The 141,160-nt window shown below is 42.0% G+C and overlaps 11 protein-coding genes across 19 annotated transcripts in view; 4 read left to right on the top strand and 7 right to left on the bottom strand.

Moving 5' to 3' along the window:
• The window catches only part of esrrb (estrogen-related receptor beta), a 44,614-nt gene extending 12,635 nt beyond the window's left edge, over positions 1-31,979 (top strand). For 6 of the 7 annotated variants that reach the window (XM_065966607.1, XM_065966605.1, XM_065966610.1 and 3 more), the window contains 6 exons: positions 4,070-4,479; positions 9,916-10,041; positions 16,130-16,240; positions 16,755-16,916; positions 25,464-25,733; positions 28,833-31,979. In XM_065966607.1, the coding sequence (XP_065822679.1) occupies positions 4,070-4,479; positions 9,916-10,041; positions 16,130-16,240; positions 16,755-16,916; positions 25,464-25,733; positions 28,833-29,077 (1,324 nt within the window). In that variant the 3' untranslated portion in view covers positions 29,078-31,979. The remainder of the gene's footprint in view (positions 1-4,069; positions 4,480-9,915; positions 10,042-16,129; positions 16,241-16,754; positions 16,917-25,463; positions 25,734-28,832) is intronic. The other variant, XM_065966604.1, reaches the window with a different exon arrangement.
• Positions 31,980-70,100: 38,121 nt separating this feature from the next.
• prox2 (prospero homeobox 2) lies at positions 70,101-81,442 on the bottom strand. Its single transcript, XM_065966246.1, has 5 exons — positions 80,029-81,442; positions 76,964-78,520; positions 74,904-75,011; positions 73,357-73,551; positions 70,101-70,944 (listed from the first exon to the last, which is right to left on the bottom strand). Exons 2-5 carry the CDS (start codon positions 78,473-78,475, stop codon positions 70,777-70,779), a joined length of 1,983 nt encoding a protein of 660 aa, XP_065822318.1. The 5' UTR covers positions 78,476-78,520; positions 80,029-81,442; the 3' UTR covers positions 70,101-70,776.
• Positions 81,443-81,503: 61 nt separating this feature from the next.
• dlst (dihydrolipoamide S-succinyltransferase) lies at positions 81,504-89,372 on the top strand. Its single transcript, XM_020629991.3, has 15 exons — positions 81,504-81,644; positions 82,597-82,630; positions 82,740-82,779; positions 83,086-83,147; positions 83,256-83,330; positions 83,442-83,497; positions 84,664-84,772; positions 84,876-85,055; positions 85,229-85,314; positions 85,480-85,577; positions 86,950-87,080; positions 87,544-87,617; positions 87,722-87,805; positions 87,921-88,088; positions 88,696-89,372. The coding sequence occupies exons 1-15, from the start codon at positions 81,582-81,584 to the stop codon at positions 88,828-88,830; spliced, it is 1,395 nt and encodes a 464-aa protein (XP_020485647.1). The 5' UTR covers positions 81,504-81,581; the 3' UTR covers positions 88,831-89,372.
• A 528-nt stretch (positions 89,373-89,900) lies between these two features.
• Positions 89,901-96,513, bottom strand: rps6kl1 (ribosomal protein S6 kinase-like 1). 3 transcript variants are annotated; one of them, XM_020629988.2, is made up of 12 exons: positions 96,375-96,513; positions 95,521-95,637; positions 95,173-95,346; positions 94,795-94,919; positions 94,413-94,505; positions 94,246-94,293; positions 93,273-93,405; positions 91,648-93,087; positions 90,998-91,087; positions 90,727-90,809; positions 90,507-90,602; positions 89,901-90,375 (listed from the first exon to the last, which is right to left on the bottom strand). In XM_020629988.2, the coding sequence occupies exons 3-12, from the start codon at positions 95,306-95,308 to the stop codon at positions 90,265-90,267; spliced, it is 2,355 nt and encodes a 784-aa protein (XP_020485644.2). In that variant the 5' UTR covers positions 95,309-95,346; positions 95,521-95,637; positions 96,375-96,513; the 3' UTR covers positions 89,901-90,264. The 3 variants fall into 3 exon arrangements, with proteins under 3 accessions (XP_020485644.2, XP_065822317.1, XP_020485645.2); XM_065966245.1 differs by lacking the exon at positions 90,998-91,087; XM_020629989.2 differs by lacking the exons at positions 95,521-95,637; positions 96,375-96,513 and having other exon boundaries at positions 94,795-94,937; positions 95,173-95,313.
• Positions 96,514-98,769: 2,256 nt separating this feature from the next.
• olfm4.2 (olfactomedin 4, tandem duplicate 2) lies at positions 98,770-100,694 on the bottom strand. Its single transcript, XM_020630111.3, has 5 exons — positions 100,558-100,694; positions 100,308-100,475; positions 99,992-100,204; positions 99,773-99,914; positions 98,770-99,687 (listed from the first exon to the last, which is right to left on the bottom strand). The coding sequence occupies exons 1-5, from the start codon at positions 100,615-100,617 to the stop codon at positions 98,900-98,902; spliced, it is 1,371 nt and encodes a 456-aa protein (XP_020485767.1). The 5' UTR covers positions 100,618-100,694; the 3' UTR covers positions 98,770-98,899.
• A 2,121-nt stretch (positions 100,695-102,815) lies between these two features.
• Positions 102,816-104,803, bottom strand: olfm4.1 (olfactomedin 4, tandem duplicate 1). The gene is made up of 5 exons (XM_020630115.3): positions 104,662-104,803; positions 104,366-104,533; positions 104,070-104,282; positions 103,838-103,985; positions 102,816-103,761 (listed from the first exon to the last, which is right to left on the bottom strand). Exons 1-5 carry the CDS (start codon positions 104,713-104,715, stop codon positions 102,932-102,934), a joined length of 1,413 nt encoding a protein of 470 aa, XP_020485771.1. The 5' UTR covers positions 104,716-104,803; the 3' UTR covers positions 102,816-102,931.
• Positions 104,804-104,998: 195 nt separating this feature from the next.
• Positions 104,999-109,886, bottom strand: LOC109981317 (leucine-rich repeat-containing protein 74A). The gene is made up of 13 exons (XM_029276639.2): positions 109,697-109,886; positions 109,346-109,521; positions 109,161-109,268; positions 108,951-109,044; positions 108,746-108,795; positions 108,548-108,629; positions 108,322-108,407; positions 108,062-108,256; positions 107,883-107,978; positions 107,592-107,735; positions 107,364-107,468; positions 107,032-107,117; positions 104,999-106,743 (listed from the first exon to the last, which is right to left on the bottom strand). The coding sequence occupies exons 1-13, from the start codon at positions 109,839-109,841 to the stop codon at positions 106,134-106,136; spliced, it is 1,977 nt and encodes a 658-aa protein (XP_029132472.2). The 5' UTR covers positions 109,842-109,886; the 3' UTR covers positions 104,999-106,133.
• Positions 109,887-110,267: 381 nt separating this feature from the next.
• On the top strand, positions 110,268-114,638 carry angel1 (angel homolog 1 (Drosophila)). Its single transcript, XM_020630134.3, has 10 exons — positions 110,268-110,371; positions 110,911-111,798; positions 111,911-112,146; positions 112,243-112,312; positions 112,400-112,842; positions 112,997-113,138; positions 113,281-113,391; positions 113,501-113,537; positions 113,799-113,962; positions 114,043-114,638. Exons 1-10 carry the CDS (start codon positions 110,305-110,307, stop codon positions 114,201-114,203), a joined length of 2,319 nt encoding a protein of 772 aa, XP_020485790.2. The 5' UTR covers positions 110,268-110,304; the 3' UTR covers positions 114,204-114,638.
• Positions 114,639-115,718: 1,080 nt separating this feature from the next.
• vash1 (vasohibin 1) lies at positions 115,719-120,953 on the bottom strand. The gene is made up of 7 exons (XM_020629961.3): positions 119,982-120,953; positions 119,511-119,599; positions 119,062-119,118; positions 118,633-118,707; positions 117,856-118,237; positions 117,262-117,371; positions 115,719-117,051 (listed from the first exon to the last, which is right to left on the bottom strand). Exons 1-7 carry the CDS (start codon positions 120,201-120,203, stop codon positions 116,979-116,981), a joined length of 1,008 nt encoding a protein of 335 aa, XP_020485617.2. The 5' UTR covers positions 120,204-120,953; the 3' UTR covers positions 115,719-116,978.
• A 445-nt stretch (positions 120,954-121,398) lies between these two features.
• On the bottom strand, positions 121,399-124,060 carry fcf1 (FCF1 rRNA-processing protein). Its single transcript, XM_020630109.3, has 8 exons — positions 123,932-124,060; positions 123,348-123,412; positions 123,122-123,193; positions 122,888-123,036; positions 122,693-122,765; positions 122,498-122,585; positions 121,788-121,882; positions 121,399-121,645 (listed from the first exon to the last, which is right to left on the bottom strand). Exons 1-8 carry the CDS (start codon positions 123,932-123,934, stop codon positions 121,597-121,599), a joined length of 594 nt encoding a protein of 197 aa, XP_020485765.1. The 5' UTR covers positions 123,935-124,060; the 3' UTR covers positions 121,399-121,596.
• On the top strand, positions 124,030-137,920 carry arel1 (apoptosis resistant E3 ubiquitin protein ligase 1). The gene is made up of 22 exons (XM_020630023.3): positions 124,030-124,122; positions 124,832-125,075; positions 125,553-125,721; positions 127,015-127,235; positions 127,836-127,907; positions 128,117-128,343; positions 128,569-128,806; positions 128,905-129,074; positions 129,267-129,447; positions 129,544-129,788; positions 130,151-130,228; positions 130,319-130,460; positions 130,562-130,683; positions 130,816-130,891; positions 132,400-132,509; positions 132,593-132,772; positions 133,109-133,234; positions 133,795-133,924; positions 134,015-134,073; positions 134,165-134,254; positions 134,340-134,515; positions 135,634-137,920. Exons 2-22 carry the CDS (start codon positions 124,928-124,930, stop codon positions 135,734-135,736), a joined length of 3,063 nt encoding a protein of 1,020 aa, XP_020485679.1. The 5' UTR covers positions 124,030-124,122; positions 124,832-124,927; the 3' UTR covers positions 135,737-137,920.
• Positions 137,921-141,160: the final 3,240 nt, after the last annotated feature.

The following is a 141,160-nucleotide window of genomic DNA, read 5'->3' as shown; positions in this document are numbered from 1 at the left end:
CCCCAAAGTGTATTCCCCCAGTATTCCCCTGATGGTCTTTACCCTGCAACCAGTTAGACACAGGGCTATCCTCCACATTTCCACTATGAGTTTTTGAGCGACTAACTAAGCGTTAGACGTTGAAATATATTTTTTCCCTTCCTTTCTCCCCCAAGCCCTACCTGAGCCTCAGTCCATTCTTGTTTACATTTTCCCTCTGAGAACGCACACAGATCACCTTCAGTAGCGACACATATTCTTATGGCTGTGCGCAGAATTTCAGATGTGTGTCCGCTCTCCCCAAAATGAAGGTGGTGGTGTGTTGGAGCGGTAAGAGGTGGCAGTGGCCCCTGGAGGAGAGGTCAGCGTGGCAGCTGCCAGTGGGCTCTGGCTGTGGTGGGGAGGCTGAGCCTGGTGAAGTGGAGGTCTGTCAGGAGCTAATTGAGTTCTTCCGACCAGCATTGACTCTGGGGCCAGTGGCTTATCAGGCCACATCGCCTGGGGCCCTCCAGACAGATCTGCCCCTACTGGGGCATCTGATATCACCATCACCCTGCCTGCAGATGTCAACCCCCACCTACTCCATCCCCTCGCCTTCTCCTCCACTTACCCTGTCTGATCAGGTAGCAGGGATGTGACATTCTGGGATGAGGTTAGAAAACGCTATAAAATCTTGTTTTTGGCATGCTGTGGCCTTGAGAGGGAAAAAGGACATCAGGAATTTACTCTGAGCTGAGCTTGTAACACAGTTTTGTGCTTTGTGCTTTTGATTTACACATTGAAAAAAGTAGGGGGCTTTAGTCCCCTGCAGAACAGTGAAGGATGTATGTGTCCTCCTGAAGAGAGTAGGAGGCTCTCAGCAGGAATACCTACAAATTGGCTCAATTAGATCCTTAATGTACTGCCTCCTTGTGACAGTGTCATTCAGTGTTCAGAGTTTTTGCTTGCAGGTGAGGAAAGCGCAGAGACCTAAGAGAACAAGCCCTTCTAGGTTCTCCTCTCGGAAGTGAAGAAACAGCGAGTGCGAGACGAGCTGCCAGATCATTAGGCCAGCTAATCCTGGTCACAGCAGCACGGGTGGAATGATATTAGGGATCTGAAATGCTGTTAGGGGGGCCAGGTGGAATCAGATTAAAACCAAACTGCGCAGTGTGCGTTTGCGGGCCCATAACCCACTACTCAGCATGAATTTTGATCGGTACAAAGGGAACAAAAGGAGGAGGAACAGAGAGAGAAAAGGAGAGGGGGAGAGATACTGTATCTTAGACGAGTGCTGCTCCTTTGGGCAGCCAGGCAGCAGAATTTGAAATGCTCTTACCTTGAGGAAGGAAGTACAGGTTTTACAGCATCAAGCAGACCCTTTCCTGTCTGCTCTGTCTGAGAATCATACAAGCTAATTAGCACCTGCCCCACATGTTGAATTATTTATTACAACTATTGCTGCTGTCAGACTATTTAATGTTCATAATTCATGTTCACATACAATAGTATTTATAGATTTAAATTGGACTTGTCCCATTAGCGATTACTAATATTTATAGAAATATTTTCAACTCTTTGATTAATATGCCAGGTTCAAGTGGTTCGTATTCCCTCAGTATCATTAATCAATATATGCAGGCTTGTTAAAAACATAAGCATAGCAGGGGTATAATGTGTCATAGCAGAATGAGTTAAGGGGGATTCTAGCCAGCACATTTATTATAAATGACCACATAGAGCTGGAGGGGGAACAGTTAAGACACTTATGCAATTATGCTAAGTGTCACCCTTAAGATGGCCTTTGAACCAGGGTTAAGCTTACTCTGAATTTGTGAAATAAAAGCTAAATGGAGCCATCTTTGGCGCCTGCCATTTAATATATAGGCTTTAATAAGCCAAGTGCAGGTGCCCTATTGCACAGGTGCACATATCCATCTGAAACAGAGAACATAAAGCAGATGAACACAGAGCTGTGCATTAATTTATGGAGATGCAATCTGCATTCATTATCAAGAGCGCCATGTTCTATTTTAGAAAGGCGTGAAATTGATTCACTTTTTCAATTTCTGTCTGCAAGGACATTTAAGAGTACAAGTGGACAATTTTTAAAACAGCCATCTGAGAAAAAGCCCTTGAAGTCGTCTGGATGATAATACATTTATTGCATTGTTTTAAGCACGAGTGTATACATTCAAATCTGTAAAACATGTTATCCATAACAATAGTTGTGTATCAGTTTTTACAGTGATGGCTTTATATTGCCAGAAGAATTCGAGAAGTGCTCAGGCACAGGGCTTATTCCACAAGGTCAACGGTTTTAACAGGGGGCATTTTTTTATTATTTATTTTAGTAGTTAACCTTTTTGCGAATTTCCAGAAGTGGTAGGCACCTGGAGCTCCGATGAATATACATGACAGCACGGAGGGAAACCTGGGAATGAGATTTAATTTGACATGCTGACCCCCATCTCTACGGGCCCAGGAAGCCTGGGTGAGAAAATAAGGTTGACCCACTGACCTCTGGGCCTGAACCCATCCGTCACCCACCCTCACAATTAAATCAGCCTCAGAGAGCAAGAGGCAGTCCGGCCAACCGATAGGGGACATAGCGGAGGCCTCTCATTTCCTGTTTCCTCTGAAGCACTCTGAGACGGAGACTATCGTCCAATCAGGTAGAACCTCGCCCCGTGCTGATGGAAAACTGACATGTCAAATATGTAAATATTACCATTAGTTGGCAATATTCTAATGGAGCTAATGTGCTAAGGCACAACTTGGGCTGTCTAGCTGCCACTCAGTAGGAGTCCCTGTGTCTGAATTTGCATAAGCCATGCAAGGCTCAATTTTGTTAATGCAGGCAAGTGCAGGGGACCTTTCACCCCCTCCATGGTACCTAATGCAAAGGGGTGTGTGTATGTGTGTGTAACCTCGCCTTGGCCCTAAGAGGTCATAGAGCCACACTGCCTCCCCAACATCCATCCTCCTCCTACTAGTCCACCCTTCAGTTTACTCTATTTGCAGACAAAAAAATGGTCCAGGCTAAGTTTTGTCCCTGTTGTACTCCCAGTGCAATTTCAAGTTAAAGGTTATAGAGCCGAGACGGAAAAAGATTATTTGGGCAAGGAAAGCTTCAGAGTGCATTTAGTGGCCACAGCTCGAAGACTGCACTTTAGTCTGTACACGTTGCAGCATCATATTGCATGTACACCAAAATACAGTTATTAGGCAGACAGTGGAAAAGTCAATATCTTGCCATCGTGTTTCCTTTTGGTTGACTGCTGACTCAAGGAGACAAGCCAAGGTCCACCCTGCTCTCTAAACTATGGAGATGCTCCTGAATGGATGTGCTTTGTTTGTCTGTGTGCACTTGCCTGTTAAGTTATTTGAGTGCTCTCTCTCTCTCTCTCTTTCTCTCTCTCTCTCTCTCTCTCTCTCTCTCTCCTCCTCTCCCTCTTCATATCCTTTCTTTATTCTCTATTTTACTTTCTTTTTTTCTTTCTGCGTGTTTGTATCGTGTGGGCATGTGTGAACATACAGTGTGTGCACTGTACATTTACACTGGAGCGTATTAGTAAATGCCATAATGTGTGGCTAATGAAGTACTAAGGATCTTACCTCTGGCTAACTGGTTGTAAGCAGAGGTTAGGACACAATTGGAAGGCTTTAGGAAATGGACAGTTTGGCAATTATCTCTATAATTAAAAAAATAAATGCAGTAAGTTGCTGTTTAGGTATTTTTTTCTACTCTTCAAAGACCTCTACTGAACATTTGACTTTTCTCAACACATCTTTCACCAGTTAATGGTTAGGTTTTTGTGTATTTATAAAGTTTGTGTGTGTGTGTGTGTCTTTATCTGTGTAGGCACATGTGTGTTGTGCCTTTTATGCACATTTTGATTTTGTATTTATTCTTGCTCTGAATTTTTTAGATCTTGATTTCCTTGATCTGCACTTTTATAATAGTGATTTTGTGATTGTTTGTTCACTGAATGTGAAGCACATTGTGTTGCCTTGTGTATGAAATGTACTATATAAATAAAGTTTGACTTGATTTAACTTCTCCCTCTCTACTCCCCCCCCCCCCCCCCCCTTACGTCTCTCACCCTAGGCTGCTGAATAGAATGGCCGCTGATGATCGGCACCTACCCTCCAGTTGTGGGTCCTACATCAAGACAGAGCCGTCCAGCCCCTCTTCGGTCATCGACACAGTCAGCCACCACAGCCCCAGCGGCAACTCAGACGCCAGTGGCGGCTATGTCAGCACCATGAACAGTCACTCCAACGGTCTGGACTCTCCACCAATGTTCACCCCTAACGGGCTCGGGGCCGGCTCCTGCCGCAAGCGCTACGACGACTGCTCCAGCACCATCATGGAGGACTCTTCCATAAAGTGCGAATACATGTTGAACTCCCTCCCCAAAAGGCTGTGCCTGGTCTGTGGAGATATAGCCTCGGGGTATCACTATGGGGTGGCCTCTTGTGAGGCTTGCAAAGCCTTTTTTAAAAGGACAATACAAGGTATTTTCCCCCTCTCAATACAAGATATTTCATCCCATGTTGCCGCATCACCAGACATAAAAACAGCCTCCATACAAGGCACCTTTGACCTCACAACAACACTCAAACATACTCAGTCCAAGCGATTTACTATGTAAAAGAAATCACTGGAGTGTGGAAGATTTTTTCTCTGCCTCCTGAGACATGCAACCTCCACTAGAAAATCACTGTTTTTGATTTCATTACATTGTACAATTCCTTACAACTGTAGTGTTAAATAAGAAAACATACTCAGTGGTTTTTGAAAAAATAATGTGTTTTAAAAAAATGATTTCACACACAAAAAAACCCAGAAGAATATTTTGACACAGACTAGATCAATAGTGTAGCTATCATTAGATCATCTGTCATAGTTGGATGTGTGCGATGGCCATGACATCATCACCCAGGGGCCAGATTTGGTAGAAGGTGGGGGCTGTTTGTCCAGATGCACAGCTTCTCATTAAAGAGGCAATGAAAGGAACCCCACTGTGAACCTGTGCGCTTTGCTTTAGGATTAATCAGTTAGGCCGAGATATTGTTGTGCCTAGAAAAAAAATCTGCACAACAGGCACAGCTGCCCAGGTCTAAGCTCTGCCGGCTTAAGATTGGAATACATGCAGTGAACAAATAGAGAAAATAAGTCAACTGAGTCTGGTGAGATGAGTATAAAAACAGGAATTTAATAGTTACTCTTGATAAGTCTGACATATTTTATCCTTTTCTTTTGCTGCATTTTATTCCACAAATGATTTTTGGCATTATATGGAGAGCAGGCCGTCAGTCTGGATGATAGGTGTTGATTTTGGACCTTACAGCCCTATCAGCTTTAGACAGTCTATGTACCTTTTGCAGGCAAACAAAAGCATTAGGCCAAATCCTCCTGTTTACTCATGCTGCCATCAGCAATCCTGTCTATTGACAAAAGATGAACATTTTCTCTCAAGTAACATAACTGGGCTTTTGTCTCTTTACGAAAAGTACACTGACATCAACACAATGGAGCACAAAAGTGGCATCTGGGGAAGAAAGAGACGTCTTAAGTGGAGCAATGGCCCAAACAATTAAGAGAAAGGTACATGGAAAAAAAGAGAGCTCCTTTTTTTCCCCCTCCTCACTCTGCATTGTCGATTTGAAATCCCTCTCTTTCTCTTCTTGGAGGGCTGCCTGTAATGGAGCTAATCTGCCGTCGTTTGTCCGAGCCACAGGAGTTTTGTCAATAACAATCAGCGTTTGGAAAGTGTAATTAAGGCCGAGGCTTTTCATTAGGAAGAAGGGAGGGGGCTGTCTCCAGGGATGGGCATGCCAATTAGAAACTCAGGCACGCGTCGCCGGGTAATTTCAGGGAAAGGAGGGGAAAAAAACCCAGGACTTCTTTAGATTGGAGAGGGACCCTGCTGCTCTTTCAGAGGAGAGGAGGAGAGGCTTAATGGCATAATAATCAGACAGGGGTCCCAGGCAGAGAAGGCAGGAGGACGCAGGGAGTTTTTTGGAGGGGGTGGGGGGGGGTGAAAGCTTCCTAAATGATAAAAGAAACACATGCAGGATTGCTGGAGGAAAATGGTGGCGGTAAAAAAGCGGGATGTAGAGCCCTTGAAGAACAAGAGGGTACCGTTGATGAGAACTGATTAATTAAAGGAATAACGAGGCAGTCAAGGGTGGAGTGTGAGACGGCCCTCTCTAATGAGAGGAAAACAAAGGAGCTGTCTTTTCCAGCCCTTTATTACATTGTTCTATAGCACTCAGGGCAAACAACATGCTAAGTTAATGTTAACCACGTACATGACAGTTTCTTTATCACCTTGCGCTCACCTTGTGTAACTCTGTGTATTTTTTTGTCATACAGTCGCTGAGTCTTCAGAGGAAATTTGTAGTTGTTTGAAAAATATTAAGATATTACTCTTAATTTAGTTGAATTAAAAATATTCAGACTTCAGCTTACATTTTAGACATTTGTTCACTGAGAAGTTCACTATCTTAGTTTCACAACCCGCTGTGGCCTGTACTTCTCCAGTTGATGCCCTTTCCTTTTGAACAAAAGCAGAAGGAAAATCTATCTTCTGTCACCTATTCATCCAGTGAAAAGCCCCTTGAACTCTTACGTGGAGATAGTTACATTAGTCAAGGCCAGGCCCAAATTAATGTCAACCTGGATCTCCATCCATCCCAGAAATACCCGGGTTCTCAGTGCTCTCTAATCATCCCCCTGTTCCCGCACCTCACATGCCCCACCAATCAAAAACATAAATCTCTTATTGAACCTTGTTTTCTTCCCATTTTGAACCCACGTGTAGAATTGCTTGAAAACCAACTGAACTCAGTGGCCCTCTTTTATATGAAGTAATAGACCTTGACAGTAAGCCTGTAAAAGTCAGTTTAGATTTTGATGAGAAATACCTGCCATTTTACTGTAATTTACTTACAAGACCTGACTTTCCCCTCTGTGCCCTGGCATGGGTCCTGAAAAGCCATAAAATAGATTGAGACAGATACTTATCAAGAGAAGAAGGAGGGAAATCTTTGTCTTCTCCGTCCACTCTGTAATGTTATTGGTAACCATACCATAACCTCTCTTATAGACAGATAAACCCCAGCATGGCCCTCGGGTTAAAAGGGCCTCTGCCAGTGTGCTTAATTTCTGAAAGTGAAACTGGCCGAGCTATCAGTCTACGAGCCTTCATTCTTTAATGACAAGCTTATTTTATATGATTACAAACTCCGTTAAATCACATGCTTTTCATTATTTTGTACATCGGTCTGTTAAGTTATATTTAAATCAATATTGGTTATCTATCTTGACGGGATAATTTTGTAGGAACTGAGACACAAACTACTGATTGTGTCCAACAATATCCTTCATATACACAATGACGAGAATATAAACAGATATAAAAAATAATAAATAAAGAGTTGCAATAACTAATTTATTTAAAGTGGAAAAAGTTCAGTTCATGAAAGTAAATCTCTTAAATCAGAAAATGATAAGGAAGTATTTGAAACAATCAAACTTCACTTGTTTGATCAAAATTGAAAGTACCTGTTACCTCCATAACATCGCGAATGCAAACAGATATTTAACAGCATCATACACTTTTTACATGACTTAAATTCAATAATTGTTAAAAGTGTATTTTAAAAGAAGTGAAGTCAAATCAAATAGGAAATCCCAGCTAATTTTGTTTGCACATGGATCATGGATTGTGCCTTTGATATAACATGTCTCAGATGTCTTTCTTCTTTTGTCACTATTTCCAATTTAGCTCCGAGTTGATTCTCATTAAGAACAGCTAAGAGGTGTTAGTTATGTTTTGAAGTGGGACTTACTGTAGGTGTTCTAAAGCTGAAATACTTCTCTCCTAAATATAAACCAAACGTACGGCTGAGAAATGAGTTAATCACCCCTCTCTCTGCACTGAGCTAAGAGAAGCCCCCTCTGACAGCACATCACACACACACAGAGCTCGACAGGACAGGTGGACTGCAGTGTGAGCATGTGTTTGTGTTTGTGTTTCAGGAGTGTGTGATATCAAAGAGCTAACTCTCTCAGTTAGCCTCAAGGTGTGCTTTGTGCACGTGCGCCCCTGAGAGGGGGAAAGGGGGGGCAGAGAGTAAAATACCTCTTTAAACCACACAACCTCAGGGACACACAGGGTCAACTGTGCAGGCAAAGTTGCAACATAGCACACGGGCAATTTGGAGTTGGTGTTTGAATTTATTAAATGAAGGGAATAATATGAGGAGTAAATTGTTTTTACATTTGCAATCATACCCCGCATCCTTTTAAACGTATTTAGTATTTACGTCCCTGCAAATTGCTGATTGGTTAGTGTATAATGGGAACGCAAACAAAAAAAGACCTCCGTAAATTGGCTCCAGCGCTGGGTGGCACTGATTGCCTCCTCCCAGCGTATGGGAAATGGATAGGATTATTATGGGCTGGTTCTGCTAAGACAACAGAGAAAACAGAGAGAGGAAAGACAATCAGAGCTCATCAGCCTCTTCCCTCACACCTTTATTTACCCCAATCCCAAAGAGATAAGGAGAATTAGCATAATGATTTCTTACCCAGATATAAGGAGGAATTTCTAATTATTTATAACATCTAGGGACCCTCCACTTGATCTGTCCAATAATGTTAACATAATTGCATAAGTTGTCAAAGGATGTTGGAGGGCTAGTGGAGGAACGCCAGTGGAATATTACACAGCTTTCTGTTTCTCTGTACAGAAATGTGGAGCGAGGGTCAGGGCTGAGGAGCAGCTACAGCATGCTGGGATGCACTGCTAATGTGCTTCTGTCTGTCAGTCACCACAATGCAAGACATGCTTTATCTATTTAAGGGTTTCCTTCAGGTACGAATTCAGTCATTTCAACATAAGGAGTATTTGCTGACATGTTGTTATGAGCTTTTAAATCAGTGGATAAGGAAGAAATATAAAGGCCATTACAATGATTAAATTACATTTTTACAAACCCTTAGTCAAAAGCAAAGTTACACAATACCAATGTCAAAAGCTTTAAAGCTGAAAGTCCATTCTAATGGAGGTTAATTCAAATTCCTCGGCTGAAGGAACCATTACATTAAAACCCTTTATTGAAACCCTGATTACAGTAAAATGTAGGGAATCAGACAGAAGCGGAGGAACTGCCCCACATATCTGCCCTTTCTGTTGCTAATGCTAGAGCAGAGCACAACCAGCTCTTTTATTGTACAGCAGTGAATCTCTTTCTCATTGCTCCGTCCTGGAATCAGATGCTGCAGTTGAATAATGCATAAAGCCTCTCGCCTGTACACTATGTAAATAGTCAACAATGGCAACACTGGTAACAACAGGTTTGGGTCTGCAGGAGTATTATGTAAAGTGGTCGGGGGGCAGCTTGTCTGCCTCTCCAGCCTGCTTTTGAGGCAGTTTCAGGCCCTCTGAGTGCGAGGGGACATGGCCTGCGCCTGGAACCCGGAGGGGACATGCGCAGAATTAATGAGACCAATTTAGTGTTTTACCAGGGTGGCGTCTACTGATGGGTCCTGAAGGACTATTGTAGCTGTACCTCCACTCCCCCCACCACAACCCTTTAACTCTTACTCCAGCTTCTCCTCCTGCCGTGGCCCCTGGTGCTCTTAGGTCCTGTATCTGCCAGAGAACACCAGAGCCTCCTGCACACTACAGAAATGGATTCTATTGGAATCTGAATGATTACCAAGTGCCCTGGTGTGGTTGGCAAAGATGATTTATTATAGACCCCCTCATAGAGCACAGAGAGTACACACTGGTGGCTGCTACACCAGTACTACAGATTCACTATTAGGTTCTTTGTGCAAGCCGATAAAAACCAGTACTTGAATATTTGCACAAACAGTTTGCATTGAAATATAAATAATTGTGCCTGAATCAGTTGTGTTCTTCTTCTTCTCCTCAGGTAACATAGAGTACAGCTGTCCTGCCACAAATGAGTGTGAGATCACAAAACGGAGACGCAAATCATGTCAGGCTTGTCGCTTCATGAAATGCCTCAAAGTGGGGATGCTCAAAGAAGGTAAGAAGAGTAAGAACATTTTTATTATTCTTGCACCCACACAAACACATACTGTAATCTACACTTCCACATCCAATCATATATAGAAACAATTCATTTTAGAAAACAGCTGCCACTTTTGAATGCCAATAACACTCATTTGTTCTTCTAAGTGCTGTTTAATTGCCCAGCGGTGAGTCCCTCAGTATTTTCTCTCTCCAGCCCAGAGTAAGACATACATGCAACTGGCCAGCCTCAACACCAGTACCCAGCCTCCCTGTCCTCCCCTTACCAACACAGCAGTAAATAATGTGCAGTTGAGCTGGGGACAGAAATATGCTGAATAGGTTGATCCTGCCGTCTGAGTAATAGAAATGTAACAGTATTCCTGCTGGAAAGGCTCAGGCCGGGTCCCTGAGCACACACTCGGCACAGTCTCAGTTCTCCCCGGCATATTGATCCACTAAATGTTTTCCGAACATCTCGGCTCTCTTCCTGTGGATGGTTTTTTAAAGTCACGCCAGCAGGGAATTCAGTGACAATTAAACATGCTTCCGATGGATTTGTCTAGCTGAGTTTCTCCCCCTCCCCTCCCTGTTGCCAGGGACTGAGCCCCCCTGAGACCCAGAGGATTGGCTCTTCTTCCAGGGGAGACACCTATCTGTTCTCCCTTTCCCCCTTGCAATCTCCCATGCCTCTCTCTGTCTCTCTCTCTCACTTGTTGGTTGCTCCGGAAAGGCCAGACAAATGAATAATGAAAGATATGTGGCTTGGGGGTGAAGTGGCGGTGTAATATTTATTCAAGCCTCCTCTGGGAGTAGCTGAGGGACTCTGTAAGGAAACGTGTTTTCCTCAAGTGCTGATGAGTATGGGTCAGGTGGCACTTATGTTGTGCAAAGTATGATTGTCCCTCATGCGTATACAGTCGTATTAATGCCATCTGAAATTCTGTAATAACTTCCACGCTAAAGTTCTCTGTCAAACTCTGTGTAGTAAATATATCCCACTATTATTCCTCCCATTATTCATTGGAGAGTGGGATTTATAGATGCATATATATCCAGTCGCCACCTGAAGCCCGAGCCTGTATGGATCTCCGCTCAGTAACAGAATCCCCTGGACTTCATGCGGCCAGATAAAGCTGGAGTGCCAGAAAGACGGAGTAATCGCATTACTATCTGATGAAAAATTTATGCCAATATATCATCTTGGAGAATAAGAGACTACAAAAATATGTGGCCACGGTAATAAATGAATGACCAGTGTCAGGTCAGAGTAAAAAGAGCGTAAAACTAAAATATGCAGACTGGCTAAGTCTGAGGATCTAATGCACACTTCTATGTGTTCAGCAAATTCACAGAATAAGAATGTCCCTCCTCTTTTACTTCACATTCACACTACAGGCACCGACTGAAGTCTTGTGCAAGTGTTTCATTTCATAGATAGGCCCTTTCTGAAACAAGTTATTTCAGTCACAATCAAAATTAAAATTAATCAAAATTCTAAATCTTTTTTTTTTTTTTTTTTTACTGAGCATAGGAGTGCATTTTGTGTAAGCTCTGCCTTGAGGCCTGGGCACGTTAGAGCGTCACCAAGACAAAGTGGAAAGAGAGGCATATGGTCTCCGTGTCCACTGTAAGCTCTATGAAACCGTCAGCTCATCGCCGCGCACAAACCCACAGTAAAAGGATGGCCACCGCTCATGTGACTGAGGTTGCCTCTTACTTTCATTACTGCAGAAAGGTCACATTGTGTCTCAATGGAAAATCACCTAATTATAACTATACAGCTCTAACAAGCTGCAGTGCTGCCCCCCAATGAGACGGAAGATGAAATTCATCACTGTCTCTGAAATAATAACAATATTATTATTATCTTCTTACTATTAAATTTAAGTTACTTAAACTCTGAAAATCCATTGGATATCATATCCACTGAGCACAGAAGCTACATCTTTGGAGGTGTCAGGACAATGGTCTTCAAAGATCTGCAGTGTGATTACAGGATGCCTTCTTAAACCCTGTGTCGAGACGCTGTACTTTCCCTTGACTGTATAAAGGAGGAAGTGATCAATAGAAGAATCAAATGTCAGGGGCAACAGGTTTTTCCTCTGATCAATGGAAACGGATCAGAGCTTAGAGCAGGAGAGAAGACAAGATACTTTTCAGAGATTACATTGACATCATTCAGTGGCAGTAGCTCCCTGCACACACTTCCCCTCTCCCTCACTTATGACATACACATCCTTCAACATACACACACCAGTGCAGAAAAAAAATAATTCTGTGAAGCTATATGTGTTAGTTTTATCTACATGGCATTAACTATGAAATAAGGTGTTGTTCCATTGTCCTGACTGTGTAACATGCTGTGTGTAAAGGTAAAATATGCTCTCCTATTGTAAGAGAACAGCGAGCAACTCATGAACATTGTCAGAACAAAGGAGCAAAGTGTGTCTGTGCTGATATACAATACACCTCTCATTGTTCAGCCTACTGGCATGCAGAGAACAACCACATCCCACAATAGCCCCGTCACAGTCACATACACAACATACAGGAGGAACACACGGACATACTCGCATGCAAAGTCTCTGAAATACTAGACATGTTCATGTTCACGTGTGTTGCAGGTCTTCTATACCAGTAAGACCATTACACTCTGCTTCTTCAGTTTAATAAGGGATTGTTGTGAAGAAAGGAATCATGTGATTTTTGGCAAGGCAAACATTTCTTAGACCAGAATAAGAATGAGAATCAGGTGAAGTAGATTCACATATACGATGAAATTGTCTTTGTAAACACAAAAGTAGAATATTAGTAGAAAGCTAGTGATTAACAGTACTTCTTAAATAGAATGAGATTTAAAAAAAAAAAGTACAAATATAATACTAATAATATAATACAGAATATGTACAACAGGTGTAATGGCAGGGCTGTACATTTGTGCAGGAATATGGTGATGGCGTGTACAAAAATCCTACCACACTGACAATGTTGTTGGAATTTAAAATACTCTGACGTGTAGTTTAGGTAACGATTAGTCTTTTCAATTAGCAGAAAGAGCAGCGATGTCAGCTCACTGGAGATATCGTAGCTAACCTGTAAATGGACTATATGACGAGGGTGTCGCTATGGCAGCCCCTGGGGTCACAAGAAGGGAAGGGGGGCAATGCGTGACAATTTTTCCGCTACCCTCACTCATCACCACTCGTGATTAAAAATGCTGCAACACACTTACAAGTATGCAAAGCTGGCAACAGGGGCCCTTTGAAATAGTGCTGACGGCAGTTTAGCGGGGCGGCTTCCTTGAAAGGCAAGGTCCGCCATGCCTTGCCATGTGGCCTTCTGATTTTCCCAGCTAAAATAGGGTCCGCCTAAGCCCCCCTTGGCATTGCCAACCATCCCAGACATCCTGACACTTTCCCCAGGGAGAGACACCCAGAACAGGTGAGGGACTCAAAATAAGGGCCCCTACCACGGCCGGCCACACAAAGTGAGTGAAGACAGGCCCTTTTGTAGGAGGGTGCTTGGAAAGGGATTATTATTGTTTTTGGAGAGAAAGAGGAGCCTTAGGTCAGCTGGCCCCAGCCCCCACCCTGAGGCCCTGTGCTAATCCGTGCACAAATGCCAGCCGCCTTGGCCAAAAGCCCTCTCCCACTGCACCCTGCTTTGAAGAGATGATACCCGAGGTCACACACTGCTTCCCTTGCTGCACTGTGTAGTGGGCCATAAAACAGTGAGATGTTCAACTCACTTCGCGCATTTCTAATACTCCTACTGTATGCGTTGGAGGGACCCTTTAAAGCTAGGAGTGACACATGAACCTCACAAAGATCAGTATAAAGTCCTGGATAGAATGCCCGACAGAATGAGTGAATGAACCCATCTAGCCGCTTTAAATCACTCTCTGTGCACTTCCTCTCTGCCTGTTTCTGGCCCTGTTGGACAGTAAAATGAGACAGGTTAGTGCCAAGCTTTAATTCCTGTCAGCATCTGTTAATTATGGCCAGGACTGTTCTAATTAAAAGAGGCATCCATCTACCTTCATCGCTGGCTTTACACCACCTCACACAGCCACATGACTCAAGCGGCAGAGAGGATCACAGAAAGCAGAGGCGCAGCCACCTGGCACAGTCCGAGCAGGGCCGGAAGAAACCGTAGAATAGGATGACATCACGTTTGACAATGAGAGGAATTTTCCATCCTGACAGAAGTAGTGGCAACATCTAAGCTGAATTGGAAACTTTCTTAGCACTTACACCCGAGCCGCACATGGAGGATGATTGAAGACATTTCTCCAGATGCCTTCACAGAAAAATAGTCTTTGTGTTACACATCAAATTGAAATTGTCATAGTGTGTGTATGTATGTAAAGCAGAGGTAGTTGCCATCAGATGATTCCCCGGTGCTTTCTGGGAAGGATGAGGCTCTGTTGGGAATTGAGGGTAATTAGGTTAGTGGGTTGTCAGTGTCAGGAAATTGAAAGACAATCCTAATCAGATTTGTGTTTCTTGGGAATCAAATAATTTATATTAGTAGAATTTTTTTTTTAATGCTTTAGATACATTATAATAGTTTGATACATGCGATATGAGTGTGAGCGATAAACGGCTTAACTATGCAAGAAGTAAAAATCAGGATATTTTGCATAAATCCACTTTTGAATTCCTCTTTGTTTAATGAAGGCCACCGCTTCTATCTTACATCATCTGATTTTGCTTCCCACCACTGTTCTCTGAGCGACCTCCAATTCACAGTGCATGGGACACATCCAAACTCATCCCCTCCAAGAGCACTCACTGATGGGCAAATTGTATTAGGCTCATTTGCAGTGGCCACACAATGCCCAGGTTCGACACCGTCCTCCCTGTTATAAAGTGATGAAATCATCAAGGAAGTGCTCTGGCGGCGGGTGTTTTGTTTGTCCAGAGGACGCGGGCGACTGACAAATTAACTCCTCCTTCACCGCAAGCATTTTATTGAGCCTTTTCTCATCCAGCCTTTGGTATTAAATTTGTTGGGTGGGGGTGGGGATAGGGGGTTACATTATGCATACAAGGTAAATTGAAGGGATTCTCCCTCTTGACAGGATTAAGATATCAGGGATATTTAGGCTCGGAGGTAACAGTGGGGATGGGTGATAGAAATGTTTGCATAGAATTGCATTAAATAACTAAATACCTGCCCGGTGGTATCAAATAAATAGAAAGAGAATAGATGAAATATTTTAACTATGTTGAAAATTAATAGAAAAGAAAAGACATCCAAATGGAAACATCCTTATCAAATAATGAGATAATAAATAACTTATGTTATGATGAGGCCGGCTTGACATTTACAGTATCAGTGTGCAACCTGGCCCTCTAGCTGTGGCTGCGGGTGATAAGGCCTCAGTGCTACTCCTGTGAAAGAGGGGTGAAATAAGGGTCTTTTATGGGAAAGCAATACCGAGTTATCTATCTCCAGTGTGACAGCGGAGGGTTTGTACTGCGTGTGTGGGACTGTGTCTTTGCTTGTATGCTGGTTAAGTTTCTTTTTCTGGACAGTTACGACCACACAACTTAGCTCACACAAACACACACACACACACACACACACACACACACACACACACACACACACACACACACACACACACACACACACACACACAGGCAAAGGTATGTAGCTGGCAGCTAATTAGTATGCAGTCTGCCTCACCCCAAAAGCTAAATAATTAGAGGGCCAGTCTGTGAGATCATTGACCCTGCGTTAAATATTCATATGTTTAGACCTGCTCTGGGCTCAGCTGTGTCACACTAGACCAGCCAGGCATGGACCACATATGGGAAGGCAGCCGTGTCTCTGACACATCCGCAGACACACAGACACACAGACACACACTAATGCCGTTTTGCAGTCCTTGTACAATGCTATCACACAAAATAAAAATCAGCAAACACTACTGCTTTATAGAGACATGTTTTGTTTTAGTCATACAGAAGGAGATTTTTTTGTGTTTCATTTACTTATTAGGCCATGTTAGTTTTGTGTATTTAATATCCCTATCCACCAAAAATTGTCTAGAAAATAACCCTCTCTTCAAATGATGTCTCTCTTGTTGTTTCTAAACCCAGGGGTTCGCCTGGACCGCGTGCGAGGGGGCAGACAGAAGTACAAGCGGAGGTTGGACGCAGAAAACAACCCGTACCTGGGCTTGACGCTCCCCCCTCCCACCAAAAAACCTCGTGAGTACTGCTCCATCACTTACTTATTGACTCCCTTTGCTGCTGCTTCTCCTCTGCCAGGACAGCACGCAGGTAAAACTGAGGGAACGTTCTAGGCCAGTCTCATGTTCCCCCTCGTTTCTCTCATGTTTGGACAGTTAGGAATACATAGGTCAGAAATGTAGGCCAAGTATCGTTCTCGTCGGAGCAGAATTATGGGAAATCTATAAGCAGATGACCGATATAAAACAGCAGAGTGCTCGAGGACACTTTCACACATGCGATTTTTCCCAGTCGCTTGCATTCTGTAGGGATGAGAGCTTTCAGTGCCTTTAATTCACTCATACAAATTCAACCCCCATCCATTAGTTTGCATAACCAGAGAGAAAGATGCCGGGAAAAAGAGATCCAAATTTCACAAATAGTTATCAGTGTGTGGCATCTTTGTGCCTCACACTGGGCTTTGCAGTGATATGATCCATGACTTCTGCTTTGGTCTGACTTCCTCCCTCTGTCCTTCCTCCTCTATCCTCAGTCACAAAGATAGTGTCACACCTGTTGGTGGCAGAGCCAGAGAAGATCTACGCCATGCCTGACCCAACCATGCCGGAGAGCGACATCAAGGCTCTGACCACGCTGTGCGACCTGGCTGACCGTGAACTGGTGGTCATCATCGGCTGGGCAAAACACATCCCAGGTATCAAACAAGTTATTTTTTTCGACTATTTTTTTTTTGTAATCGCCCTCTTTTAATTATTTGGAAGCACTTCTTCACATTTTTGTTTTTCTGTGTCCTTTTTCTATTCCACACTCTGTGCGAATAAACATGCAAGCTCACACATGAAGAGATAATTAATGACAGCAGCTCATAGAGCCTGAGGGTGTGTGGAGGATGGAGTGGCGCTGCAAAATGGACAAAAATCAATAGAGAGCATCTAAAACTCCAGCATTGGGTAGAGAGATGTAGAGCGCCAATGTGTGTTGTAATCAGCAGGGAGAATAAGAACAAAGTTGAGGGCCTGCCCAATTAAACAACACATCATATCACTCACACACACACACACACACACACACACACACACACAAACACATACAGTATGCACATATGAACACATAGAAACACACACACACACACACACACACACACACACACACACACACACACACACACATACACATTGAATTATTGATGGGCATAATCATGTTTCTTCCCTGCCCCATAGGCATTCTGATAGACGAGGTGTTAGGTTATAAGAGGCTGTTGAATTAAGGATACAGCACCTCACGTCAGCAGAGATTTTGCTTCCTTCAAGAGTTTTCCTCTGATTTTGACGGAGAACACATTGTTTAGCCGTTCTTTTTTTTTGCCGGCGAGGCAGATTCTCCTTGATCTTGAGCTTGACCCCCATAACTCTATAACATTACAGAGCTGTAGGGACAGAGGGGTAACAAACTAAATGAATGTGTCCCTCAGCGGCACCTCCCTAACCCCTTCTACTCATCAGCATAACTCGGGACAGGCACACAGCTGTCAGTGTGCGACATCACTGTAGCAGAGATGCACAAACACACTGTCTTACAAACACAATTCATAAGAGTGCTTGAATTATTTGGAGTCATATAAGTTATTTCAGATGATAAATCTCGATCCCAATTCCTAGCTTAAGTAGGTTCATTTATTTTCAGAAAGTGAAATGGAGTCTCGCTGACCTCCCTCGGGCAGGTGCATTTTGTACTGAAAAGGTATTAGAGTACTTCTCAGAAGGTGGGGTATTAATCAGGTACAGATCTGATAGTAAGGAGATTAGAGATGGATATGCTCCCAGCCCCTGGCCTCGGCCCGTCCCCCTTACGCGTCAAAACAGTTTGGATCACTCCCCACGAGCCCTGCATGGTCAGCAGAGTGAGAGTTTAGCAAGGAGCTTAGTCAGGACTGAATCACAGCTGACCCGGTACAGACTCTCATCATTGCGACCCAAAAATGACACCAGCGTCACAGCCAGACGACTACATCCCTGTCCAGGCTACTGAGTGTAGACTATGCAGGCATGAAGAGACTCTCTGAAGCTCTGAAGACACACACACAAACATGCTAAGATACATTACACAACGTGTAACACATCTAAGAAAAACAAGATAATAATATAAATTATCAAAGGCCATAAACAACAGCATGTGTAGCTAATTAAGCAGCCACACGTGTGAAATTGTTGTGACTTGGATTTTGATTTCTTTTTCCATGTCACTGTCCTAAAACTCAATTTAACACACATTAAGATTTTGAGTTTTATTATCCTTTAGTGCATCATCACTCTAATATTTTTTACACATTAATTGGATTAATTGCTAATCTGATTATACTCACACCTATTGTACAGTGAATGGATCCTTAATATTAATGGGATTTGCCCCACCGATGATGATAATGATCATTTAACCCAAAACCTGAGGCGCTAAGCCTGAGTGTCTCGTACAACTGTGAGCCAGTACCTGGAACTGAGAGTGCTGCACCTGCAAGATAGTGAAGTTTAAGTAGACTAATGTGATCTGTTTAAATACACACTTTTGCATTTGTTTTATTTTCAAACTTCTATAACGTAAATAATTAATTCACACACTAAAAAGACGTTTTGACAGGGTAAAGATTTACGCTTCAGCTCACTGCTTGGTCTTTGTATCCCTTTGGTGGTGTCTGTATTAGGACAGTCGGTGTCCTCTGGCCATGAAATGGCTGCATAATTGAGTTGTACATGGCTGAACCTGATCAGAGACGGTTCACTGGTTGAGCGAGACTCCATGCTCTAACACTCCATGCAACCATGGTACCCCAGGGCAGCCTTGCATGCTCGCTTTCTACAATATTTCTCCTTCCCTCTGCTCTGGGACAAGAAATAACAGGGAGGAGAAAACTGCTGATTGCATTCTGATAGATTTTTGCAGCCCTAGGCAATGGAATTAAAAGGATTAACAGTTCATTATGAAGTAGACCACATTGATTAGGCCATTGACAGATGGGCCAATAACTAAAGTCCAAATGTAACAATTTAAATGTCACAAAAATTGGCACTTACCTTCACTCAATTGATTTTTAATTTTGCCTATTCTCAGCTAACATTTGAAAACGCGTTTCAAAAGTGGCATAATGTGGAGGAGAGTGGCCCTATTGAGTTTTAATTGGAGGGCGATTGGAGGATATCAAAGTCCTATCAGTAGAATAGATGGTATCTCTCTCTCCCTGGGTCCAATGTCAACTTTGTAATCCCAGCTCTATTAAGCAGAACATGAAAGGTTGGTTTGCATAGATGAAGTGCTTTTTAGGTTTAACAGTTTTCTTTCTACAGTTGTAGATCAAAGAAGAACACGATTGATTCATCAGTTCAGGTGCACTTAGGTTAGCGTAGTCTAATGAGTGAGGTATTGAAGGCTGTTGTCACGTATTGGGAGCCTGTCCACAGGTTCAGACTGCAGCCCTGCCCTCGTTTTCAATCTGTCTTTGATTAATTGATAATCGCTGCAGAGCTTTTGGACACTCGTGTCAGCGCTCCAAATAGCACCATGAAGCTGTGTAACACGGCTGTTGCCTGAGGGGGGTGGGGTCATTAGGAGCAGTGTTAGGGGATGCTGACAGATGGCTTGTTGCTCCTAAGGTGCTAACAACCTTTGACACACATAGGAGTCCACTGTCCACCCCTCTGGCCCCCGTCCATTCCCATAAAGCTGCATTTCACTCTGTCCAAGAGGTTCATGGAGGAACTCAGTATACTGACAGTTTCAGTCCACTAGGCCTTGTTTACCACTCTGACATTGCTGCCTTATGACGAGCGTCAGGATACCAGCATGACCCCCGTGACCTCTTGATACTCCACATCCCTTCCACCTGCAATGGGAATGCCATGTGTTCATGTGCAAAATATTGCCGTGCATGCTGCTGTTACTGGAGGTGCTTGTTGAAGGCTAAAGGGCCAAGCAAACATTGACTCTCTGCTGCTGCCGCTGCTTTGCTCCTACAAAATAAAACATATTTTTGCTTTGGAATGTCACAACTAGAATGTGAGGTAACTAATCTTTAGAACTTCTGTTTCTGCCAAGTCTTTCATTTAATTTATTATTAATTAACATAAAATAATCCTCATCTATATTTGGTTTTTGAGTAACACCAGATGATTGTAATGAAATTACCTTGTTGGTATTGTTCTTTTCAATACCAGTGTTTTGGGAATATTCATCATCTGTGCTTTATTGGATTCTAGTTCATCAGCTCTGCGGTTGACAGACATGCGCCTGGCGTGTTAGTTGTTAGCATGGAGGCAACGATGTTAAAAAGAGATCGCGCCTCTTGTATGTTGTCGTGTTTGTGTCAGCTCAACCCTCCAACATAATCACCCACCCATCAGCCCACCCTCCTCCAGCCCCCCTCTGGGCCCCTGTTTTCTCTTTGCCATTAAATTGTGAAATCTACTTACTGTGTTGCCAGCCTGATCCCACTCAAGCTGCGTAATCTCCTTGTAATAGAGTGTGAATACTGCCCGGCAATAAATCAGCACCTCATCAGTGCACTTTATTAAATATAGACACCAACAGACAGCTCTTAGTATATTCAATTTACCCTCTGACGTAGGCTTCAGCACAGGAGATAAAGATAGATTGAGCAATCAGGTGGATGCTGAAGCCTGAACCCCGGCAGGAGAGCCAGAGGAAGGTGGAAAAGCTGGGGAGAGATTGAGATGGGGGCGTTTTTTGGAGACAGACAGGCAGTCAGGAGTATGCAGGGCCAGAAAAGGGACATCTGCCAGGCAGGGTGGGGGAGGGCTTTGTTTAGTTACAGGTACATCCAGCATCGCAATTATAAGCATGCATTGTTCACATTGTCACCAAGCTGATTCCTGGTAAAATCCTGGTTCTGAATCTAAGCATTCATGTCAAAATGTTTCATACGTTAAAATAAAATGCTCAGTATGAAAATGTAAATGCCAATGCCCCTTTAAAAGATCGTCAGCAGAGCGCCATCCTTCATTAAACAGTGGTGCTTGATGGCAGCAGAGATAAATTATGTGTAATTATGGCAATCATTAAAGCCTGATTCATCCTGGTCTTTGGGGCTAAACAGAGATATGTACCGTCAGTATCGGCTAGTGGGACCCTGGGGATTGCTAAAGACTTCCCTGTCAGGTCAGGAGGTCTTAGGGTACAGATTAAAACAAGGGGATTACTGTATTTAATGTTTTTCAACCTCATAACGTTCACAGGCTACTGGTCAAATCACCCATTCCCCAGCTACTTACCACGGGATAATGGACTGACTATCATGTCGAAAGAAGGCAGATATCCGACTCGCCTGAAAGTGAGCGCTGGAGCTGAAAAGAAAAAACAAGATTAATTTTCAATCATCAACCTCTTTTTCACCGGGTCAATTCAGATGGTATTGACATAAATGTGTTCGATATAAAAACAGTGTTTGTGTCATCAAATCAGCGTCCAGGGAGAGCTCACGGCAAACGGAGCTGTTTGTGTTGTACGTGCGACTCGACTTCAGGTCATATTATTCATGCCGTGCACAGCAATTTATTACCAAGCGGCTATTGATTAGGTCCTCCTGACGCTGTCATGTAAATTTTAGAAGAATCATGGTCGATTGCTAGACACACACACAGGCACACACCGAACACACACACACACATTGACACAAACAAATCAGTGCCCACTCAAACACACACACATGCACCATAATGAAGCAGCTAACAATGCCTTTCAGTCCTATATCAGTTATTCATCTTACACAGTAGTGTGTCACTCGTCACTCTGCTCGATCAGAGGAATCTATACAAATCAGAGGTGCATACATTTTCCTCTTGTCCTCTTTTTTTTTTTTTCTCAATAAAAAGCTTTGATATAAAATAAGCTTATGGCAGAACGATCATTCAGCACAGTCTGAGGTTAAAAAAAAAAAAAAAGACATGTTGAACCCCTGGGGTCCTGTTAGGGGCAGTTTTACTCCAACTGGAGCCCGGAGAGTACTTGACTTGGCTGAGGTGAGATTGCCGCTGGGCAGAAGTCTTCAGGGCCTGCTTGTCCTTCTGATAGCCAGCCGTGATAGATCAGCCTCTGTCCAGCCAGAATTACTCTTTCCTCTTTCTATCTCCCTCTTCCTTTTCCCTTAATGTTTTGAAGCCTTTTTTTTCGGTCTCTTTCTCTCTTCCTTATCTCCCTCCTCTCTGGCCCATATCTTCTCCTCTATTTTATCCTCCATTTCTCTCCCTCGCCAGCCATTTTTTTTTGTCTCCCTCTCCCTCTGCCTCTGTCTGCTCTGTTGTCTGATTGAGGGTGAGTTACGAGGGGGCTGCAGCTGGAGGGGGCCACCGTGCCTCGTAATTACATCTCTTTTTATTACCCGCGCTAATGGCCCTCGGGGAGAGGGAAACAATAATAAATTAATAGAATATGAACTCCAGCTCAACAGAAAGCTCTAACATTTCATTTTGGACCGTCCTGAGCTCTGGCAGATGAAACGGTGCTCTGATTAATCTCTGCGAGGGGTTTGAAGCAGCCGTCTGTGGGTTTGGGCTGCCCCCTCCTGCACACAGCCGAGGGCTTTTGGGGAGATAAAGAAAGAGATGATGGTTTCGGCTTCTGTTGATGGTCTTTAGTGGTCTTCTTTTCACCCTTTGAGCCATGAATGATGATGTGCTGATGCTGTTGGTGGATACATGTACTAAACTGTTGTTGTATGTTCATTCTTGTTTCTTTGTCTCGACTGAACAGAAGCATTTACTACATGTAGTATTTTCAAAGTTGAAATTAAGGCTTGCAATCACTATATGAGCATGATGATTAAGTCAACGTGAACAAAGACAAACTCTGCATTGTTATTATCTCTGTATACAAAGACTTTCTGCCAGAAATCTACCAGAGCACTCAGCAGCGGAGTGGAAAAGGCCCTTCAAACATGTAGACAGGCCTCTCTGATTTGGTCAATATTGTGTCATGTTTGGTCAAACCCCGCCAAGGCAGTGGGCTGGAAATGAAGATGTAAATATTGATATTTCATTAGAGGAAATCACCCACTCCGACGGCACTTAACCGGGCCACCTTCAGAGTGAGGCGGCCGGAGCGCTGTGTGACCTGCGGAGTCGGGAAGTCACTTCATTACTCGATTAAATTGAGTGGAAAAAGGCGAGGCAACGACACGAGATCCCATTTGGAGCGATAATTTAGGCCCTGAAGAGAGGGGATGGAGCCGGGGAAAAACACCACCTCTCCATCTCACAACACTGGATTAAATTCAAGGACTTTTAGCGTCAAAGGTAATTGTAGGCTGCTAGGCTGCATGTGTGCATATGGTTGAGAGGTGTCTGCCGTAAGAGAACAACTCTAAAGCCTCTCCAGCAAGCCCTGAACAAGGCCTTCACACAGGCTGTCACATTGGGAGCAGCACTTTAGTTCCGCTTCAGTCCTCCTTGGCATTAAAAGGCTAGACAAAGCCTCGCCTGTGATTGTGATGCCAACCTGATGCGGCAATCAAGACTGCGTCCATGCTTGCATGACAATTTCCCTCCGGCCAGTCCACATTCTGTCCAACTTAATGGCCACGTATGCAGACAAGGAAATAGCACAACAGGAGATTTTTGCAAGCAGTCTAGATGTGTGTAATGGTACAGGCCTTCACAAAATATGGCTTATTGCCTCGCTGATAATAGCCGAGTGTTTTGAGTGCTTTCGGCAGTTTGCTTTGTTGGGTCTAATTTGGGCTCTTCAGACCTCTGACCGGTCCAGTGAGGCAGCAGCACCTTTCTGTTAGCACTCTATTCTACTGACTATTGATTCCCCTTCAAAATGTGAAGGCCCTCACATTCTGATCCCAATCTGTTAATTAATGTATCCTCCAGCTCTTCCCCTGCAGTGGTCATCACCACGATAAGGGAAATTGAACACTCAGGTGTTCCTCTCTCTGGCTCTTCTTTTCACTCTGCCTGTCTCTCTCTGTCCTGTTTCTTTTCCACTTCCTCTCACGCTCTCTCATCAATGCTCTCGTTCTTCTAAACCTGCACATTTCTTTGTTTGTGTGTGTGGACATCATGCTGGTGGGAGATCATTTATATTTAAGAGAAAATGTGCGGAAAAGATGCAATGGGCGTCCTGGTCAATACAGTGATTTGTCGCTTTTTAATCACACCACAGTTGGACAGCAAACCTGTAAACGCCATCATATTAATCAAGGGCGGAGCTGAAGAGCCTAATATGCAGTCAGAAAAGGCTGCCTGCAGGCGCTGTTCAGAAGGGGGGAGGTCAGCGATGAAGTTAAAAGAGCGAGGGGGGTTCATGCAGTTTATTGACAGCTGAAGGGTTGTACGTAAGGACAGGATAAGATCAGTATCTATCTGGTATCTTTTCCTCACTCTTTTTTCCTCGTTTTTGTTTTGTTTAAAATTCTCATAGCTCATTTTTTTGGGATATTATTCTTCAACATTCTATTCTGAGGATGTGAAGAGGTGTTGAAGGGAAATCGACAGAAGTCTGATGTGCCCAAGCTCATCCCTTCCAGCTCCTCTAGCTGCTGCTGGCCCGGCGGCCCCCGGGTTTAAGCAGGTCTTCAGGCCGGGGTTGTGCCATGTGACCCCGGTGCTCCGTGTGTGTTCTTCTATGCGGATTTATGTGCATACATAGAGGTGTCATGATCCTTCACATGTGTGTCTGTTTTTGTTTTCTTGGTAGACACACGTTTGTGCATGTTGCTATGTGTGTGTTTCTTCATCACATTCCCTTGCTACACAGTGCATGTCATGTCCTCCACCCCTCCAATGAGAATGTGTCTCGGTGCTAATCCCCCCTCACACCAATAGAAGTGTGACAGGATACAAGGGGGTAACCACATGGCTTTGTGTATCCCGGACCTTTGCACCGATTTACTGTCCTCACTTACAGTAAAGCCCACTCAAGTGCTCTGACAAGGCTTCAAAGAGGACCTTCCCCTGTGCATTTAAAATTAAACAGCACTCGTTAACATGTGCCTCAATGTGTCAAACAGGCTACCGGGGCTCGACAAGTCATGTTTTGTTTACTGATGAACCCACAGTGCTGATTTTCTTCTACTTTAAAATACTTTATTTTACTTTTGGATAAAAGAAGTCTAATTCCTGGAAGAAGCACATTAAGTTTTTTTTATGTGAGCAAAATTTCTGATACACACAGACAGACTGCGTTTTATTATTCTGCTGTCCTCACACAGTTTTCCTCTGTGTCCTTGCAGGTTTCTCCTCTCTCTCTCTGGGCGATCAGATGAGTTTGCTGCAGAGTGCATGGATGGAGATCCTCATCCTCAGCATCGTGTTCCGCTCACTGCCGTATGAGGATGAGCTGGTGTACGCCGAGGACTACATCATGGACGAGGAGCACTCGCGGCTGACTGGCCTGCTCGACCTCTACGTCTCCATCCTGCAGCTGGTCCGCAAGTGCAAGAAGCTCAAAGTGGAGAAGGAGGAGTTTGTCACCCTCAAGGCCATTGCGCTCTCCAACTCAGGTGGGTTACTCTTCAGCACATGGACAGAGCACAAAGAACACTTAAGTTGTGAGGATTTGTCATTTGTAATGCAAATTAATTTTGTGTCAATTTTAATGAAAATTCCACTATGTTTTAAATTTGCTTTAAATATTTCCCGTGATATGCTGTAAAATACTTTATTTCATGTAAACTAAGTAGTTAAAACAGCCCAGTATTTAATGATGATATTATCATTGCTTATATCAGAACAGAATATATGCTTCAGTGCTTGTGTTTAAATTCAGATAGAAGTCTTATGAATAACTTTGTATGAAGATATTTTCTTTAACAATATTCATAATCACATTTATAATTAAGTTACTTACAGATGAACAAAGCCTTAGTGTCATACTTAAACACATTTTAGTTTCACTTCACAATCTGATTTTATTTTTAAACATAGCACATTGTCCTGCTTTAGTTTTTCTAATAGTGTTTGACAAATACATTATTAAATTAAGTGACTTATAATAATAAAAACAGCAAAAAAAAATGTGATTATTTTCACAATAAATACAGACAAATAATCAGTTGAACAGTTTTTCTCTGCTAAATTATACAATCCATATATTCTCTATATGTGAGAAATACAGTCAAGTTTTCCTTTTATTCATAAGACTTGACATTGTAAAGTGAGAGGTGTTTCTCTCTCTCTCTCTAAATATTTCACTGTCTCCTGACTGTCCCTCTGAGTAAAGCACCCTGGACAGCATAACATCCAGAAACAGTGAGATAATGTCTGACACACTTTCTGAAATGACATTTTTTTAGTTTTTCAGGAGTTTTTCAGTGTAACCTTTAGTTTGGAGCGTGGGATGGAGAGATGGAGAGAAGATAAGGGCAGTGTGTGAGCGGGGAAAAGAGAGATGTAGGAGTGAGCTTTTTTAATTGAACACCTTCCACGTTGTGGTATTTCTCCTGGCCTCCCTCTCCCGCCTCTCTCTCTTTCTCTATCTCCATAACAGTAGCTGCAGGGCACAGCAGCCACGGGAGATAAATTTAGCATTTCATTAGGAGCACAGGGGCTGTCAATAAAATGTGTTAAGTCGAATGGAATGAGTATCAGGGAGTGATAGGCCTCGTTTGTTCCGATGCCGAGACGGCACGCTGCTATCGACAGGCTCCTTTTGAGGAGGCAGGACCTGTCCCGCTCTGATCAATGCACGCCCCGGTCACTGGGCCGCTTTCCCTTGTTTTGTCCCCGGCTGAAAAATGAAAATGCTGATGTAGGACCTTTGCTTTCAGACAACAGGGCTTTGGGAGGGGAGGAGGGAGAGAGGAGAGTTGGGGGTCGAGGAGGAGGAGGAGGAGGAGGAGGAGCAGGAGGAGGGTGTCCAGAATGTTAGAACAAGGTCTCAGGGAGATCGCTCTCCCGGGAGCCTCTCTGTCTGACAGCTGGGAAAATTCATAGCCATTGATTTTGTAATTAGCAGTTTATCAATCGGATCGACGTGGGCTCACTGATGGATTGCGAGGAAATTGTTTCTTCAAAGTTGTTTTTTTAGTCCCCTCCCTCCCAGGAATACAAGCTGCATGCTCACTGTCTCCTTCCGTCCTTTCCTTGCTCATCTGTTGATCTTTCTCCTTCTGCTTTTTACTTTTTATTATTTTTTTCTCCTCAATTTTAAATCGTTTAGTCCTAATTGTCTCAAATTAATTTGCGTTTGCCAGGATGGAAGTAGATCAAAATGGTTTGATTAGTTCAAATGCTGCTTGTTAGGTTGTGAATCCAGCCTCTGTGAAAAGAACAAGAGATAATTAAGTCACACTACATCCTCTTATGAGATTTTTTTTTTCTTTTTTGCCTTTTGTTCTTCCATCCTCCCCCCCTCTCACCCCCTCCCTCTCACATTCACTTTACAAAACGACCTACTTCATTTTACCACTGTGGATTTGAAAACCGTCAGGGTGAGAAATGTCTCAAGGTCTTGGGAATACAGTTGTTCCAGTCAATGAATTTGGGGCGAAGTCTGAAATCTGTTTTGCCTTTTATTGTCCCGTGTGGTAAAATATGCACCGCCAAGGTGAGACGAGTCAGGCAGCCAATGACATGCCGCCTCCGGAGTGCCAGACGACGGTTAACCAGTGAGAGAAAGTACAACCCCGGGGCTGTCCCTGAGAAAGGCTGGGAGGTAGAAACAGGAGGCAGAGGAAGGCGAGAATGAGAGAGGAGAGCTGTAACATGTTGTACAGTAGGATCAGTGAAAAACGATGGCAGTGTTGCAAAACGTTATAGGAGAAAGAACACCGGAGAGACGCCAGACTGAAACTGTAGACTGCTCCAAAAGCAGCCAGGAAGGGGGAGAGGTTTGGGCTGACTGAAGCTGAGAGAGGCTCAGTTTCTTAGTTCACAGTACAATAAAGAAAGAAAGCCCTTTTGCCATTTGTGAGGATAGAAAAACAATACAAAAGTTTTATTGGGGAATTTGACAGCTTTTAGATGCTAGATTTTGATGACTGGTTTTTATGTTGTGTTTAAGAAGCTCCAATGGTCAGAAAGCCATTTAAGGAAGAAAGACATTTAATTCAAAAGATGTGTTGTATTCCTCTCAGGCCTCTTTATAGCGTCCAATTCTCTAATGGAACCCCCCCCCCCCCCCCCCCCCCCAACCCCCCCCACCCCTTCTTTTTTTTGAAAACAATCTGTCCTTTGGAACAGTGAGGTGTTTAATGTGTGCTCACTCAGGCTAGATTGGGTGCTATTCATTCCATTGTTACTGGAGGAGAGCATTGATTTTCAGTCTTGCTGGTCAAGGGCCATATGAATATCCCGCCTGTCCCCCCCCCCCCCCCCCCCCCACTAAAATAAATATATAAATATAATAAAGCAGCTGTTGTTCTTTTCTTTTATGATCTATTCTCTATCTTGTCAGGGTGTGAGTTATACTGATAATGTTCTCCCTACCTTCCTGCTTCTGACAGAGCCATAAAGATCAGTCATGAGATTTAATTTTGCTTTAGAAAAATCCATTTCACATCGTGTTGTAAACTACAGTTATTTCAAGTTACTTCTCTTTTATTTTTATATTTGAAAATCCATCACTCTTCATGCTCCTGTCTCTGCTCTCGTCCCGTCAGACTCCATGCACATAGAGGACATGGAGGCAGTCCAGAAGCTCCAGGACGCTCTGCACGAGGCCCTGCAGGACTATGAGAGCAGTCAGCACCAGGAGGATCCAAGGCGGGCGGGCAAGCTGCTCATGACGCTGCCTCTGCTGCGGCAGACAGCCACCAAGGCCGTGCAGCACTTTTACAGCATCAAGGTGCAGGGAAAGGTGCCCATGCACAAACTCTTCCTGGAGATGCTTGAGGCCAAGGTCTGATGGGGTCACCATGACTTCAGAAAGTGACTTGAACCAAGCCAGGAGACGGAGACCCCCACCCCACCCCCCCAACTGACTGAGGCTGGACAGAGACCGACCTCTCTTCTCCTCCTGGAACCCAGGACACTGAATAAAAAAAGAAGAAATGCAAAACTTGGTTATTAATATAAATATAAAAATGATGCAGATTAATTTAAAATATATAAGAAATACTATGTACAGTAATCATTTTTTTTGTTTTTTGTTTACTGTCAGTGGTCATGCTGTATATGAAGAAGGACCCGCTGCCCCTCAGCATCTTCAGAACAAGTAGTTGCCAGATCTAGATAAAAGAAAACGTTTTTTCTTTGTAAGTTGTTCTGAAGACAGTCGAGGTGTTGACATCCATAAACAGACTCACACGTCTCAGCTGTGTTTTTGCCTGGACTTGACCAGGACATGTATATATTTATTAATGGAAGACTGAGTGTACAGTTCAAAGTCTGGTGACCTTGGTGGCCATTTTCTCTTGTTCCTCCTGTAAAAAAAAAAAAACAATTACTAAATGTGAACTCTTATCAGTTTAAATGTTCTTGGATATACCTCTCAGAGCAGTAAGCCGTGTGATCTTTATGGATCTGTCTCAGACTGGAAGATTTGCTGGTCCCATGTTTAACCAAACTAGCATAGGCAGGTACAGTTAGTCGTCTTATTCTGTAGTAACTCAGCAATAAAAGGGAGCTGTGGGGAAAACAGGCTGAACCTCCTATATGTCACATGCTGTTCAATGCTACTGTTGTTGTAAGGCCATGCCTGTGAGTCCCAGCAGTTTAACACACCACTGCACTGCTGTCACACACTCCTCCTCTCCCTGTGTTAGTGCTGTTCATGCAACCCATTGAACCCCAAATTTGGTCATTGTTTAAGCCCGTGTAAAATCGCCCCTTGGCATGCAAATAGATGACCTGATTCACGCTAGGTGAAAGATGATCAGCAGGTTTGGCGTTGGCAGTATCAAAGGATTTATGCCGTGTGGCATACGTCCAGGAGATTCCATGTTCAAACAATCAGAGGCCCATATGTCAACCGCTCTATTTTGGGCCCCTTTAAGCCCGTAGCAGAGTCATCCCACACACAGGGAGAAAGGTGCCCAGCATCTGCTCTCACCATTTTAGACAGCTCCCTTCTTTTAATAGCTATGCCCGTGTTTATAGAGCTTCAACCAAACGGAGGTAAACGGCAGGTGCAGAGCGGGAGTGGTGGCACTCCATACTGGGTTTATTTTTAACCCAGCGGGAGGTTGTTGTCTGCGAGGCCTTCCTCCCTCTAGGAGTAGAGGAGACACGTGGATCACTTCTTCTTGACCTCATGTTGACACAGCGGCCGGTGCAGAGCAGAGTAACACCCTCTCCTCCACACCGGCCAGGAGGAGGGCGGGCATCTGTGAGGAGAGCTCGGGATGCCCGAGCATGCACATGTGAATAGCTATGCAAGAAATAAAGTGTCAGCAGCAACACAACAGTGTGTCAGTACAAGGTGTGATCTCTGTTGGGAGGCACAGATCTCCTCTCTGTGTTTAGCTCCATGTCCACTGCGTTGGGTGTGAGTAATACTGTATTTTGCTCCACTCGTCTTCATGTTGGTGGGGGGGATGGGGGGGGGGGTGCCTATACTACTGAAGGATTTTATGTGATGTGATAAATTGTGGTGCTGTCACAACATTATGATACTGTGATCAAAGGAATCCCTGACATTGCAGTAGGGTTTAGTTGCCGACATGCTTGCGATATCAATGGCTAGCACTGATCCTGCAGCCTGATTGGCCACGTGACAGAGGCTGCCTAGACCCACTCCAGCACCCAATTATCCCAACTTAAACTAGCTGCTGTTCAATTTACAAGCTCAACTGTAGAGGATGAAGATATAACTAAAGTTATTTCACTGTTGTGCATTACAACAGGGACCAATTCTGACTGAAACCATGCTAAAAGCATGCTTTTACTTAGATTTGGGAGAATTTGTGGGCTATTAAATGACATATTCTAAATCCCTTTAAACCAGAAACATGTATTCTGTAAATCAGAGGGAATATATTTGATTTGCTACTCTGATAAAATAATAATTTTGTGCTTGTTTCAATTAAAGTGCAGAAATAATGAAAACTTTTGCAGAAAATCTTTACAATTAGATTTTTTTAGTGGCCCACCTTGAGCATAAGTATCATAAATAGCTGGAGTCCTCTAACCTGCCTTTTTTTCTTTTTAACTTGCAATATGGCACTTTGTTAAGTAAAAGAGGACATGTCTTACATTACAAGCTGTGTTTTGAAGTGTGTAAATATATAGGTGTCGATACAGTAGGTTGCCCAAATACCATTGAAAATTAAGTATGCAGCGCCCTGCTGACTACTACCTCATTATCATATTGTCAATATTTCTCTTACTCAACAATCTTTATCATCCTCACATGTGTATGTGACATACCTGAGCCATCCATGTTTTTATCCAACCCACTGTTCCTCCCTCAGTGCTCCTGCCAAAACATTTGTAATTGTTGTTATTGATCTGTTCCCATTCATTATTCATTGATCTGTTTGTTAAGGTAAAGCATGCCTCGTGTCGATCACATGACTTGGCCATCAGTGGGTGTGACCCCCCCTTTTTGGTTACGAAGCGGGTACGTGTTTTTATGAACATCAGTGTGTCAGAATTGGTCCCTTGATGATAAATTGCAGACAGGGGCAGGTAACTGATTTCCTGCGTCTGTGCTCTGACTATTTATGGTGTGAAATATATCATTTGGCAATGGTGTACATTGATATCTCTGATTGTTAATTCACCAATATCTGTGTAACTTTTACGTTTTGATTTTCAAAAGGTAAAGGTAAAGGATCAATGAATTAAATACTCCCTGAACTCTGTGATTCTTTTTGTTAGTCTGTTGTAAAGAAAACTTCAAACTGTTATTGAAATGGCTATGTGAGGCAAACGGTTATGTGAGGATGCCAAAGTCAGCATGCCAACGCAATGACAATGCTGAGCCTTAAACTCATCGGTTACACAGGTACAACGTTCACTATCCTTGGCAAGAGTGTCAGCATGCTAATATTTACTGAGCATAAGGATAAAGGGTGTCATATTTTGGGGCCATTTTTCTTGACTCAAGCCAACACTCGTTGAACTTTTTATTTCGCGGATATTGAGTCAAAAAGGTACAGCTTGGAAGTCACCAGAGTGTTTACACATTCATCTTAAGAAAAAGAATATTATGGAATATATTATAATATGGAAACTTTGCATCCATACAATGATTAGTTAACTCAAATGAGCAGATGAACAGTGAAACTAGACTGAGAACGTCACTATGCATTCGATTAAAATACAAAACGTTGCACTCATTTATCAAATAGTTCCAATCATACAGTATTACAGCTCTCAGAGTCATCAGACTGCTGTGATGCGCAACCATAGACACTAAGTATTAATGGACGAAGCCTGAGTGACATCGCCTATCTGTTACTGCAGGGACTTTTGGAAGTCCATCAGTGACAGTCGCCACACTGGAAATGCTGACACCCTAATTTTCAGTCAACCTAACAACAGGCTAAGAGCTGGAACTGAGGCGGGCTTTAAGCCTCTTGACAAACCGTAACATCATGCTCATCAATCAGCGCAGACACACTCCTAACTATGCATAACTCGTATCCTTCAACAAAGTCAACAAATATTCATCCTCCGTACAGTGTCCGCCCATGAAGACAATAACTTATCAGACCAAAATTGTTTTTTATACCAGGTGGTCATCATGTTCACTTCTTTCATTTCTTTTATCACTTCCGGGTCAAGCGGACACTCGAGGAACTGCATTTTTCTTTTGCACTTCCACATTGGATTCATTTTTTTGAACACTAGAGGTTTCCGCTTTACGCGCAACATACACATTTGTCCGTCTTACATCAGGGTATCTTGAATGAACATTTGGTGTATCTGACCTCTGAACAACATACAAATTACAATCGTGTGAAAAGATTCAAAACAGGACCAACGCGAAAGGAAGATAGGAGTTTCCTCCTCCAAAACGGGGCTGTCTGCCTGAAGCTAACGATTCCGAGTTGCGTTGATTTGCAAAACCTGAGGAAGTCAAAGAAACTTATAGATGAAGCTCTGCTGCAGGTATCACAACCCCTCCCCTTCACTTTCTCTCACTCTTGTAACCTTTTCCTATGATTAGCAATAGGTTGTCAATTCAGCTATTGAAATCAATTTCCATCTTCAAGATTTCATCTGGAAACAGGTCTTTATTTACAACCTGCTAGATATCTATTCTATATCTATAGCATCTGTAACACAGGCATAGACGCTTAAAACAGTCCAATAAGTTACACTTACTTTAAAGACTAAACAACGATGTAGTCACACAACCTGCTCAAGCTGGTGAAGAGAGGAGGAGTTCAGCTAAAGGACAGAACAAAGATCAAATTGGAGATCCCAGCTGACCGCAGATGCTTTTGCATTGAGCGAAGCGAGCCAGACAGAGATTCACACAGGCCACCCAGCCATCAGCCACAGCCTGTGCACGGCCAGGCGCTGTTGAAAATGGATCCGTCACAGGAAACAGGCAGACAGACACACTAACCCTGATGGAGGTTGGGGGGGAAGCGAGGGGGCTGCAGCTCCATTATTTCAGGAAGCTGATATTCCAGGGAGTTAAAGTATTCCCTTCTCTATATAATTATAAGAGCCAATTTCCCTTTTTGAAATAATGTCTTGCTAGCCAATTAATTGTAATAATCTTCTTGGTGGAAACAATGGCAACACAAGACAACTTGAGGATCAAAAGAGAAAGAAGATTTTGAGGCACAGTCGAATAAAATATAGAGCACTGCTGCTGGTTGTTGTTGTATTTTTTAAAAGCAACGTGCCGATCGTTTCGCATGCAAATCATCCGGCTGGACCGGATATTGCCATCAATAAGTTTCCCACAGATACAGTAGCGAGGCAATCATTTCCCTCCATTGACAGGTCAAAACACCTTTCATTAGAGTTACGAGGCGTCTCATCAAGATGCGGCCGCGCTCACAGCTGTACGACTGCTGTGTATTGCTTAAGTGTGTTTCATTATTCCCAAAGCAGCGTTGATGATGGCAAGGGAAAGGATTACACGTCAGGGTGAGTGATTGGGTTTGAACAGAGCTGCTGCATACACTTTGTATCAACCCAGGGCTCAAATTACACTTAGGTTGAAAACGGAGCACGCAAATGCCCAGGAGAGCTTGTGGCACAGAAATGAAGAGTGGGCCACCATCTCTCTCTCTCTCTCTCCCTCTCTCTCTCTCTCTGTTACACACACACACACACACATATTTTTCATCTCTTTCCTTTTGTCAAATTCTCTCTTGACCCCCCCTCCTCCGTGGTTTCTCCTACTTGTTTTTGAGGCTCTACCATCCTTTATAGGCATTCTTATTGTTCCTCTGATTCTGTTATGTGTATTTATTGCTCCATTTGTGAAATTGGAGGCACCGGTCGACAAGCCTATTACTATTCAATAACAGGAGCAGGGCATTTTCACAACCGTTGGCTATCAATGTCCCAGACAGAAACGTTACGTCACATCAATTCCAAACAGCAGTCGGATTGTTAGATTGTTGTTGTGGCTTATATTGGAGGAGGTATTTTAGCCATTTCTTCTGCAGCTAACAGCACATCTGATCTTCAATAAAAAAAATTTTAAAAAAAAGGACATGGAATCGGCCTAGGAGTGGATCTATTTCCTCATGGATCCTGGTTACTGCTGTCCTCTTCCTACTTGTCCCACTAGCAGTATATGAGCCATGCATCCCCACACCTCTGACCCTGCCCCAGACCCTCTTTGGCTGATCAATAGACTGTCAAAGTGCCTCGCAGGCACACGGGCCGGGCCATCTGAGATTTCGCCCTCTCATGGTCCATCTTCACTGTTTTAAGTGCATTTATCAGGTTACACAGCGGCTCTCCTTGCTCTCCTTAATGCAAGGCTGAGAGTAGCTGCCCTAAAAAAACCTGAATGGCCATGAGTGGCCCCTGTCAGATTACTCTGGTTACATCTTTTATCATGTCATCATACAGGGGAGCGGAGAAATCTACTGCAGAAATAGACATTAAATATTTATTTCCTGATTCCAATCAATTTCTTTTATTTTACTAACAAAGCACCATAAAGCAATCAGAAGTGATTACAAGCAGAAGGGAACGAGTACAACTTTCCACCAGCCCTGACCGGATGGGTAGAGTTAGTGGGATAGACTAAGAGGTGGACAAAGAGAGATGCAAAAAGACAAATAAAAAGAGAGAGAGACAGACGTACACACCACAACAAAAATAACATAATTTAATAACTATAACAAGATAATCTGATATCAATCTGCGTCTGGTACAAGACTAAAATCTGCAACACATAAAGTAACGTTCAAGTCTTAAGTCCACAAGTAGCATCAGTATTTTTTGTGGCTAAACTCTATTCCTGGTCCTTGAGAGAGAGCTACATGAACAGGCTTCACTAGTTCAGCTGATAAAACAAAATAAGGTGACCCCCACAAAATCCCCTGAGAACGAGTCTCAAAAGGAAGCAAAAAGAAGCGCACCACCCGGGCACAGCCACACAGGAAGCCTGACCCTCCCTCACTGCAGAGAAAATACAGCTTTTAACTCCAAATCACTGCACTTATGTTCTTTCATACTTCAACACTGTAGGAACACAAACGCTGTGAGAGAGCAAGCAGGTAATAAAAAGAACACACACACACACACACACACACAAACACTGTAGATAACTGCATATGAAGGGTTTGGTTCCTTCGTTTGAGATTTATTTGCCCAACTGTATCTTTATCAGTGCTGCTTACTGATATGAGGACTGTGTGTGTGTGTGTGTGTGTGTGTGTGTGTGTGTGGGGGGGGGGGGTTCAAACTATCTGCTGAATGTATCTCCTTTCAGCAGAGGAAAATACTGTGCTGGGATGTGTGTGTGTGTGTGTGTGTGTGTGTGTGTGTGTGTGTGTGTGTGTGTGTGTGGTGGGGGGTTTCTACTGTTTTATTGCCTCTGCCATGTTTTCACACGTTCTTATGGGCTTTTCCAATTTAACCACTGGTTTGGAAATAATGAAGGGGGATAAGGAAGGTAGATAAGCATGGATACGTCCATCAAATGGAGAAGAACTCACCGTGTGTGCTCACTTCACAGACGTTTAACACAATCAGAATGACATTACTGCAGGTGATGCCTGTGTTTGAGATGATATTAAGACATTTGATTCATCTGAATGTGCAGTGTGATAGTTCATAAATGGGTCTTGTTTTATTTATTTTTTTAAGGTTAAACTTGTATAAGAAGTGCCTACATTTTCATGACGCTACCTATATTTTATTTCACTAAAAATATTATACATGTAAGTTCTTAAGTATGCTGCCTTCAAAATAAGGGCGCAAGGCTTACACAAAATGTTTCCATGTGTCATTTGCAGACTTTCTGCAGTACAGCTCAGGATTTCCCAGGGTCCACAGGAGCAGGGAGGGAAATGGTCAGGCTTAACTCCGGTGGGAGGCCGTGGATGAGCCTGACCTTTTCCTCATGTCAAGCAAAGGTTAGAAATCTCCACTGGCCTTAAAGCAAATGCACTTGTTTGCCATAATGGAGGAGGCCCCTGCCTTCTTTCAGCTAGAGACCAGGTCTGGTCTCGGGGGAGTTCCCTCTGATGGAATTCTCTCTGCACACACACACACACACACACACACACACACACACACACACACACACACACACACACACACACACACACACAGTATATATTGAGTACTGTCTCCATTGCTGCCTGCTTTGCTGTATAATAAAGTTTAAGGAAATGTCAAGCTCTCTTCTATCAAACAGACAAAACTATTTTAAACATGTTTTGCATGTTGTATTTTCTGGTGATAAAACGACCACGTCACATTTTTATTATTATAATAATCCCTTGTCTTTTACATTCTGAGTTTGGAGTCAAACAGTCAACAGCATGATGAGACCGCACACAATGTGAGAAACTTAACTACGAGGAACTCAGCCGTCTCTTATCCCCTTCTACCAGATACACTGTAGAAATCTCATAAATATCCTTGAGACCCTCCTTCTGCTGCCTATAGACGTCCTGTACATCATATAACACATATGACCGCTTGTAATTCCCACATTTATATTCACAAACCTGATTTTGTATTTAAAATATGACTCATAAAGCGTGATATATGGAAATTGACGGATCATATGTGATTCCTGAATTAAATATCATATAGATCACATGTTTTATGTCCCTGTCTCTCCCCTCACCTTGCCGAAAAAAGGAGCCTTGACCACGCAGGCAATTTACAGTGTTATTGGATGAGTGCAAAACATGCTGTAAATAAATAAGAGTCGACCCATTTCATTTGCGTTACCCCCCCCCCCCCCCCCCCCGTGTTCCCCACCTCGCTGCCCCTCTGAAGCAGTGATGTCCCATCACTGGGTGAATCTGTATATCACCCTGAGAAGAGGGGGCGGCAAATGGGGCAGCAAGCGACACTATGCAGTCCATTTGCTAATTTCAATATGGTGTCCGTCTGTGTTGGTATGGCCTTGGGCACTGTAGCAACCCACCCCTCCCTCTTGGTTCCCCTCCGTCTCTCCCTTGTGTCCCTTTGACCTTGCACTCAATCACAAACAACCCACACATACATATATTGACTCCAGAAACGACACTCACCACATCTGTTTTCCAGCTTCTGTTTTTATAGAACTCGCACGGTGACTCTGAGATAAATTCTGTGATACTAATTTATCCATTTCAGCATCCGGGTTTTTCTCTTTTCAACTGTCAGTCGTGCAAAATGCTGCCACTCAAAGTGCCTCTGCCATAGTCAATGCAAAGGTTGCCTCTGTCAATGCCTGACACGCATCGATACCTGCAGCTGCAAGACTCTTCTTGTTGTCTTTGTGTAGTAAAAGCTCACATATTGGCAGGTATTTTAGGGCCCTTTTCAGTGGAATTAACACTGTCAATGAGAGCAGACAGGGGATAGATTATTGTAGAAATGTGTGTCCGTGGTTGTGTTTCTTTTTGTGTGTTCCTAGGCCTCAGCAGCATTGAAAAACACTGCATAGTTCTATTTGATTTGCTGTGATTTTTCCAGTAAGTCTCTACACTGATGTCCATTCCCCAGCTAAACAGTGTGATATCAAATGAGTACATTTTTTTCTAATATTTTCTCCCCACATTTAGCCTTCTCTCTCACACGTCAAATGTTCAAGCAAATTCTGATTTATTTGCAAAAAAGGGAAAAAGTAACTTTGAGATCATACATCAGTCTTTGTTGTATCCTTTGTGCAATTAAAACTTCTCCAGTTTCTTTCCTTCTGTTGTTGCAGTTTGTGCCTATCAGTGTGCGTATGTCTCCCCTCATCCTCCCAGTCATCTCACCGTGTGTGTGTGTGTGTGTGTGCGTGTGTGTTGGTGTCTGTGTGAGGAATAGGTGTTGGAGCACAAGCAGAGGGAATATTACACAATCCTCTGTGCATTCTTGTAATTAGATTTCCCAGGATAGCTCAATTAAGTCATACTGCTCAAGGGAGCCACTGGTTTGTGGTTTGACTCTCACTCACAAGGGGTCCGGTGTGGTAAGTAAGGTAGAGAAAGCCAACTGTTAGAACAGTCACTTTGTCCTTAAAGACATATAGCTCCACATTTCTGCTTCCATATGCATGCGTGTTTGTTTTCCTGCTGCCTCTTTTTTTTTTTTTTCCTGCTTGCAGAGGGCAGGTGGAGGTAGAGCGCACACTGCAGCTCAGCTCTGCTGCAGCTGAAGAATGAAGGACACACAGCGCACAGTAACCCAAGGACAGCCTTATAATGTAATGTAATGTATATTCTAATGAGAAGAGCTCCATCTATGGACCACCTGTTGAACTGCATTCATGATTAAAGAAATCCAGCTGAGAAGAAGCTCAGGAAAAAGCTCATGACGGTAAATGATATTAAAGATGTGTTTTAAGCAGCTGCAGGATAAATGTGATGGACACTTGAGTGTTACTGTAGAGGTCAGCTTTAAAGGCTTCCCTGTGATTATTTATTTGTATGAATAACAACAAAATTGGGAATATGTTTGGAGGAATTGAATGTCATGTGTGGTGACAAAGGGAGATTCAGCACTTTTGATGATATGTGGTTACATTACTGCTCTCAAGGCTGGCACGGAGTTTAAATGCTCCAGTAACATTTCCTTTTATTTATATCTGCAGACCTTGGCTGAAATAAATGAGTTGAGACAAGTGTGAGGGGGGCCCGTTGTTACGAACAATTTCTTCCTGACATCGGGGGAAAACGAGTATGCGCAAGACATTCAACTCTTTCACTGCCAGTGGCTGACAGGCTCGTCCCGGCTCGGCAGCGGGAGGCCCCTTAAAAAGATTCAATGTCGGCATCAACGTGAAAGTCGTTGTGTCATTATCTTAAATCTTAACTATCCAGCAGGATTAAAGTGAGAGAGACAACCATATCTGTCAGGGGCCGGCAGGAGATGTTTTATTCTCTGTGTACAGTCTCACACACACGCTGAGATTCAGAGTCCCGACCGAAAGGAAGTCACTCCACAAGGGTCATTCTGCAGCCTGCCTTCAATTTACTGCCACTTTTAATATTCTGTCACAGTTAACATTTTTATTGCCCTCTTTTATGACCATATCCTTATGTCCCGTGCTTATGAACTTTTCTATGCAAATCACTCACTTGGATCAAAAATGGTGTCTGGTGCTCTTTGTTTTCAGGAAGCTGAGGCATCAAAAAAAAAAAATTCTGCCTTTGTTGTCATCTAACACTCTTTTTCCTCTTCGCTTCTCAGTGTGTGTGTGTGTGTGTGTGTGTGTTTGTGTGTGGTCTGGTGGAGCGAGCCATGCAGCTGTCCAGATAAAACAACTGAAGAAACAGCCGAAGATATCTGGAATCCAAGAAATGACATCAGCTTACCCACCAAATATCAAGAACAGAGGAAGTTTCTCCGTGTATGTGGGAAAGTCGACTGTGAGAACAAACAGCAAATCCTCAGCTGAGCCTAATGACTCTCGGTTGGGTTTTTTTTTTTTTCCTCCTGTGGAAGTGCACACAGTCTCACAGGGGACTCGTTTTTTTTTTCAAGCTCAACATTTGTACTTGCTTCACCTCGCCATATTTCCACATGCTCGTGTTTGCTCTTTCTTGGAGGCTTGACAGGCCAGGGAGAGAGGAGGAAAAGAAGACGAAAGAAAATGACGACGTAACAGAAGCAGAAGAGGAACAAAAGAAGAAGAAGAGAAGAAGAAGAAAGGCATGCGTGAGAGATTTACAACTGAATGTATCTGATGTTTATGAATATAGGGTTTGTCCTCTGATGCTTTAGGTTACACAGCTCTGTGCAATGACACAGTGACACATGGCAGCCACCCGAGTTGGGGGGGAGGTTGGGTTGGGGACAGAGAGGGATGCTGGGACACTGACCAGTGGCCGGCAGGACTGGACTATTGTCATGGTGCCATGGAGACTGGGACCAATCAATATTACATTAGTATGGATGCACTATGGATACAAATATCCTGGTGACTCTTGCTTTCTGTCTGTCTGTCTTTTCTACACACTTTCCCATGCACACACACACACACACACACACACACACACATATGGGCTTTTAATGATAGTTATCTGATTGGGAAAAAGGTGCGCGGAGGAGAGGGCTGGCCTGACCAGGGTGATGTGTGGATGTGCACGGGGCCTCTAAGTGCTCATGAATGGTCCTAATGAGGGTAGAAAATGGAGACATAAAGAGGGAATGGGTACACTTTTCACTTTAGTCTGACATACCGTTGCTGCCCCCAAAAGCCCTTGAGGGGGCATTTGGAGAGGGGTGCGACCATGCTTCAAATCCTCCTCCTCCTCTCCGGACTAATTGTTGAGGAGATTGACCTTGGGAAGGAAAAGAGAGCGAGGGGAGGAGGGAGGGAGAGGGGAGTTTGGGTGAAGGGTTGAGGTGGCTCACAGTTCAGGCCGCTTTGTGACCTACAGAGAATGTATTCCCTCTTCAAAGCGGCCCACACACACACTGTTTACAGCTTATAGCTCTATGTGGCCGTTTTGGAAGGAAGAGGGATCGAAAGAAGAGTGGTGCAAAAAAAGGCGTCAATGAACGCAGCATCATAACTGCTGGAATCAATCAGTCCAATTTCAGGCCTCATTTTCAACCCATGTCATTGATTTGGAGCACACACAGCACTATTGGATCCATGCTGGAGAATGCATGGGGTCTCACACACAAACACACAAACATCGTCCGTGCCCTGTCCCTCGCCCTGACCCTGATCCGTGTTAGACAAGTTCACCATCCTGTTCTTCCTCAAGTCCCAGTCAATGGGTGTCAATACGCTGGATTGGCCGGGCGACAGGGGCCAGAAGGGGAGTCGATGAGAGGCTGATAAGCAGCGAGAGGCTGCTTTGTTTTAGTAATGACGGCTTAAAACGGACGCTCACCGGCTCCTCTGTTAACCCACAGCGTCACCTCAAACAACAAGTTTCATCAATACAGGGACGGACACAAAGTGGACCCCCGACAAGGAGTATTCTGTCTTCTTTTGTGACATTTATTTTAGGCACTTAAAGGATATATTGTGTTGTACTGCTTCAGAGAGACACGAGAGAAACATGCAGTCTGCTAACATTGTTCAAAGGTATATGATAATATAAAATGTGATGGATAATCAAAAATGAAATTGTGCTTACTAGGTACCACCCAGTTTTTGCTGTTCTCCATGGTTTACACATTGCTTGTTTGCAACATGACTCATTCCAAAAAGCTTTTTTTCTCACCACATAATTAGCACCAATCAATCTGATGCTAGCTGATGCTAGCTGAAGCTTCATGTGTCTGCATCCAAATTGTGTTATGAGCATGATCATTATAGTCAGACCTTCATCTAATAGGACAAATATGCTGAGTGAGAAAGCATTGCTCGTTCAATCAAATATTTTTTAATTGCGATTAATTTCAGACTTCTATGTTTTTATTGTGAATCCCTTATATCCCAACAGTGAAGTTGCGGTGAGTTGTGCAGCATGAGCCTTAGTGCATTGCAGGAGAGTGCTCCTGTTTTGCCAGTTTTGCCACTGCTCAGTATTGTGCAGAAATGATGAAATCTAAAAGTTTGGCAGCAGTTAAAAACTTCCTTTTCTTATTTGTCATGCTGATTAACGACCATCTTAATGTCATTTTATAACGTTACATTAATACTTTAACGATTTAATACTCTTAGTTCTGCAAAGCAATATCCAAAGTTCATTAGAAGTAAATCTTGTGTAATTACTGAGGGCTCTGTAATTATTGAAATAATAACTCTGATTTATATCTCAATAAGATATGTGGTACAGTTACAAAATCAGGGATCTACTAAATATTTGATCTGAGGTGAATATCCATGAGTATGAACATATGCATCCTCACTGCTCTGCATGCGTTTCTTTTTTTGTTTTGTACCAGTAGTTGACATTGCTGCTCAGATAAACACATAGTTTAGTCAGAAACACATTTCTTAAATCAACTTGATGCACTGCGGTATTTTCCAGAACTTTGAATTGGAGGAGTTATAGGCAGAACTATGTCTGAATACAAGATCTGCTTTGTCATTTTACACCTTTAATTGACTCATATGCTCCTGTCCACAGTGTTAATTTAACAATATGTAGACATGGTTTACAGTGGTAAAAAAAACACTATAATGAAGTAAATCACAACGGTATAAAAGAGGATTACTCTGACGTATTTATGGCATTAATGTGGGAGGTGTAAGAAAATAAAAGAGTCATGTTTTCAATGGATCATTGCCCCTGTTAACATTTAGCATAAAGGCTGTTCCGCCATTGCTTTGACCACTTGCTGTATGGTATGACTGCAAACAATAGCCCTTTATTAGAACACCCTCCTCCTCCTCTATGACAGGCTTTTATGGCATGACAGTTGCACTATACCTCCGCAATTACTTTTCAATTAGTGCGATGAACATTTCCAACACTGCGCCGCAATTATTTTATAGCCCAGTGTCTTAGCCCATTAATGGTGCTACCAACAGCACAGGAAGTGATAAACCATCTGGCCGGGCTCCCAAAGAGATAGAGCACACTTAATGGAGTGAAAAAGTAAAAGCAATTAATGTCACATTAATATAATGATAATAATGCCTTCCCGCACAGCTCTGGCAGGCAGAGCAGGGGACTGGGACAGGACAGGGCTTTCATGGGCGCCGCTTAGCGAGGAGAGGAACTCTGCTGGGACTCTAGAACGCAACCTGCAGGACGGGTGAAAACGATGTCACTACGGCTTCTGCAGCTGAAATGTGCACAATGTAAACAGTACTCCAGCCGAGGAGGAAAAGTCTGAATGGAGGAGAAATCAGACATGTGAGCAAGTAGTCGACGATGTCGGATAATTAGCATGTCTTCATCTGGATTATGGAAATGGATTGTTGGTTGACACCAAAAGAAAGTATAGGCTATTACTTCTAAGTATGACAGCTATCAATATATCCTGTCACATAGGTAACTTTTTTTTTGTCTATGCATGCATTTATACAATTTCAATTGTGTATTGACTGGGTTTAATCAAGAAATGAAGTGCATATGAGTCTGCATGGTCATATGCTCAAAAACAGTTTTTCATTTAATTTGAGCCTCCCTTTCACTGTCTCTCTCTCTTTCTGTGTGTGTGTGTGTGTGTGTGTGTGTGTGTGTGTGTGTGTGTGTGTGTGTGTGTGTGTGTGTGTGTGTGTGTGTGTGTTGCAGTGCCTGTCTCAGGAGTAGCTCCCCCTGTCCTATCTCCTGACCCCTCTGTGTTCCCGACGCCCTGCTCTGTTTGTGTTAATTCCTCTACATCTCCAGGGTGGCTTACATTAGAATATCTTAACCACTGGGCTGCATTAGCATAGCGTGATGGATGCCGCTGAATCTCCATGCCAGATAATGTCCACATTTTGCATTTTAAACTAAGCTTCGCTATGGACGTGCTATCCATTTTCTCGGGGGGAAATTAGGTCCTGGTGGGAGAGCGCCTGGCACTCTGTCATCCCCAGCGAAGCTCTCTGCCCAGGTTTTATGACACCTCTGGGGCACCATACAGAGACAGGTTGAGGGTCATTGTCTAGCACTGGTCAGCTGTGATGTCACATAAACACTTGGTAAACTTGGGTGTCAGTTAACTCCACTTGTTTTTTTTAAAAGCTGGCCAAAGTTGGGGATGGAGTGCTGAAATATTCATGTGTTACCGCGTGTCCACCTGTCCAACACTCTTTCCGCAACACCCCCTTGTATTTCTTCTCATGGAGTTACTTTCAAGTGAAGCGTGATAAATCATGCATAATTTCCATTTTAATCCGTATAGTCCCGCAGACGACTTGTGTGCATATGTCTCGGTGCAGCCAGACTGCCGTGGCTGCAAGGGGAGTGTTGATTTCCGTTACAAGGCTGTCGCGGCCCCCGGCAGCTGATCAATAGGAATAAATCAGAGGGCTCCTTTATGTGACATGAGATGGTTGTACATTTATAAGCCTCTTTATGAGATAAGATCTCAACACTTGAGCTTACGTCATACACATTGACACTTGATTACAAGCCGAGCCGGAGCCTGGATGCTTACTAGAGCACACAAAAGCAGCGCTGTCTGTAAAGTCGTCCTAAGGGGGGGAATTCCTCGATAGATATACACAAACTACTTGTGTTGTCTTATATGGAGATAATGTAATATGTTGCACAAATGAGTAAAAAGATCAACAAAGCATCAACAAAGAGTCATCCACAGATCCACACAAGCGTGTACACACATCCACACATGTGTGAGGAAGATTTTCAAATGCGCACACATATCAGCAAGAAGTAAAAGATGTGTGAAAGCATACATTGCAAATATGTACACATGAGTGGATCAGTATCAAACGCATTAATAGATCCACAAATGCATGCCAGGTAATGTTAGAAGGTGAGAGTAGGGGATGACATGCAGCAAAGGACCGAGGTCGGATTCAAACCCATGGCCGTGGCAACAAGGACTATAGCTTCTGTACATGGGGCGCGTGCTAGGCTCTCAGCGCTCCTTGTCTGTTTGTTTGAATCCTCTCTGTCTCAGCAGATGAGTCTGGTTTTGCACGAGATCTCTGCCTGCAAAAGGAACTCTTCCCTTGCCAGTTTTGCCAAAAGCTTGCTCCTGAGTGGATTAATGTTGGGTAGTTTACCTAAAGTGTCATAAAATACAATTCTTTATGATTTGAAAAAACCGATTGGCTGAAGACAGACAGCTTAATACTCACTGACAGTGATAAAATAACTCAGATGAAGATAGTTAAGTACCACCTAAGACATAATTCTCTTTTGAAGAAAACATCTGAAAATGTATCTTGTTTTGTGTACGTGTGTTTCAGAGGTTGGTTTGCGATGTATTAAAACTGTCCTTATCCCTGGAATTATAGTCCCATTGATTAGTCGTCTCCTTGGTTTCCCTTCACACAAGCATGAAAGGCATTGCCGTGCAGCCGAGTAATTCTGTAATGTTCTGCTAATTACGTTTGACTAATTATGATTCTTTTATGTGGCAATATAAGCTGGGAGTTTCCCCCCTTATTACGATATAGGTCCTGGCTCTGCTTCATTGATCATGATTTGATACCGAGGCTTCCGTTTTCTGTTTATTTTCTAATTAAATATTAGCTTTAACCACTTTAGTGGAAGATAATTAAACTGTTATAACCCCCCCCCCCCCCACACACATTGACCGCTTCAGAATGTGATCAAGTGAGACTCAAGCTTTAATTAGATGCTTGGACATTAGCAGGAGTATTTTTTTTTTTTCAGGTTAGGAAAACTGGGCAGGATGCTTTCAACACCAAGCACATTGACTGAGCTCAAATTACATCCGCCTTTAAGTAACAGATTGATTGGGAAAGGAGAGGCTGTCTTTACGAGCTAAGTGTTTCTGAATAGAGCGATGGCGAATACCTCCTCCTCTGTCCTTTCACATGGCCCATAAAGAAGAGGGCTCCCCTGGAATGGAGTGTAGAGTATGTGAAAAACAGGAGGGATAATTTAACAACACACGTGTAGATGAAAAGGGGGTGGGGGGCGAGGGGGTTGGTGTGGCAAAGACGGGATGTCTCAACAGAGAGAAAGAGTGTGCAGGGAAAGGTGTGTGTGCAGAGGGGTTGAGGGGGAGGTGGAAGGCAAAGTGCCACTGCGCTCTCTTTCTATTCCTCCGCAGATGATGGATAGCAACAGTGGGGAGAACAAAACCAAGCATTCCTCATGCTGTCACCACAATGAAACAGGGACATAACAGGATTTGGTCACAATGCGAGCGGAGCACTTCAGAGAGATGCCAGGCCATCATGCCACTTCTACTGGAAGTCAAAGACTCCATCCATCACGCATAACGTCCCCTTAGCATTTGATTCGGGCCGGGGCTGCTGTCTTCCCAGGGACTTCCCGGTCTAACTCACGAGTCGGCGTGATGAATTTATTGCGCGAGCTATTGTTTGGCTGTTGCTGTTATTCCATTTGAGGAGGAGGATGTCAGTGGGAGTGTGGAGCATTTAAAATAATCTATGTATACGCAGAAAGAAACCAGATTTGGTTATTTCCTTAAGTGGTTCAAAGACAGATTTCAGAAAACCAGGAAAAGAAGCGTATTGCTTTCTGGCTGAGAGTTAGGTGAGAAGATCAATACTCCTCTCATGACCGTGATAAAATATGTAGATGCAGCCAAGAGCTGAGGCTTACAATACAAACTTGAAATAGTCGGAAACTGTGGGCTTGACTTTGTCCAAAGGTGAATAAATCTAACTACCATTTCCTCTAAAGCTTAAGTAAGCATGCTGGATTTTACTTGTAATATAAAATCTCAAGGTGGCTGCTAAACAACGATGTATCGCCAGAACACGTCAAAGTCTTTGGGATGTTTTCATGTGTGTCGATGAATTTGTCATTTGTAACTGCAATCACAGCATTATGCCAATATGGTGGCAGTGGCGTATCCTAATTAGTCCAATCTGAGGAAGAAAAGCAAAAGTAAAAATAGCCGTAAACATTTTCAGCAGGAAGCTGAAGAGTATTTTCGCTACAGCCAAGGGTGTAGAACTGAGTAGAACATTTTATTTAGGGGTGTCCCTACCAATATCATGCTACATAAAGGTTTTTCGAATATTGAATGACATGTGGTTCTCTGAATGTATGTTCAACCAGCAGAGGAATTGTTCAGATGAGACAGCTTCCACCGAGACTCCAGAGTGCAATGTGATGTTCCCTTCACGCCGCTGATAGACCTGAGACTTATACAGAGCAACAACACACTTCACAATCAAATGAGCCATATTTGTTTTGCACCCACACTTGTGTTCATATGTGCAAATCTCTATCTCACCCCTTCGCTGGGACTGTAGGATATTATAGTAGTATAGTATAGTATATTACCTTTAATAATTATATATTTAATATCAACTGGCCTCGTGCCTCGGTTACAACATGTTAGCATGTCCTTTCTTTACCTATACAGTTGTTAGAATTCCTAACAGATGTTGCTCGTAAGTGTTTGGTTAAGCCAAAGCACACAGTAAGAAGGGTTCCACCTCCATCCCATTTTCAAAAATCCTGATGAAAACATGATTGGCAGAGCTAAGCTCGCTGTTTTCCCTTGTTTTGAGCCTCATGTTAAGCTAAGCTAACAGAAGAAAAAAAAAAAGAGTCAAAATTAAAAGTCTGTTAAATAATCTCATATCAATCTGTTTCACCATTTTACTTTAGCAGATTTCAGACATCAAAAAAGTGAACCTAACAAACTGGATTCTATGAAATACTTTTATTGAATTAAATTGAATTAGTCCATAATTTGATTGTGTGAACTGTAGACTGATTAGTCGTATCAGTCTATTGATATGTGTCCTCTTCTTCAGAGAGGAGTGTGATAGCAGGTTTCCACTGAACCACAGCTAAATGACCAGGTTTATCTACAGTGGTGGGCTGTGCTCCAGTCTGTAACGTGAAGCCCCCCATTCACACTACACAAAAAAAAGAGAACTGAGGGGGAGGACAGCATTTACAATCATGCTGAATAGCTGGCACCGGCTGATAAACATGATTGTGTAATGCTCCTGTATGTGATGATGTGAATATTGTGCCGTGAGGAGCGGCTGGGGGGTGGGGGGGGTCGGTGAGACTAGAAAATGAGGAAATGGAGGAGGGGAGCACTGAAGGGGGAGTTGCATTCTTAAAATTAAAAGTTGTAGCCTATTAGTCTGTGTTTGGTAACTGAGCACGCGCCCATGCCTAACACAGCTGCTAATAGGAAAAGATGTGTGGAAGTGTATGATTTATGGGTGCACGCAGGCAGGGGTGGAATAATTTGGTGCAGAACGGGTACTTACTGAACGGCAACAACTCGGCTACTTATCCGTACTTTCTCGTGATAAATTAGCTCTTGTTTAAAGTAGCAGGAGACCCATTTTTCATTTTGATTACTACACTTGATATCTCTTTCTTTCTTACTCTCTCTTTGTCAGCAGAGATTCTTAGCATTTTTTATGTACGGTTCTGAGTAAGGTATGTGTGTTTGTGTGTATTCAGCCCAGCTGCTGGTTCCTTAACCCCTCAGTGACTGAAACCTGCAGCAACTTTCATGTTAAATCAAGAAAACGTTGTAATTGCGACCAGACCAAATATGGCCTGAGTGACACAGCTTTTCTCACTGAACATGCGCTGTCCTGCTGCCAGCTGGATGCAGGGCTCCTGTCAATCAGTAGCCGACCCCTGCTAGGACCTTCCCCTGTTCAGACAAGGTTCCCATTGATCCCTCTGTCGGCCCTCTGACAGGAAGCAGCCTCAGTGGGGGAAATAAGCAGGTGAAATATTAAGTTATAAGTCAGCTTCCAATCAATAAACAGAGCCAGGAGCAAGGAGGGGCATGGCCAAGTCCCCAAAGCGGGAGCCCTCACTAGCCGGGGGGTAATGCAATTGAGGTCTGTGGATCACCCCGAAGACCTGCAGGCAAACCCTCCCTGACTGAGCCCATCACAGACTCCACTGCCAAGTCCTGCAGCTCGGGCTGGCATCGGCTCTTATTGTCCTCTGTTTGGCACTGCCAGCTGTGCCATTGCCCGGGCAGAGCTGGACACTCTACAGACAGCATAAATAAAACATATGAGAGCTGTAATGAGGAAAGAGCTGCAGGGCCAACAGAGCCAGAGAGCGTTGTTCATTGATACACACAGATAGACAGCTCCAGGAGAGTCCAGTACAGTTGTAGACAGACAGCTGTAGAGCCAACAGCTCCACCTTTAGTTCTGACCGAGCGCTGCAGCGTGACATTGATCACATGTCTGCATGCGTCTCCACTCCATTGTCCTGAGTAGTTTGTTTGAGTCGCTGGCCCTGAGGTTGGATAGCTTGGCAGGTGTCAGCGGTTATCTTGGCTTGTCTTCTATGGACAGGACAACTGAGGAAGGGGGGGGGGTGGGGTGGGGGGGTGCTGAGCCCCTGTCAGCCCCCCTCACTGTTAGGCCTGGAGGGGGCAGGGACAGAGGGACAGCAGGGCAACCTGGAGAAGGCCCTTTTTTCCTGCAAGGGCAGCATCTCCGGGGTCTGCTCCTCCAGCCTCCCCCCTCTCCGTGTTGGTGCTGCTGACTGACAGCTATCTTCCAGCTGCGGGACATGCACCCCAGCAACCCGCCGCTGATAAAATGTTAATGTAATTAACAGATAATGGCTGTTGTTTTTAGCTGTCAATACTCGGACTGGGAAGGGATAAAGGATTGGAGCTGCACAAAGTCACATTCAGATATCTGCCAGCCATTGTAGAATTCAATTATTTCGGCAACACTACCCCCACCTGTCTTCGGCTACTAACCTCCACACCACCATCACCAGCCCCCTCTCCACCTGCCGTCATGGTGTAGAAGAACATCTGATCGTCTTCATGTGATACGGAAAGTTTCCTCTGGCGTGCTTGTTTGAACCAGCTGGAGGGGTAGACAGGCTCGCTCTCTCAACTTTTTCATACTCAGCCATGTCTTCCTGCTTTCTGCTCTGAGATCATAAATCATGTGACTGAGGCAGGCAGCCACAGGGCTCCTCTCACCTCGGACAGCGCGTCGGACACAGGCGCACCTAGCCCGCCACAAGACAAATGTATTTATATTTGTAACAAAAAAACAAAAAAAAAAACAAGACGCCTATCAGGATGTGGCCGGCGTTGCTTTGGACACTGGCCGCCTGACTATTCTGGTATTTTAATAAGTATCAAACCCAAACAAGATTAGGCGCTTCCAGTTTACGAAATGTCAGTGAAGGCAGCGCTATCACTCATAATAAATGGGCTTATGCAAACAGCGGGGTTTTTGCCATGCATAAGAGCTTGTTTGGTGTGCACCACGGTGATGCTGTATGCTGATATGCAATTATTCTAAAGAGTATCAAAGTTCAGGTGTGAGTCTACCATCTTGCTGGAGCAGAGGGGGATGCTGTGAGCAGCTACAGATTACTGCAGGAATATTCCATGAATAAAGAGGAAAAACTTGCGACGATAAGGGGGAGCCTGAGAGTATGATAAAATGTATTCCATAATGGATGGTGCTGTGTGTATTCATATTTTGTTTTCGGTCCAGCTGCTGATACGAGTGATAATTCTGTAGCTTCACCATCAGCTGGATCCAGTCTTAACCATGTCATACTTTGATCAGTCCATCTCCACTGTTTGTGCTCGTGCGCCCTAATTGAACCCAGTTTGTATGTGCTAATGACACCTAATTATCATTTGTGTAACAAGATTGCTCTTGTTGCCATAATGAGAAAAACTCCTTCAAATGTTGCTCCTCTTACAAGCGCCTTTCTGCTGTTATTAGCCGAGTGTTTATGCAATCACATCTAATTGAAGTGTTAATTAAATCAGGAATGCCATTTTGCCAAACAAAGACGCTAAGTAGTGCAAGTTGGGCTAAAAGCTAACACGCCCCCTCTGCACCAGCCATCACTGTAGATACCCTTCAGACCACAACTCCCCCCCCAAACCCCCACCCTGCACACCAGCACCCTCCGACACCCAGCGGCATCCACACCAGAGGAGGAAGAAGAAGAAGAAGAGCCAATCAGAGTTGATTGGCACTTTGACTGGCGGGTGAAAAGGGCCCCTCCCTCCCACTGCTTCAGTGTTAATTGCTATGCACAGGAAGGTGGGAGGGCCACTGGCTCCTGACCTTGTCCACTCGTCAATATCCACGCAGCGCTGGACGAGGGCGATCTCAGGTGACCAGACACACACAGGACAAAGAGAATTTTCAGCAGTCAGCAGACCGAGAGTGAACACACACTACAGGACACGCAGTGGGTGTGTTGCAATCAACGCTGTTACTTTTGAAAATATTCTCAGATATAATGATTACAGTGTTTCTTTGTATTGATAATAGATGACGTGACTAAGGTTCTCTGTGTGATAACTTAAAAGCAAATGAAGATGAATATATTTGGGATTTTAAGACGCGAAAAAGAGAAGTCTGACTGAGCTAAAATGAAACTCTAAGACAATAACCAGTTTTAACACAACTGTGACTGAATGCTTTGTAAGAAAGAAAGCCAAACTAAACACTGTTGTCAGCAGATGTTCCGCAACTTGGCAGTAAAACTAACAAAAGTTACCTGTGTCGATATATTTAACAAACAAGCACATTTAAAGGTTATGAGCATAGTCTAGCAGACTATACTTCAAGACCTTCTGTAATACATAATATTCACTTGTTCAAAATGATAGTGTTGTGCTCAGCAGGAAGATATGGAAATACTCTAACCCTAACCCTTAGCAAAGAGACACTGGCATGTGAAGAAGAGCAAACATCAGACTCTGAGACACTAAAAAGAAGAGCTGCTGTCCATAGCCTACAGCAACATACCTTGATGAGTGTAATATCGTCAATTCAATGCCAACACTTATATATAAGGTGCACGATTTTTCACTCTGAGATGAGCCATCTCCACCTCCTCAGTATTGCTTGTATCGTGTAGTTTTTCTTTTTTGTCTCTTCACATTAAGATATATTCAAAAGATAAAGTATGTGTTCCCAACTTAGGTACGTTTATTACAACTGAAATGTTGAGAATTGACAAAATTAAATGAAAACATTCAAATAAAGCTAAAAAAAATAAATAAAAAAAATGCTTGTTTTAAATGTCTCCTAAGGAATTGTTTTGAGATTATTTTTTACATTCCACATTGAATTAAAGAATATTCACATTTTAATCAAAGAACTACATTTTTCAACATCAGATGTTCACTCTTTTTATTTAACAAATGGAGATAAAACATTTCTTCATTTTCGTTGCTAAAAGAAAAAAACATCTCACATGAATATGCTAATTGTTCCTTCTATCACTCTGTGTGTCAAAACAATATTTCAAAACAGAGCCAACAGAGTAATTCAGTAAGTGTTGGAGCGATATATCTTTCCGCTGGGTTTGCATACTGATCCCTCGCCCAGGATGATCCATTTCTCTTCTCTGTCTTTACCTCCTCCTCTCAATCTCATTTCATACCCCGGTCATTACGTCTCTCCCCCTTCTCCCATCCTGCTCCTGAACGGGACCCATTGGCCTTGATTAATCTGCTGCATTTGACTTAATGAGAGGTCATTCACATATCTGATCACAATGGCTACAGGAATCAATGATAGATGGCCACTTGGCAGAAATACTAAGGCACTGAAAGAGAACTTATTAGATATTCCCCCTCTGCTCTGTGTACAGGAGTGTGTTGTATTATTGTGTTAGAATATCTCTTTCCAGCCTTTAAACGCCTCTCAGGCTGCTGCTTCTTTTCCTACCTGTAAGTCAACTGTGCAAACTCTCAGTCAGCACTATGAAGTCGGATAAGGTGAGTGTTGTGACTGAAATGTGTGTTTGTGTGTGTAAAGACTAGATAAACAACAGGTCGTTCAATAATACAGCATCGTGATACACACATCTAAGCAGAGGGAGATGTAGCAAGTATCGGCAAATGTGCACACACGCACACAGAAAAACCTTCAGTTAGGAGATTATGAATTGATTTCTCCCGTCCTGCACAGCCAGTGTCTTCCTCACTGAATGCCATAATGTGTCCACTTGACCTTTCATGGTGGGCTCCTTTCGGGTGAATTGACTCCTAAGTGTTCGGCCCTGGCCTTTTCAGCACCATCAGTGTCCTCCGTCTGCAGTGTGGCCCGGGCTGGCAGACATCTGCAGCCTGTCAGCACATCACACTCTGCACAAACGCAAAACACACTGTTCTCTCGCTCTTAACAAAACTGCGGAAATATGACAGAGAGGGCCTCAACGCAGAGTGTGTGTCATTCTCAGGCTATATCGATGGATACAGTGTGGGGGATTTCTTTCAAGCTTGCATTGCTGGCAGCAGAGGTGGCAGAAATACACATTTTTACACATTTTTGACTAGAAGAGACAGTAAGAAAGAAACTCTAAATAATAAATTGGAAAATTAGTCTTGATATTTGAAATGCACTGAAGCCCGAGTTACAATGAAAAACGTGAAAATGCAACGAGTAGGAAGTGCAGTTAAGGACAGATATCTGTAAACTTCACTATAAAGTATTTTATACATTCCACCTCTGGTTGGCAGATGGAAAAACAAGCTGTTCAACGAGAGCAGCACATGACACTTTACTTTGATGACCTACAGCATGTATGTTGTCTATTACACTGCGTCGTAGATATAGTTCTACACAGCAGCCTGTCAGTGATCCATTCCACTACATTATGCAGAGTGAGACACGTGTATGGAGTATTAGCTGCCAGTGAATTTTCTGGTCTTTGTCCAAGTGCCATCTCAGGTCCGTGGAGTGTGGTGGCAGTGAGGCTGGTCAGTGACAAGAGGTCCAGGGCATCTGAACCAGCATCTGTTGCGGACGGGAGCAGCACAGCGGCCGCCCTGTCCTCGCTGTTGGCCCGACACCATCCTGCACTACCCACTGTCTGTCACACCCGGCGCCCTGCAAAGTTAATTGTGAACTGGAGTGGCGCACTGGGGCCCTCTTCGCTAAGCAGCCCCTAATGACAGGCAGAGAGACAGCTACACATGTTCTCCGACTCTCCCTCTGGAGGAGGCTACAGATAGCGCTCCGGCACAGACACTGACCTGTCACAGAGCTGTCAGCAGCCAGCCTGTCAGCCATGCAAGCCCAGCACGCGGCCCGACTATCCCAGGTGCTCGGCTGACAATCTCCACACCCCGTTCTGTCGTCTGCTCTGCCAAGCCTGCTGCTGCTAACATTCATTAAGGCTTTATTTAAAGCGGACTCGGCCACTTCATTATGAGCCCACTTAAGAGTGTGCAGGACATGAATTAACAACACTTTTCCTGCTTTGAATGGCTGTCCAGAGTCTTCCAGAGTCCATGTTCAGGCATCTTGTACTCTTCTGTTAAATTTCCAGAAAATGTTCTCCACCTTGTTCCACACCTTGATCTCCAGTGTTAAGAAGACTCCTGAGGTAGGCGTCTTTTGTTTATGAAGGAGTCTCCTGTTGGTGTAATGGAGCTCAGCACAGACGTATGGAACACATGTGCTAATATCTCCTCATAGGAGCCCAAATGAGCCATTACAGGAGCTAATCTGACAGGCATACTGCGTTCAGTTCCCCATCTGCCAGAGCTACGGTGTGTTCCTCCTGAGTGCAGAGCAGGGATGGATGGGCCAGATGGAAAAAAAAAAAAAAAAACTACTTTAGGAGCAAGCCACTGACCATGGACGCAGAAGCAAGGAGGATATGAGTATTGAATCACCTGGTTAGAGCAGGAAGTTTGGGAGAATCAAAATCCCCCACTAGAAAGCTATTGTACTGTGTCTACATGTCCAGTTTGGCTCTCCACCTCTCCTCCTTCCATGCAGTTTTTTCTTACTTTAACCCATGGAGAGCAAGGGTAGAAAGGGTGAAGGGAACAAAGGGGCAATCTAGGCTGCCTTCTACCTCTTGGGAAGAAGACATATAACATTAATGGTATCCGTTAACATCTCCTTAACCCCAATCCCCCCTTGCTTGCCGAGCACCTTCCATCCCCTTCCCCCCCCCCCCCCAACCGCCCTGCAGCCAACCGCAACCGGCTCACAACCCCACTGGCTCCCCATCTACTTCCACCCCCCTCAGGCTCTGCTCCCTCGGGGCCTGTTTGTTTCCCTGCCAGGGGCACAGGCGGCGGAACACTGATGAGGTGCTCAGACCACCGTGAAATGCGCCATAACCTGCCAGCGCAGGGGCCTGGTGAGATTGCCGTATTTACTTTTTAATCTGGCCGCCTTAATACATGCGATAAAAACTTTGTCACATTAGATGGTGACAGATGGGCCCGGAGATGTTATTACTGGTCGGGTGGGGAGAGAGGGTGGCTTGGGAGGAGAGGGCGAGGCTGAGGGGGAGGGGGCACGAGAGGGAGAGAGGTAATGCCCCCAATCACGATAATTTTTCATCACCCCAATTACATTGTTGAGTGCGTCTCGGCAGTGGCATGTGCACACCCAGCGCCGCTGCTGGGTAAAGAGCGAGGCAGAGAGACATAAATAAAGATAAAATGAGGTGCCCTAGGTCCTCTATCCCGCACACTACTCCTCTGCCATCTCTCCAAACTGATGGAGGCCCTGTTTAAATGAAGGCTAAATCTTATTTAGATAAGAGAACCGAACTGCAGCCCAGGATGAGAGCATCATTGTTTCTAACTGCTGGCTGGAGAGCGGGAGGGAGGAGGAGAGGGGGGGGGGGGGGGGGGGGGTCTGGTCTTTGCATGTTGTTATGCTGTAAGAGAGATTGAATGTTGTTTGTGTGTATGCAGGCATTCAGACCACTTGCAGGGGTAGATCTGTCACTATACAGATAGACAGGTATGGGTTCTGTTTTCTAAGTGTGCATTTGTGAACTGAGTCCCCTGGTAATAAAATTTCATCGTAGTAGCTCCATCCTAATGTCGTTTCCTATCTCGGAGCTCTTCGATGTGTGTTGCATGGAATACAATATCAAAAATATAGCTGTCTTTTATAACTTCTCTTTATAGATGGACATCAAAATGTGCGTTGGTGAATGTTTATTTGTTGAACAAACATTTTGTCTGAGCTATTGAGCACACAGCATCCAGCTGCCTCAAGCAGCACAAGTTTAGCAACTGTTTTCCCTTTTTTAATTGTTGTGGAAATTAAATAAGAGTGTTTGTGACAAGGCTCTTGTAGGTAATGAGAGCCTGAGCGCAGCTGGGAGCTGTGGGCCCTGCGTGCGCATCATTAGGAGCTCAGAGGCTCCCAGGCTCCACGCTAGCGTAAGCCGCTAATGAAAAGAATGTAGTCACAGATCTCATTTTTCAGGCAATTCTTGTGTAAACTGGAGATTTTCCAGTGTATGCACAGTGGAACAGGGGCCCCACATAAATCACACAGGCTGGCTGCCTCCAGTGAAGGAAAGAGGGGGTCTGGAGCACATGCTAACCACGCAGACATATGCTGCAGGAAACTGGGAATCTGCAGCGGCACAGCCAGAAAGAGAGAGAGAGAGAGAGAGACACTCGCAGCACCTACACCTGTCCCCGCTTCCCTCCTTTTACCCCCCACTCTTCTAGCTCTCTATCCATCTCCACTGTGCTGTCCAACAGCCCAGCCCCCATCCTCCCCCCGCTCGCACATCCCCTCCTACCCGCAGGCAAACCAACCAGCAACGCCTGCATGCAAGCCATTGAAATGGGTCATTTTTTAATTAAATACAATATTAATTACTGCGAGCATCATTACCGATATGTGAGATTTGACTAATTAGTGTAATAGTTTTGGAGTCACGCTCATTAAATATGAAAATTACAGCAGTAGAAAAGATTGGTTCCGTGATCAATCTTGTATGGACAGAGAGGAAATGATTTAGAGAATAGCTTTTATTGTACAATTAACTCCATTACAACCTGCCAGACAAGAATAAAGAGAGCAGGGAATTTGGTCGCCGTGAAGAGTTTCACACAAGTGCTGCCTTCGGGTGCTGCCTCTCTCCCTCACTTTCAAATGCAATCTTTTGCCTGTAACTAGATGAGACACTTGCCAAAGCACACAATACCCTCCAGAGAAGCCGTAGCTTCATCACCCACTCAATTAGGACAGCTGCTAAATGGACGACTTGTTGATCTCTTCTATTTGACACCCTCAGAGTTCATTGTACTTTAGTTTGGCAGCTTTGCACTTAAATAGAATAGTAGGCCATTGTCACTTGACAGGGCAGTCTTCTGGTGAGATGTGATTCATTTTTTAAATCAATACGAGCTCAGAAGCTGCCGCTGCCAATGGCATTTTGACTGTGATGTTTTACCATGTTCCAATACTACATCTTCTTCCTGATACTGTCACTGAAACTAAGCTAATACTGAGAATCCCTCTGATCCCTGCTGGATTCAAAAGCACATACTATTGGTGGAAAAACCATAGACTGTATGGATGTAACCTCAGTGATGTCACCCAAGCTTACTTTTGAAGCACATCGATGGTGGTCGCCATATTGGAAATGCTGTCATCGGGTCAAGCTAACATTACATTCCCCACCAACACCACACTGTTGTATTTGGTTGACATCGTAATTTACTTGAAACCATTTGATTTTCAGGGGAGCCTAAAAATGATGGATTTGTGAACGAACTGCAGAACTTTTCAATGCCAGATTTAGGGCTCTATCTTTTACCAAATCAAACACTGTAGTAGAAACTTACAGGATGTGGTTATCTAACTGAGTTTGGAAAGGACAAAATAATGATTTTTAAAAGTATTAAAACAAGCATTAATGGGGAATATTATTCCCTCATTTACCTCAACTCTATTAGCCTCACAGAGTTAAGGTAAACAATATTATGCCTGACATCCTTATTTTAAAAACTAAGGCTGAATACTATCAACAATTTAGTTCTCAGTATACAAATGAAATGTTGTGTAATACATGAAATCCACACTACTACGAAAGGCAGTCCATTGTGCCTAAGTGGGATATTTTTAAAGGACCTCAGTCATCCATTAATTCACCACTTTTAGCTTTTGCCTTCAGGACAAAGGTACAGTGTCCCCTTTGCAGAAAAAAAAATATTTGTCCCAGTTACCATAAAACATCTTAATCAGTAAGGGCACTCTAAAGTCAGCTTGCTCCCTCATACTGCACACAGCACTTTATAATATTATCGAACACCACTTCAAAATTCACCATTAACAACGTGCTGCCCTCCTTTAATGTATGTCTATTGGGTCTGTTTTTATTACGTGTATTTTGTGCTTTTTTAACCATGTCAAATGATTGTTTTTAATGTGCCACCCTATGTTAATGTGTTATCCAAATTACATATATTTTCAATTGCAAGTCAGAATCAGAATAAGCTTTATTGGCCAGGTATGCTTACACACACAAGTACATTTACTTCGGTGAACAGTGCTCTCTATGAACAAAACATTTAATATCAACAATAAACTCAAAATAAGCAAAGACTAATATGTACAAGACAAGTCAAAGCCAAGTTCCTGCCTTTTGCATGCAAAAAGTAGACCATCAACATTGAGCTCCATGAGGAGCTCTATATTGGCCCTATATCAGAACAGGTCTATGTTTCACCAAATCAAACCAGGAAGAAAGCTCTCACAGAGAAAACACATTTAGTTATGTCAATGAGTTGGTGAAAGGCAAAAAAAATGACTTTGCGATGCAATTAAAGTATTAATCAGGCATTATTGTATAAACTTACCATAGAGCTCTATATCGGAACGAGTGTTACTTGTATCAGTTTGAGCACTACAATAAAGTACACAAGAAGACATAATTGCACAAAATGAACAGTCCTCATGCTAAAAATCGAGGATGGATGGTCTCCAAGATTTCAAGTGAGCACTGAACTCCTCTGTTGTTTGTGTGTATCAGGGTCTCTCTCCACTGCGTGGGTAAACAAATTGCATAGGACCACAGCCAGTGCATAAGAGCTGAACAGAGCTCCTCTATGTCCTCACCATGTGTATGACTAAACACTGAGCGACAGAAATTGGCCCCTTTGCTGGAGTGGCTTTTGTGTGTTTAGCATATCAAAGCTGTGAAAATAACCGTGTTTGCGTTGCCTCGTCTCTTTCCAGGTGGTCTATCATATCTGGGCCCTCAGAGCGGATGGCACGCGCTGTGTGTGTTGATCACAATGGCATCTGGACGGAGGGGAACACCCCTGGCTGGCACCGCAAGTGTGTTAGTTTCAATACAAGTGATGGCAGCCATGACAGAGCAAACAAGACACAAACCTCATTCAAATTAGGGGTCTTTTGACATGAGTGTGAAAATGCTGATAGACAAATGCCATCAAGTTCAGTGCTGAGCATGCCCTTGTAATAACAAATCCATTAATTACTTTTACACGTATCCACCAGATTTATAAGTATTTATATGACTATTACTTTAAACTGAGTTAAATGAATTATTCCTCATTGACCTTCAAAAAGCACCTGGACTTAATTGATCGCTAGAAGTCATTACATTGATTAAGATATTCTTCTTCAAAAGACGTCAAACATTTGTCGTATTTTTTCTTATTGTTTACATCTCTTGAAATCCCTCCTGCAGTGAAACTCTCCACTTCTTATGACCTTGTACCATGAATGTCTTTGTGAGCCTCTGCTGCTATACGTATGTACCATAAACATTCCCCCTCTTTGAATATATGCAATAATCCTATCTGCAGCCACATGAATACTGGCCCTCCATATTATTGTAATGCTAACCTCCAGACTGCATGCCTGATAGCCAATACTTTATCACAGCTTTGCCTTTTTTATGGGTCTGGTGTCTCCTTAAAATGATTGCCCCTGTTTTGATCTGATTAATTTTGTGTGAGCACAAACAATTACTTTTCATCTTTATCTGCTCGGGGAATCACCCCTTTTTATGGGTATCATTTATTACAGGTGGACAGCTACTTGTTTATTAGAATTTCAAGCAGCCTATCGCGGCCGAGATCTCCCGCGGTTTATATTTACATTTCAACTTCAGCTAAACAGGCATGACAAACACACATAGCACAGGGCCAGCCGAGGCCACACTTCATTTTCATATTGCCTCCTCACAGGGCCAGACGGACTGGACTTAATGCAAAAGTTCCTGACACGGTGGCAGAAGGTGCTGAGCAGCAGGGAGAGGAGAAGGAAGGTAGACGGAGAGAAAACTGAACGAGCGTGGGAGCCGGAGAGAGAGGAGGGGAATGTGGAGGGATGGTGAGAGCAGGTTGACTGAGTATGTGTTTGAGCTTCCAGGTGAGTGTCCATCATTCAGGGAAAGAGGATGGGTTCATGGCCTTTGAAATCCTTCCATGGCAAGGGGGTCTTCACAGTGAATATAAATATGTGTGTGTGCCACGGCCAGGGCCACTCTTGACAAGCCAACAGCTGTTAATTATGAATTGGCCTGCAGAGAGGGAGACAGGCTGGTGAATATGCAGAGCTGAAGGAACGCGCAGAGCCCGTGCAACACAAGTGTCAGACCCCCACTGCAACCGGAGTGGCAGGGGTTGACCTGGGTGTCAATCACAAGCTCCGGCCAGGCAACAGGACAGGGATTGCTTGGAAATGACCCAAAAAACTGTAGTTTGACTCGTATGGAAATTAACTTTTTCATTTCAAAGAAAGTTAAGTTTCATCTCACTTCTCAACAGGACAGATATTGTGACACTGAAAAATAAAGGCTCAAGGTTGTGTTAAGTCAAAGGGGGAACAACTAGGCAGTCTCCAATGTCCCAAATATTATATTTAAATGCATATAGAGTGTTTTATGTCTCATTTCTCATAGGTGGTTGAAGTCATAACTTGCCACTCAAAGTTTCTGCCGTGCTGCAGAAAGGTTAATCAGGAAATGAGTGCCTAAACCCACTTAGGACAACTTTAGTATTTTAGTACACATCATGGGTCAATGCAATTTAGAAATAAAGAGCATTTCTGGAGTTGATGTCACAAACTGCACCAAAATATCAGACAAAAATAATCTATATAAAATACATACATGACTTAAGAGTAAAATTTAGAGCAACAAAAATACAGCTATGCTTGCATAACATACATCTTAAATTACAACACACTGCTGTTTCGCAACTGTAGTGTTTACCATGTTCACTGTCTACATTTCCCCCGGGGGGGGGGGGGGGGGGGGGGTCACAAGACACCAATTTCTGCTTTAGAAATTGGCTTTTTGAATGGGGTGTGTATGTGCTTCTGCAGCCAGCCTCAAGTGGATGCTTTAAGAACTGCAGGATTTTGCACTTCATCATCTGCTTCATTTTTCAACACCAGAGGTTGCCGCTTGGTTAATGCATGCAGCTTAAAACATGCTAATTCAAACATAAAGGCCTACAGGGTCCACAGATCACAAGGCTAATAGAGACAAGTAGCCTACCCATAGCAAAGCAAGCACAATGTATACCTTGGATTACTATTAAACAAAACAACTGCTTGAAATGATGTCACAACCACAACCAACCATGACGATCCAATTCAAAATCAACACAAACATCACCTTTACTAAAAACCTTCAGCTGTAACTGTGAGCAAATACGACTGTAGCAAACCTATCAAAGCTGTAACTTTAATATTTTATGTAACACAGATACATCTTACATTTCTATGAATGAAACAGCGATACACACAACTCATGTTAGCATGCAGCTGCCTGCCTGCTTTAGCCTATGATAAACAGCACCCATGACATGAGCACCTAAGTAGCTAACTATAGGCCCGACTTCACTCACAGTTTTGATGCAGGTCGTTCATACCATCCTCTGTTGTTGTCATCTTTTCCATGTATGTTGCCACATTCCTCCATTTGTGTCATTGATGTCATCAAGCACGTTACCAATTAGCATGCCCCTCAAACACCTTCTGTTTTTCACCTTTCTTATTGATAACAAAAGTGACTTCCACAGTGGGCTGCCTAGCAACGTATTAATCATCAAATAAAATAATCTGTTGAAGTTGATCCAACACTAACTGTTATCATGAGGTAGGCTACATTTTGCTGTAGATTTCTGAAATTAAAAGCCCAGCAGATGAATTACAAAAGTGACATTATTTACAGAAGAATGACATTGTGGATAGCTATAAAGAAATTTGTTGATAGGAAAGAAGTCATTGTGGGTATTTGAAAATGTTCGTTTCGACTAGGAAGAATAACAAGACAGGATGAACATTATTGATCTCCCTTCCGGGGAAATGTGGTTGTTAGAGCAGCTCCAAAAAAAAGCTATAGCTATAAAATATTAGATCTGTTTGCCAAATGAACTCGCGATTTAAATCCTACAACAAGCAGCAAAGGTCAACAATTGCGTCACTGAAACATCAATATGTAAACGAAAAATATGATCATAGTTATTTTTTATATCTAAACCAAAGCAAAGTTGACTGTCTCTATAAATGACTTTTTCTAAAAGAATTATACATCCAGTTGCATACCTATTCAGAGCAAGATGATTCCAATAATGTTACTCTAAATTCATTCCAAGAGTAAATAAAATTGGGAAAAGAAAAAAAAAATGTGTTAAAGAGCTACAGCGCTGATCCCTTATTGACCTAAGTTAAGGGACAGATCCTTCACTGTCATCTCTAAATACTTAATACTTCTCCTTAAGCCATAGTGGGGAGCCCCCATGTGAACACACCAGCCGTTCGGACCAGGGTTAACAGAGCCTGTGCCTTTAATGACAGGAATATCTCCAGGAATTTTAATGAATTTTCCACTCTTAGCAGCTGAATCTGCGTTAATTTCCCCCTCAAGGACTTTTACAAATTTCATCATTAATAAAATCAGACATTCAATTAGTCCCAAAATCCAGATTGCCAACTGTTTCATAACAGTCCTGGTCTGATTTTCCCTTTTTTATTAGGTTGGCTGAAAAAAAGTAAAAACTAATTTCATTAATCTAATTGTCATAACTTGGAACCATCTCTTAATTAGTTCAAATTAATATGATTAATCACAATAATGACAAAAACTCATTCAATTACAGGTTTTCAATGGCAAGTGGATGTGTTCGGGGTGATAGGGGCATAAAGGATGAGGGCGGGAAGCAGAGCTGGCTGTGAGAGACAGGATTGGCCGTGATTATTCCAATGACTGACAGGTTATCAATCATGCTGCACTTTTAATAAAGGCTGCTGGAACTTCAGTAAGAGGCCTGGCTCAGTTGTCTTCTTTCTTGTTTTATTTCTTCAAAACCCTTTGGAACTCTCCTTATTCCTCCATGAAATATGATCCTTCCTTGGATGACTCGAGCTGCACATTTTAATGAAGAGAGCGTAGTGCATAAAAACAAAAATTGACTCATCCATATGTAAATAAAATGACTGGAATGCATGTGCTCGTCTCCACCATCCCATTATTGCAGAAAATTGCATGCATTTATGTGCTGGAATGACATCACTTTATTATCATTTATCTGAGTGTTTTGCTAAAGCTGCAGATGAGTCTGCCGCCTCTCTGCAGACATATGGATCTGAGGGATGCTGCCTGCTGCGCTGCTTTCAATCAGGGCCACTGATCTTACAAAGCAGGGGAGCAGAAGCATGTCACCATTTGTCACATGCCACTGGGGCACAAGCTGAGCAGCAGACGCACCCTCGGGTGCTGTAAGGCCAGGAGGGATAGCTACAGCTGCCAGTCTCAGGCAGGTTCCCTCTTGTCCCTTGCTGTCGCCCTGGGACCAGCCACCCAAAATCGTCCCCAGCCAGTTGTCTGGGACCATTTGACCTGTGATCCACCCATCTGGATGGAGGACTGCACCTGGAGGACTGCGAAGCTTCCATCACCCTGAGGAAGGAGTCTGATGATCTGGAGTCCCATCTGCGGATTGAGATCCCTCTGGAGAATCTGAACCTTGGAATCCTAAAGATGCAGCTTTTTCTTTCCACTTTAGTTTCCTGCCTTCATTTCTTCTGCACATTGATCCTCTCACTCCCAAGCTATCAACCTGAGCAAGGGAATTCACCTGCCAGCCACCTCAGGTAAAGTCAACCAAAGCCTACTCAAGCGTTAAGCAAAGCAACGCATAGATACATATGTTATGTCTCTGTGACAGTGCTTATCATGCAGCTCAAGGGCTCCCATCCTTTACCCAATGGTTATATCTCACACAGCATTGGATCCATGTCTGATGCATATCTTTACTGACAGCATAGTTGAAAGCCTGTAAGCATGACAGACATGTAAAAGTGTACATTGTGCACCCCAAGTGTGCTGTGGGCTTTTAAGTTGCTGTACTCTGCAGCAGCATGTGTTTACTGCTGGCTTTGTTTGTGCAGCCCAGCGATTAGAGGCTATTGGAAGCGATGCAGAACCAGACAGTGAGCAGTGCCATACTTACAGGATGCTGTGACCACATGGGGCAGCATATGGAGCTATTTCCTCTCCTCTCTCCAGGACTTTTTAGACATGTCAGTTGGGCCTTAATCAAGCATTTTTCTGCATGAGGGGACAACTGGAGTATCTGTGCCGAGCTGGCTTCTGTGCCCTGTGGGTCTGCACCAACACAGTCAATCAATAGTACCCATGCACCGCTGTGTACACAACGCAAACGCATAATCACATGCACAAAGAGTTTACCTCTTCCACATTTAGGAGCTTATTCTGCCCTTTTATCCAGCCAACATGCTTTAGACTATCTCCTTATTGCCATCATGTTTTTAATTAGAGAAGAGTGGAAACTGCTTGATGGGAGGACTATACCTCCATAGTTCAGCCTTCCAGAGACTCAGGGACAAAAGGGGCATTTTTCAAGGTCTAAACCCACCCTCCCCTCATGTGCACAGCCATCTCTGAGTCCCCAGCCACCCTTGAGAGGGTAGCACAGCCTTCCATGTGCATAAAGTTGAAATAAACTGCAGTCTGTATTTTCATTGGGGAAAGTGAACCCAATTTACACGCTGCTCCATTGGAGATGAGCACTCTAGCGTACCCTAGCTGGTAATCTCGCCCAGATTCCCCCCTTTGTGTCCCGCATTATTGTTGAAATAAATAACCTTTCACTGCAATCAGTGTGGGGATCTTCACTTAAATTATCGCCCCGCAGATAGCTCACTCATGATCTGCTTCTATATCCATTAACTATCCGGGAAAGTGATTTATTGGTGAAGGGTAAGAAAAAAGGAACGAGGAGGAAGGTAGAGGAGTTAGTTTGGTTAGACAATAGTGCCCTCTACTGTAGAAAAGTGGACTGTTTTCACTGAGAGGGAACGGAGATTGGCACTGACAACATCTTCAAGCCAATGTGATGATGAAGTTTCAGTGAGTGCTTTGTGTCTTCCAACCTCAAACCAGTTCATTTGACCACTATTAATGACCAATAAGGGACCAAATTAAGCAATAAAAACAAATGTAAGCCCAAAGAATGAGAAAAACCACAATATAACCAGTTCTTGACTGCAAAAAAAACCCAGAGCTCAGCTCCCTTTCATACCTGCAAGTATGGGCATCCACATCATGCCCTCTCTCAGTGGCATGCCAAGCCAGGGCTTTGGCACCAAACCCCCCCTCCATCCCTCAATCCCTCCTCCGCAGTCCCTCCTTCTCCACACTCCTGTGATGTGTCGTTACACGCTCGGCTGGCTCCTCTTCCATGACAGACTGTTACTTCCTGGAGCGGAAACGCATTTGATTGTTAACATCTGGGCCATTACAATTGCAAACTAGGGCTCTGTACATCAATCAGGAAGTGATTTCAAAACAAAGAGACCGTCCTCCAATCAATCTATCGGGAAGCGGGGGCATTACATGCTCCTGTAATCCCGGCTAATTAGCGGGATAATGGGAATGAGATTTATGAATGTGCTGAGGAGGTGTGGAGGTGCGAGGGCACACTCAAATTAGCAGGGATGCACAACAGCCAGGGCTGCAATAAGGAGGATGTGCTGTTGGTTTTTATCAACTTCTTGCCGCCTGGACACCTTTGGCTCGGCCTCACTGTGAAAGGAGCATCACAGGCTAATGTACAGGCACTGTGTGAAGCACTGTTACACTACATCAAATCTCTGTTTAAAAAGGCAGATGAACTTCGTGTTAACATCCCCCAGAGGAGCATTTTCAGTTCCTTATAGCTTCTGTTAGACATCTGGTATTTCACAATAAAGGAAGAAACTGCATCATCACAAAGTAGAATTAGACAAAAGGAATGGCAAAGGACACATTCGATGTATTTTTTATCCATGGATTTAGACTCTTTGGAAAAGTGGTTTACAATCTTTTTCAAACCAGAAATCCCTTTCAAATGTGATTTATTCAATGGCCCTTACAATTTTCCACCCAACCAAAAAGACTAGAGATGTACCAATACAAAAAAAAATTCTAATCAGCGACTAAAGCGACTGAATTAATGGCCAATATCAGGTTCCTTTTTATACCAGCGCTTTAGAAAATCATAATTTCACTATAAGGAAAGAGCTGATGTTGACTTTTTGTCAGCTCTGATAATCTCCATTAGCACCTCCAACTGTTATTGTCATACAATGTGTGAATTGACCTGAAAACAGTTGATTGTTGGGGGTCTAGTAAATTATGGTATAGGATTGGTGCATCGACTGATTTTGTTACCAATACCCGATGTACTAAAGGCTGATACCAGAACATTAACAATGATGTGCACAAAAACCATCAACACCTGAAATCTGAATCTGGGTTTATGGCCTAGGAAGTTTATACAAACAAAGAAATGGTCATGGTGTGTTTTTTTCCTGCATCAGAGGAAACAAAAATAGAAATTAAAAAATTGAACACAGCTGTTCAATTAGATTTTTTTTATTATTATATTTTTGTTTCCTCTAATTCCTAGAATAAAATAAATAAAGATGTACAAAATGTTTTTGTGGTGTTTCACAAGAGAAGAAACAATGATATAACACATGTTAGTGATAAGGGATTATATTTGATATTAATGAAGAAGCTCTGATTATTTGAAATGTATGCAAAATTTTGGAAGATTGATTCCCTGTAGTCAACTCATCTGCACCTGTTTCCCTGAACTTCACCATCATTCACACAAGGCAAAAAGGTAACAAAGGACAGGTGCAGGATGAAGTTCCAACCTTACTCATTTGCTTTAACCATGACATTTCTGTTCTATTTTCTACAATCAACTTGAAACTGAGTCACATAAAGAGTGGTAAACAAAAGCATTTGTTAAGGATGAAAACATCCCCTTTAATCCCTTTCCAGGATCATTTGAAGCCTTAGTGAACGTGGCAGAGTGCATGTACAGCACTGTGCAGCAGTGTGTGTGAGGCGATGCATCCCTGGAGGTGGCTGCCTTGGTGCCACCCTGAAGCCTCTTCCTCCCCGGCGGCCCCGCGGCCTGACCTTGCCCGCTGGCGGGGGACATCTCCCATTAAAGAAGCGCATTGTGATAAGGCCATTTCTTTTCCTTCAGCATCCCTTTAATGTCATCCCTGAAATATGAAGTCATTAAGCGATATTAAAACAGTGCTGACAAACTAATTAACAGAAGACATTATACGGGATGGGCTCGATTAATCCGCTTTAATTGCTCTTTTAAATGGGGGCTCCAATTAAAATTAATAAAGATTTACTGGTGATCACACCAAACTACACCAAGAAGTGGTTGTCTGAAGGGCAGCTTAAAGTCAGCGGCCTTACGTTCTCAAGTTACACTCCCTTTTGCTCCCTGCACCCTCCCAGTGTGAGAATGCTAAAACTGCTGTATCTGAGCAGGAGATTAAACCGGGGGTCTGTCCCAGTGCCCCCCAGTCCCCCAGCTCCTTTTGTCTCCAGCTCAGAGGTTTGATCCTGGTTTTGTCTTTCCAGGACCCTGCTAAGGAGACACTCAGCTCATTTTCCGATTAATATTTCACCACACACATACACACCGACTGTGCACAATCAGACATGCTTTTCGAACAATATGTAGGAAATAAGAAGTTGACAATTAAAAAAGATTTCACGGTGTCCATTTCCCTGAAGTCCTTAGACTGTGAGAAAAAGAAAGTCAAACAGTGGTTGATATATTCACTGGAACAAGTGCTCCCCTTTGTGGAGACTTTAGTACACAACAGGCTCTGATGCTGCATATTTAACATCTAAAACACAGATTTAAAGGGCAGTTTATTTCGAAAAGCCTGTTTTTAATTATTGCTTAAAATGTTGAATTCCCAATTTATTTACAACAAAACAATAAAGTGAAATAACTCCCTCATCTTGGTCTAAGCTGCAGAGTCACCTAGTACTAGATGGTTTTTAGTAGTGATTAAAACAGGACTAAGGATCATTTGAAAAATGATGTGCATGTTTCATAGCTGAATTCTGCTTATTAATTGTTGTTGTTGTTGTTGTTGTTGTTGTTGTTGTTGTAGTTGTTTATTTTAGTTCATTAAATGAAAATCTCTTTTCTGCTGCTGTCGGCATGGACTCCTTTGACAAGAGATTTTGTTTCTCAAAGGAAATATTCATGATAAGTAGACAGGTTAAATAAAGTAAACATATATATATATATATATATATACGTATATATGTATATATATAAATTTGTATTGTCAGATATGAATGACTTTGAGGCCAGAGGAGATGTGTGTATTATAGTAAAGATTCACTAGATGATGCTGTTACTCTTTTCTGTTCATCCACCTCCAAGAAGCAAAGAATCGGCCCTGATATTCAACAAATTCATTATAAAATAAAATAAAGTACAGCTTCATCAAAAGCAGATTTTTTTTAAATAAATCTGAGGTTAAATGCATTACACAAAGACAGTGTTTTTTTATTAAATGTTATCACGTCCTGCTGCCTTTTTCCTTTCCATTTCATCTTCATTACAAAGCCTGCTGTTTTATCGGAGACTGTCTATTACCGAACATAATTTCATATCTGTCTGTTTAAGTTGAAGGTCTGTCAGCCAGAGGCGCTTCAGCCACTGGAGGTATATTCTGTTATTTTCTTTCATTATATCAGAGGTCACCAAGTCTTGTTCAGAAATTGTTACACAACAAATTAATTTCGAGCGCCTCTCTTTGCTTCATCCAGAGGCATTTTAATTGAGTTGAGAATGTAAATCAATTTACAGAAGAAGACTGATCTAATTGAAAAGAAATGTCTATTAAAAGATTAGTGAGCATCATTGTCTCCAGTCTGTGTCATCAACCAATCCAACTAATGTTTTAATTTCCTTAATGTTATCATTTCTGATGTAATTGGTGCTTGGGTGCCTAACAGGTTTTTCAATTAAATGTTTGGTTTTTGGGCGCTGATGACTTATTATCACTCGGGGAAAAGAAACAGAATACTTTTATAGAAGTGGTCAATTCTGTTTTGAAAGAAAATTTATTTTTCTTTCATTTTGAAGGCACCTTGTTGTTGATGTTCAAAAGCATAAAAATACAAAAAATACAATACATATATGAAATATATGATTTAATTCACTGTTTTATTTTGCTGTTCATGTTCAACTTCAGGCTTAAAGAAAAGCTTTTTGTGACATCACCAAACGTATGTGTATGTGTGTGTGTGTGTGTGTGTGTTTGCGATCAGCGCGCTTTGAGTCTGTGCCTGGAAGAAAGAGTCAACAGGCTGCTGGAATTTTGCTTTGGTTGCACAACTGTGATATGAGGTCACCTCGGCATTAGTCATTAGGAGGGAATGCATTGTGGCTTTTTTTTTTTAAGACATGGCAGTTGTCTGCATCCGCACGGGCCACACAATGAATGCAGGCCTTAGAAAGTTGACTTGAACTGAGCTACGGTGAACAATGTGAACAGCATAGTTTGGGGGACATTTAACAGCTGGCTGCTGGACACGGATTAGAGGCACCTTCGGGGGCTCGGCGGTGACACACAGTGTTTTCATAGGGAGAATTCAACATTACCGGTCAAGAAAAAAAAAAAAAATACCTGCTGTGTCTTATTTCTTTAGATGTGAAAATGTGTTAAATATGCAATTAAAGGGAAAACAAACACAAGCTCCACATTATAATTTAGTGCATCTTTAATTTCAATAATCATCCAGTACAGTGTTGCTGACTGAAATGTGAAAATGATTGTACTTTACATGACCTTTATACATGATATTAAAACCTTTGCAGTGTTTTCACATGCACATTCTGCCAAACATAATTATAACACATAACTGCAACATGAACATTTACACAACACACACACACACACACACACACACACACACACACACACACACACACACGCACACACACACACACACAGCTAGGAAATCAAGTAGTATTAAAGCAAAGTAATACTGACAGTCATTTGCCAAAAAAAAAAGTCTTCGAGTTCAACTAAATCAGTACAAACTAAACTACACTCGAGTTTAATAATACTGAAGAGAAAGAGAACACTTGTAAACATTTGTACACACCTACAAACTCTCTAAATGTGATGAGGCAGAGTATAAGAGAACACTAAACAATAGAATAAACCACAAGAGCATCAAGAATCATTAGCTTGTTGGTAAAAGTAGAACATTCAGTATTTAAGACTAGTTTCTTCCTTTATTTTTTAAATGTGTTTGTGTTTGTGTGCTTTTACAGATCTACAAAATGATTCATTATCCAACACCTACATTTCACCTCACTAAAATGCACTACAAGAAAGGATGATATAATACTGTTACTATTCTCCGCTTTGGCCTATAAATAGGAGGATGTCTTGAACTCGTCAGGCACGTCGCTGTCCAGCTTACAGATCACTTTGTAAATGGCCTTCTTCCAAGAGGGGTCTGAATCTTTGGCTGCGGAAATGGCGTTGTAGAATTCATGCAGGGTGATTTCAGCCACCTCCAGGAACCTGTCTGGAACCTGCAAAAAAGAGGAGAGAAAAAGAGGCAAAGTTGAGACGAACCACAGCGAAGAAGCTCTTTGGTTAAAGCTGTTTTACAATCAGTCTTCCGTTTCCTCAAAGTCAGATACATATGATATGCAGACCTGTAGCGCAGTTCTTCAAACACTCAAGCGGATGAAAGGGAGCTCACCTCTTTGTTCTCTGCACACAAATGTGGTGCTGCGATCATTAACGTTCATTTGGGGGCCTCTTTGATTAACCAGTGTTGTTTTCTTGAATCTAAAACTCACTACTGGTGAATTTTCTCCCCGGGGGACTCTATCTAGCTCTGTCGAGATCAGTCGACAAAGTATGATTATGAATCCAACCAGGAATATGGCCGGAATCAGAAGATTTGAATGATTTGGTTAAAGGGCCTGAGATGGTCAAACAGCAAAAACCCAAATCGCTTAGCACGTGTATTTCTAGTAAAATTGATCTCATTACACTTATTATAAGCCACATTCACCAGACAAGTCCAGACAAAAATGTTATTTCAAGACATAAAAAGCAACTAAGAAAAATATATCAGCCAATACTGCAGGTGAGATGTCTCTATCTATATGAGTTAGTACATCTAATTTCAAGACACTTAATGAATATAATTTGCTTGCTGCATTGGCAGATATTTTCTACCTATAATGTGCAATTCTGGCCTTATTCTTTGCTTTTATATCTTCAAATAAAAAAAGTTTCTCTGGACTTGTCAAGTGAATGTTGCTAATAATAAGTGAAATAAAGTGGAATACACATGCTTAGATTTGTGATTTGCAGTTCAGGTTTAAATTCAAAGTAAGGTTTAGGTGTGGTTTAAGTTGGGATAAGATTCTGAGCGTGATCAACAACTACAGGAAGATCCACAACATTATCAACACATCAAGTCTAGATGCAAAGGATGCTGGGAGAAAACCCGCCCTGCAGCCCTTGTTTCCCACCCACTGAACAGTTAGCAGAAGAGTTGTTGGCACAAGTTATTTTCTTTCCCCTCATCTCCTGACACAAAGGCATCCCTGGGAAGGGAATGTCTTGGTCCCAAGGTAAAGAAAACGGTCTCATCCCTTTCCCACCAAACAGCCTTCTCCCTCGGCATCCACAGCGTCTTTCTCAGCATTCCGCATCAGTAGCAATCTGAGTCTCGCTCAGGCGTACTGGTCCTCTAATCCTGAGTTGTTTTAGTGGGATTTTGCGGCTTCCTCTTCCCACAGTTTGATAAAGCATCACTCTGGAGTTTAGATAATGGCTGTAAAGGCTGGCCAGCCACAGGTGCAGTGTGACAAACAGGTCAGCACTCGGACATATGTGACCGCAGCAGCTACATGCTGACACAAAGACATACTTCAGCAGGTTAGTGCTGTTAGTAAGTGCTGTGCTTCCTGCCACAACTCGACTTCTCAAAATAATTACTTTGACATTTAGGAAAATTACCCTGACTGCTTTCTGATAGGCTGTTAGATGTAAAGATGAATACCTTTCTCTTAATTGATATGAAGCAACAGCCAGCTGCTGGTTAGCTTAGCTTAGGGGGGGTGGGGGGGGGGGGGGATCCACATACCAGCATCTCTACAGAATCTCTATTCAGCAAGTTCTTTCTCATTTAATAAATTACGTAAGAACGTACAAACCAACAAATCATGTTTATCCAGACGGCTGCTTGCAAATAAAAAACATATAATGTGTAAACTTGTGTGGTGGTATAGGTGGATTTTGTTACCTCTTGAACAATTCAAGCTAGTTGGTTCCTCCTCTTTTACAGTCTTTGTTCTAAGCAAGGCTACATTGTAGCTTAATAATGACCTGGCAAAAATTAACCAATCTTATTTAAAGCTGTCTGCTAAAAACAAAATGTAGGCTATACTTCCCTTAATTTCAAACATGCTTATTGAACAAAGGGAGGCCCATAAGGTGTTGTTGTTTTTAAGAAAACAAATCCTGTTGTGAATGAAAAACTATAGTGCAAGTCATGGTTACAAGACCTGGACAAAACCTGTAGAAGGGGCATAAGGGTGGTGAAAAACGATGTCAGAACAAGTCATGTGACCTCTAGAGGTGCTGATATGCTACTTTTGATAAGGTATGAGGGGGCATTTCCAGTCATTGTGCTAAAATAAGCTAAGCTAACTGATGGATGGAAGTAGCTTGTTAATAAGCTGACAAAAAGAAATGGGAGTTGTATCAATTTTCACACTCGAATTAAACTATGTCCTTGAAAAGAAAATAATGATATAATTAATTGTCTAATATTTGCTTTAAAATAATAATTGCATGACTCATTTATTTTTTTAAGTAGATTTTTTTTTTTTTAATCCAGCAAAGTCAGCGAGATCTATCGTAAAACACTAACAATACAAACTGTAATATAAAAGGATGAATGACTAATCAGGGATACTTACGTGGAAGTCATTGGCTTTATTGTAGTGCATGTTGAGTGCCCGGAACAGCTCTGAGTCTCTGCTGACTGTCATGTCTTTGACATCACTGATGCCGTCCACGATGGCCTGACGGGCAAACTTCTCCATCTGGATGTAGTAGAACTCCCTGAAGTTACTGAACCACTTGATGAGCTGAGAGGTGATGCAGCGGTTGAACTGCAAATTGAGAGGAAAAATTAAGTATTTTTATGCCATATATAGTTAAAGCAAAAGATTAAAGAGAAGAAGAATTGACAATAATCTTTTGAATGAATATCTCGGTACAGAAGGAACTCTGATCCAACTGTAAAGAGGGCAAAAGAAAGCATCCTTATTGGGATATATGGAAATATGTTATTACAGAATTTAATTTTAAAATACACTAACTCCAAGTAGAAATGTAAAAACATTTATCGCCATTGTTTTCAATTATAAAATCAACTGTGTCGCTCTATAATTGCCTGAAAAGCAGCATTTGGTACCTGTAGGGCAAAATGCCACCAAATGGTCTGTCACTCTACGCAAAATTAATTGCTCTGATCCTTTCCCACCAATATCCTGCATGAAAAAACATCTGTCAGGCCTCTGTGTTTCTAAACTCAGTCTTGACATTAGTCTTGTTATTCTATCTCCTCATCCAGAAAGACAGAAAAAAAATGCCTAAGGGCTGGGCAGGCATCAAAGACGCTTCTTCCCTCTGGTGTGGTTGGTGAGAAAGCGGCAGCGTAAGGACAGAAGGAAGCTTCCCTCTCATTGACTCGGGCTGATAGGATGGAATCAGACACTGGGATTAGGTGCTCTTTTGTTCAGTGCCACTTCCCACCACAGGATTGTAAGCAAGGAGGAGACGTTTGCAGGGACTGCAGCAACAGCATCCTCCCCCCTGACCCCGGGGGTCAGAGCAGGGGCCCGCACTGGCTCAGAAATGGGGGGGATGAAGAAGAAGAGAGAGCAGAGAAACTCGACAGGTGTTTGCGTGTAACTGGAAGGGAGGCAAGAGAGGTGTATAAAGGATATAGTGTTCCTATTCGAAAAGACAAAAAAGAAAGAGGCAGAAAGAAATAGATAAAGAGGAGTACAGGGACACAGATAAGGAGACAAGAGAAAAGTGGACACAGAAGAGAAGGCCTGACACGAGACCAAGGCCAAAATAGACAGGATGTTGTGTTTAGGGCCAGCTCATCGCCGCCTGGTTGCAGCCGCACAAGTCTCTAATACCAACTCTGTGTTGACACTCAATAGCAATGCCTTTCCTACAGAGTCCTTTGTCACTCCATTTGCTGACTGGAGTGGCCTTTTTAAAGAGAGAATGCCCCTGTATCTCCCTCTGCCCCCAGGACATACTAGCAGCTCAGCGCCTTTGTTGTATAAACCCTCTGCCTTTTTGTTTCCCTCCTCCGACACACTGCTGATTTTTCTGTCCCAAACACAGCCTGACAAGTAGACACCGGAGAGTTCAGCGCAGGAAAAACAAATCCATGGGTTGTTTAAATAAAATGAGATTTTTTTTTTTTTTTTTTTTTTCTTACCTTAACATCAGGGAAGAAGGTTTTCAGCACGTTGGAGCTGGGGTAGCGGGTGTAGAAGAACATGAGCTTTGCCTTTTTCAGGTGGCTTGGGGTGAGACCCTCCTGGATGTTCAAATTAGCGTCAAGGCAAAAAAGCTGATAATTAAATATATAAAACACACACAGCACACAGTCCCGTGCAAAGTGATAGCAGAGCAGCGGATTGTGTTGCCTCAATCTTCGGCTAAATTGGATTTCCCTAAAGAACAGCTCGACATTAGCCACAGAGTCAATAATGACCTGAACATGTGCTAATTGGCAAAACAGAATTACGAATTCGATTTGGGATTTTTAATTAGAGAGTGGAGCACTTCATGGCTGGCAGTTAAGACGGCTTGTTTGGAAATGTTTTGAAAAAGGAGCTGACTGTCTGACATAATTAAGTTGGTTTAAAGACAACATATGTTGCTGTATCCTTTTTTCAGAAACACACATTGAACAAATACTCCAAAAACATATATAATTATTTCATAGATTTATGTGCTTTACTTTAAATAATTAAAATGTATTATATATATATATATATATATATATATATATATATATATATATACATATATAAATAAGAGAACATATGTCTTTTATTGCAAAAAGGAATACATTCTATACCTTCTCAAGTTTTTCCCCTATGGCAAAGAAGACGCTCAGGAGCGTTTCCTCTGTAGTCCAGCACCACGCCTTAGGTCATAATATTTCCTTATCAGGTCACAGCAGCGTACATTTTATTAGGGATCCCTACCTTTGAAATAAGGAAGTTGGAATGAAAGATTGATGTGGTATTGTTCAAAGAGAAGCAGAGCTCTTTTGCACTGTAAAGAGAGAGTGAATCCTGAAAGGCATCACAGAACAATAACTCTCTAATGCCTTGCAAAAATAAAATCAAGCCAAATAACATTTTTATGACTTCTTAAGGACCTTTAGGAGGAAATCATTTACCTTATAATCAGTGACACTGAAAAATAACGTATGTATTTAAATTTATGAGTGATTACATTTATTTGTTATTATCTTTTTTGTGATCATTTCTGCATGGCGTGACCAAATAGTGTAAAAAAGGTTATTTTAGTTATGTTACATAACTATATTTTAGAATACTTAAATATTTTCGATTGGATGCAGTTCGTGGGAATTTCTTCCTTTAGGAAATAAATACTGTTATCTTGCTCTCTTTCCGTTGTGTACATCCTCCTGACAAATGTATCCAACAACAAATGCTCAAGACAAGAGCTCAAGTGTTGTGGTTGGCAGGCACTTTTGATTTCCACCAGCACTCAGATGTGACCTTTTAGATGCACCCCTATCACTCTGATGATGGAGAAATAGATCCTGCACCTTTTCAAGTCTGAAAAAACGACGCTTCCTGAAACAGAAACCGATGCTTTCTCTGCCTTTGAAAATTGGCTTTTGTTCCCGGCAATTCTTATCAAAGCCTTGTATTCCTTTTTATTTGTCTTTTTCTAAACTTAAAGTCATTACTCGGCTTGGATTAAAGAAGACGCTGTAATTTTCTATGGGGTTAGCGAGATCAAAGAAAAAATTCTCCTTGAAGTTTGTTACTGGAACTGCCCATGCTGCAGCGCGCTTCAACCAGCCATTGTTCAGATGGAAGAGCTGAAATAGAGGGAATTTGTTTGAAATAAAAAACAGTATATATTTGGAATTATCAAACATACCCTGCTGTAATTTGCAATAGCACAGAAAAACAGGATTTTAAATCACGGTTGTCACTGCACATTCTGTCAATTTGACAAGTTGACATTTTAAGTCTTGAGTAAATGTAGTTACAATCAAAAGAATGCATTCTAAAAGATTGTTATAGTTTTATAACTGTACTATTTTCTTTTTTATGTTGCTTTTACTTTTAACAATATGTCAGGAAACATGGTGTTATATGTCTATGTTTTTTTTTATAGAAGTTGTTAAATAAAATCTTAATTCTGCATCAAAAAAATGGCAAAAAAAAAAAAGAAAAAAGAAAACATGCAAGAGAGCAAACTATTATTTTCAAATTGAAAGGATATATTGAGTGACATGTAGGGGTTTCTTTCAGCCATGCTCTGCAGCTCCCCACACTCCATCTTCACATGAGGGAGACACAGATTGTCGACTGCCACTGCCCCGAGGGCGGAGGGACGAGGGTGGTGTCCCAGGTGGCTAGACGTCACCTTGGCCCTCATGGAGATGGCTTCCCAGGGCAGATCTACTGAGTCCGGGGAGGTCCTGTCCATGGATGGAGGCATGCAGGGGAGTCCCCCGAAGCTGGAATGTGGCCCGTACTTCAGGAGATGCTCCAGGATTTGACTGTCATGCAGAGGAGTTGGGTAATTGAACTGAAACGGCGTCTGGTGCACAGGATAGGGCCTTTTCACTGTTTGGTTGACCGAGCTTAGAGGGGTTATAGCTGGCTTGCGCACCACCAGGGACAGTGCCTCGGTCTGGTCCTGTGGGCTTTGGGCCTCAGAGCTTTCATAGTACTCCAGAGAGTGGGGTTTCCCTGCAGCCTCCTCTGCCAGGGGCTGCTCCTGGGTGGATCCCACCTGCTGGCTCTTCCTGTCAGCACCCATGTTGATCTGCAGGTCCGGAGAGGAGCACATGCGCTGCTGGGGGGACAGATCCAACCCTGAGGATGAGACTTTCTTGAAGACTCTGTCCACACAGTCATTCACAGCCTGAGAAAGCTCCTGCTTCAGCGTCTCCTGCAGGTTCTGACTTTCTCTTTGGTGCACCAGATAACCTACTTTCATTCTGTCCTTAGTCTTCCTTTCAAAATCCTCTTCAGTGTGTGTGTAGCTTTCTCCCATGCTGTCATGCTCAGCAGCCAATTCTGGCTCCTGCGTGTCATTGTGTTCAGGGTCCTCCTGATTGTAAACTTGAAGGAACTTTTCCTGCAGCTGACGCAGGAGCCTTTGCATGCTGTGGAGCTGCTCCTTCAGCTTGTGACACTCCTCATCCTTAGTATTGTCACTGTTAGTGCTTCCAGGACGTCTGTTTGCTGGTCCTCCAATGCTGTGCTCCTGATGCTGAGGCAGCCTCTGTTTGCGTTTGTTCTCCCTGTATGTTTCCCTGGTCTCTCTTGTGTCTCGGGCATCAGTGTCCAACCTCTCACTGTCTCCGTGTTGCCTGCTGTTTGGAGAGCCAGCCATCACCCTGATAATGTTCTCCACCCTGGCCCTCTTGGCCTGCAGGTGGTCACTGATGGGATGCTCTCCCTCTGGGCTGCCACCTGTAGAGACATGAGCACCGGGAGAGGCAACTTCCATAGTGCTGTCCTTAGACGAGACGCTGCTCTGGTCCTCCTGGCCGGAGTCAGGAGCAGCAGAAGAGGGAAGAAAGAAATGACTTTCATCTAGTGCCCTCTTGTTGTGGATTGTCTTGCGAAGGAGTTGGGAGATGATGGATCCGTTGGAGTACGAGGCCAGAGGCTCGTCGTACATGTTTCTGCGGAAGCATGGCAACATGATGTCAGGTTTGTCGTCTTCCAGGCAGCCTTCAGAGGAGCTGTGCATGTTCTGGTCGGGGAGACTTAGGTTCATGTTTCATACACGACGCACAATCAGAGTTATGTGAAATGAAAGAATCTGAAAACAGAAGAAAATTATAAGAACAAATGTTGGAAGCACTTAAGATAAGATGTGAAAAAAAATGAATAAACAGCTTTTTTTATTAGATTTCATTTAACTTCTTCTCTTTCACACTGCAGTTTCTTTTACAGAAATAAAGTAATAAAGATATATTTAATATGTTTGTGTCAGCATGTAGTTGTTCGTGGCATTTAAATAAACAGTAATGACGATAGCATGTGATATTTCTATATTGCTTGGATGTACAGTAAGCAATTCAAGCAATTCACAATTGTTTTCTTTAAAAACTTAAATGACTCTTCTAAATTTGACAAAGAAAATATTAACAAACACGTGTATAGTTACTCCTACGTATCATAGAAATCTATGTATCGGAAAAAAGAGCTCTGCATTATTATCCAAACTCTCAGGTCTACAATAAAAATAAATCCTCCATCCTTACACGGTGAGGGAGTGCATTTGTTTCTATTTCATATTGGGTTTGTAACAATAGCTTACATAAAGGGTAACAGAACATGTGTAAAACAACCTTGAAAATAAATGTCTGCTTATTAAAGCCAAAGAACGGCATGAACAGCTCAGTGTATACATTATTTAAATGATGAATATCACACGGCTCTTTCTTTTTCATGGATTTTTTCTTAAGAATGAATCAAGAATGAATTCAAGGTCTGAAAAAAATTAAAAAAGGTAGAGATGTGGAATTCAGGGTCATTGCATTCATTTCCTTTAAGCCATATTTTAAAATATTTCCTGTGCTGTAACAGAAACTTACTCACACAAAAGGCTACTGTGTTAATTACATAAAACACGCTACTGCATACACAAATGAAATGGACCGACTGAAAAATAATAAATGTAACCAGTCATGTTCTGCATAAGACAATGGATTATCAGCAATTTACACTTTTGTTTCTTGCCCTTAAAAAAAAACATTTTTAAATATTCAAAATTACAACAGGAAAACGTAAATGAGAGTATATACAAAGGAGAGTCACATATGCCACAAAGCAAAGTTTGACACATGTAATCATTCCATCATTTTTGGCAGAGAGAATGGTTTTAATGTTTTCTTTGCTCTTAACAGTTTTTAAATGATGACAGTCTGTCAGGCTACCACATCCTGAAGTGGTTTGTCAAATGTTTAACTCATGTAAAAATGTAAAATGTAAAGGTATCCATACAGGACACTAAATCAGGTGAAGTTGCAGCTATAGCTTCACTAACAATGTTACCCTTAGAATAAAGGAGATACATGATCGAATAATCAAACCAATCTGTTTAGTCAACTCACCCAAGAAATTCACTCAACAACCATTAAACCCGTATTACTTCAAATTCAAACTCACCTAAACTATATACTGCTGTCAAAGAGCAAACAAACCTATTTTTTTTTAAACAACTAAACAAAACAAAACGGATGTGGTGGGTTTTAATAAGCCGCAGCCATGCACTTTGTCACAGTCTAATGCTGTTGTAAGTGAGCGGCAGTGATGGGACCTTACCTGTTGCTGGGACGAGCTGTCGAGCTGCTGGCCTGCGCACACTGTCAGATACACAGAAGCAGCAGCACGAGGGAGAGGCGATGCATCAAACTGAGCTGGGCGTGGCCATTAAAGAGAAAACGAAGTGGTCGAGCATCAGCCACTAAATGTCAAGAAGCGGAAAGTTTCTGTTGAGAGGTGTTGTCGTTAAAGTCTAGTCACATAGTGGCTGAATTGTGGTTTTTTTTAATGACTGATACACAATCGCCAACGTGATGCATACATCTAAATAAACAATTCTATTTTGCAGCCAGCAGTAAAATAAATATTTTCATCAATTTAATAACTCTTTCCACAAGTGGAAGTGTACATACTTTGTATTATTCTGCTATTGTATTTTTTCTCCCTTTATTTAATATGTTTGATTTTTAACTTCTTGTTGTTTTTGATAATTATATTCCTGTTTGCTGTTTGCTGTTGTGACAAAAAAAATGTCCTCCATGGGGGATCAATAATGTTTATCTTTATCTTAGAAAAGAAGAAACTATTTAAGACCAATCTATAAGTTAAACTTAACTAAACTGTACTCAAGTTAAATTATGAATTAAAAATATATATCAGAACAATTAAAAACAAAAATGAAAGTCACAATCTACTCAATCATTTTTTTGCTATTCTATTTTATTTCATGTGGTTTATGGTTTTGTATGTTTTACTTGGAATGTCATCGCTTTTCTATTGTTTTCTACTTTCTGCTCAAATGTTAAAAATGTATTTGGAGTTGAGATCATATCTTATCTTGTCTATTTTATCTTATCCGTATTTGCATTTTTGTATTTTATATAATTAGCACAATGTTGGTAGGCTATCACCGTTAAATTATCTAATCTTATTTCTATTTATTTTTTCTCTGTGTGTACGTTGTTACCTGTTGTTATTTTTACAGTCTATGGTTGTTACCTGTTGTTACTTTTACAGTCTATGGTTGTTACCTGTTGTTACTTTTACAGTCTGTGGTTGTTACCTGTTGTTATTTTTACAGTCTATGGTTGTTACCTGTTGTTATTTTTTTTACAGTCTATGGTTGTTACCTGTTGTTATTTTTACAGTCTATGGTTGTTACCTGTTGTTACTTTTACAGTCTATGGTTGTTACCTGTTGTTACTTTTACAGTCTATGGTTGTTACCTGTTGTTATTTTTACAGTCTATGGTTGTTACCTGTTGTTACTTTTACAGTCTATGGTTGTTACCTGTTGTTATTTTTACAGTCTATGGTTGTTACCTGTTGTTATTTTTACAGTCTATGGTTGTTACCTGTGTGCTCTCAATGTGGTTGCTGGTGTATCATATTTGCACCAGAGCTCTGATTTGCACTACATTTGTAGATCACTTTTGAATTGCCAGTTGTTTCAAAGACCAGGGTGAAAGGTGAAACACAATGTGGACCCCCTCTTCCCCCCCCCCCCCCCCCCCCCTTGGACAACTTGGTTCATCCCACACTACTTCCTCGTTTCTTGCGCGTGCTGTGACCAGAGATTCCCTTCCGCTGACAGGCTGCTGTCACACAGCCACCATGCTATCCCATTCCCGGTGTCTCACCCGGAATTTTGGCCGTTCCCTCTCTGCCATCCGCCAGGTAGGCAACAAGCTAAACAAATGCTGCTTTTCTCCCGCTCTCGACAGTCTCCTCGCTTGTCTCCCAGAGCCTCAGAGACTCTTTAAAGCGCTAGCGTTAGCTTTACCCTGCTAGCTGCTGCAGGCCACGGAGAGGCCGTAACATTGTAAGCCAAGGACAGTCTGACACTTTCCTCCAGGAGTCTTTGCTGCAGCCTTTTGAAGTTACAATCAGTGCCAAACTTTTTCCAGCGAGTCTGTCATTTTGACATGCATGTAAAAAAAAAAAAAAAAAAAAAGTATCCAGTCCATGTCACGTAACGTAAACTTATTCAGTAATGTCTTTTAAGTTAGCATAAGCATGTTAGCCACACTGTATTAAACAGACGGTGAGGTTAGCTTTGTGCGTGTAGCTGTCATGCTGAGGTCATATTATGGTGTTTCATGGAAAGGACGTCCAATGGAGGAAATCCTGTTACGTTGATTTTAGTTTTTATTCAGGGTGTTACTTTCTGTTGCTGAATTAGAAGCTAAGCTAGGTTAGCAACTTAATATATTAGTGAAGTCTTTTTGTCTTAATTGATTTCTTTCATTAAGATCAGATAAGATAATGAAGCTTTTGTGTCACATTCCTAATAAAAAGTGACTGCATTGCATTTGTTTGTCATGTTCCTGTGTCTCTCTGTCAACCTGTTTGTCAGATTATTTGATCGATTATTTCAAAGGTCATTGTCTACATTGTGACTTCTGACAGACAGCAGCTTTCTGTACTGTAAAGTATTATACAGCTCAGTCTGATGTTTTATATTAATGTTACACATTGTTAACTTATGATGGTTTGGTTTGTATTATAGAAATTGTATTTGTCATGCATTTGGTTGTGCATTACAATTAAGAGTTTTTATTTTGAATTATTATTATAACATTTTTTGGAGTAACAGAAGTTTTGTTTTGCTCATTTTCTCTTTTTTTAGGGGAACAATGTCTTAGCTCGTGGAGCCACTGCAGGTATGTGTGTTTGCTGTTCAAGCCCGAAGTCCTGCATTTCAACTTGGTTTTGATTGCCCAACTGAAGGAACGTATATATGACATGTTGCTCTATTTTATTTTCCTACAGCTCTGTCAGTAAGCCATTCTGTCACTCTCAACAACCATGTGTAAGTAAACAAACACTTAATGTATCTTCACTGTCAGAAATGAAGTACACTTATGACACTGTGTTTTTTATTTCTGATATTGATAGTCTTGTCATTGGTTCTAAAAGCATCATAGCTATGCAAACTGTTAAATGTAATGAATATATTTTTAATCACTCTGTCTTTATTGAGTCAATATAGCTTTTGTCTTTCCAAATGCAAAATCTAAATCTGAATTTCCATTTTTATTAGCACTTTCGGATGATCACATATGTATATTTTTTGGGGGGGATTTTATAATTAATTATGAATTTCATTTTTCTCCAGAAAAACAGATCCCCGGTCCAGTGTCTTCCAAATTCAGTACTTCAGGACATCTGTAGCCTGCAGTATGTTTGAGCCTGTTTTTCTCCATTTCTACAGTTTTTGAAATTACCAGCCACTGGTGAATAAATTGAAATAAATTGCATTTCCTTGAACTTGTCTTTGTTCTCCAGGAAATGAAGTTGTCACAGTTAAGACCCCTGCATTTGCAGAATCTGTCTCAGAGGGGGACGTAAGGTGGGAAAAAGGTAAATTTGTATTATTGAGCATTTTATAATTAATTCTGTTTAAGATATCACCCAAACAAGAAAAAAAGAGTCCACTTGTTCTCAGATGCTAAAATCATTCTCCTGTTACAGCGGTTGGAGACAGCGTCTCTGAGGATGAGGTGGTGTGCGAGATTGAGACTGATAAGGTAAAACAAAGTTATTGTCATTACGCCGTTCTGTTAATTGTCTGATTTTGCTTAAAGGCAGGGCTGGTAATTTTCTCCAGAAACACTTTTTAAGATTTTGGTTGAAATTGTCTTTAGGTCCTGCCAGAAATTAATAACTCATGTGCTCTGAAAAAGGAAAAAAAGACAATTGGTCATCTGTTGCTGTTGTACTGTAAGCATGTAAAAAGTTCGACCGATGTCTGCCACGAGGTACCAATTTTAAGTTAGTTTTAGAAAATTACCAACCTTTCCTTTAAGGAAGTGAAATCCATCAAGTTTTCAGGGTAAAACTAATGAAATAATTTGGGCATGACTGTTTCCAGTTTCCACTTTATCCATAAAAAGTCAGTTTGCTGATGCTGAGTGATGTGAGAGATAGTAAAAGGACAAAACTTTACTTTTGTTCCCTTTTCAAACATGCTTTAATATTAAATTGAAACAATGCTTCCAAAACATTGGACATTTGATTTTGAATTACATTTACACTAAAATAAATGTCTACCTTTTATTAGTTTGACTCAAGCGGCAACATTCAGTCTTGAAAAATGAAGCCAATGAGGAAGTGCAGAATCCTGCAGTTCCTTGAGTGTCCGATTGAGGCTGGAACACCAGAAGTCACAAACACATTACAGGCAAAGAAGCTGTTTTTAACAGCGTAAATAAACATGTTTACAGCCTGGTACAAAAAAACAAATAGGTCTGATTAGTTATTGTGATCACTGGCACACACTGTATGGGGGGTGATTATTATTATTTTTTAAACGGCTCTGTTTTGATTTTGAAACGATACATTTTATTCATAGTTAGGCACGTAGCTGACATGACTGACAGGTGGGCGCGATGTAACGGTTATTCAAGAGGCTTAAACCCTGCCTCAGCTTTGGTTCTAAGCCCCTCGTTAGGTTGACTAAAAGTTAGGCTGAGACAGCATTTCCAGCATGGCGGCGGCTGACCATGAATGTCCGGAGCCCCCTGCCTTAACAGATGGCTGACATCACTCAGGCTTCATCCATTAATATTTACAGTGTGTGGTTTGACTCCAGAAAACAACAACATACATCCTGTCAAGAAGATCTTTTTAGAATTGTCTTTCGCCACTAAACTTTTGATTAATTTGACATGTATATTCTTGTCCCTACCTTTAGACATCAGTGCAGGTTCCTTCTCCTGCTGCTGGAGTGATCGAGGAACTTTTGGTCCCTGATGGAGGGAAGGTGGAGGGAGGAACACCGCTCTTTAAGCTTCGAAAAGGAGGTCTGCAGTACTGTATTATTCCTGCATAAAAAGACTGGATAGTAACATCATGAAGATGATTCTTCAAAATCAGTTTTATAACAGTTTTTCTCTGTGCATTTAGCTGTTGCTGCAGCCACTAAAGCAGCTCCAAAAGCTGAGGCCCCTGCTGCTGCAGCCCCTCCACCACCTTCTGCTGCTGCTCCTCCACCTCCCCCTCCTCCACCCTCAGCTGTGGGCCCCATTCCCACCACTATGCCCCCTGTGCCACCTGTGCCAGCACATGCTATGGACACCAAACCAGGTTAGTCGAATGGGACAGCAGGCCTGTGTCATGTGAGAAGTGTTTTGCTTGACATCTGTGCTCTTGACCTCTAGCTTACAGGATTAATCATTGTTAACGCTCTGCAGGCAGTGACTGTGACTAACAAAGTGTCGTCCATAGACACTGACTTCCTCTTTATGTCTGTCTCTTAGTTTCAGCCATCAAGCCCACTGCTGCTCCCGCTGCTGCAACAGTTCAAGCAGAGACAGGGGCTAAAGGAGCCAGGACAGAGAGTAGGGTAAAGTGCAAAACTCAAAATGTCACCAAAATATTTTGGCTAGAGTCATTTCATTTTTATTAAATGGTCTGTAAGAGTTGGGCTAGATTTAAGATCTTTCATGTTTAATGACTGATACTTCTTTTGTTTTTTTTCTTCTTCTCTTTCTTTCTTTCTCGAGTTTAGGTTAAGATGAACCGCATGAGACTGAGAATTGCTCAAAGACTGAAGGAAGCCCAAAACACCTGTGCTATGTTGACTACGTTTAATGAGGTCGACATGAGGTAGGAAATACTAAATTAGATGATCTACTTTATTAAGCCCTCATTGCTATTTTACTTGATAGATGTTTTTAGTGACGGCAATATACACAAATAGAATAAACTGAGGGAAAGAGACAGGCTTTATTAGAGCAAAGAAATCAAAGTGGTTAAAATATTTTTGTCTTTTTTTTCCTCTGCAGTACTAAACAGGATGCACACTGAATGTACAGCTGTGTTAAAAGCCAAAACAACACTTGGTTATAGATTGGATCAGCCAAATAGGAAAAGCTTTCTGAAACCCAATATCCTCTTAAACACTGGAATGTAAATATTTGGTGGTAATGCCATCTAAAACGAAGATAAGAATTGGTAAAACGGGTTTTATTAATTTACAAGGAAATGTTATTGTCTCCACTCGCCCCCTGTGCTGAAGAGGACACTTTGAGGATTTCTTTTTCCCCGCAAATCTGTGGTGTCAGCTTTCAGCTATTCAGGGTTTTCTATGTATCCTAATTAGATTGACATTGACGGTCTGGAGGAAGACTTCCCAGGCTAGGGCTCATCTGGAGCCGAAGGAGCGAGTCAGAGCAGGAGGCTGGAGCATCTGCAGGGGCCCACAGAGACCTGCGCACTGAGTGGAAGAGCAGCCTCAACCGATATGGGCTTTTATGACAGCCCAATAAGATTTACAGGCTCTAGAAAGTGAAGATTTTTATCGCTTCTTCTCTCCTTTCTCGGAGAGTCTGTGTCTTGGGAGGGGCTAATTTTGTTAGCGGAGAAACCCAAGAGCTTCAACAGGGTTAGAGACAGGAAAACAAACAATTAAAAAGAGAGATACAAGAGAAAAATGAGCAATGATGAAACGATTACCAGGAAAATTTCAATAGCTTACATTCCCCCCAATATGTAACAGCAATGTTTCATTGCCATAAAAAAATGACATTTTTGGTTCTTTGAAATTATTTAATATTTGTGTCTATTATTTATTTTTACATGATTAGAATATTTGTTAAACTTATTTAAGAGTTTTCTGTATCTTTATTTCTGTTTATAATCTGTTTGATTATACAAGAGAATACATTTTTAATTAACATAATTTTTACATTTCTGCTCTGTTTCCTGAACTAACAGCATCAAAAATTTAAACCTAAAAACAGTATTGAATGTGTGTAAAAAAAGGTTCAGATTCATTGATACAGACTCCTAAAAAATAAATAGATAAAGTTCATGTTTTATTATTTATTTTTCAAGAAGTGTTATTTGTAAAAGCCTTCAGTGTCTAACGATTTTCTTACTGCCATCAAATCACATTTTAGATTGTCTTAAACCCTGTGTGTTGCTCTTTTTAGACAATTGAAGCTCATTTATCTTATTTTGTTCTCTTTCCCTGCAGCAACATCACAGAGATGAGGAAGACGTACAAAGACGCCTTCCTGAAGAAGCACAACATCAAATTGGGCTTCATGTCCGCGTTTGTGAAGGCTGCTGCCTACGCTCTGGCTGACCAACCTGCAGTCAATGCCGGTATAAGTTCAACCTTGAAAGATCAAGAAATCTGTCTTTGTGGTTTCTGTTTTGACTCTGTCTTTGCACGTTTGGTTTTGTCAAGCCTCTGCAGACTTGTGTGTGTGTGTTTGTGTGGTTAAAGAAAATGATCTCAGGCCTTACTATTCCATTCCAAAACCTCGAAACCAACACTAACTTATTTACTGCCTTTCAGAACACCCGACCTATTTAGACAGACCACAGTTAATGGGGGTAGGGGGGCTCTGTTTGCTGGCAAAGAAATTGAAATTTTCTGTGGGTTTCACCCTCCATGGCTTTTCACTTGCACGTTATAAGAAATGTCACGTGAACAGGAAATGTAGAATGCAAATGTAGTGGTGGTTCACAGGTTAATCTGTATTTTAACTTTATCTGCCATTTTTTTGTTTTTGTTTGACTTAATCTGTTTACACATTTTTTTTTTTTTTTTTATTGTTTTCAGTTATTGATGACACCAGCAAAGAGATTGTGTACAGGGACTATGTGGACATAAGTGTAGCTGTGGCCACGCCAAAGGTAAGACAAGTGCATCACATCCTAACGTTAAGTTAAGTGCTTGAGGCTCCACTTGTCTCTTAATGTAAAGGGCAGAAAATTGAGTAACATATTTTTTCTCTCAGGGTCTGGTGGTTCCTGTAATCCGAAGCGTAGAGGGAATGAATTTTACTGACATCGAGAAGGCCATCAACTTGTTGGGAGAAAAGGTAATATTTGATTGAAGTTAGAAGATGTGTGTTTGTTGTAGTTGTGTTTGATTCTCGTGCTCTTAAGACCTCCACATTATGAGATCGGCTGTAATTCTGAATGTATTGTATGCAGGCTCGTAAGAATGAGCTGGCCGTGGAGGACATGGATGGAGGAACCTTTACAATCAGTAACGGCGGCGTGTTCGGGTCCATGTTTGGCACACCGATTATCAATCCACCACAGTCTGCTATCTTAGGCATGCATGGCATCTTTGACCGGCCGGTTGCAATTGGTGGCAAGGTAGGTTTCCTCGGTGTTACACAGGAAACATTTAATAAAGTATTTAGAAAGCTTTGTGTATGTACAGAGAATGGAGGTTAAATGAATAAGTGATTTCTAGGGCAGGTAAAAGAGTGAATTTAAGTTTTTTTTTTTTTTTAACCAGTGAAAAATCCCAAACGTACATTTTTCAATCATCAGTTGTAATCTACAACCAATGAGAGCCAGCAGTCAAATTCAAATGTTGAATGCTAGTTCTTTACTTCGTCAAAATTCAGTAGTTTCTTGTGTTTTTTTTAAAGGACATTTCTCAATATTTCTGAATATATGTGTGTGTGTGTATATATATATATGTATACTTCTGAATAAACTATAATAATAAAGTAGCCTAGGTCTTATGCTTGGCCTAAAATTCCCATTCTGACCAGTGTGAAGCTGTCTTTTTAAATGTTTACACTCTTACAAATATTGAATGATAATCTGTGATACAGAGATTTGAAGAATAGATGAATATCATCTCAACCTTTGGTATTGTTGTTTTTTGAAAACATGTTTTTCTTTAGCTAGAACAAGTATTTATTTTTTCAAAGCATTAGAAGTTTTTTCTCATTATTTTTTTTGTGCTCAGGTGGAGATCCGTCCCATGATGTATGTTGCCCTGACATACGACCATCGTCTCATTGATGGTAGAGAGGCCGTCACTTTCCTGCGCAAGATCAAGTCAGTAGTGGAGGACCCACGGGTGCTGCTTCTTGACATGTGAGCCGCTGTGAGCTCCAGGCCCACCCAGACAAACGACCCCTACACAAACAGTTGCCGTTTCCACCCGATGAACATTACCCGTCACTGCAGTTGATGTATTGTTGTTTTGGTTAAGTAGAAGAAACATTTGGGGACATTTGTAAGGCTGGTGGTGCTGAAAGGTTTAGTTCTGATGTGGGGAGATGTTTGGGGTCAGGGGTTTCTGTGGTGCTGGTCTCTAGATCAAAAAGAAGATATTCTTTAACTCATGCACCATGTGTCATTTTCTACATATGAATGAAAAATATTGTATAAAATGGAAGACAAACAGATGGACTGCATAAGTATCATTTGATTATTTTGGTTGAAAGAAGAACAATGAGCACATATGCAGCCATAAACCAAGACCCACTATGTTCTCAAATGTCCAAAGTCAAGAAACCCTCTATGAATTAATGTCACCTGTTTTTCAAAAGTGAGGATAATTCTCTATATGCTGTGTAAGAAAGACTATTTAAGAAAAAAAAAAGAGAGTTTTAAACAATAAAAGCTGCATTACATGACTGTCAGTTTATGTTTTGTTGTGTGCTCTCATATTAACACTGGACAGTTTTCATTCACCTGTGATGCAGATTTATGGCATAAAGAATCAGTTTAAAACATATTAAATAGTACTAGGGTGATATTAAATGGATTTAATGAAGTACGTCTGAATTGAATCAGCTGTTTCTCCCCTTAAATATTTAGGTTTTTACTGATCTTGTGTGTGTACAATGTGGAATATTAGTGGTTAAGGTGTTTATAAGCTCTTATAAAAGCACTAACAGTGTTAGGATGTCATGAAACTTTCTCTGAAGAGCAGATACCAATGTAGGATGGATGAAGAGGAACAGTCATGTCAGTGAGCTGGAGTTTGGATCTCTGACAACTGATGAAAACACATCAAGACGCTAGAAAGCATATCTACATTAAAACTGAAGTCACCTCTTCTGAAGGGTACTTTGTAAGTTATGCTGATGTGCTGATGCTGCTTGCTCAAAAACTCCAGATCAGATCAAACATGGAGACAAAGTACTACTGGAATACCGGGTGTAGAGAAGAGGTTATCATTTATTGCCTCATTTCTGTGTTTATGGACGACATTTGGAGTCAGTCCAAATATTTGTAAATATCAGAATCAACTTTGAGTTGGTTTCAGTTTTCATGCTGGGGAATAAAGGAGGTGATATTCATGGATACAACAAAAGTGAGAATTTTTTTGTTCTTCATAATATTCGGAAGTTAAACATGGTTGGTCCGATTAGTTCTAGTTTTTTTTTTCTTCTTGTGTAAGCACAAAAGTCAAAGGAGAACAGGGGTCTGGCTCTGCCCCCATTCGGCCTCATTATGATTTGATTCCATTTAACCCCAATCGTCAAGCAGGACGAGGGGATCAGAAGAGCTGCAGCTGCTCCTGCTAGCAGCTCAGAGCTTTCCAGGAGACAGCGCTGAAGAAGGGATGACACTTGATGTCACTGACGCCTCCACCTCCAGAACCCAAACGATAGCCAGCATCGAACTGAAGCAACTGTGGAGCAGAGTAATCGAGGGTGGAGAGATAATGTTAGATCAATTCAGAGTATTAAAAGTGAATGTTGCTGAGTGCTTTATATAGAAGAGAACAGAATCCTTGAGGGTGTTTCAAGCCTAAAATCTGACCTCAGTGAGCAGAGACGCAGCTGCAGTGCTCAGGTGGTCTGGGATGAGCAGTTGGGTGTGGGAGTGGATTCCTGCTGGGTGGAGCTGCCAGAGTGGCTGGAGACACAGTGAGCAGAGACAACATTGACCTAGTAATGTAGTTTTGCATGAATGATGTGCAATGAGAACGCTGCAGACTTAATTATTCAGCACTGAACATGCTTATAAAGACTTTGCTCACCATTCCTGTTAGAAGTTCAAACAACAAAGCCCCCAGACTCCACCAATCACAGGCTTCTGTTACCCTGGATACACCACCAATCTCTGTCAACAATTAATGATCCCGGTTTAGTTGCATTCATGAAAAACAATATCTGAAAAAATAACCCTCATACAAAGTGCTGTACTGCCTAGTTTGCGTAGCCTAAGTGTACCATCTAAATCTTTCCACTAGGTGGCGCATTACACCAATGACCCATTGCTTTCAGTCTGCAGCAATGAATGTTTCTTACCTGGAGCACAGTACATCTGGTCCATGGCTTTGGAGCAAATCTCTGACTGAACTTCACTCCACTGGCCGAAAAAAGTCAAACACACCTTTCCTGCAGAACACATTATGTTTGATCAAAGTCTAACATCTTCAGATGGGGACATGCAGTCCTACATTTATTTACACCATTTTCCTGAGATGACGAGTTTTCTCCAGATCTTGACTCATCTCTCGTTATCTGCTGGTTTCCCCTGATACCTAGTTCATTTCAGCTGGTTTCTTGAGATTGTTTTTCTTGTTATTCCTGAGAAAATAAAGGTGTTTTTCCCCATATAGCGGATTCATTTATCTCATTATCTCATAATCTTTCTGGCAATCTGGAAAGCGAAACAGTAGGCCGGTCACCGTGACAAAACCACAGAGCCGAACCCCATCACACCATGCTGACATTTCCCATAAACAAGCAAGTTAAGCCTATTTTTTTTTAATTGCTTTTGCAACTCTTGCAGTACAAGATAATTAAGTTACGGTCTCAAGCACAACCAGAAATGACACAGGTTACAGTTATCACAGGAGAACAGAATAAATATGAAGTGCATACATTTCCACTTGAGGCATCGGCAGACCGCTGTATCACACATGAAGTTTTAAGAGGACATTTGATGAACTCACCATTGCTGGTAAGCAGAACATTCCTTGGGTTGAGATCCCGACATAGGATGCCTTGCTGATGCAGACTCTCCAGGGCCAGTAGGATCTGAGCGCCCCAGACACGCACCTCTGCCTCGGGAAGCCCCCAGCAGGTCGGCACAGCTTTATCTGCAGACCTTGAGGGCATGACGGGGAATCGCGGCAGGTGGCACCATCCATCCACCTCGATGATCTGGTCTTCCCCCTGACACTCTGATCCCTCCGATTTAACGAGAACATCCGTATCCACTGACTTGTTACTGGGCGGGGCTTCAAGAGTGCCGGAGGAGAACCAGCTCATAAACGATCTCTCCTTTGCAGGCGCTACCTTTTCTTTTGGACTCAATTCACAGGCTTCTTCTACGCCATCTCTTAAACATGTTTCCTCTTTGTACTTGTCCCCTGTGAGGGCAAGTTGGACCCCTGCAAATGTCTCCTGTTTTGTTGCAAAGCTGTGACAGAGCGAGGCAGAGGGAGTCCAGGAACTCTCTACAGAGATACATGAGTCTGTATGTTCAGAAAACACAGCTCTGTCCGTGCTCCTAATGACTACCATTCCATTTCTCTCCTCGTTTGTCGGGCTGCTGTCCTGCTTTGACTCTGAAACTGTATCTGTGGAGTTACCAGTCAACACAGACCCTTGGAGAGAGGCATTGTTTTCCCATGATGCCCTTCCCCGGATCTGAGTTTGGCAATGGAGAGGAAGATGCAAAATGGCAGGGGAGGAACTCAAACCATTATATTCACTGTTCGGAGATCCTGCTTTTACAAATGAGGTCTGACTGGTACGAGGTGAAGTTGGTCCTTGTGTGCTGTGTGAATGACTGTCGGTCACTGCATAGGGGTTGTTTTTCTCACAGTTTTGTGCTGCATCTGCAGTTTTCCAAGCCACTTCAAACTCAGAGCTGCACTCCGTCAGCCCCATCCCAGCGTTCTTTGCGTGCAGTCCTGACATCACATCGAGGGCCTGGCTGACACGAGCACAAGACAGTGGGAGAGCGGGCTGTTCCTGAGTTTCACTGGAGTGCAAACACAAACTGGGAGCTGGTGGATGGATGCGGGTGTTGACCCGTGTTTTCGTGGGGCCAGAATGCAATGTCAGCCGTTCGAGCTTGGTATAAAATGAAGCTGCGGAGCGTTTGTTCTGCAAACAGCCCGTCTCCTCGATGTAGGAGTGAGTCCCGCAGCTCTCCAGACGCTGCTGAGTCTCGTCCCATGAAGTGGGGAAGTCCGCATCCCCACTCTCATCCCTCGGTTTTCCTTCCGTGCTCCCGCTTGTGTTGTGCTGGTAGTCTGCGCTGATCGTTGGCGAGGTGTAACTGGTCTTCATCTTGATGCTAGGCTGCCCGGAAGTGAAACATTCAGGATGCTCCTTGGCTCTCTCGTTCCTTAGTTTGTGCAGCTTGGAGAAAAGCCTCCCGCCTAGGATGATAAGGTAAGAAGCACTGGATCATGACATTGGCGCAATGATGCTTTTAATTGTTTCTGATGCTAAAGGCAAAACTTGGCTCACAGCTTATAATAAACTGTATTTACTGTATTTAGAGGTGTCTTAAAGCCTCACCACTGTCCCAGCAGAACTAACAGAGCTGATATTCAAAACTCACCTTTGATATGCTCCAGATGCAGGTACACAGCATCCTCGCTGACATAATATCTCAGCAACTTCACCATGTAGGGCACCCCCTGAGGAATGATGGTTGGCTGGTCCCTGCTCTCCCAGCTCGACTTTACCAGACTCTGAAACAACAAATACACATTGATGACTGATCTTTCTTTAAAAGAGGGAATATGCATGAATGCAAAAGGAAAACAGTGTCACTCATGCTTTAAAAGCAGAAAAAAACATATAGGCCTATTATTTCATGTACTGTCTCTTTAAAGATCCTGGCCTATCTGTTATGGTCTCTGGTCAGTGAAATTTGAGTCGACTTGCACTGGCTAAAAGTGTGAGAGCTGTCAGGCAGATCAATGCTGGGTGATACTCAGGGAGACAGGATACAGAGAGCTCCCATGGACCAGTCTGCCACACAATACAAGGACAGGCTCACTGCCAGAAGGCAACCGTAAAAAACGTATCAGATTTCAGTAGTTAGATTTTGAGCATGAACCTGTCTTTAAAACAGGCGGTTTAAAGCGTCTGGGATGAGATTTAAGCAGGTACTTAAATTATTGTTGGTGCCAACATAAGCAAACAAGATCATCAGGAATAATTAAGTCATTTTCTATACAGTGATTTTAATGCCTTACAACCTGCTGCTGCGGGGTAGGTGTCAGATAAATTGATAAACAGCACGCTGCAGAAACAGTCATTTTCCATTTTTACAACAAAGAGTCTCAGTGAGTGACAACTCTTAAAATAAGCACGATGAGATTTTTTGTTAAAAGAAAAAGAAGCTTTATACACATTTAGACGAAAATTAAAGAGGTAGCGCTGAGTCAACATGGGGCCGCAAGAATGAACACAAGCTGAGAGTTACTCACAAGAGCTTCCATTTATCACAGCGCAATGCCAAACCGTTATTCGCTGGATCTTCCTACTGATTTTTCTGTATCCTTGGAAGAAAAGTGAATACTGACCTTTACAACAAATGTCTCCTTATTGACCATACTTTGGACGATCAGGACCTTTGGAAAGAAGAATAACACCCTCAGACAACCATCGGGATACAACTAGGAAGTTCGGACAAAAAGCCAGAACAGATTCCTAAATGCAGTGTTAGGAGTTCTTAAACATTCATTCTTACCTTATCAGTCACTCCAACCACCTTACACATCTCTAGGTCCTCCACAGGCGAACTCAAGTGTCTGATTGGACGGAACCTCAGACTGCTGTAACCCTGGAGATGACAGGCACAGACGATATCAGTGACATACAATGACGCAAGCAAGAAATGCTACTTTTCCACATTTTCCACATTTTCCCAAGGGTTTAGCTTGAGATAAACAGCCGCTTAATACTTCATTTATTCATTAATTAATCTCACTTATCCAATATCAGACATGTAAACTCCAAAAATGCGTCAAAATGCCCTAATTTTATAACCATTAATAACAACTCAGAGGTATTTCTAGGCAACAATCAAGATCTACTTTTGTGTTAGTAATTGAAAAGGATGATTGTCTTACTCCTAAATAAGAGCTTCCCTTGCCGAGGTTGTCCTGCAGATGTGTGATGAAGATTTCTTCGGCTCTTTTCAGATACTGGGTTGTTTTCCTCTTCACTGCCTCTCGACGTTCCTTGTTTGGGTCCACTGAAAAAACATTCAACTCTATCAGACAGCAATAAAAAGAAATTAAAAAAAACACAGTAGGTGCGTGATAATGTAACAGACAATACACTATTTAAACACCAGCTAACAAATGACTAAAGTGAGTGTTATGGGACTTCCTGTTTTTATTCTCGTTCATATGTTTCCCATCACATGTCTTGTGCAAACACGCCTCTTCAGATCACCCCATTTACAGAATCACAAGCTTTAAAAGACATGCGTATTGTCCACTTACACTGAACCCCATTCAGCAGCAGGTCCACCCCATTCTTATAGTAACTGAAAGCCGCCTCATAGTCCTCGTTGACCTCGCTGTCCAGGGCCATGCGGATCTGCTTGGCCGCCTCCACCAGGTAATCCCTCTTTGCCATTGCTGCCTTGTTTCGGACCCTTCAGGGACCGGATGGGCCTGAGCACAGCAGGAAAGAAAACAAGACACTGTTGATTCAGCAGGACTAAATTCAGACACAGCAAGAGATGAGAAACAGAAACTAAATCTTAAGCTGCAGTAAGTGAATCATACGGCTTCTGTCTGACTCATGAAGAGTATTTTAAGACCATAGCAGTCTCGCTCGTGCCTTACCTTTGCACTTTGGTCTTCTCATCAAAAGGACACATCTCTGTATGTTGTCCCTGGGCTCTGTAAGTGTCCACCTGCAGCAACTCCAAGGCTCAGGTCTGTGCAGCCTAGCATGATCATCTGAGCAAAGCAGTGGAAACAAAGAGTTAACCTCCAGACCAGCACAGGAAGTGAGTACAAGCTTGAGCCCACTATTTCTAATGAATGGAAAGAAGCACAAAATGCAAACGTACAAAAATGACAGGGCGGTGACTCAGAGCACTGAGGAACATTGCCGTGTGTCTCTGGTACATCTGGTTAACATTTTTAATGTGACACTACAGAATATGTGAGCCTCCAAACCGTGCTTCACATTCCTAGTTCCATATGCTACAAGCACATGTTTTTTTTTTAATCTTACAAAGTGGCTGCATAAAAATCGACCCACATAAGCCAAAAATCACATGAAATGGATTATTTTCCAAATGCTAAATACATTCTTTGCTGTCATGTATATTTAACATCACTAGAATTATGAATTAATATTTGTCAGATTTAACAAATATATCACCAGTAGGGCAAATGAGGCTAATGCTAACAAGCAAATACAATACAATAAACAGATGTCAAATATAATGCAGATTTTTTTTTTGTTTTTTTTTTCCCTGAATGTGGCTGTAAAACAAACATCACACACATACACACCCTCATCCTGGTTACAGTCATGGAGGCTACATCCTCCAAGGGGGTGTTATGAAACACACAAAGCCATCTTCAGTCTCCTCCAGCACCATCCATCACCTTCCAAACATGCATTCCCATAACGACTGACATAGCATGACACAGTGTTAAATAAAGGAATGCAAATCACACTGTACCTGATTTGGTGCGATCATGCCCCTCCACACCTCGCAGCTATAACAGCTACACCAGCATCATCTTCATCATCAGCAGCAGCAGTACCCGTGTCTTCAGCAGGACTCAACACACTCCTCTCAGGAGCAGAGGAGGGGGAAAGAGCTCAGGCAAGGCTGCTGATTGGCTGAGCGTGATGTCACTTCAGGGTACCATTTCACACAAGGCGCGCACTCTCCCCCCCCCCCCCTCCCTCTCATTCTGACAGATGCTGACCGATTTAAAGAGACAGTACTGTTTTTGTGCGTACTGACTCAAGACCACTTTTAACCCTGAGTTTGACTCCCTAAATGGATTACAATCTATTTAGTGCTGGTGTTTAGTGTTCGTGATTAGTGTTTACTACAACCAAATCCCATAGGAAAATGATTACATTTATAAATTACAGTCTGCAGTTTAGGCTTGATGTCTCCGTTCTTTTATGAATAGAGAGAAACCCTGCTCAGGATTTATAATCTGCTGGTTCTTGGTGCTCAGTACCAGATGGAGCCAGGCTCCAACCACAGCACAAAGGAGAGTCGCTCCCTCCCAAGGGAGGGCCGGCTTACAGAGGAGGGAGGCAGGATGGAAGGAGAGGAAGAGGGGGAGGGACTGAGATGTATCAGCTGCTGAAACCTTATCCAAAAAGCAGGAAGGGAGGGGTACAATTCATTTTTACATGACATTCTGACATTTTAATTGAAACCAGTGGACACTAATTTGAATGCCCAATATTAATTGCATAATACAGCAGATTGAAGAACACAGGCCATCACTCTTGATGGCCTGTGTTCTAAACCTCACATTATGGGACACATAATAACTATGGCTGTACTCCTCACCTGTCTTGGTGTCATAGCAGTAACAGATCTCCTCAGTCTTCAAATCTCCAGGCCTGGTGGAAAACATTACCACACAAACAGTAAAGGCTTTCCCAGCTTGTAAGTACTGGTGCTCTATTCATCCATGAATGATTTCTGATCGATTTTAGAACAAAGATTTTACCCTTGGCGTCTGTTGTGGCATACATTACCCACAATCCTTTTTCATCTGCTGAAAAATCATCAATCATATCATTTTTTTATGTTCTTTTGTGACTTCCATGTAACTAAAAACAGATGAGGTCAAATTTAATTTGGACATTCTGGAAGGATCAGCAGCCTGGTAAATAAATACTGTTACCTTGAATCATTAAGTTATTCCCTGTGCCTAAGTAGCCTTGTGGTGAAGTGTGGTATGTAAAGGTGGATCTCTGAAGGAGTTTGTCACAATAAGAGTATAAGTAAAATTCAGAACAGTTCATAACAAGGACATTTATCTTCTGGACTTACGAGCCAGGCCAGTGCAGGGCTCAGAATGGCAAAGAAAGATGCAGCAGTTTATGTGCATTGTGTCTCTGCTGAGGATGTCTGTTGACTCTCTGATGAGATTGCTCCTATGGTTTGTGGGTTTCAACACTCTTACTTGCAAAAATTAAACATGTGACACCATTCAACAGTCGTACAGTAACTATTTACGTGCTTGAGACCAGTGCAGACATGTCACCGCAGCAGGGTTATGAAGTTCTGGTTATTTCTTTATTAACCAAACTTCAGCATGTAAATAATCAATGCTATCTGCAAAATTCTGACTAAATTATTGGGACAAATCATTTGAAAAAAACATGAACATTTTGTTTCCATATGATTTGGTTAGACCATTTTTTGGGGTTTTTTTTGTGCCTTTATTCGAGAGACAGGACAGTGGATAGAGTCGGAAAGAGAGAGAGTAGGGAATGACATGCGGGAAAGGAACCTGGGCTGCCCGCTTGGAGAACTACAGCCTCAATACATGGGGCGCGCGCACTAACCACTGCACCACTGCACCACCAACACCCCTCCATAGTTACCATTCTGATTAGTAAGAGATCAACACAGTGAATATTTACAGAAACAATGTTTTGGGTAAAAAACCCAACTTAGGCACATGTACCTCAGTGTTTCTGTGTGAAGTGTACTTTAATTCCTGAATTCTATACACTCTTTATGATTATACCGTTACTTTGTCTCATGTTACAGACTTCACCTCCTATGTGATACTTGATTAGCATGATTTAACCAACTTTTACTATGCTGATGTCCAACATGTGGCCTGGAGTGAACTCAAAGACTCACTGAGAGATTTCATGAGCACATCTTGAGCATTCTGGGTTTCCTGGAATAAACAATTTGACTAAGGGGCAAAAAAATAAGGGGCATTTAATTTTATGAAGCATGATATTTGATTGTAGGTTCTTCTTTACACTGCTTTTAATTTTCATTTGCTATGGCTATTAGTTGGATTATGATAATCATCTTTTATTTCACCATCTGGGAATAAAAACTTCAATCACTTCACACATTTTGAATGCTTCAGTTTGATTTTATTCAAGAAAAGATTTTGGTAGATATATAGATCTCCCGGGGCAGCGTGATTCAAAACAGATCAATCGTGTTAATCACAAAACGATGGATCACAAAGACAAAAGGACTTAATCTTTATTGAACCTCACATTGTAGGACACATAGTAGCCGTTGTTGTACATGTAGAGCTTCTGATCAGTGGGATTGTAGTCCAGGTTGAAGTATTTCTCCTGGAACTTGGGGAAGCGAATGCTCAGGTTTTTCTCCTCCCTGGTCTTACTGTCAAAGGCGTAGAAGATCTCTTCTGTGGTCACATCCACTGGCCTGGTGACATACATGACTCCACAGGCCATGAAAGCATTACCAGCCCTTTGCTTGTACACACCAGTGCTTATCACATCCTCGATGCCAAACGATTTCTCATCAATTTTAGCTAGGACTATTTTACCTTTGCTCTCCTCAGAGGCATACATTACCCACAATCCTGTTTCATCAGCTGCAAAATCCAGGTTCTGATTGTCTGAGTAACTGTACGAGAACCTTTGACTTGCCGATGGAATCACGCGGTAGTCTTTTGCAGAACTGGTCAGATTTAGTTTGCCCATGCTGAAAGGATTGTTGATTTGATAATACATGGTGTTACCACGAACTATGTAATTGTTACCAAAACCTGACCATGCTAAGTCATGGTATTTGGAATTAGACCTGAGAAGCAGCTTTTCATAGTCAGCATACTGATAGAAGTCGTGCACATAGGGGCCGCTATAAGCACCGTACCAGTACATTGACTCAGTGCCTCTAACTGGTTTGGAGTCTTTTCCCCAGCCACCATATTGGTATCCCGGGCTCAAATGAGCATTCAGTTGGACCACCAATGGCTTGCTGATGCTCAGGATTCCTGTATGATTGCAGTTGCCTGGGGAAAAAAGGAAAATATTAATATCAGCAGGAAAAGTTACCTTTTTTAAAACCATTTATCCCCTTCTTTCTTGTTGTCTTACCAATATCCGGCTCGATGTACTCCTGCTCCTTCTGGCACTCCTCTAGCTTCTTCTGCAGTTTAGCAAACTCAATGCGGATCACCTGCAGGTTGCTCTTGTCGTATGTCTCCAGTTGGTTCACAATAAGGGTCATGTTGCGGATCTGGGATCAAACACATACATTAGATTAAAAAACTATTATGTTATTATTATAATATCCATATAATATATCATTATCACCTCAGTGTACAGGCTGTCGAACATGGGCGAGGAGGAGTTTAGGGACTCTTTGAGTTGAGACACCAGAGCCTCGAACTCTCTGAGCTCGATCCTGAGCATCTCAAAGTCCAGTTTGATGTAATTGTCAGCACTGCTCTCCAACATGGCCACTCGTAAGCTCAGGGCCGCCAGTTCCTTTAGATAGACCTCCAGCTTACCCTGGTAGCCCTCAATCTGAATGAAAAAAAAACATGACTCAGCCGGAAAAAAAATTATTAAATGGGTGCTTTAATGCATAAATACTGGCAAACACTCATCCCAATAGGCCCGACTGCACCTTGTTCAGTTGAATGTCCACTTCCAGGATCAGATCCTTGCTGACTTGTTGCATATGCTGAACCCGGTCTACAGGGAAGATGGTCTCAGGCAAATACACATGACAAAGGCACTGACCAGACTCACCCACTGATGTTGTCACATTGCCAGACTCCCAGTCCTCCACAGGCTGAAATAACAGAAACAACAACACTGATAACATAATAAATGACAGATAGCAGCATATTCAGGAGAAATAAGTGGTCACTTGCAATCCAGGCTGAAGCTGGAGTGAGGGCTGAAAGAAGCAGCAGCAGAAGAAATGGCAGCATCTTGTAACACTTTTCCTACCAAGTGTCTCCTTGTGGGCCAGCATGGAGGGCTTTTAAAGACCGATGTTATCATATAAGAACACCTTCTATCTCCTCATGTTTATCTAACATTATCAGTTTATGATTACACCTTCGTTTACTGAAGGTAATTCTGATCTGCTTATGGAAGGTGGATGAGAACAATGTCAGATGTGATGAATTCTGGCTGCTCCTTGTTTTGTTTTATGGTCTGCTAGCTGAGTGTTGCATGTGTTAGTATTGTATCAGTCATCAGTCATCAGATTTAAAATCAGATACAGTTTTAGATACGGGTATGGAAATGAATCCCAATCTAAACCAGTGAGATGTAACATATCATCTGCCTTATTATTTTCATCAGTAAAGAAAAATGTTTTTCACTTATATGAATGAAAGAGTCAAACTATCTCACTGTAGTGTTTTCTCATCCACTATTGTGTTATCTTTTGCATGTGACACCATGACTGTTATCATATTATCACAAACACCGTCTATCTTCCCATGGTTGGTTTGTTCATATTATTAGATTATGAGCATATCCTTGTTTGCTAAGAGTAACTTTGCTGAGTGCACCAGCTCAGGTGTGATCTTTACATAAAGAGTGGATGAGAAGCGTGCCAGATGTAGTGAATTCTGTCTGCTCCTTGTTATGTTTATGGTCTGTTGGCAGACAGATGACGGATCACATGTGTTTGTATTGTCATCAACAGAGAGCTCTTCCTCATCTAATATTGTGAAATCTTTTGCACGTGACTTTTCTGTTGTTTCTAACAGAGAAGTAAGCACTGTGCCTCAAGTGAAGTTTTAGGTGAAATGTTGAATCAAACCCCAGTAAATTACTTAGTAGGAACACTCAAAAGCAGGTTTAAAAGGAAACATCAGTGCAGGCGTGACATCTATCCTACCTTTATGTACACCATATATTCAGTTTGGGTTGTGGGGGGCTGGAGCCCATCCCAGCTGTCACTGGGCAAGAGGCAGGTACTCCCTTGAAAGGTTGCCAGTCAATCACATGTAGACACACAACTATTCACACTCACACCTGTGGGCAGAATTAGAGTCAGCGAACAACCTAACTATATTTTTACCTGGAGGGAACCAATGCAAATTCCGCACACTTGAAATCAAGAATCTTCTTGCTGTGAGGTGACAATGCTAACCACTGCACCAGTGTGTAGCACAATGTCATTTGTAAATGTGTAGGAATTTAATGTTATGTTTTGGTTTACTAGAACTCAACAAGCCCTTTCATATCAAACAATTTGACATATAATTTCTAAAAAAAAACTGCTGGTGTTGCCGATTTATTTATTACGAGTACTTCACATTTAGATTTACTTTAACCTGGTGTTCTGCATGTTGGCTCATACGAATAGCATACAGGGACACTTTCATATAACCCGGCCTATATTCATGTTAATCCATTTTTTTACAATCATTTCCATCATCCCCATCAAAACAATACAGTACAGCATGTAAAGCACGGTGCTGCAGCCCTGTTGTTTGTGTTGTATAGTGTTGCAGGTTGTATAGGCTTCATTACTATTTCAGAAATAATTGTAGAACAGAAAATGAGAAATAAAACTTAGGTAAATCAAAGCATAAAACCACACATAAATTAAAAGCATCAACATAACAAGGTACCTAAAATTGAATTTTTAATATGATAGTTTGTCTTGCCATGGTAGCAAGAACATTGGGTTTGTTATAAAGACTTTTTGCATCCTTTGTCAAGACATATATTTGTCAACATATTCTCTCTCCAGCTTTTTCTGAAAGCGTGCACTTCCAATCTGAGTGTGTCATGATAGTGTGACAGTGAGCAGCCAGGACCATGAGAACTAGGCAGCTTTAATAATTAAGTCACCATTCATTTTATTATTTGCATTGCATGTTCTAATGTTTGCTGGCCTACATACTTTAAAGCACTGTGTCTGCTGTATTAATTATTATGCTGTATCCTGGAAGTAAACACTATGACAGCAGACTAAACATGGGCAGCAAAAACTCCCAGGAACCTTCCAAACAGATAATTCTGCGGTGTGAAAGTGTGTGAAAAGCCAGCATGAATGGGTGAGGGGAGTAATTTTAATAAGTAGTAGCTACTCTCATGTTTTGTGTCATTAGAAAACAGTTCAATATCTGTTCAGGAGAATTTGCACAAAGACACACGACAAATGTTTTGTGATGCTTGAAATCATTTATTGGCTCACAAGAAGAAGGAGAACTGAGGCAATACAGGAATTGCAAGAAAAAAATCATGATTCTTAAATTCAAGTAAATCATTGTGAATGATTTAGCTCAGGAGAAGTGATGGTTCCACTGTGGCTTCCGCTGTGTGATTAAACCACAGATGGTAGTTGACATAGTAGCCATCGTTGTACATGTAGAGCTTCTGGTCGGTGGGATTGTAGTCCAGGTTGGAGTACTTATCCTGGAACCTCTCAAAAGGAACACTGATGTAGCTCTCTTGTTTGGTTTTAGTGTCAAACTTGTAAAATATTTCTTCAGTGTGGGTGTCTACTGTTCTAACTACATAGAGAACGCCACACACCATGAAGGCATTGCTCACTCCTGGTTTATAGACACTAGTCAGCCATCCCTCTGAAACCCCAAAGGAAGGCTCGTCTATTTTAGCAATGATCAGGCGTCCGCTGGACTCTTGTGAAGCATAGGTCACCCACAGGCCAGTTTCATCTGCTGCAAAGTCAAAATTCTGACTGGGGGAGTTGGTGTAGGAAAATCCACTGCTAGCGCCAGGAATCACCCTGGACTCATATTTCATAGTTGTGAAATTGAATTTCCCCAATCCAAACGGCCTGTTTAACTGGTAATAAAGAGTGTTATCACGGACAATGAAATTGTTCCCTGTACCGGTCCAGCTGCTCTGTAAGCTGTGATGCTGAAAATGGTTTCTCAAAATTAGGTTTTTGTAATTAGTGTAGAACCTAATGTCACCAATGTAGGGACTAGTGTAGCTAGAAAACCAGAACATAGATTCTCTGTCAGGAATGGGCTTTGAATCTTTACCCCAGCCTCCGAATTTGTGGCTAGTGCTTAGATGGGCATTCAAATGGCTAACAATTGGAACACCGACCCTGATGATACCCGTATGTGCACAAGACCCTGCAGAGAGAAGGGGGGACAATTGTTAAGTGTGCCAATGAGAAGGCTAAATGTGGATCTATGTGAAGAAGCTTACCAATGTTAGGGTTGAAAAGCTCCTGGTGGCGTCTCTCGCACTCCTCCAGTTGTGCCTGCACCTTGATGTACTCCCGACGGGTTGCCAAAACCAGATTCTTGTCATAAGTCTTCTCCAGCTTATTCAGAGTCTCCACCATACCTGTGATCTAATCAGGAAAAAAAAGGAAATGGTTTGCCCGTGGATTGGCATTATGTGTGTTGATAAACTGACTGCCACTATCAGGACTTACCTGTGCTTGCAGAGACACAAAGACAGCCGTGGAGCTGCTGATGGAGAGCTGCAGCTCTTTGATCAGAGCTTCCACTTGTTTAATCTCCACTGTCATGTCCTCCATGTCGGCGTCATTGTAGTCATCGGGGTTCTTCTCCATTTTTTCAATTTCTGCTGTTAACTTCATTATCTTTTCTGCATAAGACGTCAGCTTGGTCTCATATTCTTCGATCTGGAACAATATTGTTGTTGTTTTTTTTTACACATTTTGTACTTTTCAAATATTTCATTATCAAATTAGATAAGCCTGAATACCTTGCCCATCTCCAGCTCCAGTTTGTGTGAGACCTCCCCAGCTGTCTGCTCCACCACCACCAGGTCTTTAATGGCAAAGGTAGAGCTGGGCAAGAAGGCATCACATCTGCACCTGTCCCCACTTCCACCTCCTGTCTCATTCCTGCCCTCACTCCACAGGCCTGCACGCTGAGAAGAAATGTCAATTGTTATTTTTGTGCAGAATTTTAAATACTGATGATCAGCATAACCCGAATGTGGAAAGAAGCTCAAAGAATTAAGTAATAAATTAGTCAGTTAGTTTTTGAGTGCCATACCCCCAAGGCCATAGTGGAGCTTAGCAGTGCTAAGAAATGCAGAGTGCCAATCATTCTGGTGAAGTCTGAGTTGGTATGATCAGTACAGCTGGATCCTCAGAGCTTATATAGCCTGTTACAATATTTGAAGGTTGTAAAATCTGTCTTAGTTCACAGCATTGCTGGCCGAGAAAACACCCATGTGTTATCACCTTTCTGTGGATGGTCTGCCTCATTTAGCAACAAACTTAATGACGTACTGATTCAGAGACACATGCTCAATAAAGGCATGCAGAATAAAGTGTTGACATGTGTCATTTACAGAGATTACAAAGATTTATTGATTCATCAATTAAAACTTTTATTCAAACCTTGCAAATCGACAAGATTCTCTCATTCAAAGAAAAAATACTGGATTTAGAAAATTCAAAAAAGGCTATAATCAACGAAATGAACTACACTCTGGGCTCAAGCGGCTGCAGATCATCATTTTAAATTGAAGTATTTATCTTTAGAATGTGTTGGTAAAAAGGTCTTGTTGGGTGCACAAACCCTGAAGGTAAACTTTTTTTCAAGTTTAAAATAAACATGCAGGACCTGAAGTGCTACAATGTAAGTATTAGTTTGAGAGGGAAATGGGGTCCAGTCCGGAACAAATGTTAAAGGCTGATGAAACAACCAGTAAAAAAATGTTATATAGTATAAAAATGTTTTTATCACACCTCTTTGTTAGTATTCTAGAGATCATGGGTAATATATTTGAGAGGAGGGGGATACACTGAGTCTAGAGGTTTGATAGTGGTAACAGCAGCATGCCAATAGATCAATATGATCTAGAACTGAAAGAAAGAGGCCTCAACTATACATTACAATACACTTCAATTGGGCTGTTTTTATGCAAAAACCCACATTTTGTCACAGTTTGTCAAAGAGAAAGTTTGACATTTTCAATATGGTCTTAAAATTATGTTACTATCTACTACATCAAGCCAAATACTTAGATACCAATGCTATGGGACACTTTCAATATAGCTTCCTGTCAGTGTGGAGGAAGGCTGTTATATTCATTATGTCTTGAGACTAACTCATAACTTTGGTTTTGCTGAGTTATGAACTACTTTGAGGTTTCCTAAAGAACACTAATAGAAGGCTGCAATTTGTCAAAAGCCATCTGTATAATGTCTTCTCAACCATAACGAATAGTATCATCTGCATAAAGATAGATATTATATCAAGAAAATGTTATGTAAATGTTGATTTTAAATAAGACGGGGCACTGAACTGATCCTTGTGGAACACCTTTTTTGTAAGCTCCTAACTGAATAGCTCAGGATGTGAAAGACTGAAATCTTTCATAAAGGTTATTCTGAAAAATTGTCAGAAAAATTGTGTCAATCTCAATATCATAGTGTCTTTTATTTTATATTTGTATGTTGCAATTTAGCCCAGGTTTTCTGATGAATGATAACAAACAGTCATTTCGAGTTTGAAAGTCATTTGACAGTTCGTGTGGGATTCTTAGAGCCTTTATCCACACGTTTTGTCGTTTTCTTCTTCTTTGCTTTCTTGGTTTTGGGTTTAACCAGAGGTTGCTTGGCATTAAGAGCAGGCCTGGACCTGGTCAGCTGGTTAGCAGTGGGGCTGAGCTTGCTGTGGCCCATCTCCGGATCGGAGCGTACACCCTGAGCAGAAATGGACTTGCCTGGAGAAGAGCAAGGGGACTCATCCAGTAGGTTTGGCTGGGAAAAGGAGCGCATGGCTGGAGAACTTGTAGGGCGGTAAGGTGTGGTGCCTCCTAACATGGGCAAGTGGATGTGTTCATTGCTCAGATTGGTGACAGAATAACGATTGCTGTTGGACATGACAATGTGGTGCCAAGAGCTGAGTGGCGTGGCAGAGAAGTGCTGTGGGCTGCTTGAATCCTCTTTGGCTACTCCAGGAGACATGACCAAGGAGCCGCGTGGTGTTACGGCCTCCACAGCACTCTGGAAGGTCTTTAGGATGCGGTCACTCTTCTGCTTCTCTTTCTTCTGACGGGACTCAACCTTCCTCAGTTGGCGGCGGTAATCTCTCATCATCTGTTTCCTTGTATCTGCCAGTCCCCTGCACAGAAACATCACAAAACCCAATAAACATCTTGGACTGACTGACTGGAAGGAAGGCGTCACTCGATGTGAAAACCTGGTTGAATTCCCAGGTCATTCCAAAATCAAACATGGTTACACTATACCATTGTTCAAGATATGATCAAATGACTGTAAGAATGCAGCAGCAATACCATAACTCAATGTTTAGCAACAATAAAACTTATCAAATATCAAAGCCTGACTATGAGAACAAATGTAAAAAGCCCTTCTGTGATCATTAACAAACATGAAGAGACATGCTCACCTGTAGTCTACCATCCCTGTCCTGTCACGATCAAGCCTCTGAATCAGCTCCTCAATCTGGTATCGATCCAAAGGAATACTTGATTGCTTCAACGATTATATTTTAAAAAAGGGAAACATGTAAGAGTCACTAACAAGGTTCATTTTTCATAGTTTTTTTTACCTATCCCTTAAAGGATGCTTTTATTTAATCCCTATTGGCTGTATATTGGTCAGAAAAAAAATTGTAAATATTAACAGAGGGAAGCTGAACATGCATGATTTAAAAGGATGTTTAACCCTTCAAATATCATTGACTCTTCAAAGTTCAATAAATCAGCTTGTTTTGGAAACCTGCACTGCCTTCCTGAAGTCAGCAGTAGGGACCCGCATGGTGCCATCTTTGTCAATATTACGGAAGAAATCCCACAGACGGAGCTTACGCTGATCCAAATAATCCTTCAAAATACAATGGGATATAAGACATTTTGACAGTTAGTACCCCTACAATATCAGTGCCATTTACAAAATGCAAAGCTTTCTCTGCTACCACAGTGCTGTTTTACTATCATCAAAACTGACTTGGATGACTTTCATTGGATCGACACGTTTCAGGGGCTTCTTAGCAATGAACCCTCCTACTCCTCCATACTGTACTTCCAGACTGGGATGCTCCTGACATGTCACATCCAGCAGGTGCACAAAGGACTCATTTACCAGCACATTCTGCAGGAGTATAATAAGGTAAACAAATAAAGATAGAAACAACAGCACGCATGTGTTTTTTTTTATGCCTTATTTCTTCCAAGAAATGTGAGATGTTTAAGCTGTGATCAAACTGTTTGGAAGTATGACAGAGGCTCAGTAACTCACACATATGTTGATCTCCTCCAAGGCAGTTTTAGGTGTGTTCTTCACCACATTAACCAGAGCCAGTGCTCCCTCTACTGTTAGAGAGTTGTAAGCCAGCTACAAAAAAACCAAAGAGTATAACACTGATTCTGCAGCCTTACTGATGATTTAGATTTGATTAACACAATTTGTCCACCCACCAGTAGGACCCTGAGCGTGTCATTGAACTCCAGACCCCTGCACAGCATGCCAACACCCTCGTTGGTGAGCCGGTTGTTGTTGAGATTAAGGTGCACCAGAGTGTTGTTGAATTTTAGGGCCTCTCCCATGGACAGGGCACCCTCATTCCCAAAACCGTTCCATGATAAGTCGAGGTGTTTTAGCATCATGTTGACCTAAATATTAGCATGTGATCAGATTCAGTGATCATACAAGTTACACATTTCTCACTAAGTCTTACCTTGAGTCCAGCACAAAGAGCCACAGCCCCTTTCATTCGGAGGTGGTTCCAGCTCAGATCAAGAAACTCAAGACCCTCATTGTTTGCTGTATATAAAGAAGTAATGTATGACAAGAAGCGCTTTGATATTGTGCCCTCTTATTTTGTCATTTTCCTTGTTTTAAAGAGTAAAGAAATGTATAAAGCTGCATCTTAAAAGACATCAAGATTAGGGGTTTAACCATACCAAGCAGTTGTCCCAAATGTTCCCCTCCTTTTCCACAAAAGGCATTATGGCTCAGGTCAAGTTCCTTTATTCTGGAATTTATCTAAATGCAAATATATCATTAATAAAAGTAAACACAAATAAAACCAAAAATTATTTATTTGGCATTGATAAAAACAAACCACAAAAAATGCTTTTTACAGAAATAATCATACTTACTGACAAGGCGTCTGCAAAATACTTAGCATCATCATCAGTGAATCCGTTTCCTATAGTGGGAACAATTCAATATAAACTTTCAATGTCTTGTTAAATTCATTTGAAAAAGGGTCGAACTTTGACAAGCACCAACTGGTTGGGATTCACTGTCACACACATCAACCATAGGTCAGTACAATGTAAATGCTGTTAATGTGCACATTACCTGAAAGTTTCAATGATTTCAAAGAAATATTGTCAAGCAGCATTTTCCCCACATACTCGGCCCCCACATAAAGCAGTTGGTTATTAGATAAATCCTGAAAGGGAAAAGAAAGATGCTCAAACAGGTTCTATTATACTCCTCTGAAGTCAAACACAATGTCAACTGAAAAGCACTTCTGCCCTCTAGTGATGTGATGACTGAACGACATACCAGGTACTGAATGGTGAAATTAGCCCTAAGCATCTCCACAAGGTATTTGGCTCCCTCGGCTTGAATGTGATTGTCTGCCAGTTCCAGAGTGTTGATATTCATATCAGTCTATAAAGTCACATTATTAGAAACTATGTTGTAAAAATGACACCTGATTATTACACACAAAAACTTATAGAACTTACCACTAAAGCAATAGCGAGTGCCTTGCACCCCAAAGGTCCCAGCCCGTGGTGGCTGAGTGTCATGGTTGAAGAGTTGATGTTTCGTATAAAGTAGGAGACTGGCACCACACCAACCAGCTTACAGGCCTGGAGGTACACCTCACATATCGATGCCTTGTTGTGGCTTTCCTCTTTTTCTGAAAGTGAGTAAACAAATAGTATGAGTATCATTGTGTTGGCCCTTTCTGACAGATAAAGTAATGATAATTGCAGAAACAATTTATCAAATCAAACCATTTACTTGCTGTAAATCAATCAAATAAAATGTTCATTGTTGAACTTTTACAGAGAACTCTCATTAGATACACTTACCATCTGACTCCAAGTCGGTCTCATCCTCAGTGTCCTGGGATTCATTTGGGGATGAACAATCATCCTCTTTTAAGCAGAGGGACTCAAATGACAGTGTTGACATGGCTTTCTCTGCTTTAAGATCCGACTTACAGTTTGAAATCATTTTTTTTTAGACAGAAATGGCGTACAGCCTTCAGCGTTTCTTCCTGTGTTCTTTGTGCTGGCCAGCACTGTGAAATGAAATAGGTCTGTGCTGCCGAGCAGGTAATTCTACCCCTCAGGTAATGTGTTAAGTGTAGTGACATTAATAATTTACTCCACAGTAAAGTTACAACACACATGTTTTCAACTATGGCAGTTGATTGGAAATATATGATTATATAGGCCTATAGGCTACATATAAAGAATACTTATTAGGCTATATTAAATGTGGGTTGAAGGGAAATTTCATGAAATTCGCTGATTTATGCGGTGAGGATATCTTTATATATCCAGATGGAAATTAAATTTTAAAAAAGACAATTCACTACACTACAGACTTTTGAAAGAAAAAAAACGAAAAAAAACACCTGACCTCACATCCAATACCCCAGAAATTGCGCATGCGCTGATTTCATTACAGAAGCATGGTTGGCAGTGTGTTATTTTATGTCCTATACCCCTTGTCGAGGTTCCTGACCGGTCGACAGTCAGGTAAAACTATGTAAATGTCTCAAAACTAAGTTTGTATTACACTTGGGTAGCTTTTTGGGAGCTTACAGTTGCTAACCCTGTGTTTGCTGACTGCGCAGTTTTGTGTTTGCGTTACGCGGCAGGGAAGCGCTTGTGTTTTTAAACTTGTATTTCACTACAGAGGCGATGCGACACATTTCTGGTGGTCTCCCAGTACGATCTTTTATTGATTTATTCTTTTTGCAAACGTGGATACTTATTGCACACTTGTGTTGCAGGTTAGCTAACGTTAGCTCAGTGAAACGTGTGTGTGGAGCACCTGTTCGTTTTTTTTGAGACACCTCTCATGACGTCAGATGTCACCGCATGGCACTGTTCTGCTGTGCGGTTTAGGTATCAAACAGAATGGTTTGGGTTTACCAAGAAACAATTAATTTGTCAAATATGACATATATATTCATTATTTTAGAAAAAAAATAAACGACTCAATCTAAAGAGCTGTGTCTTCACTGCGTAGTTTGGAGTCCCAACTGTCTAAAGTCGCTGATCTTGTTTTACAGAGGCCCCCCAAAAGGGTCACCCTGCAGTGGTTAATGGCAAGGCGGTGTGGGATGGTGGTGCTGTCAAAACCAGGAGGTTCACCCAGACTCAGACATCGCTGCTGGACCAGTGGCTCAGCTCAAGCAGTGGGACGGAGACAGAAAAGAAAGAAAGGATGAAGGAACCAGTCCCAGAAGAGAAATGTGATACCAGGCCGCACACGGACAAAGAACAACTTATTCCTGTCCTGCAGAATGATGCCACTTCAAAGAACAGTGACGTTCAGCCTGCAGAGAGAAGAAACGGAAAGGTACATGATGACCAAGAGGAAGCTCCAGAGAAAGAGACGAGAAAAATTCCACATCAGTTTGAGGAGTATTACGTCACACAACACACACAGGAGGGGAGCGTTTTTCGAACTGAGGACATAACCCCACAGCAAGATCTTTGTGCACAGTTAGAGTGTCTAAAAATGGAGGAAAGCGCTCCAGAAACCATCTCTTCTGTGCTGGAGAAATTGGAGAAACCAAGCTTGGAAGATCCAGCAACTTCAGCTCAGACGAACATACAAGAAGCGACCTGTCAAACACAGGAACAGACGCAGCTACCGACAGTGACAGAGTTGAAGGCTCCAGATAAAACCCCAGCAGAAATAACTGAGTTCTGGGATGATTATTTACTTCCTGCTGCTGATGAAATGCAAGGGGGGGGAAGCAGTTCTAAGCTGGTATTTGCCTCCCCTCTCTTTAACACTCAAACCCACCTTCAAATCTGCAATGAACATGATACACAAACTGGCTGGCACTTTCCGGCAGGGCTTGGACTAGCAGAAGAAGTGCAGTGTCCACTGTGGCAATTTCCTGCAGTGAGCTATTACCCTCCATTAGAGCCAACAGCACAGTTTGAAGGTGAGAATTACATTTCTCCCTTTACTGGAAGCTTCATTTTGGGCATTTTCACCCTTAAGTTTTCCACTATAATGAAATTTATCTAAACGTAACGCGTTTGTTTTCTACTCAGTAATGTGGAGAGTGTGGGAGGAGGTGGATGAGAGTGCCCCTGCAGAAGGTACTTCCCTAAAACCCCTCCCATTCACAAACGCCTCAATGGAGTTCACTGTTATGTCCTACAACATCCTTGCTCAGGATCTACTTGAGGCCAACGAGGGGCTGTACACACACTGCCCCCTGGAGGTGCTCGACTGGAGCTACCGCTGCAGCCTACTTTTAGAGGAGATACTGAAATGGGCACCAGATGTGAGTCAAGCACTAGCTGGTACAAAATAGACCACACATTTGAGTTAATTAGTATTTACAAATTGCATATTTTCTTGTGTGTCCTCCTGTGTGTAGATTTTGTGTCTTCAAGAGGTTCAGGAGAACCACTACCAGGAACAACTCTTTCCGGTCCTGTCCCAGATGGGTAGGTCTTCTGAGATGATACAGTGGACCAATCATTTCGGAGTGTTTGTCGAAATATTTAACTGTTACGTTTATGTTGTCTCTCCAGGCTACAGCTGTGTGTACAAGAGACGTACAGGAAACAAGACGGACGGCTGTGCTACTTGCTATCGTAGCGGTCGCTTCTCTGAGCTATCAGTCACCCTGCTGGAGTTCCTCAGGCCTGACACAGAGCTGCTGGACCGGCACAATGTGGGCATCGTTTTGTTGCTTCAGCCAGTGGTCACCAAGGGCCCAGAGATCAAGGCAAAGGGTCCACCGCTCTGTGTGGCCAACACCCACCTGATCTTTAACCCAAGGAGGGGCGATGTGAAGCTTGCTCAGTTAGCCATACTGTTGGCAGATATTGACAGTGTGGTTAAGTCATGCAAGGCAAAAGGTGAACACTGTAACCTTATATTATGCGGCGACTTCAACGCCCTCCCCCACACGCCTCTGTATCAGCTGGTTGCCACAGGGGAGCTCTACTTCCAGGGTTTACCAGCATGGATGGTGAGACTAAAACACAGCATAGAGTATAATCAATGAGAAGGAAATTACAGACTTCGCCTACACTCTGCGGCCTGTTTGTTACATTCTGGTCTTTTGATTCATGTTGTCTGCTGTTCACCTGAATCACCTCAAGAGTCACCTTATTCTCCAACAGATTTCAGGTCAGGAGGACCTGTCATACAACATCCACTGTCACAGACTGCAAGCTCCGCTGTGGCCCAGCAGTGTAGGAATCACAGACAGCTGCCAGTACTCGACTGTCAAGGAGATACTTGAGAACCAGCATCAAAAACCAGGCGAGCGCTTGAAGTCGTAGAATCCTTTGTACCTACTGTTTTTTATGTGTTAATCTTGATCTGAGGACCAAGGATCAAGTTTCTTTTTATACTTGCCCGATTTCCTCCCTCACTTCCCTTCCTTCCTTTTCATCTTGTGCAGGGAACCGTCAGTTCAGTCATGACTTCCTGCTGCAGCTGCGCTTCTGTCCAGCTGCATGTGTCCGTCCTCTGGACTTGGTACTGATCCCAGGCGTCACTGACAACACACCAGGTACAAATGTGCAATTAAAAAAAAAAACTTGGATACTGTTCGATTTTTGAAGAAGCATCTTTTTTCCTGTGTCGTTTGAAAATCTGTGTCTTGTTTCTTTATTGACCAGATGCTTCAAGGAAAAAAAATCTGCCTTATGATAAAAGGTCAGTTCACCTTTCATACATTCAGAATAAAAAATCCAGGATAAGAAGGGAGTTAAGCAGCAAGTTTAAATATGATAAGCATAACAAGTTAATGAATATAAATAATTCTATATTTGTCTCAGTCAATCTATTTTGCTTGTCACTTATAATTAGTGTTGAATGGGAAAACCACTTTGATATTATATGAAATAGGAAATTAATGAAAAAATTAAATAGAATTGAGAGGATTTTTTTTTTTTCTTAATCAATTTTGTGCCACAGTTTCAGACACACAATCCGTCATCAGTTTGACCTTGAGTCAGTCTACAAACACATTCTCCCAGGCTCTGGCAACCCAGAAATCACGACCCTGCACTCTGAAGGAGCAGCCACTGTCGACTACATCTTCTACACCCAAAGACGGCTGTTAACTCCTGATCAAAACGGTACAAAGACACAACACAACAGACACAGTGTTTCAACTCTTAATACACATGACTTATTTATTTCCTTTTGTCTTTCTCAGTTGGTGGTAACTCGGTGAATGAGGGTCTGCAGCTTATTGGATCTCTCTCTCTCCTATCAGAGGATGTTTTACTGTCAATGAGGGGTCTTCCCAATCACATATTCCCCTCTGACCATCTCAGTCTTCTTGCCAAATTCCAGCTGGAACTGAATGCTTCATGAAGAAAAAAAAGAGTCTGACTAAATTTAAAGGATGACAGCATAATGCATATTTTGGTTCAAATGGTTATGCCCTGTTAACATTTAGTTCATTATCTTTTCAGTATGGTACTGTTGTGGATTAATCCTAAATCATAGTTTTCTAAGTGAATGTAAGTTTAGAGTGAAAGGAAAGTAAAGAAAGAGTCTGGTTCCTCATGGTGTTGATGAGAGGAAAGATGCAGCGCTTTAACTGAGATATGACAAATCATTTCAATGATTCTGTAATAGTTAATTTAAAGACAGGTAGAGGTCCCTTCAAGACTTATTGGTGTCATAACTCACCTGTTCATTTGGATATGGTTTGTTCTGTTTTAATTTATTTGAACAGTTTTTTGAAAAGGGAATTATTATTTATTTTTTCAGATGGGAAAAATATTGAATAAATATTTTACAACACTCTGGCTCCTTGATTTTATTTTATTTTTTTAACTTGAGCACAGAAAGAACATACTGTCCTTGAGAATGTCTTGCTCTGTCCTGCATTTATTATGTATCACTTCTAAATATACAAGATGACTGGCTCTGTGTGTGTATCCGCCTGGTCGACTGCTCAGACTGTGACCTGAATGTTTGCTCTGCCCCTCCCATCCCATGATACTGAAGCACTCATTTTGTCAGGGTGAAGATGTCTGCTTGTATGTGTGTGTGTGTGTCTAGTTGATGCATGAATGAATAATTCATTTAGATAGTTGAGTGTTCATGCATGATAGAGCTCAGTAAGAGAGCTTTGTGTAATGTTTGGGCTATAGAAAATATAGCCAATCGGCATTTGAGGGGAATTCCATACAACCATCCATTTAAAAGTTGAAAAATTAAATGAATAATGGAATCAGATCGTCTTTACTCTTGTTTTAGCATTAAATGTATGCAAATTCTAAAGTAGCTTCTTCGAAAGAGGTCATCACTACTGGTTCTATTTCTTACAAGCACAGCAATAAAAGATGTTTGCATCAGAAATTCACCAGAAGAGAGAATAAGGAAGTTTGAAGAGCTCTCTCTTGCCTAGGAGAATTTACACTACCACACCTGTATTCACATGCAGCCCTTTAAGAAGTATGTTATTGACCTACAGATGAAAGTGGTTCCTTGCCTGATGGTGTTCATTGAATGCAGCAGCCATTAAGCCTGATTAGGTGATTAGAGGAGCATCCGTCCTATCGGTTATCCATTTAGCAGGAGGATCCCTGATCAGGAGAACAGCACACATGGTGCCAGCCAATATTCTTATGACTGCAGCAAACACTTGCAGCACCTAAACAGTATGATAGTTGAGAGCAGTGAACAGAGTTTTTCCACTTTAAATGCAGTGAGGTTTGGAGGATATTGTGAGATCTTGACAGATTTCCCATTGCTATATTTCCTTTGTATTCAGACATTTTCATTGAGGACACAATTCTCCATAAATAACGCTTGCTTACAAACTCATGAAGTCTAGTACTCTATGAACTTCTATTAAATTAAAACAAGAAAAGAGAATGAGAATCAGAGTGAGTCTTTATTTTGATCTTGTAAATTAACAGTCTTTTGGTACAAAACAACTGTGTTTTACAGCACTGAAATAAAAGTGGACATCTACAGTACCAAACACATACGAGTGTTTTTTTCTGTGTCAATCAATTCCAAACACATTGTGGTAAATATGAAGTGCTCCACTGGTGATCATCAACACTGAAGGTAGTATAAAATGGCAGAATCCCATATTTAAAAAAAAATACAAAATGCCGTTAAAAGTGCTGCAAACAAACGTCTTTACTCCTTGAATGGAAGTCGGTTGCTTGGATACCATTTAAGGCAAGAACTATTGGAGAACGTTGCTACAAATGAAATCAGGAAACAACTATTTATAAAGCCGTTTACAGTACATACTGACTGACTTCCATTTCTTTACATCTAAATTAGATGCAGATGAGCCGAGTCAGCTCGATTGCCACAAATCACCTTAACAATTGTCATATAAAAAGGTCAACAGATGCATAAAATTCCATAACCGGTCGCCATTTCGATCAGTGATAGCTAGCTAAACACGCTAGCATCTTGATATGACAATTTAAAAAAACGACTCTCGTGAATTCTTTGATTAATTTACAGTATTTAGGAAGTGCAGGGTGTTCAGTTATGTAACGAGAGTAAAGGGTTTTAGATGAAAAAACAAGTCTCTTTGAATTTTCAAACAAGGCACAAGGGTAGTGGTTTGCAAACTAGTCACTACACAAGCAGTTGCTGCCCAGCAGAGCCTAAGTGGACTTCAAATTACATTACATGTATTTGCACACTTACAGTACGACGATACAGATTGCAGACGAGCAGAGCAGTAAGAGCTTTTGTGGAACTAATAACGCCACAGATACCTACGATATGTCCGGTAGCATGATTACACTGGGTGGTGGCCAAGTGTCAGGAAAGAGTCATATTTCTCTTGAACGAGTCGGAAAGACTTACCAAAAAATGTTTACAAAGTACTGCACTTTTTTGTCCCCCTTTCTTTAGAGTTTGGGAACCGAGCCAGCACCAATTATAGTCTGCAGTAAGTGCTCCAGAAAGCCTCAAATAACACAGACGTAGGGACGCTCAATGAGGCATTTGTTTTTAGAGGGGAAGCTGCTGGTGACCTATTCAACAATGCATTCAGTGAACAGGCCAGTTTGTATACATATTTCAGCCTCAGAGTAATTCAGCGGCCCTGTTAGACAAATGTCTGGTACCTTGTTACTTTCCAAACTAAAACTAGAATTCCTTTCAGACTCGAATCTGGTATCCATTCATGTCCGTGGACGGCTTTTGCTCCAGAACCTTCTTCTCTCCGGAGGGACTGCAACAAATCAAACACAAAAAAGATACAAGATAACAAGTTTTAATCACATGAGGAGGAAAATGTGACTACTTCATAAACTCCTTCAGGTCATGAGCGCGACTGTAGACCAACAATTTTCCAGCAACTAAAAATGTTTCACCACAGTGGCAGAGATGTCTTTATTTTTAGCAAAAGAGAAATGTATCTTAAGCACATGATTCCTCATACCGTCTCTCAACGCGGCTGATTCTGCGTATGGGGCTGCTCTGTCCTCGAAGGGGTGAACCCATGCTGTTTCTCCTGTCTTTGGTGGGAGAGGACGGTGCAGGCTTTCCAATCTGCAAAAACCGATCACAGAAAAGAGCATCTAACCAAAAATGTCCCTTATGGATGAGTCGACTGTGCCCTACGTCCTTGCTGTGCAGTTTGTTTTTTTTGCAGAGCAATCGCTGTAAAAGATCAGCTATTGATGGACTGAGGTGGCCATGCATGAAGCACAGCAGCGCAGAGTGAAGCCATCACATTAGTTTTATTACACACAGAGCTCAGCGCCGAGGCTGCCTTCATTATGAGAGCACGAGAGGTGATGAGAGAGTGTCATTTCAGAGGAACGACTCCTCACACAGCAGGTCAACTCAGTGTCACTGAAGAAACATCACGTCAAAGAAATCTAATAAGCTTTAAGGAGGGGCGGCTAAGACTAATTATATTTATCATCATTGTTTTTCAACCTGCAATATCTGTCAGCATGCAAAACGAAGCTTAAACGTGAGAATAGAAAAATGTAATGTGACACAAAAGCTGAACCTGTCTGAGCTGTACCTTCAGCCTCATGTCTCGAGTGTGTCTCTCCAGCTCCTTCCGCAGCTCCTCCTTGGTCAGCTTGTCCACGTCGAGTATCGAGTGCTTCCAATCTATCTGCTCCACGCTGTGAGGGTCGTGGGACACGTACTGGCCGATCCTGACCTTACGCAGAGTGTGCCAGTAGCCCCTGTAGGCTCCTTCGAACTCCTGCACCAAGTCCATGAGTGTCTTAAACTCCAGGGGCTTGAACATGAGGTCCTCCCTGCGGCTGATGCCCAGTGCGCCGAAGCGCCCGCCGCTGTGGACCCCCAGCACGATGTGGTGGAAGTGGTTCCCTGAGAAGTGAGACTGAAAGCTGAGGGGGAAGCGCTCCACTCCGGGCATGTTGTTGGTGAGGTAACTGTGCAGGTGTTGGTCAAGAAACTGAAACTACAATCTGTGACTATAAAGGCACTTTAGCAACGTTCGGAAAGACAATGAATGTCTGCCAAAAAAAACAAAAAAAAACACAACTTTATTAGCAAACTAAATCAGGAGCATGCACATGTAAAAGTAGCGAGATCAAAAATAAAACATTGCAAATTTCAAATATCATAGCTAGAGTTGTTCTGTTACCTGTATTGGTATTTACCGTATTTACTGCCTGAAACTAATTAGCTCCACATAATCAATTTGTTGTAGGTAAATTATGTTGTGACAGTTGTTAAGTGTAGGTACTGGAATAAACACATAAAAACATCTGTAATCATAGCAGACAAGATGTCATTTAAAATGATCCTGCTGTTGTAAAGATACATCCCCAGGATCACCGCCTCCAGGCATTTGATTGGCAGAGCCTCCCGTGTCATCTCTTTAGCAATGTCCATCAACCTGTGCAGAGGAAGAATGAGACAATAACACTTTTACTGCCTGAATTAAAAAAAATTAAAAAAAGCAGTTATTAATTTCATGCAGCCAAAACATTTTACATGAGCATTGGAAATTAGTTCTGCTAAATCGAATTAAGCTAGCTCTGGAAAAGTGTGTCCAGGCCTCTGCTGCTTGCTGTTAGGGTCTTCTGACAAGCCTCTGGGCTGAGCCAGTGATGCATCTGCTCCACACACATCACGCTTTAGCAGCACAGGCTAAAACTATTACAGATGAACACACACACAATCTCTGACATCCTGTGACTTAACCCCTATAAGTGTATCATTAGTGATCAGAAAAAGAAAATGTGCTTACGCAGTAAGAGGTCTGCTCTTCTTGATTTCAAAAAACTGTGTCCCTGTGTGATTGTACCTGCAGGTAACAGTTCAGGTCATAAGCTGAGAGAACGTGAGGCTGCTTTGAGAGAAAACTTTGCAAAAAAAGCATGCAGGGAAGACGACACAATCACTCAGAGTGCTTTGTGATATTCATAGGGTTGTTGGTTAATTATGGATGAATTTCTGCTCCGACTGGAAATCAAGCTTAATATAGAATATCGAGACAGTGGCCTACTTTCTCATGTTTGGCCCATATCTATCAAAGTGTGTCAAAACACTGGGTCAGTAGGATTAATCAAAGAACATTGAAAGCATTATTTTCATTTTTCATCCCTTTCAGTGAGATTAGTGCTTAAAATATATCTTAAACGGTCATACCAGTTTTATCAACAAAAAACAAAACAGTCAGACTTTGTCAAAGGATACTGCAATTCCCTGATGTATTTCTGTATGGCTTCGAGTCGCTGTGGGACAGTGGTGGTAGGTTGGTACGTAGGCACACTTGGTATTGGAATCTGTGGGAGAGAGCGTCCAAACAGCTGCATTAAACAATCCCATTATTCACTGCAGCTGGAGAACGTAGTCTTGTGTTTTCAAGAATGGCGAGTGTAACTTAAATACTCTTTAAACGCTCTTACTGGGAATGAATAAAAAGTTCCTTTCCTTGCAACATGTAAACAATAAAATATGCATGTCAAATTGACGAAACGGTGTTTACTGCAGAAGAAAAACAACAAGCGTATTTAGTGGCTTTCCATCAGCCATGTGCAGCTGCATAGTAACACTGTGAAACACATCCCACAACACATGGGTGTTAATTGTGGTCTCAGCTGTGTGTGAAGTTCACCAGAGGAGAGTTCAAATCAGATGCAGATTTTGCATTTTTTTTTTTTTTACCTTGGGAAGGTCAGTGGCAGCCCGGATCTCTTTCCCCAAAGCCTCCCCACCAGGATGTATACGAGCCACATGGCGCCACATCCTCTCCCAGGTCTCCTCATCCACTGGTAGGCCGCCTCTGTTGACGTAGAACAGCACCCCTCCATCCCTCCACTCTTCTTCACCTTCATCCTCCTGCTCCTCGTCTCTCTCCTGCACACAGCCGACAGTGGCCCTCAGCATCCCTCCTTCTCCGTCTTCGTCCAACACAAGAGTCCGGGGCCACAAACGTCCTGCCTTTCTGATGCCTTGGACCTCTCACTGGTTAATCTGCTCGCAGGTTTAAGCAGGATCTCATAACAGATGGCCACCTCATGTCACCGAGCAGCTTGCTGTGCCAGCAAATGTCTCAAAGACAAAAGTCAGAGCTGTGCTGTGATCAATATGAAGGCGATCTGCTGTATGAAGCTGCTGGTGATGCACCAATGATTTCAGAAATAACAATAAAAATGTTTTTTTTCAAATAATTGGTTTGCTGAAACTATTCAGCACTTTGGTACGATTTAGAAGACAATTTAACAATCAGACATTAATGTGAATGAATAAATGGAGATACTACGGTGAGATATGAAGGCTAGCTAATGGTTACGGTGAAAGTTCATTAAAAAGCACAGACACAAGTACGCCAATGTAATGCTATCAATCCGTAAGAGGATTGGCACTCAAGACAACAAAGTATTACAAATGACTAATTCCCTTGCACCGTTAGAGGTCATTCACACCCCACAAATCCCGAAAAAAAAAAAAAATCTCTGCTGGGGTAGATTTCCATCACCTCGACACTCCTCAAATGTTCCATTCATGTCCGTTTCAAATCGTTTCCTCCCGAGTCAACCGGTTCATTGTTCATGCAGATGCTGCTGCTGGGCTCGGTTACTGCGGGTTGAGCTTCACGTCCAACGAGCTGCTCAGACACTCCCAGCCCGACGCCGACTGCGCATGCGTGCTACTTAGCGGATGATCTCAGCAGCGACATATGCTGCCTTCAGGTGCTCCAAGAAAAGGTGTCAATCCGCCTCTTACTAATCCATATTAACACGCTTTTTGGTCATTAACAATTCGTAAACTCGTATTTTTCAGTACAATTTCATATTATTAACTTGTCTAATTATACAGTTTCATTGTGGAGGAAGAATTAACATATTTATTCAGAGATTGATTCAATGAAAGAAAAAAACTACTAGGCTCTAAAAGACATCCTGGGGTGTTTGATTTAGAGATTAATTTGTCATTTGTTTTTAAAGGTAAAATAGTGTAACATTTACATTAACCTGTTTGCTTTTATGTTTTTCAATACGTGGCGTTGTAGGGAAAAAATGATGGAAAATAGACCGAAGTTATTGGGTCAAGACCCTCAGGACTCCAAAGATGACATGAATTAAAACAACAATCCATTTATTCTTGTCACAAAATGTTTTAATGGAATATGAAAACTTAAAGTTATTTTCAGTTTGCTCTAACACAGCCCACCAAGCCAAATCAAAACCTCACACCATCTTTGAATTACATAAAAGGAAAAGTGATATTCAACAAGAAACCTCCGTCTATTTACAGCTCTGTCCCAGTTGTAGGAATATTAAAACCTTGGTGCACCATAGTCATCAGGCATCCGCTCAATATTGTATCTGAAAAAGAAAAGAAACATCCGTTAAGCAATGTTTTTGACACTGACAAGTCTTTACTGACTCCACTATAAAATCTCAGATTATACTTAAAAAAAAGACAAATATCTGACATATGTTTATGCTAAATTCTTTAAAGTGTTACCTGTGGTTTGAGATGTACATGATGGGGACCCCGGGGATCTTCCTGACTCTTCTCTTCAGATCTCTGTCCACAGTAGCAAGGATATAACACTTGTGCTGTGAAAAAAAATGATGCATTATATTCAGCTGCAGAACAAATCAAGAGTGCTGCAATATAAATGCAATATAGTGCATATCAATACAGGTACACCTCATCCTACTAAAGCTCAAGTAAAACTAAATTTGACAAGTCACATTAAGTGAACCAGTTAGCCAGCATACACTATTCAAGAAGCTGGAATGCAGTTGTTTTAATTGTTAACACATTCACCCAAGATTAGATGTCTGACCATGCTATATACAACTGAACATACTGGTTTGGTTTGGTTTGGTTTGGTTTGGTTTGGGTACAGGGGGCCTCTGAGTAGAGAACGCAAATGAGAAGAGGGCTGAGTCTTCTGTCATGGTGACTGTTTCTGGATTAATAGCACAACTAAATGTATGAGGCTGTTTTTGCAATACAAACGCAGCAGAAGAAAACAACACAGTCAGCAGTAAAGAGTACAATTATTTGAAAATTTGCTCAACATGAAAAACGTTAATCGAACCAACCACTTCCGTATTGTAAATGTTTCAAGCTATTACTTGCCTGGTTCCTAAGATCACCTCTAATTTGTGCTAATTTGTCCTTTTTTTACTTTTAGAGGTTTAGGAAGTAATAACAGACATTACCTGTGTCACTCTTTGCACTAAACAGTCATCAGCATATGTTCCCTTGTGGGTGCACGGTAGGCGCTCAAACCTCGGATCTTTGGCTATCCTGCAATACAAACAAATAGTAGAAGCCATTGAAATGACAAAATAAGAGAAGTGGTTATCTCAAACGCTGTCAGGGACAAGTGTCGTTTTATATTCAGAAGATCGTACCGAAGTGCAACTCTGTACTTCATTCCAAGCTTTTCAATCTCAGCCATCACACAGTCTGTGATATGTGGGATACCTACAGTGAAATCATTTGCAAAAAAAACAAACAAACAGCATGGTTATTTAAAAAAACAAAACAACATTCTGAACCATTTTCTACAAAAAGTACATAGAAAGACCCTTTGCAACAGTACTTACATTTGGCATACAGGCAATCCATCATAGACTGCACAATATCCAGTTTGGCCTTGATGGAGAAGTTTATGAAATTGGTGTCGACTAGAATGTGGTACGGTGGACCAAGCTGTGTATTGTACTGGAAGAAGAGGCATGACGGATGCTTTTGCCTGCCCAAAAAAGTTAGAAGAAGTCAGGTTAAAGAGCTCCCCTAAAAGCAAACATCTAACTTAAGCTTAAGTGAGGCCAACTTACACTTCTCTTTCCTTCAGTGCAGATGGATCTTTCTTCTTTTTCTCTTTTGCTTTAGAACGATCCTTCTCCTTTCTACAAAAAAAAAAAAAAAGGTGAATCATAGTGCCGCACACAACAATTAAAAGCTTTGTTGAAAGATGGATTAAATACAGGGAACTGTTTTGTGAATCATTTTCTTGAACAAATGGGGACTTTGGCGAGAAAACATGAACATTTGAAAACTCACAATCTATTGTCTTTCAGATTAATCATTCTCTTCATCGCAGCAAACTTCTTTGTTTTTGCTTTCGCCTAGAAGTAAAAAAAAAAAAAAAAAAAAAAAAGGGGTTACATCCATCAGTATCAGTAGTTTTTAAAGTGTACACAGAATTTAAGCATCACAAGGTGAAATGTCAACAGTCTTCACATCGTAACGTTTCATCAAAAGGGAAAACAAAACAGATGTTTGATTTAATTGCTGAGGCTTTTAGACCAGTAGAGTAACTATCAGGTACAATGAACACAGAACAAAAACACTAAATTGATTATCTTAGCATTACATTCATAGTCAGAATTTAACATGAGACAGTTGCCGATTGAATTTCGTAAATCTTGTGGCCACCGTATTGACATTGATGATTTTAAATTAGGCTATAGCACAAGATATTATCACGAAAAGCTGCGTGTGTACGTGTGGACATGGACAGGGCAGCATTAGCTAACTTAGCCCAGGAAACAGAAACATCGCCGAACTACGATAGTACAGCAATTCAGCGGACAACAGTTAGCAAGACAGTCGTAGTATTTATAAAACATTAAGAGGTTACAAACCATGGTTCGACGTGAAAACGCAGACGAGTGAAAAGTATCCCCCCCACCTTCCCCTCGTGTGTGTCGCTGCGTCTACTTGTGACGTAATCAACAATCGACACCTATCTGCGCTTCTTCTTCTTCTTCTTCTTCTCCTTCCGTTTGCTAAGCTAATGCCTCACCGACGAAGGTAGATGCGGTGCAGCCATCAAGTGAGATTATTGCAATTTTGTGCATGTTTTTTTTTGCTTTGAGTAACTGTGCTAATGGAAGTGGTCTCTCATGACCATGTTGCTGTGTGTTCTTTGACAGCCGGGTTGTGTGAAGAGTGGAGTAAATACGCTGATATAGATGGCTAACTTGGCTAACTGTTGTTAAGCCCCCATCATTACGCTGCGCTCCTGCTGTCAAGAGAGATTTGATGATATTGCAGTTGTTCTTCTGTCTGTGTTCATTGTATTTCGAGTAGCATTCCGGGTAAACTGGACTACAGTCAGATGTTTTGGGTTCGCTAGTTATCCGGCTGTCGTGTAGTTTGTATCGGGCAGCGGATGGAGGCTGGATAACGGGGTTAACACTTTCTGCAGGTTTCATCATTTTTTCCCCGTAAATTCACCTTCATTTGTTCTGTTGTTGTTTGTGATTCAGAGTGTAATTGACTTGAGTTCTTTGACTTTGATAGTATGGTTTGTCTTGTGTCCATTCTTTAGTGAAGTTCTTGCATGCATTATTTAGTGTTTGTGGATTATATTTCATGCTATTCTCCCATCAGGCAACACTTGTCTAAACTGACTCTTGGATTATTCACGCTTTCTTTTTTTTTTGGAAGAGCAATTTATTCTGAAGCTTTGGGGTTTAATATTTGTTTTTTGTTTTTTTATGTCATATTTTTTATGCTTAAGCGTTGGTTTTGTTTTGTAGGAGACCTGACTAGCCACCTGTCAAGTGGCAGTTTTCCTTTTTTTTGAGAGCACAAAAGGGGGGGGGGGGTCTCAGTGAAGGCTGAAAGATGGTCTGATGGACCGCCGCTTCTTCCTGACCTTCCTCTTCTGCTCCGTGTCGTGGATCTTCTTCTGGGAAGTGCGCTGGAAGAAAGGCAAAGAAAGTCAGATTGAGGAATGGCTCCAAGGACATAGCCTCGCTCAATACAGACACTTATTTGAAGGTCAGTGGGTTTACATTTAAATTCCATTTGTTGACTTCTACAACAACAACAACAACAACAACAACAACAAAGAGTGTTTGTTAATCAGCTCATCCGGGGTAATGAAAGGCAGTGACCTGACTTTTTTGAATAAAGGTGCTTCTGTCAAAACACATCTTTATAGGGTTCCATTAAGGACAGGACAGTTAATCCAACCATGATGTTTTTTTATTTTAGAGCACCATGCAGAGATGTTGCAGGAATATTTAGGATCAGTTTAATATTTGGAATTGAACTATGTTTAATGCAAGTAGATGTTGTTTCTAGTAACTTTGACCCTGGTATTTTTTTGGGGTGGGGTATAGGGGGGGGGGGGCACTGAATATTCAATACTCTAATGGGTATTTAAGTCTGTTCCCGGGCATTACTGATGCTGATTTGTTGACTGGTCTGTGATTGAGGTTTTCATGTGCTTTTTTTTTTTTTTGTGTCATCCAGATGTACAGACACTGGAGGAGCTGAGCCTAAGTGTACTAAGTCGCCTGGAAGAGGTGGTGAAGGAACAGCAGTACTGGAGGGAGATTGCGGACGCCCACATCCAGCTGCTCCGAGACTTTGCCTTCCAGGAGTGGCTCTGTTCCCAGAACCTGGAGCACTATTATCAAACGTAAGTAATAAAACATCTAAGCCTCAATATTTATCTCAATGTTGGCGAACAGTTGTGAGCAGTTTTCCCCCTTGGGGAATGGTTACCTTTGTTATAAATGTTTATTTTTCTTCGTATAGGTTAATGTTTTTTTGTAAATTGGCAATGTGGTTGTAGTGGGGTTATGCTGTTTAATACTGTGTACGTTCGTGTCTGTCCACTTGAGGGCAGTCTCTCCTTTCATGGCTAGCTGAGTTTGCTGACACTAAGCTGTGGAGGCTGCAGTGTTTCAGAGGGTCACTGCAGTAGAAGTATTCTTACACTGTTCATGTGAGACCCTGCAGCAATGCAGATGTTTGTGTCTGTGTTTAGTGCTCTCTGTTGATGTCATCAGACCATTAATATGATCAGTAAGTAGTTGCTTGCATCTAAATGATGCCGGTCCATCCTGTCTTAGTTTACAAAGAAAAGTCAGCTTTATTGTTTCTAATGGTCAGCAGTTTTTGTCAGGCATGTAATCATGTCATGGTCATCGTGTTATAAAGGGGACAAACAGACATTTTTTTATGGGACAATGTGACATTTTGAAGGTCATAGGTCCCGGGGGTTAAAAAGAAGAACTTAAAGCCTTTACCACTCACACGGTTTAAGATTCAGTTCAGTGATTGGCTGTGTAATTAGAAACAAAAGAGGACCTATGCTCAGATTTCTCGGGTAAGAATGTTAAACTGAAATTTGATGTTAAAGAGCAACCTAAGCCTCTCATCACTTCTCAGATAATTAGTCACACAAGAATACAGAAAGAGTAAAACAAATTGAGTTTACTAAAGGTTAAAGTTTTGAATCCAGCGGCATCACTGTGACTGATCTCAAACACAAGATGGATAATTATCATCACCACACACTGTAAAATCAGTGCAGGAACAGAATGACAGTAAATTTCCATTTTCACGCTTGTCTATTACAAGTTAGTCATGTTAGGGAGCTTTGTTGGAAATGGTGTCATTTCTGTATTTATGAAAAAAAAGTCCCATGATTATTTTTTTCTGAGCCTAGTTCCTAGTGGCACATTTTAAAAGAAAAAAATTGCCTTTGTAGTACCCAAAGAGGTTCATAAAAACTTCTGTTTGTTTAGCATATTGGACAACTAGTTGTACGCAGAAAAGTCAGCAGTCTTGCCCAATAGATGTGGCGTAACAATGAGCAGTTGTGGTAGGGTTTCTTTCTTAAGCGTCCAACCTTTTTAAATGATTCATCTATTCTTCCGTTTCTCTTATCTACTTCATTCTACTTTTACTTTTGTTTCTCCTACAGGCTAAAGACATTGGGTTGTTTGAATCTGGATGACCTGTCTCAGTTAGACAGTCAGCTGCAGCTGTCTCTAGCTGCCTGGGGCTACTACTACGAAGACTACATCAAGCTGTCCACAGGCATCAAGATCCTCCAGACGTCCAGGGGGAATAGGGACCAGGACTACGAGATCCGGCTGGTACACAGTCTTGCTGAGAGGCGTCTGAATGAAAAGTGGTCACTTGGTGAGATCCTGGTCATTTTTCCGCCTCTTGTTTTCCCGCAGCTGTAGAGTGTCAAAACAATGTTTTTAAATAGAGCATCGAGCTGTAAGATGTAAACACACGCTGGATTGCACTGTTGCTAAGTGTTGTCAAGTGTTTTCACAAATGGTGTTACAACAAGAGTCCCAACATTCTAATGGAGAAGTTCAGTGTTGCTTCATCTTTATGACATCAGCATGCGTTTGTTTTTGTCCTCTCTTCTCTCATAACAACACAGCAGCCACTTTTATTGTGGGTAGATGTGACTCATTATTAAATGAGTAAAATGTTGTCAGGTTTTAGCATTCCTGTTGCAAAACCTCGACCCTTGTTACACTGGTATTCTTGCCGTTCAAAGCGCCACATTGGCCACTAATAACATCATATTTTTGGCTCTGTGTGAAGTACAATGTCGTCCTGCCTCAGTCCTGTCCAACCTGATGTTTAAAAAAATCATAAAAGAATGACTTGATGATCTTTAAAAAATAAAGTCATAAAAAAGTAACCATCAGGTTCAGATTAGGCGCTGTGTTTGTCTTCTTTGTAATTGTTCCTGGTTATAATGTGCCCTCTTCCTTTCAGCTGGAGCTCTTATATTTGGCTGTACTGTGGCGCTGTGCTTCTTGATAAGGGACCTCATGTTTTACGTGATTGGTGAGTTCAATGTTTGGATTTACTAATAAGTGACTCAGTCTTAATCTCTCTCTCTCTCTCTGCATACATAAACATTGAACCATGTTGCAGTACTTTGTCACACTGTAATCTTTACTCTATCTTGGTTTCAGGTTAACTCACCACTAAAACAAACACACGACGTACGATTCAACAGCTTGTCTCCCTGTGCTCCTTGTCGTCTTTTGCAGGTGGAATTACTGTTTCCATCATAGCATTTGTCTTCACCATCAAGTTCCTCTGTGAGCTTGCAGCGAGAGTTGTCAGCTTCCTGCAGAATGAGGATCCAGGGCGACGCGGTGACCGCAGCATCTATGACTACGTCAGGGGGAACTACCTGGACCCTCGCTCCTGCAAGGTGTCCTGGGATTGGAAGGAACCGCAGGAAGTGGGGCAGACTATGAGCTTCAGGGTTCAGGTGATAACTAATTCCTTATGTGTGTGCCTAAGCTATAGATGTGGGATGTAGTTTTTCCGGATAAGTGCTGAATTCCTGATTTTTCATATATAAGATGTGACTTCAAATCATTGATTTCCAAATGGTGGGGGGGGGGGTGCATATGCTCTTTAGTGTTATGAAATTGAAAGTAAACTTGTTTGTTCTCAATATTAAATGACTCTCTGTTCTCTCTTGTGTCCTCAGCTGTTCTATAAGAATGGACAGCCTTTCCCAGCCCATCGGCCTGTAGGACTGCGGGTCAACATCACCCACATTGAGCTGGCCTTGGACATTCCTGTCACACAGGAGGTTTTACAAGAGCCTGAGTCCAATGTTGTCAAAGTGGCCTTCACAGTGCGCAAGGCCGGACGATACGAGGTCGCTGTCAAGCTGGGTGGCCTCAATGTGGCCTACAGCCCTTACTACAAGATATTTCAGCCAGGTATTACTACTGTCTGTTTTCTGTTCAACCCGAAATTTGATCTGTCAATGTTTCTATTACTGATTGAGTATTTGTCTGTTCTCTATTCTCCACTTCAGGCACAGTTGTTCCATCCAAAACCAAGATAGCCTACCATTTCTCCACGCTGGTGCTAACAAACTGCCAACAGCACACTTTGCAGATTGAGCCACGGGACGAGTACGGAAACCCCACCAGCAACTCCACATCTCTCACAGATGAAACTAACTACAGTGTCCATGTGCACTCTGTAAGGCAACAAACCTCTTTTTCTCTAACGCATTCAACTTTATTTTGAAGATTTCTCTCTTGACTGTTACGAAAACAAAGACAGTATATTGTTTTTAATTGCATAGTTGTGGGCCTTTACTGATTTGTTATTCTATCCATGTATTTCCAAAATCCTGAGCTTGGAGTCATTTGATTGTTCCTGTTCTTCCAGCTGGGCACAGTGGATGATGACAGTCTGGAGGAGTACTGCAGTAAGTCGGTTACTCTTAACAAGCAGCAGTGCCAGGTTCTGCTGAGACTGACCCTGAGGAAGACGGGCTGTTTTAGGGCCTGCATCTCCTACAAGGACCAGCCGCTCAGCAACGGGGAATTTGACATTATTGTTCTCAGTGGTGAGCTGCTAAGACAACTGCCCTTATAGAAACTGAGCCCAGACATACAGTGATACTTTTAAAGCCTCATATTTGTATTTTGACTGTGTTTTGTAGAGAATGAGAAGGCCTGTGTGGAGAAGAATGTGTCCACTCCAGGCATAAGTATCTACTTTGAGGCGTATCTGTACAGCAGTGGGAACTACAGCAGCTCCTCCTGGCAGTTACCAGCCTCCTCTCTGCTAGCTCCTCAGAGGAGGCCCTCTATGGGAGAGGAGGAGGACGAGCATGATTCTCCTGTGGAGGGACAACCTGAGAAGGTTAAGAAGCCAAAAAAGGTCTACTGTTACATTTCGCCAAAGGTAAGAGTAGGTTAGGTTTAATCATTCTTTTTCTGCAACTTTTGGATTTGTGAGCATGAGAAATGAAGAGATCTGGGTGCACCGGTAGCCTATCGGTTAGAGCACGCGCCCCATGTTCGGAGGATGTGGTCCTCTAGGTGGACAGCCTGGGTTCAAATCCAACCTGTGGCTCCTTTTCTGCATGGCATTTCCCACTTTCTCTCTCCCCGATTTCTGACTATCCACTGTCCTATCCCTCAAATAATCATAAAAAGCTAAAAAGTAAACCTCTAACAAAAATTCAGAGATCTTATATTTCAGAAGGCAGAATGCAAAGTGCGTAAATGTAAGATGACACCCACTCTGACTTTTATTTCAAACAGCAATTATCTGTGAAGGAGTTCTACCTGAAAATTATTCCATGGCGCCTTTTCACCTTTCGAGTGTGTCCAGGAACGAAGGTAAACAGAACAGATTTTAGATCAACCCTGAAGCACAGGCCTCTCTTATTCTGTTTAATAAGCTAATGGAAAACTTCTACTTTATTTTAGTTTACTTATTATGGTCCTGACCCAGTTCACAAGTACCTAACGCTAGTGGTGGATGATGGGATTCAACCTCCAGTGGAGCTCAGCTGCAAAGACCGAAACATCATGGCTGCCACATTCATTCGCTTCCTGCACAAAAACATTGGTCTGTTTTCGCCTAATTTAATTGCTTTATCCTCAAGCTGTACTTAATGAATGATGTCTTTTATTAAGACAGAGACAGTAATTTCATGGTTTTGTCCTTAGGTGGCTCAGAAATGTTCCAAGATAAGGTGAACTTCTTTCAACGTGAACTCAGGCAAATCCACTCCAAGAGACCTCGCACCAAGACCTGCCTAAAAATAACCCGACACTCCATCCTCGATTCTGTGAGTGCTGCTTTCCTTATTAAAAAGTCTATTTCATAAGTTATTTTTTAAAACATAATTGGCATGTGATTTCATCATTAGTCAGTCATGTGGCTCAGTTTTAATCAGAGTCTCCCTTTTACTGCTGCTTAGTCACTGAAGGCCACAAGGAACTTCTCTGTGTCAGACTGGAGCAAGAACTTCGAGGTCGTGTTTCAGGATGAAGAAGGTAAACAGAGGCTGTGTCTGTAATCACCCCAAACTGACTATATAGATTCATCCCAGAAGGGCTATTCAGTTTCCCAGCCTACCAAAGTCATTAAAATGTCAAGGGTAAGGTTACCCTAACCCAACCCAAAGTCAAGATAATCATAAGGAAACAAACTCAGTCACAGCAGCTTTCTGACAACTCACATGTGACAAACAACAGATCAGCAGACAAACAGGAATAATACTTTAAAGCAGTAGTTCTCAACTGGTCTAGCCTCAGGACCCACCACCAAATCCCTCATGAAAAATCAAGAACTGAATTTCAGATATTTTTTAACCAATCAGATTAGTTCAATGAAAAATGGTGCCATGTGGACCTCAGAGGGTACAAAAAGAGACAGAACAAAGACAAAAAATAGAATAAAATTAAAAGCGCTTAATAAACTTTTTGACACAATAGTTTCCAGGCACATATCCGCGACCCACTGAAAATGGCTCCACGACGCACTTTTGGGTCCCGACCCACCATTTGAGAAACACTGCTTTAAAGTACACTATAAAGTACTAAAACACACACTGTAGTGTTTCGTGTAACACTTTAAAGTACACTATAAAGTATGTATAGTTCTTTATTGTACACTATATCTATCAATCAATCAAACTTTATTTGTATAGCACTTTTCATACAACAAATGTATCCCAAAGTGCTTTACAGCAACATAAATCAAACAGCAACAACATGACTCCCTCCCCCACCCCTATCCCACAATCCAAAAACTAAGGTAAGAATAACTAGATAAGAACAGGCACTGAGGAAACGCTATCATTTATTCTAAATGAGGAAACACAGGAGGTTCAAAATGTAATAAAACTAGATGAAATGAGGTTCAGTTAAAAGCTCTACTAGAAAGGTAGGTCTTGAGTATACCCTTTAAAGGGTATTGGCCAATTTGTGGTGCTATCTGAATGACGTGGAAATTATTGTACCCTAAATAATGGTCCCACAATGCATTGTGAAAAGCCGTGTATAACTGATGGTCACTTACCAAGTAATATATACCATCATGCATTGTGTTGTAAAATCAAACCAGACAGACGTCTGTATGTACAAAACAAATAAATCAGTCTTATTGTGAAAATATGGTTTGTTTAATTAATTGAAAATACTGCATTTTATTATATTTAGTTATTTGTGATGATACTCTTAGTATAATTTTAGTTATCTTTATTTGTTAATGCTTTCTGGCTGGCACTGAGCTGCACATTTTATTGTGTGGCGGCAATGACGTCTTTATTGGCGTCCGGCGACATGGGTAATCGTGTACACAGTGTTTTTAATGAGCTCACTATATAGTCCTCTAAAGAGAACTCTAGTTAGGGAGTAAGGAGGGGAATGACTGAGAATGTGATTCTTGACTCAGCCGAACATGTCATTTTACGATGCCCTTTTAGTTCATGAAATGATGTCTTGATAGAAGTGACTAACAAAGTACCACACAGCTAAACACTTGTGACGTTTCCCTGCAGCTCTGGACTGGGGAGGGCCTCGCAGGGAGTGGTTCGAGCTAATTTGTAAGACCCTCTTTGACACCTCCAACCAGTTCTTCACCCGCTTCAGTGACAACAACCAGGGCCTCGTAAGTTCAACATTCTAAGTGCGTTAAAAGCCACTCACTGATGCGCAGTTCTGTACATGAAAGGCCTTATTGTCATTTCCCAGGTGCACCCAAACGCTGAGCGGCCGTCACACCTGCGTCTAAAGATGTACGAGTTTGCCGGTCGCATAGTGGGGAAGTGCCTGTATGAGTCTGCTCTGGGTGGGGCCTACAAACAGCTGGTCCGAGCTCGCTTTACACGTTCCTTCTTGGCCCAGATCATTGGCCTCAGGATGAACTATAAGGTAAGGAACACAGTACACTCCCATAGAAAATATGTTTTGTTCAGATGGCGTAACGTCGTGTTTTCATTGTTTACCTTCTGCTGTCAGCCGGTCCCTCTCATCACTCTTAACATTCCTCACAAAGCCAAGAAAGCTGAATCGTTTCTTGGCCTTATTTAGGTCATGGAGACCCAGCCAGCATGTTTTGCTGTTTATCCAACTTCCTTAGGTTTCAAAGCTGCGAGCTAAAGCCGACCTCCGGATCATCTTTCTATCCTACACAGAGAAGATGAAGTGCCGTGTTTATTTTAAAAAACGTCATTTTTCCTGTGTTTGCCGCTAACTTTCCACACGCAGTATTTCGAGACGGATGACCAGGAGTTCTACAAAACTAAAGTGTGCTTCATCCTAAACAATGACGTGAGTGAAATGGACCTGGTGTTTGCAGAGGAGAAGTACAGCAAGTCGGGACAGCTGGAGAAGGTGAGGCAACTCTTTTTGGAAGAGAGCGTCCGCTTTCATCACGTCATTTCAGGCCAGATAGGAGCAATAATCCAAACAAGAGAAACCATATTGCTTGTTTGGCGAGCACGTCGTCGTCCTTTACGAGGGGGGAGCATTGTGTGTACACGATTCTGGATCAATAACGTTTGGCATCAATGGTCCTTTTGAAACATTGTTGCTCATTTATTAAATACCATACAACAAGTTTAACTCCACATGTTGAAACAGAGTCAAAGCTACTTCTCTTTAATTAGACACGCATGTATTCCTCTAAATACGTTTTTTTTTTTTACTCTAAGATTAATTGCCGAAACTTTTGCACTAATGCTTACGAGTGTGTGACGGCCAAACACATGTGTTAAACCTGTATAAATAAATGTAACGGGTCGGGAAAGGTCCGGACTCTTACACAGTCTTATCCTGCCTCTTCATCTTCCCTTTGTTGGAAGCAGGATTTGAAACATTTTTAATGTCCTGTGTTGTTGATTGTTTTATATAATTTGTGTGACATTTATATCCTGCAACATGCTCGCTTGCAGGTGGTGGAGCTGATATCAGGGGGAGCTCAGATAGCTGTTACCAATGAAAACAAGATGCATTATCTCAACCTGCTGGCCCAGTACAGACTGGCGAGCCAGGTGAGGGATGAGGTGGAACACTTCCTGAAAGGTGAGGGAACTTGCACAGCTGCGTTCTAACCCTCTTTTTTTTGTGCCAGCACCCTGTGTGTAATAAATGTTGTTCCCTGATCAATTGCAGGTTTGAATGAGCTCGTTCCAGAAAACCTGCTAGCCATATTTGATGAGAACGAGCTGGAGGTATGTGGCATGTTTATAATATAATCCTGTTGATCCTTAAAAAGAACACTGGGTAATTGTTTTCTTACCCTTTTCTTTTAAATTCCTTCAGCTGTTGATGTGTGGCACCGGGGATATAAATGTTCAGGACTTTAAGGCCCATGCGGTGATAGTCGGAGGGTCGTGGCACTTCAGAGAGAAGGTATGTCATTTCTCTGCGTCACTTTTCTTCCGACAGACGGACACTGAAGCAAACATCTGAGTGTGTTTATTTTCTTTTGCTACAGGTGATGAAGTGGTTCTGGGCTGTGGTGTCGAGCTTCACTCAGGAGGAGTTGGCTCGCCTGCTGCAGTTCACCACCGGCTCCTCTCAGCTTCCCCCAGGGGGATTCAACACTTTATGTCCCTCATTCCAGATCATAGCCGCCCCCACACACAGCACCCTGCCCACTGCACACACGTGGTGAGTAGGAGAACACACACAGTTATACTTAAACTAACAATGCTCTTCTTGTATTGTATGCCTCATCTTTTGTCAGTTTATACCCTTAGTTAAAACTGAAATAACTTAAATTAATTTCGCAGACCTTCATGATCAAAGCAGGATGGATCAGTCTGTTTTTTGTTGACCATTGCACAACCTCCTTGCTTTCTAGTCTCACGCAGGTTGAAGACTTTATTGTCTTTTTTAGGATTTCAGTGATAGTCGACTTTTCTTTTGTCATAATCGCTTTAGTTTTGGTTTTTCTCCAGCTTGAGAACATGACTCTGTATTTCACTCCCTCTAATCCCATCATGTCTAATCTATGGCTGACAAATAGAAACATAAAAGAAACAACAAAATGTTACATTTGTATTACAAGCAAAGCTTTGCAGAATTCCCACATTTAGCTGAGCTCTGTATTTATTTATAATCGTCACATTTTAGTATGCATGAATCCTTCCCCTTGGTGTGTGTAGTTTTTGTTAATTGTGTGTATTTCAGATTTACTGCTGGCTGTAAAGCAAATTGCCCCTCAGGGATAATACATTTTACCCTGACCTTGCATGAAAACACTCACACAGTCACTTAAAGTGCCAAACATCAGGATGTTCACATTGTCATTGTGAACAACATTAGGCTTACAGTATCCTTGTAGTGCTCCAAAGAGCTGCCAGCATGCCTGTGAACTCTTCTTCTCTTGTTGAAAAAGGCTAAACAAAAAAAAAAAGATGTAAAATGTTTAGGCTTTGTGGTTTTAAAAAGCATTCTTCAAAACTCTGTGATTTGTATGTCTTAAAATATTTTTTTTATTGGTGGATGAGTACAGATGAGCTGCTCTTGCAGTAATTACTGCAGCAGGATGGTATTCTTGTGAGTTTTTTCACAATAAAATATTTTTGTTTGCATTATGTCGATGACAAAACATGTCGCTGAACACAAAGGTGTAGCAGATATATTTGTGCACAGCAGTAGTACTTGGGCTACAATCGTATCTTGACATTATTTATGTTATTTCCTTTCTGTTGATCACATGTTGCATTATATAATAATAGAACTTTTATAAATCGGTGTGTAATCCTCTCCTCTCTTCTGACCAGTTTTAACCAGCTGTGCCTCCCGACCTACGACTCCTACGAGGAGCTGCACAAGATGTTGAAGCTGGCCATCAGTGAGGGCAGTGAGGGCTTCGGCATGCTCTGACTCTCACACCACCGGGACTCTGGTTCCACTAGTACAAGAGGAGACTTGCTCGAGAGGACAGGCTCCCTGCATTTGACCGTATTTATCAGTATGCTTCTTGGCAGACTCACCCAGAGTGACTCTCTCCAAGTACTCCTCAGGATTGAGAGGACATTACAGGGAAGGCGGTGCTGCACCTGGAACTCAAACGTATGAACTTTAGTGCTACTGTATGTACATAATATATCTCTTAATATATCTCTTTTGTATAAAGGAAAACACAAACTACTGAAAAGGGGGATGTTTGAGCTAGTTTTATTTCTTATTGCTAAAGTTAGCTTAGTTTTATATGTTTGGAAGAGGTTAAAGCAAAGGCCTCATTATTACTGTATAACTGCTTCTATTGCATTTTGCAAACTGCGGAACACTTAAGTGCGACAGCAGCCTACACGTAATGTGAGGGACGCCTGCAAGTACAGCACTGGCCTTAAACGATCAGGGACTGATGTGTGTGTATGTAAATATATATAATATCACTCTTTTATTTCAATACTTGTACAGAGTAGTGTGTATACAGAGGTTTTCATTTTGTTCTTTTGATTTCATGTTTAAGGAGAAGGGATTTCTTTATAATTGCACGTTTTGTTGAAGAGTTAAAATAATTTGAGTTTTTTTTTTCTCAGTCAGAAATGAAAGGTTTTTAGAAAGAAGCCAACTAATTTCTATTGTTTATGTATGTTTTTTTAAATGATATGGTTTAAACATACAGTGGAAAATATTATTATTATTATTTTTTGGTTATGTTTTACAACCTGCCTTATTCATACCCTTTGCCTCTGATTGTATCCAGAGAGGTGTGTAGTTGAGAGAAGTGATAGTTCTATTCTGACATTTCTACAAGTACATTCAGGGCTCACTGTGGATGTGAGTGCTGGTGTGATGTTTGGGAGGACCCGTGTTTATAAAGATTGAGTTATCTATGCTGTTTGTTCCTTTGACATTCACAGCCTTTTATGGGTTTACCTCAGAATCCTATGCCACCTTCACATCCTCAGAAACAAGTGTGGCGTGTGTGGTGAAGTACACATATACTAAAGCATATACAGTTTGTGAATAGATGCCTCCTTCCTGTCCTGACTATACAACTTTTAGCCATATGACACACCCTCAGTGAACTCTAAACATCATCCACATGGAGATTATGCCCTGTTTGTCAGTCTATGTTATTGTAAACATATTTATCTTTAATGCTGTTTATGAGTTGTTTTCTCTCATTCCTCTGTTCAAAATTGTGTAGCAGTTTCCTTTGCCGTTTCATTGTTTACATGTTCATTAGCTGTTCTTGTAAGTGTGTGTGCTGCCAGTCAGCGTCTCTGTAGAGCATATAGACAAATTCATGTTTAGACTGAAACAAAAAGGAAACATTGATTGATGACTTTCTGAATATAATTTGAATAGGTTCCCTTTAAGAGCACTCTGGATGCAGGTTAGGATCCTTTTTATATTATTGTTGACAGTTGAAACAGTTGGACAGTTTGACTGGGCCACCAAGAGATTGAACTGCATTGTGTGAAACAGCAAAGATTTCAGACTTTTGACTGTACTGCAGGTTTGTATTAACACACGGTTCACTAGAGCCAATACAGCGCCTGCCTGGGAATTGTCGAGCTTTTGCAGATGCTTTAATTGCAGTGTTCAAACAGTATTAAAGGGTTCATTGATTTGTGTTCGTTTGGGTTGTGCAATGTTGACCTTATGAACTGAGGAGAAAAGTGAACATGTTTCGAGTGCTTATGAAAATGTCACATTGAGGTGGCGTTTTCAGCACCGATACCAATTGCTGATTCCATATTTATTAGAAGAAAAGGCGGTTTAAGCATTACTTGTGTTAGTTGTCCCATTAGATGTAACCATTAGAAATCCAATATGAAGGAAGTATGTCCTGTAGTTTTATGTTCCTGTTCAGTGCTTTGCTTTTTTTTTGCGCAAATGCTCTGTTTTATGTTTGGGTTGTTTCTGGATTAGATGTCCTGATTGAGACTTTTAGCGATGTAGATAATGTGAAATATTTGCCTATGACTTTGAAGCTGAGGTACTTCTTGTTTTTTTCTTTTTTAATGGCGAGCCTCTGCTGATGAATGTTTGAGATTCTCTGCACTGCAGGCCCTTTGTTTATGGGAATAAAAATGATGGACTACATTGTAATCACCTCATCTCATTTTGTTCATTATAGAGCCGTACTATTACCGTTGACTGATTATGATACAGCACCTTACTATAAAATCTGTACTTGGTGAAGGCACTTAATGCTAAGCGTTTCAGTCAGTCAATCAGTTGTGTTAAATAGTGCCAAATCACAACAAAACATGTTTTCAACACTTTACATACAGAATGTCAAAACCTAATATTGTATATATTTACAAACCAAACTTTTATTGACAATGGGAATCAGTAGGGAAGAAAAGCTTCATTTAAACAGGCAGAACCGGAGTCATTGGTTGAAAGCCATGACTCTTAACTGGGAATAGACCAGTGTTTTCTAAATCAGGATCTGTGTTTCCTTGGGATTGGGATCTGGAAATTGCCAAGAGTTCAAGTAAAGGTGTTCTTCACAGTGATATTAGGTTCAGTATGACTTTGACTATGTTGTGTTTTTTTTTTTTCATAATTATTTTTGGGCATTTTCTGCCTTTATTGGAGAGATATAGGACAATGGATAGAGTTGGAAATAAGGGAGAGGGAGAGAGTGGGGAATGACATGCGGTTGGATTCAAACCTGGGCCGCCTGCTTTGCGGATTACAGCATCCATTCATGGGGCGCACACACCAATCTCTGTGCCACCAGCACCCCAACTTTGACTGTTTTCATTTAAAATTAAAATTAAAATCATACCAGTACTGTGTTCTATGGTGAGAGGACCGGGAATAGTTAATAAGAGACATTTTAAAACCAAAGAAGAATCATTGTAGGAGGTCATAATCGATGTGGCATTTGTTGCAATGAAGGACCAAAATAAGAAAAACTACAGACTGCGACACATACATGAATAAGGACACTTATTCTGCATATCGGCTTTGTATAACCCCATAAAGACATCAGCTAAACACTCTACTTCATCAGAGTGCACGTTTTGGACACAAGGGGGCAGAAGCTGAACATGCGACATGAACATAGGATCCCCTCTCCCTCTGTTGACATCTCCTGGGATGGTTTAACAGAAGAGGATGATGAGGAGCTTCCCTGTCTTCGTCTGACCCTCACACTTTCAGCCTTCCACACAGAGCAGGCAAATTCATCTCCCCTCCATCACAGACATTTCTCATTTCCTCTCACATACAATACATACCTCACCAACACAGGAAAATAAACAAGGCTCATTCGAACCTGCTGCTTTCACGTCAGCTGAAGGCGTAACGAAATCAATCTTTTGGGAGCTCTGCTGTGTATGGAATGTGATAATAACGAACTGGAAAACAACGGCTCCCTTTCCTGTCCACATGTGAAGATGGTGGCATAACTGACAGCCCCATCAACACAAGATGTGATGGGAATAACCTCTCTTACATGGCTGAATATTTGCAGCCTTAGTCATACATTGTCTGATCAAGGACTCTACAAGTTAAAAGTCCTTTTTAATTGCTTTCCTTGAAGGCTGTGGACATGCAGGCCCCATGGCCCTCCACGCTACACCCACATGTTCCTGGCGTGTGTCCTCACACTGTGGTCTGAACACTATCAGGAGAAGGCAGAGAGGCATCTTGAAGTACTTGGAGGGAGAAGTCCAGTTATTTGGTCTTGGCATGCACCTGTGGATTTGCATAATGGTCTCTCTCAAATTTCCCCCAGGAATGCTTGCTAAAGAGGGACCACAAATCAGAAAGTCATCCTCTGGCGCTTTCTCAGGCTAATGTACCTCGTCCCTCCCCGGAGAACATGCGGGAGATCACTCAACAACAATACTGTGCATTTTTGTTAATTCATCTAGTGATACTAATTCCTTGGGAGAACACGTTTTGCCGACAAATTTTCCATGTACTCTTCTGTAAACATCTCCAGATCCTGGAGACTTCGACTCGATTTTTAGGGTTCAGGGGTTGCCAAGTTCCAGGGGGAGCCAATTTATGGGTGGTTTTCCTGAAGCAAAGAATTCATATGATCGAAAACGCAGTGCCTCATTTCCCATCTCTGAGTCAGACACCCTGCCTCTGAGGATCAGTCGCTTGCTCTGATCAAAGACAATTGGCCACAGACAGTGATCTACACGGGGAAGACAAAACAGCGTGGCTTGGATATGACTTCTCTTCCTTAGTCCTGCTCAGCTGTTGCATTGTCTGCTTCCCATTCCAACATTCATGTCCTCATTACCTGATTGGATGCCGCTGATAACTGCCAACTGGATTGGCTGCAGGTACTCAAAATCTCTGATTGATCTGGCCGATTTAGAGGCCAATCTCAATCAGGGTTGTTGCAGGGCAGGAGAGCATCTCTCCTGCTGCTGCAGGACTAGATTGAAGTTCTCCACTGGAGGTTAAATCTTCACTGTGAAGTGTCCTGACTTCATATTACCGCAAATATCCCTCAGGCCTGAGCCCAAACACATGCAAACTTCAGGACCTTGTGAGTCAGCACAAAAAGTTTTCCTCCTCAGATCAGAGCACAAAAAAATAGTTTTTTTTAACAATGGCTGACCACAAAAACTACTCGCTTTAGGGAGAGATTTTTTTTTGGTCTACGCTGTGTCTTCTCCAGTTGTCCTATACAGATCTTCAAAGGCTGCTTTTTTGACTGTCGACATTGCAGCTCTGCAGTCAGCGTGCTTGAGGATTATGGGGAAAACGGCTGTGAAAAAAGCACATCATGGTGATGACAATGGTCTGGAGACAGAATGCAGCCAAGGAATGTATGGATGGGACTCTGCGGCTGATTACAGAGATATTTCCCCCCATCTTTTGATATGTCATAGATTCTTTGTATCCCTATCAATCCTCTGTGATTTGAGTACTGAGACCTGACTATCAGCACCAGAGCTAGGACGCTGCAAGTCCACATTACACAGCATACAGTACAAGCCACCACACACAGATGAAAAGGCCTCATTCAAATACAGTCCATCAGAAACAGGGCTGCCAACACATGTTTTATTTTGAAAATGATATATCATACACATCCATGTAAAAAACTAAAGTCCGACTCAAGCAGAAGCTAACAGCTAGCAGCGAGCGGTCATGGAAAACTGCAAGGGTGGAGATTAAGTGTCCCTCTGCTGATGGCTGTCTGTGTTATATATGACACTGGAGTGAAGCTGTTGATTCATGGGGTTAGCTGTCCTGCTGGGATGTGCAGCTGTATTACATTTGGTGTGTCGGCAAACATTTCAGTCCTTATATTTCCTCTGTAAAGAAAGGGCCTCTATGTTTGGTGTCCTAGGGTCAGTCTGACAAACA

Source organism: Labrus bergylta, chromosome 18, assembly GCF_963930695.1.
Source record: "Labrus bergylta chromosome 18, fLabBer1.1, whole genome shotgun sequence".
Taxonomy (NCBI): Eukaryota; Metazoa; Chordata; class Actinopteri; order Labriformes; family Labridae; genus Labrus; species Labrus bergylta.
This window is presented reverse-complemented; position numbering and strand designations above follow the sequence as displayed.

Bases quoted from the DNA above. Each gene is read 5' to 3' on its own strand.
- dlst (XM_020629991.3), top strand. From the start codon at position 81,582: ATGCTATCCCATTCCCGGTGTCTCACCCGGAATTTTGGCCGTTCCCTC. The intron at 82,631-82,739 runs GTATGTGTGTTT...ATTTTCCTACAG, and splicing joins AGCTCGTGGAGCCACTGCAG to CTCTGTCAGTAAGCCATTCT. The intron at 83,331-83,441 runs GTAAATTTGTAT...CTCCTGTTACAG, and splicing joins GGACGTAAGGTGGGAAAAAG to CGGTTGGAGACAGCGTCTCT.
- rps6kl1 (XM_020629988.2), bottom strand. From the start codon at position 95,308: ATGGCAAAGAGGGATTACCTGGTGGAGGCGGCCAAGCAGATCCGCATG. The intron at 93,406-94,245 runs GTCAGTATTCAC...TTGTTGTTTCAG, and splicing joins AGGAGACATTTGTTGTAAAG to AGTCTGGTAAAGTCGAGCTG. The intron at 90,603-90,726 runs GTGAGCAAAGTC...CTGTGTCTCCAG, and splicing joins TTGAACTTCTAACAGGAATG to CCACTCTGGCAGCTCCACCC.
- arel1 (XM_020630023.3), top strand. From the start codon at position 124,928: ATGGACCGCCGCTTCTTCCTGACCTTCCTCTTCTGCTCCGTGTCGTGG. The intron at 125,076-125,552 runs GTCAGTGGGTTT...TGTGTCATCCAG, and splicing joins ATACAGACACTTATTTGAAG to ATGTACAGACACTGGAGGAG. The intron at 132,773-133,108 runs GTAAGGAACACA...TTCCACACGCAG, and splicing joins GCCTCAGGATGAACTATAAG to TATTTCGAGACGGATGACCA.
- vash1 (XM_020629961.3), bottom strand. From the start codon at position 120,203: ATGCTGAGGGCCACTGTCGGCTGTGTGCAGGAGAGAGACGAGGAGCAG. The intron at 119,600-119,981 runs GTAAAAAAAAAA...TCTCTCCCACAG, and splicing joins CTGCCACTGACCTTCCCAAG to ATTCCAATACCAAGTGTGCC. The intron at 117,372-117,855 runs GTACAGCTCAGA...CGGTTTTTGCAG, and splicing joins CTCGAGACATGAGGCTGAAG to ATTGGAAAGCCTGCACCGTC.
- fcf1 (XM_020630109.3), bottom strand. The intron at 122,586-122,692 runs GTACGATCTTCT...TTTGTATTGCAG, and splicing joins AAGTACAGAGTTGCACTTCG to GATAGCCAAAGATCCGAGGT. The intron at 121,646-121,787 runs GTAACACTTTAA...TTTCTTTTTCAG, and splicing joins ATGTACATCTCAAACCACAG to ATACAATATTGAGCGGATGC.
- prox2 (XM_065966246.1), bottom strand. From the start codon at position 78,475: ATGAACCTAAGTCTCCCCGACCAGAACATGCACAGCTCCTCTGAAGGC. The intron at 75,012-76,963 runs ATATCCTTTCAA...GCTAATTTGAAC, and splicing joins ACCCCTACATGTCACTCAAT to ATCCAGGAGGGTCTCACCCC. The intron at 70,945-73,356 runs GTAAGTATCCCT...TCTTTTTTGCAG, and splicing joins ATAAAGCCAATGACTTCCAC to GTTCCAGACAGGTTCCTGGA.
- olfm4.1 (XM_020630115.3), bottom strand. From the start codon at position 104,715: ATGATTGGCACTCTGCATTTCTTAGCACTGCTAAGCTCCACTATGGCC. The intron at 103,986-104,069 runs GTAAGTCCTGAT...TTTCCTGATTAG, and splicing joins TTGTGTCTCTGCAAGCACAG to ATCACAGGTATGGTGGAGAC. The intron at 103,762-103,837 runs GTAAGCTTCTTC...TTCTCTCTGCAG, and splicing joins GCTTTTCAACCCTAACATTG to GGTCTTGTGCACATACGGGT.
- angel1 (XM_020630134.3), top strand. From the start codon at position 110,305: ATGGTTGGCAGTGTGTTATTTTATGTCCTATACCCCTTGTCGAGGTTC. The intron at 110,372-110,910 runs GTAAAACTATGT...CTTGTTTTACAG, and splicing joins CCTGACCGGTCGACAGTCAG to AGGCCCCCCAAAAGGGTCAC. The intron at 113,538-113,798 runs GTCAGTTCACCT...TTTGTGCCACAG, and splicing joins AATCTGCCTTATGATAAAAG to TTTCAGACACACAATCCGTC.
- LOC109981317 (XM_029276639.2), bottom strand. From the start codon at position 109,841: ATGATTTCAAACTGTAAGTCGGATCTTAAAGCAGAGAAAGCCATGTCA. The intron at 109,045-109,160 runs GTATGTCGTTCA...TTTCCCTTTCAG, and splicing joins ATTTCACCATTCAGTACCTG to GATTTATCTAATAACCAACT. The intron at 108,257-108,321 runs GTAAGACTTAGT...GCTAATATTTAG, and splicing joins CTCTTTGTGCTGGACTCAAG to GTCAACATGATGCTAAAACA.
- olfm4.2 (XM_020630111.3), bottom strand. From the start codon at position 100,617: ATGCTGCCATTTCTTCTGCTGCTGCTTCTTTCAGCCCTCACTCCAGCT. The intron at 100,205-100,307 runs GTGCAGTCGGGC...TTTTTCATTCAG, and splicing joins TGGACATTCAACTGAACAAG to ATTGAGGGCTACCAGGGTAA. The intron at 99,915-99,991 runs GTGATAATGATA...GTTTGATCCCAG, and splicing joins TCGACAGCCTGTACACTGAG to ATCCGCAACATGACCCTTAT.